The following is a 142,325-nucleotide window of genomic DNA, read 5'->3' on the forward strand; positions in this document are numbered from 1 at the left end:
TTATTGTGCAAACGTTTTATAATTATGTAGGTAGGTAAAGTTGACGAAACATTGAATTTAAACATTACGCAATTACGGATGTCTATTTAAACTGTATATTTTATTTATAATTCTACTTTCACTGACTCGTGCATATTACATAAAAGTCAAGGATTTTTGTAGATTTTCCTTCGAAACCTGCGTTGGTTGATCCTTTTAAGAGTAGGACGTAAAACGCGTAGGTTCAACACAGATCAATGTGTTTACACTGTGGAGAATTAGGAAGATTAGATAAAAGTTTGTGTCAATAGCTTTTTTATATTTGCGGGATATAAATTGAGGGCAAACAAAAGTAAACACACATATTCGTAGGAATCAACCGAAAGTGTAATATAATAATTGCCGTATAAGTATAAACTAAATGGAGTTTTCGACGCGGGTCACCATTTATCCAAGAACACAAGAAACAAATAAATACATGAAACTAAAATTTTAAGAAACACAAATCGCTCAAAACTTTATCTGTTTTCAGCCTGACTGTCCTCATCTTTACTTGTAAGATCATTGCATTCAGTACCATACACAATGTATAAACGAATACAGAAGTTAATCGCAACGCCTACGTTAATCTTATATGCTTTTGTTTAATCATTTAACGTATGTGAAGAGCGCTAGCAATCACATTGTACGTAATTACCTTAACGCCTACACGTTTTGAGGCCTGGCATCCAGACAGCGATGTGGAGAAGAAGCATTTCTAGTTCTTAAATGCTGCTACCCGAGGTCATCGAGATCACTTTAATACAAATTAATATGTCGTAGCCAATAAGTAAATTAATATGTCATCAACGGGATTAAATAAAATTGCATAAAATTGTACCATGCCCGGACAAAGTCGGGCCAGTCCGCTATACTATAAATAAAATAAATGTAAGTAAGTGATAATACTGTCCCAATTAATTGGAAAAACAAAATCATAATTAATCCGACCGGAAAACAAGCGGATGAAAACACATATATTATTATAGGCCTGATGCAAACCTTTTAAACGGTGTTACATACATGATAACAGAATGGATAATCTTTGTAACAACATATAGCATACAAGCAAAAACTGTAAGGCAACTCTAAAAGTATTTACCTACAAATTTTGAATGCTTTCAACTATTACTTTAAGAAATAACGTATGTACACACTAAACAAACAAAATGAATGCATAATTCTTTTATAAAACTATTCATCAGCACATACTTAGAGCTCACTACATAAGGACCAGTTTGTGGATATGAAAGGGAATAGAAAACGGAAAGTTATTAAACCATCAAAGCCCTGGGAGACCTGTGGCTCTGGAGCTAATCTCCTCTAGGAATATTCTATCTAAGTACTCAACCACTAGAAGGGATAAAGGTTCAAACGAATTTTCAAAGTAAAATTTGTATGAATTTGAAGTTAACTTCCCAATTTAATGTAGATAAAGAGAATATTTGAGGCTTGACGTGACCTTTAAATATACTAGGTATTACATTAATATGGTACAATCTGTCCAATCATGTTCCGTTATATGTTTTTTACAAAAAATTAGATCAATTATGATATTTTTCTGCTTTAACACACTGCTTTGGCACAATAGCTTACGCGTGGTTTAAACTGCTGCTACGGGTTTATAATCAAAATATGGTTCTGCTTCAATACAGGAAAGACATAATTATGTATAGGTATCATAATTGTGGAATCTTTAAATTATCGTGTCTGTTCCTAAATTTGTTTGTTAATAAAAAAATCTTTCACATCCAGCAGTTTTCTTTCCCCGTCCTTTCTACATACGCTCCACAAAGATTTTTCAATCGACGTCGGATTTCCTTGGACTGGCGCATGAGGAATCTATTTTACCTTTTGCCTAGATCGCTATGGAAATTGAGATGTCTATGAAATGAACGGCTTGAACGAACATCTCCGAGGTCCCTTTGTGTCTACGCTGAGGAATGTTTCATATTATAACGTTATTTGCGATTATAAACGGTTTTTGTTGTGTGGGTTGAACGTTTTACGGCAATTGAATTTCGGGATGATGTTGAAATATTTGTTTTTGATTTTAGATGTTGTGTTAGTGGAACTACATTGTTGTGATATTTTGATGAGTTGAGTTTTTCATTCGTAGAGGTTAAGCCGTACGCTGTAACTACTACTATGTAACTACTGAGGTTTAATTACCCCACGGAAAAAGGCATTCTGCAAATACTTCGTCGATTGTTTGTTTGTTTGTAAACGCAACACAATAGTTCTCAACTCACCTAAAATAAAATAAAAAATAATTAAACAAAAATATAACGCGATAATAATAATTAAACAATAAAATCCGAAAACTAAGTTCAATTAGCTTGCTGTTTATTTACTTCTCTACGCCACTGAGTCAACGTGCTAAAAGCACTTACATTACAGCCAAGCAAAACAGATTCGTACCTCGATAAAGCTTACAAGAGACGAACATCCGGATATCCCCACATTTGCTCTCAGTATTAAAATTATAAAATAATATTAAAATGCCCGGTGGCCGGAATTTCATCCGGATACTGTGTGCTACAGGATTAGCGCAGATTACCTGTACATAAATTAAACTAAAAATGTGTTAAATACAATTGTGGATTTTGTTACTGTGAATTTGGGAGGTAATACATTTTGTATCAGTACTGCGTTCGTACTTCATTAATATTTATTTGGAAGTTCGCGTGTCCATTATATAAAGCTGAATACGTGCTACTACTAGACTGACTCGGTGGCGCGGTCGGTAGTATATCCTACTGCTAACCATGAACTTCCGGGTTTGGTTCCCAAGCTGTACAAAGTGCTATTAATATTTTTCTATTCTTTTTATTTCAATATCTTGTCATACAGGTATAAGGTTTTTGTCTTTTGAAACACAAGAATAATTATGAGTGTTTCTTTATTTATTTATATTTTTCTTTAATAAACATTAAAATCCTTAAACAACATCAATTTAATTACCCGGAACATGAAAAAGTTGTTAATCAATAAGAAATAAAAGTCCAAAGTCCCATGGTGGGACAACATCCCTAAGTTTTAATCGAGCCCTTGATTAACTCCCATTCTTTACGAGTTCGCCTTTAAATATCTTGTAATTTGTCACTTTGAAAGGTTTTTAGGGATGGCTGGACATTATAGGATTAATGTTTTGAGGTACTCTTGTATTTACGGATAAATGTTTACATTGAAAATTTCATTCATTCATCCCGCGCATTGTTGAATAATATCAGCCCAGCGTGTTATTGGATTAATTCTTGTAATATAGCACTTTCTAACATACTACCAGACGCTAAGTAAGAAGCCCATTGTCATAGCAAATGTTTTTTCTTAATTCTACACTACGCATTAGGTCAACATATTCTTTAAACTTTGGAAATACGACTCATAGTCTATCAAACACCTCTGAACTCAAGAGAAAGCCCGTGCCCAATAGTGGGTTCAATAAGTGAAAACTTCTCAAATATCCGCAAGATAATAATCAAACCTAATTTCCCACATCTTAATACAGTAAAAATTCAAATGTACCCTCAATAGCTCCCGATAGTTAATCCCGGTTTAAGAAAAGCGGAGAAGAATTAAGAAAGCTATTAGTGAGGACACTCAAATATGCAATTTGTCCTCATTAATATAATGTCGGCGGCGGCATTAATCACTGCGGTCCATTAGAGGCGGAATTGCTTCGAACATTTTAATTTTATACTTACTTTTATAAAGACTCTTGTTGTATTGAGGGGTTCAGGAAGTGGTTTCATCAAATACAATAGTTGTTAGCACTACTTAGTTTTAATTAACTGCATTATTACTTACAATGACCTAGATAACGGATTATATTCTAAATGACAATATAAACCAATATTTGAAATTACAATGCAGTCAAATGGCATCTAGCTTCCCGGTACTTAATAGTTAACTTATATACCTATAAAAAAAAGAAGGTACCTACTTGGTATCATCCTTTATCTTTAAGCTTGCTAATAACGCTCACCTCTAACATTTTTTTTATTTACTATTACAAAGTACTCTATGCTTTCTGCTTTTCGTCATAAACTTCCTAAGAACCTATAAAGAAATTTGCATTTTACAACACGTGTCATGAAAACTTACCTTGCGAAAGAAATCCGCTCATGTATAAATAATATCAATGAAATATCCACAACAATGACAGTTTAACCTTACCTAACCTATACCCAAATTACTAAGAACTAAATAGACAAGTACCAAGAAGAATGAAAATAATAAAAGACTACACGTTCCAGCTGTCGTTCAACTCGCGAATATAATGAGTTAAGCGCAGGAAACAGATCATTCAAGACAATATGACCACGGCTCAATAGGTCAGCTATTAACTATTATGGGTCATCAGTTTACTAGTACTGTATAATATATTTGTGAGGAATTAGGTTCGGTTACCGTTCTAAACATTTTTATATATTACGTCGGGGAAAAAGTCTTTTTTCATTATAGTATGTATGAACTTGTAATAAAATCTTTTCTCTACACAAAAATTCTTGATATCTGGGTACCTCACGAGCTTACTGAAATAAACCTAATGAACCGTGTACTCATTTGTGATTCTTGAAGCCAAAGATATTTTATTACAAGTTCATACATACTATAATGCGAAAAGACTTTTTCCCTGACCTAATACTAATTCATTCATCTACTTTTATGACAACATTTTAGGGCAAGTTTTTTTTTCATATTGCATAGAGTGCAGATTTGAATACCACGAGAAAATACTAATAATAAAAAATATCACCCTGTAATACATTACTTTAACGCTGACAATTCCTTAAAAATTTGTTCCTGCTAAACGCTAAGACAGCTGATGACATTTTTGTACTAGATGTCGATTTCGTTAATAATAAACAATCGCGCCCCTGAACGAGTTACCCACTATGCTTATTATTGAAAAAGTTGTGTAAATAAAAATGGGACTTGCAATATAAATAATTATAATATCATTACTCATTTGCAAAGCTATAAAACCATAGTTAACGAACATTATGATAAAATATGAATTTCCCAGCGGTACCACCAATTTATAGGCTAAAATATATTTGGCCTACCCACGAGTGCGCTAGTGCAATTTAGTTACCATGAAATATAAATGGTATTGGCTCTAATTATCCTGTATTTGATATCCTTTGCTACTTACCAAAAACGTAAGCAATTTTAGTATTAGTTTTCTTATTAGATTAGGACAGATATTAGTTTGGTACTTCGACTGTCGGACCTTTGCAATCGAAAAGATTGAACTAAAATTGCATTAGTGAAATACATAATCAGATTACTGTAGTCGTCCTAAAGAAATTCTATTGATTCCAATTGCCAAAAGTGAAAGGACAAATTTTACGAATAAACGTTGTTTGTGGCTTCGAGTGTACAAACAAATTCTAAGGAAGGTAGTTATCATTTCTAGAATGTTTATCGTAATATAGATGAAGATGAAAATACATAGATGAAGCATAAAAAGTTTCCAAGGATTGTTGATGAAGCATAAAAAGTTTACAAGGTTTTATTGATGAGATTGTTTTAATATTTTTAGTGGTTATTGTGAATGATACAGAGTGATCATAAAAAGTTCGCGGAACGGATACAGCTGAGCGTGTTGCTCCACAGCCCAAACCAATACAGACATGTCATCAGATACCCAAAAACTCCATCAAACCTTCGACACAGAAAAACTCCATTTATTTTCCAAACAGCGCACATGTGTGTGAATAAAAAAATTCGTAGTCCGGCAAGGGGATGAAGCTGTATGAAATCCTGTTGTAATCCTCCAACTGCGTTACGTTCGTTAGGTTTAATGAACACAGATTTACATAAATGTTTTTAAGCCCCACCGTTCAGTGACCTTAAGCTCCTTACGATGAAAAAAAGATGTGCATTAACATCTTTATGGGATGGCCTCGTTGAAATTTTTGGTTTACGGAAGGATTTGGGAAATTTGCCAGTGGATTCCGGCTAACATGTTGAATTTGGAATTGTTTTACTTTACCTTCTTGTTTGAAAATTACGAGTATGTTGTTATAGAGTTAGTTATTTGCCAAAACAATTGAGCTAAAAATAATGTTATACCATAAATAATCAAATGTAATATACAAGCAAATGCGACTATGCGTAGCTGGATCTGCAAAAGAGCCATTAAAATAATGAGCCAAGAGTCTAACATTAGACGTTGCAACTAACTAATATACACGAATTCTTGAAAAACTTACTACTCCTACTAACTACGCCTCCCGTAGTTAGTGGTTAGATATAGAATAATTGGTTAGTCGTGAATTTTTTGTATAAGTAGTAAGTGTGAAGTAACAGCCAACATTGGTTTTCTTGAGTTATAACTATAGGAAGTTCGAACTTTCAAAGAGATACTGTAACTAATATTGTTTATAACAACAACAGAACCGAAACAGTATAATTTGATATTGATACAGAACGTAACGAAAATACACGTAGCTGTGTGATCCCGACCAAATTAGGAGTCAGATTGAAATCATATTCCACTGCCTGGCATCAGTATTGATTCCGCTAAATCTGGCGTTCAAATTTAATAACGGTAAGCCGAAATAGATGTATTTGGTATCAATTTTGAATATAGATTGTTTAGGTTGAAAGCTTTACACTGGTTCGTGTAGGGAGTGCTGCAAGGCCTAATTATGGTGCCATTACTGATTACCTTTGAGAGTTATAGTTATTTAAATTTTATGTGGTTTCAGTAACCAATGATGCCATATTCTCCTGTATTTTGTGTTATTATTTTTTGATTAATATGGTCAATTCGCTGGAATCATTGTTTTTTCTAAAATAAATGGTTATCTGGTCTCTACCAGATAACCATTAATTTTAGAAAAAATGGCATTGGCAACAACCAATATATGGCAAAAAAACGGTGATTATATTTATGTAAATGGTTCTTTAATAAGCATTCAATTAAATGGTCATTGGCCAACTTATATAAGGCATACTTTGCCTAACCCCCTAACCCGGGAATATAATCTATGCTAATATTATAAAGCTGAAGAGTTTGTTTGTTTGTTTGAACGCGCTAATCTCAGGAACTACTGGTCCGATTTGAAAAATTCTTTCAGTGTTAGTTAGCCCATTTATCGAGGAAGGCTATAGGCTATATAAAATCACGCTACGGCCATTAGGAGCTGAGTAGTAACGAAAAATGTTACAAAAACGGGGAAAATTTTGATCCAGTCTCTCTTAAGTGACGCAAGCGAAGTTGCGCGGGCCAGCTATTCTGCATATAACCATATTATTTATATATCTTTTTGGTTTAAAACCCTTCATTTCAAACAATACCCATCTACAGATTAGACTCTTTGATTTAGTTATTTGTTATTCATTACTTAAGATGAGTAGGGACAAGAATAAGAGGTATAATTAAAGGTCATAAGTTCAAATCTTTAATCGATGAACTGTAAATGATAGCGGTGAACCCACTTTTAGTACAAGTGTTTTACTTGATTGAACCTGAATTAACTTAGGTCATTTGAGGTCTACCATAACCTTTAAGCACTGAATGAACTATTCGAATAAATTTAATGTGAATGAATGCTTAAGCTGGACACTATTGATGATTACTCATATACAAATTATATATAATAAAATTTATTAAATTATGCATAAAATTATATATAAATTATTATAAAAAGGTTTTTTTTTTCAAATCGTATGGACCTTTTTACCGGGTTACTTTTATTCCAACAAATAACTAAAAATTATGAGTCAATGGAAAATACGAATTGTACCTTGTTAAACCGGGGAATCATATCTGAGACTTCGTGATCGGCAGTAGCATAGACTATTGTTAACTAGAAAGATATAAAAGAAATAGAAGTCCTTTTTATTTTACTTTTTAATAACTAAAACAAGGCGTACACAAAACATACATAATATTATGTAACTTACACTCACCCAACTTACTCCATTGTCATAGAGAATTAAAATCGATGACTATCAAACTGTTTTGTTATGGCGTGAACCGAATCTATTAGAACTAAAATCATGTACCGGCTTGATTACTGTACGTTCATTCAATTAGAGCGCGTCGAATAAACGGCTATTATGTTAAAAGCTTTCTCGCTGACCGTTCGAAACGAATATGGAGAGGCTAAGTGTAGCGACACAATTGCGTAACGTTCGTTTGAACACGATCGCTGTGTTATTTAAGTCAGTAGTGACACATCAGCCGAAATCATATTGCGGTCTGCCTAGCGCTGAACTTATTATCGCCTAACATTCGGAGTCGAAAGTTCGCAGTTGTATTGCTACACTAGATAGAATAACACAGCAACCCGTGGAAACGAACGGTCGGTGTCGAAAGTTTGCAATTGTGTTGCTACACTAAAATAACACAGTGAATGTGTGGATCCGATCATTTGGCGATGAATGTAGCGCAGGTGTGTCACTGCACTATGGGTTGAATGTGAGAAATAATTGCGTTTTTAATAGTTTGCATCTGAAAATAGCTCGATTAGTTGGTATTGATTTTGGAGACATGTTTTTAGTTAATCTTATAAACTTAGTTATTTACTACAAATCACAAAACGTATGTAACAGCGCCTTCAATATTACTAAGTAGACTTGTATTTCCAGATTCATATCATTTTAACAGAGATGAAACCTCTTTTGCCACTAAACTCTGCCATATTTTAAGCTAGAAACTACAGTTTCCTATAAAACAAACTTTATTATGATCTGCCTGATCCTAAAGTAAAACGTCAAACCTTATGATTCACAGTTGTATATCATGTAGGAAGTCATTTAATTAATGCTATTTATTTAACAGTTACTGTACGAACCGGTTTATTTAACTATAAGTGTTGTGATGTAATATAAGATACCAACACTTTAAATGTAAATTAGAGTATCAGCATTATCGTTATATCCAAAGTTATAACCACGAGACAAAAGTACACTCTAAAGTTAAACATTTAAAACAACGACCATCAATAAGTGCCCAAAAGACCGCTCCCTAGTTCGTCGAATCAATTACACTAACTGACATCGCACGCGCATCTTTCGCACCAGTACACACAAAACCACCGACTCACGCGCACCTAAACAATGTTATAGTACTTTACTTGTATTGTATTTCGTAGTACATTAATTGTATTTTCGTGTTTTATTGTATTTTTAGTACGTTAATTGTATTTTAGTGTGTTATTGTATTTAGAGATTGTTGTTTAAGTTGTTTAAAGTTTAGTGTAATTTTATGTCATAATGGATCCCAGAGTGGTTGTGTTTTTGTGCATTTTTATTGGTGAGTTCTATTTTTTTAATTTAATTTATATTTTTTAGTTTTCAAAGATACTATTTTCAAAAGTGTATTGGTATTATTGAAATATAATTAAAGCTAATAAAAAATAGTAGTTGGAGTTGTATGATTAAGAGCAATTCAGTGTTTATTAAATGTTTACTAAATGATAATGTGCTATCAACATACATTATATTTTTAATAATATAATGTATGTTGATATAAAGCATAAAAAAACTTAAATATAGTGGGTTTTACTTAGTAACTACGAATGTATAAAAACCGCCTCTAGTTTTTGAAGAAATGTTATCTTTGATATGAAAAGTAGTATTCGAAGTGTTCAAATATGACTTCATCACTTGTCGTTGAGAATTTAAGTAGGGTCAGAGAGAATGCGGAAGACAGAGACTAGTTAATAGAGACACATGCTCATTGTTCAATGACCACTGTCACTAGATTTAAGATACGCTTGGAAATTTGCATTGCTTTTATAGTGAAATTTATCTACAGATAATGGCTGTTAACCATTTGATCATATGAAAAAATGTCGTACAAAAAATTTATCATACCCTTACCATGTATCGCAATTGTCCATTAAAGGTTCTTGAAACCCTAAAAACCTACATCAGGGCCGTAAATTGCGCTACTGTTTTAATTAGTACAAATAGTTATGATAGGATACTTACTAATAGATGACAGCAACATAGGCAGTATATTAACCAAGCAACACATTAATAAAAGCTGTTCCTAACGAAATTGACTTTAAACTATTAGAACAATAAGAAGGAACATACAAGAAAAGCATCTCATACAATGGATATAAACCACAGAACTATAAACACATACAGAAAAACCAAAGTTTATTCTCGTCCAAACTTTTCACACATTCAAATAGAAGATTAACTATGTTTTCCAGTAAGTCGTAAAAAGGGAGAAGGGTTAGTACAGGGCTCATAAATAACGGATTAGCGAACTGTCAATACTTAACTATAAATCTTGGCGATATATTTGCGAAGCGTATTGATTCTGTCCCTACCTTGTTCAGTGAGATTTACTGGACACCACTGGATTTAGTTATCTGTTACACTCATAACTATTAGATAGTGAAACAGCCTATAGGATGTAACGCAGCATAAACGAAATCGTCTTTCAAAAACTTTTCACTGGAGACTTGAAAAGTTGACAGATTTTACGTTTAAGAATTGCAACAATATAAAAGTGATTACAATAAACGCACTAAGTCTTACAAGTCTATAAACGGTTACTGAATTTGGAGTCAATTTTTGCATTGGTAGATACTTACAACGTTTAGTATTTCAACATTTTATCGGATAACCTAACTAATATCTATCACAATCCAGGTATTTCTCTCTATCCAGTATCTATCAATGTATCCAGACTAATCAAGCAACGAAAAAATAGGCTTAATGTTGTAAATTGACACTTCAAATCAGCTCTGAAGTCAGTTCATGACTAGCCTTCACCTTTCCACACTCTACTAAACCTCTCTGTACTTTTTGTATTAACACGCAATTTCAACCAATACAACGTCTTTGTTTTTAAGGACATTAAATTGGTTAAATTTTAACACAAATAGTCTCAAATTGTCATAAACTCATGAGTCATGTACCCAGTGATGAGTTGTAAGCATGATTAGAAGACAAGAGAAGGGAACAATTTTGTGTTGTCAGTTCACACACCTACAGGAAGTGACTGGACTGCTTATTCATACTCTTGATTAGCGAACGAGAGTAGGTATTTTGTTGTCGAATATAATATATATCGAATGGAATTGGTTCCTAAATACCTTTGTGGTACAGATTTGCTTTAATCCGGTGACTGGTGATATTGCAGATAATTCGCCACGCCACAACCATTGCGCCGGAAGAACGTGGGTTCAATTTCCACTCGGAATTATTTGTGCTACGCAAAAATTGTAGTTTCGGGTCTGGTTGTACTTTGCTTATATGTTTGTAAAAATCCCCGCGACAGAAGAGCAATTCTTAGTGCAGGCGCTAGAAATTTAGGTCTAAATCTCTTTGAAAATAGTAATTAAAATTATAAACCAAGACAACAAGCTGTGAAAGCAAAGGAAACTACTGATCGAACAGTATGAAAGGTGCCATTCTCTTTCCCTAAAGTGCAAAGATATATTCTGAAATAAATTATTATTATTAACTATTCATAGTATTTTAACTAAGCTTATCGACGGATATTTTAATAGCAGTGTAGCAGCATTTCTGCTTAAGTATCTCTCATTATTATGTGCCTGCGTCAAAAGTTCAAAGGGGTTATCACGTATCTCAATTGACAACTAGTGTTCGCCAAATTTTTGGTCACTATTCAGTACATTGCTGCTTTGACGTAACGATTTAATGATTACTATTATATATAATATTACATCATCTACGGGAGAAAACCATGTAGAGCATAGTGGCTTTCAATTTGTTGTCAAGTGAGATACGTAATAGCCCCCAGGTTTACCATTATCTTTCACCAATTAATTAAATAACCTAACAATATACGCTACAAAACGTTATAACAATATACAAAGTCATCTAAAATCTTTTAATTGATTTAAATTCATAACTAGCGTCACCAGCTTTTAGTATTAGAATGAACTAGATTGCAAACAGCGGGTGCATCGAACGTCGAACATTAGCAATAAATACTAATATCGCAGTTACAAGCGTTGGCCTTTATTGCCGAGTGGAATGCGCAAATATATGACCAGTTAACAGCTGTGGCTTTGAAAATCTAGTTGTACGTTAATAGCTTTATATGTATTTGAATAACACATTTTGTAGAAAGTAGTAGTTGCGTTTTAAAGTCGATTGATTGTGTGAGGACTATAAGATGTCGGGTAAAATTGGTGTGCTAAACGGTAGTCGGTTTAAGTAAACCTGTTATCGTCAGGAGTTTGGTACTAAAGCTATAGGTTTCTCGATATAGCATGAGAGGTATACTTGACCAGTAGTTGGCCACTGAGATTAGTATCGTAAAGTAGACTCCTTTTTTCATCAAAAGACAGCAATAACACCTCCAATAGAATATTATTTCTAGTATCATGAATTAGTTTAGTCTCAAAGGACCTTAAGAAACCTACAAAACTGCATGGCAGATGAAAGAGTACTTGAATTATTAGCGAGAATAAGGCCTAGTAATTAGGCAGAGACTCTTAGAAAACCGTTATAAACAATTTTAATGTACATTAATTCCTATAGTACAAACTCACACTCTCTATTTCCCAACACCATAGCGTGTTTCCACCGCCCATAACTACAAACGGTCTGCATTTCAAACAGTTGCATACTTTTCCCATCATAACCCCACTTGTTTAATCATGGCCAATTAAAAACAATTATTTTATATCTCGCGTGGTACCAATGAAGGACATTATGTGCCATTTACGAACACATTAAACACTAAATACTGTGTTTGTATGTTTGGACATCCGCTAAAAAAGTTTTTCACAATAATATGCAAAACAAAAATTCGTAGCCAGATGAATATACCCACGTTGCACTATTATTATTGTTGGTCCCATGTTGTAGGGGAGGGAGACGCCTGGACCGCACTGATTACGTTACCAAACTCTAGGCTACTCTTTGACAAACACCTAAAATAATCAGATAAGACCATTAAGCACTCTGTCCCGCCCGGGAATGGTCTCGTGCTGTCGTATGTAGTACCGTTTATAGCGCATGCAGCCAATATACAAAAAAAAAAGTTTTTCAAAAAATTCACACCTAAATAATAACGCCAACTCAAACATCTTCCAAAAAAATACACAGAAATTTCTCCCAAGTCCACGCATATCATGTTCCTTGTCCCAAATATGGTACATTACGCATTAAAGCGCTCGGCCGTCCAATTGAGCGAATTAACTGTCTCTTAAGACTTAGCGTGCTCTTAGTATAAGTGAGGCCCTTTGTTTGAGACGCTCTTGGGTTTAAATAGATTTATAGCCTAGAGATACTCCGTAGACTGAAACGTTTATTTTGTCGTTTAACGTAGAGTGATGTTTATGGATGTTATAATGAAGTGAATAAACGGAGTAATTCTTGATGTACGCATTAAGTAACAGTACTTAATTTTAATGAAGAATTTATGGTCCCGTAAATATGTTATTAAATACATGTTACCAGCTAACTGTAGACTTTAACCATTGCTGCCCACAGCAAGGTGCAATCATTTAAAGCCAAAGATACTTTTCTCTAGTCACATAACTTCATTCGTCGAATAATTTTAATATCTTTAAAAGCTCCTTCTTATCTTAAAAGGCCAAATTACTCCACTTAAATATAAACAAAGATAACTACTTGCGAACGGTCGTAGTTTTAAGAAGTCAGGTCACGGAACTATCTTTACTTACGCACTGGCCTCTGTGACTGACCATTATGACGCGTAGATATGAGTGCGAGTCCCATGAGTACGAGTACGTAAAAACTGTCTGACTTAAACTAATATCTCACCAAAACACAAACATCGACAACAACAAATAATGTACAACCTTTTTTCAATCATTTAAACCACCATGAAACATTATAACCACAAATAAAACGCCTCTTAGGCCTTAAACGATAACTGACAAGACATCGTACGAGTAACTCGTAAACCAAACAGTGGAAATTAATGAGACTCCCCTCGATATAATTTGTCTAATTTAAAAATATAAAACATAACGGGAGTGCTATGGACGTTAGAATAGGGTGTTTATTGTACTTTTGCAGTCAACAATAGAATTAATCAGTATACGGGCTAAGAGTGATTGGATAGGGAGCCGTTGATTTTTTAAATTGAAACTCGTTGAAGGATCTGAATAATGACGTCGTCGTATTTCTATTATTCAACTAGAATGAAAGTTTGTATATCATGAATAATTATTGCTAGCGTTTTACAAAATAAATCGGGTATTGTTCTTCTGCTAGATTATTATTTATATAAGCATATTAAAGCTGAACTCATTTAACAGTTTCGACAGAAACAAATAATAGATAATTTAGGTTTTCCGAAATTACTAGTTTATCAAAAAAAACTAAACATTTGTTGAACAAAACAACAATCCGATTTCCGTGAAACCAGATCCATCATTGACATTTACCTACACGTGTTTTTCACAAAAGCACAACAGTTCAAATAAACACGCTAGTTGCTGGAAACTACAAAAATAACTAGCACAAAACTCAGCCATGTTTTAAACTAACGTTCATTTTATTCACACGACGAATTTAGTCACAGAAATATGGAGAATTAAATCACATTGCATTTAAATAACTTTGCACTGCGTGACTCTACAGTTTAAAATGGCTGCCCATACATTCCCTTGATTAATTGTTCAATTTTATTCTGAATAAGAAATAATTTATACTCACAGCTTATTAAGTCTAGAAACCATTTAAAATCAAAATGTAGGTACTTGCGAACACTTTCAAAAGTTTAAAGTAGGTTATTTAGTTTTATAGTTCTCAAAGAAAATAAATGTGAATGGCGTATTTATGTGACTAAACACGAGTTTATAAGTTAGCGAGTACTCTGTTAGTAAATATTTATTTTATAATTTCATTTAAAGACTACATTTCTTTTTATAAGTCTGCAAAGTTTGTAAAGAAATAATGCTTAAGTATAATTTAGTCAGTAGTTTTTTTTTTAGAAGTCAATGTTAATGATAATTATGCCTTATTTATGAAACCCAAAGAAATATTATAAGCACAGACAAATCGACTAAGTATTTGAAATTATAAATTCTATTCCTTCCAAAAGTGAAGTCGTCTAAATCTACAAATACATTTTACTTTTCAGCCATAGTAAAGACCACGAAGGTGGATATGAGCAGCGAATGGAAACCAGAGCGAGGATGGGAGATCACGTGTTCGTGGAAACTGTTCAACAATGACTCCTTGCAGTCAGTCAGATTGTTTGAGAACGATCGCCAGTTTATGATCTTTAGACCAGAGGTAAGAAACTCAGAAACTCAATTAATACGTGAGTGTACCTATACTAAAAAGAAATGGTGTACTAAAGTAAATAGTTAAACACGGGTTTTGTTATAATAATTGTATTTTTTTATATCTTTATTTAATTATTTATATGCGGTAATTTTTAAAGTTAAAACTTTACAAGAAAGTAGAGCTTAGTATTTATCAGGTTTATAGAACGTTCAATATAAATTACTCATGTAATTAGGTAAATCTGAAAATTCAGCACTTTTATCACAAGCTTTTATGTACTTAACTAGCGATCCTATGTATTTGTGAAAACCACAATAAAATCCGTTCAATAAACTTCGAGTTGACCGCGAACAGACAAACAGACGCGGCGAGAGGAAATGAATCTTAATACGAGTATGTAATAATAGTAAAGATATTATACTTTTTCCACTCATCACATCTGCTTTCCAATGATTAATTAAATGCTACGCATTTTCATCCTCTAATTGGAAAACATCCGACAAAGATGACGTCACTATACAGGATGTTTGGTCACTGGCTGTACACAAAATTTTAATCGCCGTGATCCGTTTTGTGCCGGAACTGTGAGATAATGCTCTGTTCACGGACACGGCATTTGTTGTTTTAACTTTTTGGCAGCGTTTTGTTTATTTGTTGGTGTGTGGCAAGAGGCCCTCAAAACCGTTGGACGTCATCCAATTAATGTTATAAAGGATTATCGCAACATAGCTAAGAATTTTAACAGAAGTAGGTACATAGTTTAGTGTGCGCTGCTTAGAATTAACTAGATAATCGTCGAGAAATAAAAGCATTGAATTTCTCTGTATAGTGTCCGATAACAGTCAATTTTATTAAGTACTACCTATTTATCATAAAAAGTAAGCAAACGACTAAATAACACAATCGCGACTCATCATCAAATCATCAGTTTTGTATTGTAATAGTCTCTGTCCCGCACAATATGCTCTTACAACATAACGAATGACTTTATTTAAATCAATTCAGCGTTGAGACGGAACTCTTTCAGCAATCAAATCAGAGAGATTTTAATTACCTACATAGCTTCTACAACAAACAAAAGAAAGAAGTAATCTGACCGTTGGTCCGTATCCTTTTGCTAAACTACACAGGCCAAGGTTTGACTACAAAAATTTAAGTGAAGCCGGGTTTTTCCCTAGTCTAGTAGTAATAAAATACTCTTGTTACCAAAAGGTTGAAATCGTGACCGCACTAAATAGGCTCAACTGAATCGTTTATACAAGCGTCCAAGCAGATGCGACGTCCACATAACAAAGTAGTTTAGCCAATTAAATATATTGACGGTCACTTCGCATACAAACTAGATGTGTCTGGAGTCTGGAACGATTTTATGGTTGTTAGGTATGTTCATTTACTGCTATAGCTAGTACCTGGATAGCAACAGTATAGAATGCACCGTAATAGCAGTGGGTTACATCAGATAAATTCTTATGTTGGACAGCTTAGGTTAGAACGTCGTCTGGCTAGATTAAGACTAGTGTTAAAATAGTCTGGCATAGCGTCTGCAAGCATTGGGAGTCTCGCCGTTAAATGGTATAGTTTACGAGATAGCAGGAAAAATAATAAGTTAAGCTTGGCTTCACCAGGAAGACGTCAAATTGCATCTGTTTCGAAGCTTCTACATAAACTGGATGCAGGGATAACCCAAAAATGAATAATAGCTGCGTCAAAATAGATAAGGAAAAAATTATTTCGACACTGAAGACAACTGGCTATAATATTTTGTCTGTAATGACAAGAATCAACACTCTTCCAAGTAGAATACGCTTATCTGAATAACACAATTCACGAATGACTTATCCACAGGTAGACAAAAACCCACGCATCGAACAATACCGTCGACTCGAAGACGAAATGTTGGTGGAATGTCAAGAGAGTGTGCCACGAGGTCTGGTCGGTACATGTGTACTGACGATGGAGTTTTATCAACCACCAACTAACGACTTCAGATTCAGTTGCGAGGCTTCTGGAGAACGACCTATGTTTAGGATGGAGAGGAAGAGCTTAGTTGTTAAGGCTCTTGGTAAGAAAATGTAGAAATCTCATGTTTCTATAAATATAATTTGCGAATCACTTCTCTTAGATTATACTTTGATCTACTTTCTTGACATTTATTTGAAACCCTTATAAAGACTACAAACCCTTAAATAATATTCTAGGTCCAACTATGCTGGTAGGCTACAGTGTAAAAATTGCTATACTTAAAACTTTTTAATTTCAGTGCCACCTACCGACGCAGTGATAGAAGTAGGCTCCAGGAACGCAGACACAGGGCGTGTAACTCTCAACTGTACTTCCAGTGGTTTGCCAGCACCGCAACTAGAGTGGAGAATTGGCGAACAGAAGGTTGGTGAACTTATCAAATCTGTTACTTACGTTTTTTATACACTAATAGTGGTTGTTACCAGCTGTCAGAAACTGGAAAGTCTGACAATATCAGTCTAACCGAGGGGTACGATGCTATAACTCAGGTAAATGGGTTGTAAAGGTCTGATAGGCAGTCGCTCCATGTAAAATACTGGTATGCAGTTGCTTCTGGAAAGACTGGAAGCCGACTACAAGCTTGTTCGCTTGGCTGATGATGATGATGATAGGTCATCAAAATATAATAATATTATTGGAGGATTTAATATGTGTATCTCCAGAGACTCTACTAAAGATATAATTTTATGCCAGCGCGACCATGCTCTACGGACTACCTGAAAATTACTAAGTTTCATAATCATACCTATATTATTACAATAATTTGTTACAGGTACCAGCAGACTTCAGCAATAGATCGTGGAACTTTACATCGAAGCTGTACCACGTGTGGTCTGTAGTGTCGTACTCTTCAAGCGAACACGTCGCTATGTGTATCCCTGAGACTAGCAAGGATGGAGAAACTAAGCGCGGAGCTGCCGCGTTGTATAGTTCTGCGGAAAGTGTTGTTAAAGGTAAATGCTTCTTCTTATAAAATTATCTTCTTAATAGAGTTGGTAATGCTATAACATTTGAGTTAATCTTTTTTTTTTGCCAGACTAATTCTTCCTCCTACTCAAACAGCGCATTGGGATTATTCGCGACTCTTCACGAAACGTCAACAATCAAAAGTTTGTATTTATATTGGCGGATATTGAATTGAGTTGGATAATACCTAATTATATTATTTGTTGTTATGTTTTTCTTTTAATTAAAAATATCAATATTATGAAAGACTTTTCAAAGAATTTAGAATTTACGTTTCATAATACAAGTAACTTTATTTCAACAGTCCCATTAAAATTCACTATTTTCCGATTATATGACGCCATTGCAAATATCTCAATACTGTTATTCTTTTTCAGATTTAAGGTTAATCGTCATTCCAATCCTATTATCATCACTACTGTTAAGATGATAACAACACAGCGGTCAGGATCAAATACTTAAATAAAACAATACAGTGATTTGTTCATATTATTTTATTTCGGCATATTATCGTTGTGAACGATTATATTTTATCGTGAAGCAGAAGTTACAATAGGATCTCAAACTATTATTATACTAAATCAGATTTACTTCGATGAATTAATTGAAATACAAAAATAATTGGCAATGAATGGTACATATTTTACAGTAATTGAAATTTAAAAAATATTATATATGTAATTATTATTCGATGTAAAATAAATTATATGATTATTCCACTAATAATACACTTTATAATTGAATTTTCAAAAAATATTAAATGTACCTAATGTAACTTCGGCTTGATATTTTACAGTTATTATTTTTGGCTCATTTTAGAGATTCTTATTTTTTTACATAATGTTATCATGTAGGTTACATTTATAGTAGTTTTTCTATTATAATAATTGAAATTCATAGTTATTATGCACTTAAAAAAATCTTATTTAATAAGAGGAAGACTTTTGCCATTAAGTTTATTTGTGACTTTGAAAACATGGTAAAAGTCCCCCATAATGAATGTGCTTTTAAAATATTTTATCGATTTTTATAATTAAATTCGAGACTATACAATGTAAATAAATTTTGGACGTAACATTTTTAATTAAGTATAAGAAAATCAAAATACCTTAGAGGTCGAGAAGAATATAAAATGTGACTAGGTCAAAAAAACTTGCTTGCAAAAAATTCACCGTCTAAAAATTTCATTTTAATTTCTAAATATTTTCCATTTATAACGCTAGAATATGCTAAACTGTATTTTTGACGATTTCCTTTAAATATAATTTGTGTGTTTTTTTGCAAGCAAGTGTACATTGAAGAAAAATATACTTTCTGCAATACTGAGGATCTTTTGTGTTGTTAGGAACATAATTTTAGTTTTATCGAGATCTGTTTATTAATTTTAGAAGATTACAATGAAAGTGAATGGAGGTTCTATTATACGTATTAATAAAAGTGATTTCTTATACATATTTGATATTTGGAACAAAGTGAAAAAGTCCGTTGTCGGTCTTGATCAGTTGTAGAGGAAAGTATTGATTTGTAGACTTGTTTTGTTACTAATTTGATATTAAGACTATAAAATGATGGCAGTTATTTTGTTTTAGAAACAACAGTTTGATGCTTTAAGACTATGGTATACCGTAACTATGTCATACTATATTATCTTTTACCATTTAAGGCCTAGATATTTCTTTGATAAGATCTTTGTTCTGCCATAGGATTCATTTCATTACAAACATTAAACACTTCTACATTTTTTTTCTCAAACACAAATTGCTGAATCCTCAATGCGTATTATTTTTGATTAATAAATGTCATGAAGATTCCCTACAGTTTACGAATTCTATTAACGCTACACTATTCGCCATTCGGGTCTTATCGAAGGATATTCTTCAATTCAATAATTTCGATCTAAGTATACCATTCATAAGATATTCAATTAAGATTTAGCCTCATATTCGATCCTTTACACACTTCCTAAAATCACCCTTATCTTGAAAACTTAGCGCCTACGCATATTGGCATTTATTATTAAATAACTCACGTATGTGTACGTATACGTATCTTTTCCAAAGGTATACTGTACTAAGGTTCATACTGTCCACATGACTGTTACCATAATATTATATTACTGGTTAATGGAGTATTTACACCGTAGAAAACATTACATTACAGAAAACGCCGTACACGTAGCGGAATACTGGGCTGGCAGTGTATAGCAAGACAGAAAGTGTCATACACTATTTTCAGTTTTAATACTATAATTTGTTTGCCATCGACACGCTAAGAAGAAGAATGGAGTATTTACACCGTAGTCTCTAAGCATCTACGACCAAAAACAGACTTTTTCACAAACAAGAACGAATGCACAATGGAATGATGAGTTGATAAATCACGACCGTACGTCCTAACAATGTTATTATCACAGTGCCTTCATACTTGGTAATAGAAAATTCACTGTAACATGTCAATGGTAATATTAACAATTTTTTTAATACTTTTTTGTTCTATTGACAAGGCGTAAAGGTAAGTGAATCGACTGGCACCATCATTATTTTGAAACTTCGACTGAAGTTATTTGAGAATCTTGATCTTTATTGAGTTCCTATTGAGTACTTTAATGTTCTCATATTGATATAAACAAATACTCTTTCTAACAAAAGAGCGCATTTAAATTCCTTTGACTAATTCAAATATATTTAGGCCAATCAAAATTGTACCATTAAAAAGGCCATTAATATTCTAACAATAGCAAGAAAAGGACACAATCTATTTCATACAGGATATTCAAGAACACATTACAGTGAATTTTCTATAACCATACAAACACATCGGTATCTTTCAGTCAGCCCGCCTAGCGAGGGAATACATATAATAATAATATAATAGTACCTACTTACGTAAACGTTACAATGAAGGCCAAGAAAGACAACACTCTACATAAAATACTTCAGTCAGTCGCACGCTAGTGATAGTGTAAAGAAATATGTCCATCTTATTCCCACCTATTACGTTAGCAATTAGTTAGAACGAGACGAGAGATTCGCAAACGCTTGTAACTGGGAAATTTTCAGACATTATAACGTTGATACTTTATTAGAAAGAGAGAGATGTTACCTTACTCATCTTGTCTATAGCAAGTGTATACCTCATTCCATCTCGTTCTCTGCGATTAATATTCTGATATAAGTAAAAGAGATGCACGTATTTGCATCAGTTCGTGCGTGCGACTAAGTGAATGTAAATTTGTAATATCTTAGAGCATGTTATCAAAAACTTTTATTATTTTCTTTAAATATTTGATAATACGAATTGTTTTTATATTCTGAAATACACGAATTCTTTGCAATATAACATGCTTTAAGATTTAAAATAATTTTCTACAATACAGAAAGTTTTCTTATGTATAATTAAACTAGTAAAACAGGTGGGATAAATGAAATATAATTAATTTAGTAAATAAATGCATCGACTGGTAAAGAATATTATTTTTATTCTTATTCGAATAAATATAATTACACTACTCTCACTTGGCCTGGAATGTTTTTTTGTGCGAAGAAGACGAAATTTGATATTACCGATCACAAAAGAAAAAAATATTTGAAAACCTAAATTATTTTGTATGATGATATTTATATATCAGCATATCAGCATCCCTTCAAATAACGAAACATTCAGCAGGGCTATCACGTATCTCAATTGACAACTATTTCAAAACCATTGATGTAATATATATTGGTTTCTCCATTAAATTATAGTCATTAATACGTTATATCAAAGCAGCAATGTACTCAATAGTGACCATCAATTTGACGTACAATAGTTGTGAGACACGTGATTCGCATACAGGTATCAATCAATCTTGAAAACAAATACTTAATACCTTATACCTGTACCTCGATTCTGTACATTCGATACTAACGTCACGCTATCGAATACCATACATTACTATCAAGCTACTCGTTAGTAAACCGGCAGCAATCCGGCAGAGAATCGCGACCTATCGAGTATCGAAAACTTGACATTTAAAGTGAGAAAAAGTTTCGTTCTAAAAATTTGTTCTTTAAATAAAATTTTATTGGTAATAATTGTGTATAAACTAATTTTAAATATATTATATAGTGGATAAAAAATAATCATGAAAGGTATTGTTCTCATAAATAATAATTATAGTCTACTTAAAACGGTATTAGTAAAAATAAATCAATAACATAAAAATATCATAATTAATGTTGTTCAACGAAACATTATCAATACAAAAAAAGAATCAGCGTCTTTTTTTTCTACGTTGAAGCAGGCAAAGGAGACAATGTCTTTTCAGCCTCGTTGGCCTCGTCTTCCTAAAAATATCCAATAAAGATTATTAAAATAATTTATTAAAATTAAAAATGGAAAGAATATTTTATTTCGAAATTCGAATTTCGAATTGCCCCTAGGTGCGCTCCAGCAAAAAAAAATATTTATTTAATTTTATTTTATTTTAATGTTTGGTGGAAAATGGCGCCATTGAAAAACATAGTTGTTGCGAAAATCCGCTAGGGGCGCTGATCAATTTTTCATACAAAATTTTTCGATAGCTACTCGTTACTCGATACTCGATAGTTGTACAGAATCGCGGTACTGATACCTTTACAGAGCGAACTCTAATTTCTACCCCCAAACAAAAATTACCTGCCCAATTTCACCTACACTTAGTAAAAATCTTTGCAGACCTTACATGACGTTTATTAGTAAGACAATAAATAAAATGTTTAAGCTATTAGCCGTCCTTTTCATTCAGTATTAAATATGCACTGTGCGAAAAAGATAGCAACACTTCTCTTTGTGACCGGTAATAATAATAAAATTACATTATTAACGAATCATTTCGATACATTTGACTATAAAGTCGTAGGCTAGCACGTTTCAACACTATGATATTTATATTTGACTAGAAGTCGCTACTTACAACTAACGTTATTGTTTGGCTAATCGTAAGACAAAATCACGCTACTATTCAGACCACACACAATCAAATTGATAGGTTTTTTGAGAAAAAAATCTCATTTTTTATTTATTGTATATATCGCTCTGGCCGAAAATACTTTGCACCTTGGGATTTCATAAACGCTTAATGATAAGAAAATCTAGAGTGTCTTGATATATTTTGCTTTAACTGCATAAAGTCTCTAAATTAATAATTTTAACTTTATCATGGTTACTCCAATAGAGCTAAACTTAAACTTGATTCATTGATTTTAAATCGTTTAAAGGTAACGCTATTGAGCAACACCGTGTCTTAGTAATTGTGTAAGAATAAGCAACTAAGAATTGTAAATGGGAGGAAACTTAAACACTTTTTGAATACGTGCGGATACGAACGTATATTAATGTATACGCAAAAGTTTATGGTATCGCACGTGATCGTCAAACATTATGCATTGCGCCCTCAGAATGTCTTAAATGGAATTATTTGTTGTTTTTATCCCGTTCTAAATACACAGGGATAAAAAATCAAATTTCTTATTAAGCGTTTACGAATAAAGGTGTTCCGATCCTTATGACTAGTACAGTAGAAACGATTATTGTTTGGTTAAAGAATAATAGGGCAGTTGGTAGTAATTCTCCTTTCTACATAAAAACCTTCATTCCAAAAGGTATTAACTCTTAACATGAGTCCCATACATTACAGCCTTTCAATTACGATCAATATCAACCGCCCTACAAAACCTTCCTTGGATATAACCCACTTCAAACTACGTCTGGATGGAAACATAACACACAACACCTTGATCTTTTTAAGTACTTAGTAGATGCTGTATAGGTAAAGATTTTATCTCTCGGGTCTAATTTGTTTGAGTGACTTTAAAACATTAGTCTGTTACAATATATTCCCTTTTTTGTATTTTGAGTAATTATTTATATTTATCCGATTGTACAAACACTGTTAAAATGTTTGTAATTACCTGACCTATGTGAGCCATGGAATTAAGCAACGCAGAGCTGCAGACTTGATAAAAACATAGGCGTACTTTATTAGTGTGGTAAATAAGTAATAACAATCCACGGTTCTCAGGATAGACATACTGAGAGGCGTGGATTAGAGAGATTTTAAGTCTATAGTCCTAAGGGGTGTAGTATAATTAACAGTATTGGTCACCCATCTGCTTTGACTTTGGTTGCCTTTGGTTATAGTTAAACCGATGATTACTGATAACAAAATATGTAATAAAATCTTTTAAAACTTTCTTAGTGGTTGAAATCTACCGAACTATTATAAATATGCGTGTTATTTCCGAAAGATGTAGTAATGTTTTAAAGTCACTGAATCAACATTGATGCAATCAACATTTCACCTATCAAGTAGGTAACTTTCATTTACAACTCTCAAACTATTCCTACATTCATATGGCCGTTTTTATTACCTTACATTCTTATAGTCAGTAAATGGTGTTATAATATTCACTCATACATTTATAATACGTTTTATTGTTGTGTACCTTATGGTGCTGTTTGAAGCCATGCTCTAAGTCCACGAGCTCGTTCTGCCACCCCACCGTCTGAGTTGTCTTGTATCACGGGGTCTGGCTGCAAATGAAAAAATATTACTTAACATAATTATATGGGTGTTTCACAGCCAGGTTTGGCTCCTCTAACCAGTAGGTGAAGCACCTTTGGCGCGTATATTTTGATAGATTGGTGCCCATACTGCCCATGGTAAGTGGCGAGTGTGCGTCTCTGTGCCTTAGATGGTACGTATTAAAAAAGTACAGGCTAACAATTAAACCTTGAAGTTTGGCACTAGAGCGACCGCCAACAGTAAGGAAAATATATAAATAAGTGGTAAAATATATAAATAACGGCACGTTCCCACTATGTCGTAACGATTAATTTATCGTTGGACGACTGTCGTCTCTAGCTGTTCCCACTATAACGATCGTTTGTCGTCAAATTTTTTTATCGTTTAGTGACTGTCGTATCTAGCCGTCCCCACTGTAACGATAATCTGTCGTCACTGCAAAAAATGTCGTAGCCAGGTAAGTCCTGTCGTTCTATATGTGAACAACTCCATTTAAACATATAAGCCACGACACTTACACGATTATCTGTCGTCGCGACATAGTGGGAAAGCGCCCTAAGTTGGTTGCAGAGGAATCAACAAGCTTTTATTCAATAGTATTTTATACTTACTGCTGATAATGTCATACGTGTCTGTGACGTTGTCGCTGCGTTGCATGAACTTGTTTCTGGTGATGCTGAAACAAACAATTACAAATATATGGTAATTCGTAAATATCAAGAGTAAGACCATTGTAAATGAAATTTAAAATCTTTCTTATAAAATTCGACATCTAGAATATATTCTCTAGTTATTTAAATGATGTGTGTGCAAAATCGTAACGTTAAAAAGACCCTACTTAAAGCTATAGCTGAGCTTAATTAAACATAATAGAACAATTAGATTAATTTACCAGTATGAGGTCGCCTAGCATCGAGCGCCCGCCATATATCTCTGACGTCAGCGTGTAACGCTCGCAGTGAACGTAGCACCGCCCCGCCCGCTTCTGTCGGCGCCGCTTCGCTACCCGATGATGCTTCGCTAGTTGTCGCCTCCTGTATTAACATTGACAATGATTGCAAAAGGTTTTATATAAATTTAGATTATGCAAAAATTAACAAAAGGCAATATTGTACATATGCGAATAAAAATTATGTTTGGGAGTAAAGAAAAAAGCATTCACTATTTTCGCGCAACTACTGAAATAAAGACTGTACACCTCTTATTGTAAGGAATCTATGTACATGCGGCTACGAGGTGCAATGAACATTGCAGGGAGCGAGAAAATAAGTCCTAGAAAAAGAAAATGAACCTAACAGCACGAGAAGCCCAAGTATATGACTACAAAAAATATCTAAAAAAAAATGGGGAGCAGGCGGGAAACGGGGTCATCCAAATTCTATACAAAAGGATCTTATAATAAAACAAAAGGCAACCAAATTATGCCACTAAATGGATACATTGTTGCAAAAAAACGAACGGACGAGTACTTAATGCATGTAAAAATAAAATAGAATTGCTAAATTAGAAATGGATAAGGACCTCAAAAGAAAGTCAAAAATTGAATTCTATACACGCAATAACAAAGCAAATAATACCTAGTAAAAAGGGACTAAACGCCTAAGAAAAATCAACCAAAATAGGACCATATGCACAAAGCAATACAGTTGATATTCCTGAAGGACCTGTATGAGTGGTGGGGGATGCGTGTCGGCGAGACGTCTGAGCGCTCGCTCGATGTGTCGCAGACGTATTTCCTTTTCACCGAGCAATGCGCGGGCGCGGTGGAGTGCTACCTCTAGCTCTGTTACTTCGCGTTCCTCCTGATTAAAGGAATCGAGTACAGATTTAATTTCCTATGCCAAAAATTGGCGACAGTACTAATTATTTCGGCTTATAACATTTTCCTAAATATAATATTGATACTTCTAGAAGAGAAAAAAAGTGGATTGCTTTATTGTCCACTTTTCAATGCTACTAGTTTCTAAATCTGGCTATAGTAACCATATGGGTTAACGGACGACATAGTTATTGTGATGTAAAATATTCTTTACATTTATTTATTTCTAAGTGCAGGATACCAAGTCCTATAAACAATAGGTTTGTGCGCAATTGCACGGCACATTTTGAGCAAAATTATGATAATTTAAATCTAATAGACAGCCTAACATCAAACCCAAACAGTAGTAGAACCCTATTCAACACATCAATAAGAAAGTACATCTACATATACTTACGGAAGGTGCTCTATGCGGTGACAACGACGCTCGTGTCTCTCTAAGCGCCGCCTTCCTACGTTTGAGCGCAGCTCGCGCTCGTCTCATGCCCTCTCTCTCCACGAGTGCACGATGTCTCACGAACTCCAGTTCGGGCGTGTCCGCCGTCGCTACGGCACCTGCAATTGTAAAGTACTTGTTTTTGGCTTTCGTTCTGTATGTCTTGTTTCGTTTGAAAAGTAAATAACATACCTTCTATATTTCGTCAGCGTGTAACATATTAATAGTTATATTTTTAACACATACATAGATATAATAACAAGCTTGTACATTTTTTTATACAATTACTACAAATATTATGTTATATTTTTACACAACATTGTTTGCATGTTGTGTAAAAATATAATATATTTTGTCCAAGTTACCAAATCCAAGTTGCTTTTATTCGTCGTATGAGCTCTGTTTAGTTAAGTTTTGTCACTACAATCAATGTTGAAACTGTTTTTAAGTAAAACAGATATAGTTCTAATCAGAGTTTACACAATTTTCATTAAAAAGACCGAAATTACTTTACTGGTAACTATACAAATCACTGGTAACTACAGACAGTTTCCTAGAACATTCTAGAACAATACATCACAATAGTAAGTATTACATACCTAATTCAGCAAAAGGGTAGCGCAGACTATAAGCTGGTTGGCACGCTAGATCGGGAAACTGGTCTTCTAAGTCGTCCAGTTTACGAAGCTGCTGCCGAAGAGATTCTAATGGACTTGACCAGCCTTCGCCACGCCTGGTCAGAAACATCGGGAGTTAAAAACAAAAGTATTACAATTATAAAAAAAAAGAGATTTCCAAACGTAATGAATGATTCTTGACTTCGAGGTTCTTTACTAATTGGAAAAAAAATACTTTGGAAGAGTTGTTCGATCTATTTTCCTATTAACGGCGATCGCTTACACATCTGTCACTTAATATCACAATAATACAGGTACTATTCCTAATAGTTTTCAAATTCCCAACTAGTACAAATAATAATTCAAAGAAAAACGTAAAAGGTTTTGTTATATTTTAATTCCTTTTATGACTCTTAACTTACGAAACTTACTTTGGTGAATAATTCAAACGTGAAGTTGAAGCAGATTTTAATCTCGTAAAGCATCTACGGCGACCGTGCCCTGAAATGTTAAAATCTTTTGTCATTTGGAGGTAATACAGTATTTTCAATAAGTGACAAATGAATATAAATTACCGTTGACGGTTTCTTTAGGTTTCTCGTCGGCTGTGGTGGCGTCTGAGGAATCTTGGCAGTCTGTTGTGGCACCTAAAATTTTAAGATTTTTTTCAGTTTTCTAACATTCATACAAAGTCAAAATGGAACAATCTTATAACCAGCGTTTAATCATTTTGAAATTTAAGAGTCCGATTTAACATAAGCCCGAATCAAACCCAACCGAATTTGAATTCAACTGTCGGGAGATAGCCAGCAGATCTGTGTAATCCTTAGGCTGGTTAGAGAACTGTCTGAGAAAAGCGTAGGTTTATTTGTTGATATGAGCTCCAGATATGCTAAACAATTGCGAATCTGCATTGGGTATTGAGACTCCCGCGTAATACGTACAAAGACCGGTATATTCCCAGATGTCCCCTCTAACAATGTCCCCCAGGGTGACCACTGGGAAAAAAGTAGGAAGAAAATTCCCAGTTGTCACCCCGGGGTGACAGCGCATAGGGGACAACTGGGAATATACCCAAAGACAAATCATTTCTTATTACATTAATAAAGGTTCAATAAATGAACAGTTATTTGGTATTGATGGTATACCTGCATCCCGATCTCGGTCGCGTCTCCTTCGAGGCGGTTCTCTGAACGCAACAGCAGTACGGCGATGCGGTCGTTGCTGTTTAACTGCGGAGGCTTGCGATGTATCCGCTGATGGGAGTGTCTAGAAGCATACGGTAGAACGTTAGTAGTTGTTCGGAATTTGTCGGGTACTTTCGGTTTTGTACGAGTTTTATAACGTCAGGATAGTCGTATCTGATCTACAAATAATTCAGCATTTCTACATATACTGTCCAATAATTTTATCTCACAATTTTTTTTTGTAAATTATTACGTGTTATCTCAATCTACAATTTACCATATTATGTCAGAATATAACAAAATGTTATTATTGATTTATTTACATTTTATTTACGAAACTCAACTTCTATATTTTTTTTATTTTTTATTTTTATTGTGGTGAACGAAGCAAACAGTATTATAACATTATGTAATAAAAACATTAAATTTTTAACACTGTCACCAATGAAGCTTCAAACAATGAATTGCACTCAGCGACAAAAAGTTAACAAAACGAATGTTAAACTAAGTTAAACAAAAAAAATGCGAGAGTAAGTTGCAAACATAACAAACATCATCTCACAGTTATTCTAGATACATGATTGTGTCAATACTTGTAGGAGTCATTCCGCACTGGTACGTAAAAGAGATTTGAATTTAGAAAAAGTTTCATGAAATATGTCAATATTATTAAACTTATTATTATAGCAGCTGCATGCTCTTATAATAAATCTATTTTTACCATATGAGGTTCTTGCAAAAGGAACGTCTAAAACTGTAGTACAGCGTGAAGTTGGTCGCCTACAACGTAAACCTATGTTAAATAAAAGATAAGAGGATTCAGTTAAGTTGTTTAAAACTTTGTATAGGAGAGTTATGTCATTGTGTAGACGGCGACGTTGTAGTGAAATTAAATTATTGGAATGAAAGTTAAAATTAGGATCATTGCAGTTTCTATATTCCAGATGTTTAACAAATTTATTCTGTATACACTCAATTCCATCGATATGAACATTGAAATGTGGATTCCAGACGGTAGATGCATATTCAAGGTGTGATCTTACATAACTATTGTATAGTATCATGTATGTATGTTTCTTTTTAAACTCTTTACCTTGTCTAAGAATAAATCCTAACATTTTGTAAGATTTAGTAATAATATGATTATAATGAGATCTAAAAGTTAGTTCACTATCGAGGATCACACCAAGGTCTCTTACCTCATTGATTCGTTTAAGATTAGTGTCAAAAAGTTTATAGTTAAAAATTATGGGGTTCTTTTTTCTTGTAAAACTGATTATATAACATTTATTAGTATTCATAACTAGACCATTTAATTTGCAATAATTACCGAGACTATACAAATCGTCTTGGAGAACTAGAGAGTCAGAGATGTCAGTTATTTTCCTGAAAATTTTAGTGTCATCGGCATAGAGTAGGCAACCAGAACTTTTAATGACATGAATAACATCATTAATAAAAATATTGAATAAAAGTGGCCCAAGATGTGAGCCCTGAGGCACACCGGAAGTGACGGGAGCAAAAGTGGACGTATAACCTTTAACAGTGACTGCCTGTGTTCTATTTCTAAGGTAAGATTGAAGCCACCTCAGAAGGTCTCCATGAATACCAATATTAGCTAACTTGGTTATGAGAATAGAATGGGAAATTTTATCGAACGCTTTGGAATAATCCGTATATACGACGTCAACCTGATAACCTTCATCCATTGTTTTAGTAACGAGATCGACTAATTCACATAAATTAGTCTCAGTAGACCTATTAGAAACAAAACCATGTTGATTTGGAATAATAAATTGTCTAACTTTAGGATAAACTGAATCATAAACAATCTTTTCTAAAAGTTTAGGAATGAGAGACAGCTTAGATATACCACGGTAGTTTGTGACGTCACACCTATCACCTCCTTTAAGTATAGGTACTACGTGACTCTTTTTCCAACGGATAGGCATTACTCCTTGTGTTAAAGATTGGTTAAAGATAATTGATAACGGAAGAGCTAACACTTTATGACAACTTCGTAGAAAGATGGGCGGTATACCGTCAGGCCCAGGTCCTTTCGAGCAGTCAAGTTTTTTTAAATATGTCTCAGTAAGTTGAACTGTAATATTAACTGAAGCTATGTCGACTAATTGATAACTATTACTAGAGGAAAAGTTAATGGCCATATCATTCGAAGGTTCAAAGACAGAGGTAAAATAGGTATTAAAAAGTTCTGCAATACCAGCACCATCAGTGGCGTTGACATCAGAGAGATATACAGAACTCGGGAATTCACTTGATTTCATTTTAGATTTAATGTAAGACCAGAAGTATTTTGAGTGAGTACTTATTCTATGTTCTGAGCTCTCAATAAATTGGTTATAGCACGTAGTTTGAACGTCTTTTTGTAGAGCACGAAGTTCGGAAAAATGGTCGTAGTCAGCCTGGCGGCCATAAATTTTCCATTTCTTATGGGCTTTTAGTTTTTGCTTGATAATTTGAATAAGTCCTTTAGAATACCAAGAAGGAAAACGTTTAGTGGAGGAAATGAGCTTTGAAGGAACATACTGTTCTATTACTGAATTAATAATGCTGTAAAATGTGTCAACTGATTTTGTAATGTCTGGCAAGTCTAATTCGTTGTGCCAATCAACATTTGATAAAACAGTATTTATAGAGTCATAATCAGCACTATGAAATCTACGAATAAAGCGAGGTGCAGGGGGCAGGCACAGGGTCTCGCCATTCACCGTACAATTAATATTCAAAGCGGGATGATGTTGTATATCTTCACCTGTCAACGGGTTCGAACAACGTTGAACATTACACGAGAAACTGGAAATAATTAGGTCTAAAAGTCTGTTATTATTATTGAGAATACCGTTAAACTGTTGTAAACCAGTAAAACATAAAAATGAATTTAAATTATACTCAAGATTACTAAAATTAGGATTTATAAGCGTTAAGCTATTGGAACCATCATGACTGTCTGACCAATGTCCATTACTAATATTAAAATCACCCAGCAACATACAATAGTCAGTTGTTTTATTTAAAACTATATTAGATATGTGCTCAAATAACGCCAATTGGCTATTTTGTTGTTCAACACTATGTGGAAAATAAGCACAGAATACCCTGAGATATTTTAACGTCGGCATTTTGGTCAGGACGATGCTAACGTGCACGCATTCAGCACCGGGCAGCGCGGGCGGCGCCGCGGCCGCGTCTCGCTCATCCACACACAGCGCGCGGCGCACCGCCACTAGCACGCCGCCGCCGCGGCCGCCGCCCGCGCGGTCAGCGCGGTACACCTCATATCTCGAGTCAAACAACTCACTATTAAAGAAACCCGGCAGTAACCATGTTTCAGTTAAACAAATAATGTCATAGTCATTTAACTGCACATTATTGAGAAAATCGTGTGTTTTTGTTCGTAATCCACGAACGTTTTGGTAGTAGATTTTAATATCCATAAGTAATGTAAAAAATAAGTGAATAAATCTTATTATATTTTCTAGCAAGCATAAAAGGATATGTAAGCTTACCAGATTTACAGTTAGGAACTAAAATTAACAAATAATAATTGATGATTTTAAACAACTTAACGTAAAGTAAAATTGTTATCTCAAACGCTGTACTTTGATGTGTAATTTTATAATTTAAGCGAAACCAACTGCTACAATAAGCAAAATTGTAATAAGCAAATATAGTCAAATGATTTGTTAACAAATTACAGTACGGAATAACTACTCTCGACATCGACAAAATAAAGAAAATATGTAATGTAATGCTGTTATAAAACTTGTAACATTTTATAAATTTTATACAGAATAAAATAAAAATAGAAACGTAACAGAAAATCTCTCGCTCCGAGAATATTATAAAAAATAGTAAGTAAAAGTTAATAGTATCAAACGGACGAGACGAATAAGTACAAACCCCTATTTGATTTTTTTTAAACATTCTTCAGTATTTATATAAATAATAGGTGAATCAGGCTTTCGACGTACCATGATGGAACAGTTACGAACCCAGCACATTGAGTAGTTTTTCTCACGAGCCAACTCTTTAGCACGACGCAGCAGATATTTGTTATGACTTGTTAAGTGGTCGTTTGCAAATATTCTGTTACCAGTCTTATACCCCAGCTCCAGCGTGTTGAGATCTTTTTTCTTACGCAAAGACGACAGGAAATCGTCCTTTTTATATCTGGCTTGAAATTTCACGATAATCGGTTTTGGTTTCTTGTGATCATTTGGCGACTTAACCGCGACACGCGTAACGAAATCTATATCCGTAGAAGGGTTAATCTCAATGTTACATAACCGCGCCAGTTTGCTGATAATCTCGAGAAGATTTTCATCCTTACTTTCGGGGATGCCCACGATCTCAATATTGGAACGGCGAACCCACTGGTCCTTCCTATGGTTGTCCTCAATCATGTTTTTCAATTGTTTATTCAATTCTGTAGTCTCAGATTTCAGACTCTTACATTCGGCTTCCAGTGACGAGATTTTGCTACTTTGAGAAGTGATGGTTAATTTAACGTCTTCATATGTCTTATTAAACCAAGTCATAGACTCTTGAAGTGAAGAAACTTGTTGATGAAGAGATTTAAGTTCGTGCGTAATTAAATCACTGATTGTTGTTTTCATAGAAGATATAATAGCGTCAGTGATCTGTTGCTGCATAGACATAAGACATTCTTCGGTAACATATTGACTAGACGAGTTACCTGTTTGTCTTTTTCGAAGTGTAACGTTAGTTTCATTCTCTTTAGCATCGGTGGGGATGTTCGTTTTACGAGTAGATGTTTTGGAAGCGGAGGCCATTATACTTTATGTACGTAGGTAATATGTATAATTTTGCACTAGGTATTTCAAAAGAATTTGAAGATCTTCAAAATCCAAACTGCGAGTGAGTAAACATGCAAAATGGCGGGCAGTGAGCGGTCAGCTGTTGTTGTGTGCAAAGCGTGCGAGAACGAGATGCAAGGAGCCGTATGCGCAGGAGTGAGCGAGATGGCAACGCGATGCACTATGACCGGCTAAATGCAGAGCCCAATGCAGTCACAACCAAAATTTTACTGTGGTTAAAACTGTGTATACACCAAAACTATTGACTTTCAATGGCACCCAGAGTTCAATTTCACTAGTAATAGACACATTCACTATGCAGGAGTGTTAATTAGACACCAATTATAGTATTTTACCACGAATTAGAACACATAAAAACGGAGCGTACGAAAACGTGCAATTGTCGCAGAGTGACGCAACGAGACATATTTGTCTTATTTTCAAATTCGTTTTCAAAAAAAATTGCATAATATATGATACGAAGGAATTTCCTATATTATTATTAATAATACTCACATTATCCCTCCTAAGTTTCCAATCTTCGTTATTATTATCAAAAGGTTTGTGCGCATTGCTCTCCGAGTACGATGTCTCGTTGTCATTGTATTTGATGCTCGGGTTATTATTCACTCGTAGCGGTATCGGCTCCACTACTGGACTTACCGACGCTTCGTTTAGCTCTTTACACCTGTAGAATAGAGAGAGAAAGCTTATGAACTGAAATAACTACTTCAGAATACTTAAGGTAAAACAGGATGATTTTTCATTCATAATAATGTGGAATGAAGACATGTTTCCCGCTTCGACACCTGTAAAATTAGCTGTAAAATGTCCCGCCTAAAGTACACATTTTTTTGTTTTATGGTATAGGTCTGACTTATTCCGTAAGTTAAGCTCTACAAAAAATCAAAGGTGTCGACATATTATTAAAAATATATATTTAAAACGTGTTTATATGCATAAACACGTAATATAAATATATTGAAATGCATAAATTCTCTTCTTTTACGATTATGGAAACCAAGACAATTTCATAGTGGAAGCCGAATTTATGACACTTACCTTTCCAATGATTGGTTGGCTTTGTGCGAATTTGATTTCTCAGTCTCAGATCCTGTCGTCATACTCATCTCACGTCTTTTATTGCGGCGTTCTATTGACATCTGTAAACAAATATTGTTAGTCTCGAATTTACAATTTAACTGTTATCAAGCTAAATACACTGGCAAGACGCAGCAACAAACTGTACACCTACGATACAGTAATAGATATGAACGCTAACCAAAATGATCCTTTAACAACTGAAAACACCAGACTACAAATTTCAAAACGAGATCAAATACAAATAGCTATGTCCATTTTTAACACTTTCGTTGCACTTTCGCTTTTTTAACTCCCTAGGTTGGATGTTTTCAACGAAAGTTATAACTATAAAACATTATTCTTATAAAAGGAATCTAATTAAAAAATGTGTTTTTACCTTAACATCATGTTTGAGCCGCACATACTTCTCCTTCAAGCACTTGTATTTATCTTGCAGTTGTCGCTCGTCGTTGTGTCTCCCGGCCGCCGCGCGCTCGCTCGCTAGACGGGAACGTACCTCTTCTAAGTGACATGCGTGTTGAGTGCGGAGACGTTCAACCTGGAGGAAAAATAGATTAATTTATATTGTGTTAAGATAATAAATTTTAGAAATCAAATGTACTGAAGAATGTTGCCTTTATGAATGACAACATTCTATCGAGGAATAAAAAACAAGAAAGGAATTAGGTACTTTGAGAGATCTTAAGTCTGTGATGATGCATATATTGATTTACTTGCCTTCCTAATTGAATATGCTATCTCAGATATGGATATAATATAGTCCAAATTGTTTAATATTAAAGGCATAAAACGACTTGTTAGAATATTTGAACTTAATTTACTCCATCGGGATTAGCCGCAATTTGACAAGCATAATATGCTTTGGAATAAAAGCAACAAAATATCATGTGCGCGGAATAAGCTTAGAAAAGTATAACAAACCTCAGCTCTATAATCGTGTCTCAAATCCGTAACTCTGGCTGTATGCTCTTCTCGTAACGACTCTATAGTAGCTCTGTTCTCTTCTATCATTCGCGATCTCTCCTTAGTCAAATTAGTTTGTAGTTGATCCCGCAGTTCTGATAACGCGCGTTCGTTTTCTGCAAACAAAGAAAACAAGGCTCAATAACTTTACAAAATATTTTATGGCAACTAAGTTTTTCCAATTAAAATACTTTAGTTTTCTTCTAGAGTTTATTATAAAACACAAAAGTAGTACAATTAGTAGCATGACCAGCATGTTCGAAAATAGAATAAAGTTTCAAGTAATTTGAAAATGACTGAGCTAGTTTTTGGCACAGAAATTTTAAGATAATGAAATAATACTTTGAGCGATTAATTATGCACGTTTGGCGCAGTGGTTAATGTGGTCACCTCGCCACAATACCGCGTAAGGTAAGTTCGAATCGAAATACGAACGTGATGAGCATGAGTATCTGTCCTTAGCCTGGTTGTTAATAAGTATGTATTTAAAAGTATATAAGTATGTTTATCAGTTACTAGCTGACCCGCGCAACTTCGCTTGCGGCACATAAGAGAGAATGGGTCAAAAATTTACCCGTTTTTGTAACATTTTTTACTGCTGCTCTGCTCCTATTGGTTGTAGCGTGATGATATATAGCCTAAAGCCTTCCTCGATAAATGGGCTATCTAACACTGAAGGAATTTTCCAAATCGGACCAGTAGTTCCTGAGATTAGCGCGTTCAAACAAACAAACAAACAAACAAACTCTTTAGCTTTATAATATTATAGTATAGATTTGTTTACTAAAGAACAAGCTCTTCTTTTGGAATCAGCTGAGCATATATAAGTTGTTAAATTGATCTTACCAGTTGTCTAATGTTTGTCGCCTCGATGTCGCGCTGCTGTCGCTCGTCTAGTCACATTGTCGCTACATACAAACACTCACCTATTTCCAACTGTCGTTGTTGTTCAAGCAACTTGTCTCTGTATTGTTGTTGCAGTCTATTTATGTTGTCTGCGTGTTGCTTCTCTGTCGCCTCGATGTCGCGCTGTTGTCGCTCGTCTAATTCTCTCATCGCTTTGTCTAGTGATTGTTTGTGATTTTGTTCTGCTGAAGTTAGAGCCTGAAATGAAATAAATTGTTTGTATGTGGCTCTAAAATGTTTAAGTAAGAGTTTCCAGTAGAGACCATTTCCAGTAAGGAAAACATGTATAATCAGTATATTCACAAATACAATCACACTACAAGTCAAAACAACAGAAAGTAAAACATCCATCATTAAAAAGTAGTAAGTTATAATTACCTCTTCCATCTCCCGTCTATGTCTTTCCGCTTGTTCACTCAATCTAATTCTCTTCTCAGTCAAAAACTTCTCCTCTGCCTCTTTCAACTCTTCTTGCAACTCCGCTCTTAACTTCCTCTCTCTACCAGAAGACTCCATTCTTATATTCTCCAACTCCTTCTGCAAAGCCAACTCCAGTCTTCTCCTTTCATCTGCTTTGTTCCTCTCAATCATATCTCTAGTACCCATATCAGGTATCAAAGGAGATTTTATCGGCTTCGGAAAATTCTCATCTTGGGTTTCAAATTGATATACTACAACGACGTTATCGGAACTAGATTTTCCTTGAGATAATATAACTCCATCTAGTCTAGGACTGGATAAACCTTTGGCTAAACTTGATGCTGAATCCGATGGTTTTATCTGCGATGACGTCACAGTTTTGCCTAAAGGCTTGAATGTTGATAAAGGGCTCCAAGGTTTCCCATAATCCATTCTTGGTGAACGCATTTCTGAACCCAAGCTTGGTGTAGGAGAGATCTTAATTTGTGGCGATTTCAAAGACATTTCGTGAGACTTGAGAGATAGTTCGTGAGATTTCGATTTCGATTCGTCGATGATCGAAGTCTTTTTTGATTCATCGGAGTCCGATTGAATTGATTTTGAAAAGTCTAATGTAGGAACTTTGATTTGAGGTATAGGAATGCTTTCGCTTTTTGGTCTGTCTGATATAGACTTTTTATCTGAATTTTCTTCCGAGTCTTTTGGCACTATTTTGTCATGATTTTCGGTCTGTTTCTCCTTTTCGTTAGAATCGTCTAAGTCATTTAGGTCTAAATTGGCGAATTCTCTGTCTGGAGAGTCTATTGATGTTTCCGATTCTATACTTTCCATAAGATTGATTGATATTTTGCTTTTTTGTGGGATCATTGGTGATCTGTAAATATAAGAGACTTGAAGAAACGTTCTGATACGGAGTACGCAAGAAAAATGACAGTGCGCCGCAAATAATATTTCAATAAAAATACTGTCTTTTGTATTCAGGTACAATGTATGCAATAGATAAGGACAAAATTTGTATCTAATATTAATCTAAAAATAAAACAAGCCGTTACCATACAATTAGACAAAAATAAAACAATGTTTTAAATTAAAGTCTAGCCTACCTCGGTCTAGCCTCCTTTTCAGAAAACACCGGCTCTTCCAAACTAACAGGCGTGGTCTCTATATCTCCCGGTCGGACCAAGTCGGAGATCTTTTGAAAGTTCTTTTGGAAGAGATCCGGTTTGATGTAGTCGCCGGGAGGAGGGCGAAGCACTCGCCGTCGAGGTGACGTGCCGCGAGTGTGACTGTCACTCTCTGAAAAGAATAGAACTATGAATTCATGTAAATGTTGATTGCCTATTATGATATTAAGGGGATAACAAGGCTTTACAAATTTCCTGTGTTGCACGCACATAAATAATATTCCTTCTGCAAACTGCAAATATCAACATAATATATGCACAGAGAGAATTTTACGTTATCATACCATTTTTTCCGATGGATATCGCCAAATAAATCAATTTTGCGGGTCTTTTAATTTTGGTTTAGTGGCAAAAGACGTATAACAGAAAACGATTAAACGAACCCACAAGCTGACCTATACAAAAGTTTTACAGTAAAAACAGCTCTCGAATGCAGTAAATATCTGCTATTTTCTTCAACTGACCTGTCCTCTGCTTCTTCACCATCCTCCTCAAATTCACAATTTGGTACGTCATTTAGGCTTCAAAACTGAACCGGAATAAAAATACTTGAAGTATACGATCGAAATTCGCGCACTGCAGACTAGCAGTTTCATTATTCGATATCAAAAGGTTCGTAGGCACGCGAGTACTGTCTTGTACCACGACCTTGAATGTCAACAACTTAAAATCGGTATAAGTAAGTTTAAATTTGCTGATCTTTAGTTATTTCCCGCGGTTTTTCTTGTGTCGATTTTCATTTTCTTTTATTTTTTTGCAGTAAATCGATGACTCTGTCTGTCTGTTACTCTATCACGCCTAAACTACTGAACCAATTTTCATGTGGTATGGAGATATTTTGATACCCGAAAAGGACATAGGCTACTTTTTACCCCGGGAAAATGACGTATTCCAATGGGAAAATTCAGGTAGCGGACGAAGTCGCGGGCAAAAAGCTAGTAAACAATAAGTCTTAAGTACAACGAGGTCCGAAATTACACATAATAATATATTATACCATGCATGAATCATACCGACGATTATAGTAATAAGGCATTGCACGCATTGTAAAAAATTGCTCTGTACTATATTTTGTTTGAATATAGCCAGTATAATAAGAAAGACGCTGCAAGTAAGAAAAATAAATAAACAAGAGAAGGTTAAAAAACTAAGACAATACGGAGGAGAGGAGTGCGGACTATGGAACAAACGACCGATGTCTTTTAGTTTTCATTCGTTGTTACGTCTTCATCATATTTAAAAATTCGAGCTCAGCTGAAAGAGATTTCTTATTCTACCTAAGATTCTAGTAATCAAAAGATCACTCTCAAAATGTAATTACATACCATTAGAAGAAGAACTACTATCCGTTTCAGAAGAACCTGTTTCTTTCTTTTCAATAGTCGCTTTTTCTTCCTTGTCTTGGAACATTGGTAGTGGTTCAGGTTTTTGTTTTAAAGGAGCCAGGATTCTTGGATGTATTGGATTTGGTAACGGAACGGGTGACGGCGGGTCGTTTGGGACTTCTGGGAGTAGGTCATCTGGGTAAGGAATATGAGGGTCAAATATTACTTGTACTAATTAGGTTTGTTAACAGAGCTCACACACTAGATTCCGAACTAAGTAGAGCTTGTACGGAACAGACAAGTGAGTCCATTTCAACCATTTGCCATTCACCGAAATTCCTGTGCTATTTGAAGAGATTGATGATGAAGGAAGACGCAATGATGGAATTAATACACAAATATAAGAACGACTTACCAAACGAATTAGTTTTCAACCCGAAAAAGATCATTTACATGATTGATTTTACAGACTATGTAAAGGTTTATGACAAGCCACGTGCAATAGAAAGCATATTATTGAAGCACTTACCAAAAGAATCCCTCTCAGAGCCGGACAAGCTTTTAACGTCTCTCGGACTATCCCCAGGGCGCGGCGGTAAAGGAGGCCTAGCTGACAACGGCGTCAACACTATCTGGTTCAACGGTATCATTGGTGATGATACCACGGGTGATATGGGAATCGGTGATGAAGCCACTCGCGGTGATGGGAGTGAAGGCGGCGCGGCTGAGATGATAGAGCTTTGACCGTCGTTCTGCTCTGATGAACTGTTTGAGCCTGGACTTAGTGTCGGTTCTGGAAGGTTCTCCAGTTTGAATCTGTGAATTAAGAAGATTTTTATTATGGAGGTTGTGAAGTGTCTCTTCTGTACAGTCTCATTCTATGAGTTTGATAGACATATAAAAAGATTAGAGCGAGAATCTCCTAGAAAGCATCGTTAATCTAGAAATCAAACCCTAGTCCATAAAGTCAATATTTGCGCATACAACTGGTGTAGAATGCAGTTATTGGGTCACAGATTTGTATGTAATTGTAAAAACGCGGGAAAGGGAAGATTTTTGAGTTTTTTGTAGATTTTTGTTTTAAATTATTATATCTGTATAAAGGTGCAGGTCAAATGGATTATCATTACACTTAGGTTAGTTGGTTTTCTTGGTATTTTACATTATTAATGAGAATAATTACCTAATTAGTCGGTATAATGTCTACCTTACAATACTCCTTAAGTAAACATACCTGACACTCTTCCGATCTTCTTCAAAACTAGCCGGCTGCTTCTGCCTTCCCATGAATATATTATCAACTCTCCTATGTATACCATCTGACTGTTTCTCTCTAAGAATACCTTTGGGTGGATCACTCTTAGTCACAGAGTCTAAAGCTAATGACTTATCTGTGTCCGGACTGGGGAGATCTGATTTTGATACTTTGAGAAACATGTTGCCTTTACCTGAAATAGAAGATAACAGTGAAAGCACACAAAGGTTCTAACAAACAAATTACGATGAAAAAGTATAAAAAGATAAGAAATGCATTATTGCATTTATTAAAAGAACATGATGCATTCATGTTCTTATTTCAAGTTCTAGAAAATATTAATAACTAGTATTATCCATCGAGCTTGGGTTGCTGCTATAACATAATTTGTCTGGTAACAATTAACACGAAACTTTCTACAAAAACACGAAAATTCACCACAGCCGTCAAAGCCAAAGCCATGAAAACAAATCTACGTAAAAATTATTCAAACAACAATTACCAGTTAGAGTCAGCCCCTTATCAATTTTACTACCCATCAGCAACGGACTGAAATTCTCTTCCTCAGGACTATTCAAGACATGCATCTTCAAATCTATGATCTCCGACTGCTGTTTGAAAAGCATCTTCGGTCTTTCGAAAGAAGGCCGGTTTAACAAATCACGATCAGATGTATTACGAACCAATGCTGGTTTGTTCGATAATGAGCTGTCCACGCTACGTCTTAAGGGTGATATTCGCGTGTCGCTGAGCTTTTTATCTATTCTTGATAGGGGAGAAGGTGGTGGTCTTCCTAAAGGTGTTAGTCGACGTCCAGTTAAGGTCGGGTTATCTTTGACGTCGGAGCCATGGTTTTCACTGTCCGTACTAAGTTCCTCATCACTTTCTACTTTGGTCTCCACCCGTTCCAAGTTTTTGGTGTAGTCTTCCGATGTTGGTAGTTCCTGTACAGAAATTTTGCTCGTGAAAACCTATAGACAGAAAAATTAGCATTAAGTTGGATGCAAAACACGATAAATAGAATATAAAATCCGTTTTGTGTAAGTATACCTCCAATATAGAGATCCACCGGCGCGAGAACACCTAATAACAGTGTGCTCAATTCGCAATAGTTTAATCTATAGAGACAATACTTAGTCATATACTATATACGACAATATGATTTGTAATGTCGCGTAATGTGCGGTACAAAATATTGAATGGGACTTAGTAAAAAGAGATATTACTTTGTTCTAAGATAATTTCTTGAAGAATCCAAAAATTGTCTTAGAACAAAGGAATACCGTAACAGAAGTAATAAAAAAAATTACGACCAAAAAAGTCGTTAAAATTTATATTAAACGCCGTTTACATGAATAACAAATTACATTTAAATAAGTTAATAAACATTTGCGTGAGACCTAAAAGTTTTTCAAGTTACAGGGCCGTTAAAAACTGTACCTAAATGTCTGGGTTTTCGCCTTTTTATGGACCCACGACACTTGAAATTAGACCGATATTTATCTCTGAGTCTCTAACCGCAAACTGTGCGGATTCGTTGAAAAATATCGCCCAGGTTTGGTAGATAAATGAAGCTTTTGTAACTCACATTTATTAGGACGATGTGTTTTCACGTATCGCTAAATTCATTTTCTTGAAACTTTGAAAGAAATGTAGTATGTAACATTTAGTTGTCTTGTCGTTCTTTTTAATTAAAAAAAAACCAGTCTCGCAGCAACGAATCTATCTTGTGACGTCGCACTTTCACAAACAATGAATACTGAGAATATCGCACAAATAAATATTCTATGTCTGTACCTTAACCGCTGTAATAACAACTATACAAAAAACAATTTAAAGCATCGCGAATTGTGTACATAATATTAGTCTCAAGTGCCACTAAAATTAAAGTTATCGATATCTTGCTTATTACCCGTTGTTTCGACCGAGTCACATTGATCTTCGTTTAATTTAAATCGTGCTTTAAACCCGTTGCAGTATACTAACTATCTACAAATCGAACAGCCACAAAACGATGCGTCAGTGAATACAAAATACAGATAAATAGATTAGCCATGTAAACAAAAGTACGTGATCTATATCTCGACCCACGCACCCCGACAAAGCAAATATTGAATCAAGAGGCGCGTCCAATTGGCACCAACATAAAGTTAATTAAGGTAACAGCATGTATACTGTTCGATAAAATGACTAACAACGTGTATTGCTTTAGACATCTAATTTCAGTGTCAATGAGATTTGGATGTCTTGTAAGCCATTCACATAAGGCAGGTAATGTAATATCTGTATTTCCATCTAGCCAGTAAGGCCAGCCTAACCCTACATAAAGAAACAATAATCCGTTATTGGGACTGGTAAATAGTTTGCTTTTCTATCAAAAAAAGTAAAATGGACTGAAACAACCAATTAAGATCATATATGTATACTACGAAATCAAAGTTAGGAGGTTTTTACTTTCACGATGTATTTTAACAACGGTCGGTATTTGCGATTGGCGTTTATAATAATTAGGACACCAATATAGTAACGATTATTTTTCGATCAGCATTATTCAACGACTACAAACTTTATTTGCATAGACCATGTTCAAAATGAGAACTAAACAAACAGGGTGCGTTTAATTCCTTCATCCAGTTAATTAGTGTAACACAGTATTTATAGTCTATAAAGACGCCTACATAAGGTGTGAATTAACGCTAGCCTTGGACATGCAATAGTCACCATAAAATCGATAACAATTACGCGATAGAAACACATGTGCTAGTTATAAATAGGTTGAAATTATTAATTCATATACCTATTGGCAATATTGTAAGGTAGAAGTATTAATAGAAAAGCTTCTGTACTAGTCCGACATCTTAGTAGGAAACCTTGTAAGCAAGGTTCGCGGCTCGCGAAGGTAAAAAAAAACTCAGAATTTAGTTAAAACATCAGTGACTTAGGCTTATGCAGCTGACTGTGGCCCGTTTGATAGAGCTTTATTTTGGAAATGCACAAAACTGACAATTATACTCTAGCTTAATCGCAAGGCTCTTCAATAATTTGTCGGACTATACGATAGGTAATAGATATTTGTTTTGACTATTCTACAAATAGAACAAAATATCAGTACTATATTAATAACAAACGGATGTACAAAGGGATACAAGCTTTGAAGTCAAAGCGGTTGTGATTCGCAAAATGTATTAATTAATGGAATTCACGACTCTCGACTTGACGACGCTTTGGCTAATTAACGGCACTAATGAGAATTCTACGCATTACGAATGCCTATGATATGGTATAGTAAGCAACATTGAGTGTTTTATCAGGATCTATGTTAAACGATATAATGTATAGTACTCATTTCCAATTCTGATGTTCATATGAAAAGGTGCACGTCTGCATAAGGGAACGTATGCTTGCGTGTACATTTTGAACGGGCGTATACGTGTCCATTAGACTATAAACAAAAACACTACATAGCGAAAATTTGGTAACTTCAAAGATAGAAAAATCCCTTGAATTACAGTTGTTTCTACGCGAATAATGAATGTTCAGAACGGGAGTATAGGCGTTTGTTAGACTACGAATATATAAAAAAAAAACTATAATTTTTCTACTAACTATGATTTTGTCTAACTAGTAAAATAAGTGCATAGGAATTTAAATAATGGGTGATCATCTAAATCAATTTTTATAATGAGCAATTCTAGGCTCTTATACAATAAGCATAATACACCTCGTATTATGTAAGATACAATACATATTTAGCATATTTATTGTTTTATTTAATAATATCATGATATGTAAATATCACCTCGCGTAAAACGGTACCTGAACTAGATTACAAGCTTTAGGAATATTTCAAGTACAAATAAACATTCTCACTGCTTCCCTACTTTAACAAATCTGAGGCATTCCGTACCCCTTTTCCATCATAAAGGTCATCAATTCAATATTCATCGATGATAGTTAAGTTTGAAGAACACTCGCTTTACGAGACATTGATATGCGGGCTCACGGCCAACAATCGTAAGGGTGCTTGACTACCGATTCTATTTCAATGAAACTTATCGCGTATAACTATTAACTAAGTAAATTTGTTTTCGTGGATATGTCGGCTTTTAATACTTGGTAAAATAAGGTTTAGATTGTATGAGAGGTACATCGCGAAAAGTTTTTAAATTCAGTGTTGTACTTTCTTCTTCTAGTTCTTTACTAATCGCATTATTTCTTCACGTGCGTTATTTAAAATACAATGTATTGATTGAGTATATCTCATACTATTATCTTATTGGATTTCAGTAATTCACGAATACACAACATATAACTTATAGGACCATAGGAAAAGATGATTTTATATAACTCAGGCCAGCTGGATTAGTACCGCCAATCGGAACGGAATTCGGAATGCAGTTACGAACTAATGTCTTATTTAAAATAAGATAAGATTTGAGTAAAATTTAACATTACACAACTGACTTCCTGAGCTTCACATAATTAAAAAAAATCCTTCAAATCCTTCAAAGACAAGGGATAAGTGTGTATCTGATCTCTAAGAATAGTATAGTAAAAATATAACAAAATAAGATGGCAACAGCATTGTAGAATAATCTTACCTGCACTGAAGCACAGGTGTCATCATGTACGGAGGCATCTCTTGCTTTCTTCACCAGCTCCCTATAGACGTGGTCTAATGGATGCTCCCATTGCGTCTTATTGGTGTCCTCGTTGTAGTAATAATGTGACTGTATCTTATCATCGTAACTGTATAGGAAAACATACTTTAGTAATGCAAATTATGTTCAATACTTTGAACTTAAACTAAAACTTTAATAAAACACATAGTTATTGTGTTACAAGATGCCCTGTAATTCCATATAGGTATATATATGTTTTACTGATGTCAAGCATTTACTGAGTTTCAGTCACAAATTAATGTAATTTAGGTTCCCAGCAACAAAGGTTAAAAGTTGTCTGTCGTCAATAATAATATGAAACTTGAATTTTACAGATTTGATAAATAACCTGAGATGCTTCATTAATATATGTTGTTTTTACTATATTAATGAGATGCAAATTCTTATGAAACACATACTCAATTAAGGTGAATTGATATTTAATATTGAGAAGCTTTGCAAGATTATCTTACTTTTACTAAAACATTAACATAGTTCTGTAGCTCCATAATAATATTCACTGTATTAGTATTGAAAGTTATTTATTTATATTCTTTTTAGAAATTATTATTAACGGTTAATTGTAAAGATAAATACTTACTAAGCCTTCCAAGGTACAGGCAGAGCTTGCATGAGTCCATCCCGAGCCAGCGGCAGGAGATGACTTTCACTATCAGGGTCAATACCCAGTTGCGTAGCATATTCGGAGATTTCTATAAAACATTATTACAAACTGTATTTTCTGATATTTTTTAAGAAACTAGCATTGTCAGTTCTATATAATTCTATGTGTTTTCTAACTACAGAAAGAGTTTAAACTCTAGGTTCCTTAGTTGGCAAGGCATAGGTAAATTGTATAAGAAAATACTACCCAGGATTGTCTTTCTATTTCATTTTGTTAACATATTGCAGATTTGTTAAAAAAAATTATATTACTAAAACTAGTGGACCCGACAGACATTGTCCTGTCTAATAAATTAAAAATTAATTAAAAAAACATTGTCCAGCCAACAAAATTGTGAATCTAAACCATTCTCAGATCCCCTTGAACACACACAAAAATTTTCATCAAAATCGGTCCAGTCGTTTAAGAGAAGTTCAGTGATATACACACTTACAGAAGAATTATATGTAACTATAAAGATATTAATTAAAATCTAATACATGATTACAACAATTTGTCGATTTTGTAGTTACTAAATAAAAAGACTATTCAATTATAGCTCTGTAAGTAATGCCGGTGAATTGTTACATTCAAATTATTTCAAATCATAAAATCGATAGAATTATAACAGATCGATTTGATTTGATAATATTTTTTATTGCTAACAAAACAAGAGTACCAATTGAGGCAATATGAACATAGAATTAGTTGTCAAAAAGACAAGATCTTCGCACAAAAGTAAGGTGAAATATCTTCGTAGAATAATAAAAACCGAAAAATACAAACCTTCAGCCGACGGCTGACTGTTTTCGTCGAAAATTTCACGGCAAACCACAGCAGAGGGCGAGGACATTATGCGACAACCATACTGGAGAAATTCTATGCACACTGCATACCAGAAAAAAGACACAAACTGTTATATTTCAACTAAATTCATAATTACTAATTCAAACAAAATTTCCGTAATTCTCGCCGCCCGCACACAGAAAACTCTGTCAAATTAGAATTTTTGACAAGCTCGATACTTAACAATACAGAGTAAATAAAATCACGTTTGCCTGAAAAAAAAATACAAATCAATAGGTACATAAAATAGGTACCTACTTTATTTTGAGAAAAAGTTTAACTATCCATCTAAAATAATCAAGTAAAGAAAATAAACAAAAAGCTACGTCGGATTTTGAAGCTTTTGGTGTGCGAAGCTGCCCTAATTAATGCATTGAGATTATGCCTGATGAAAATAGTGAGCCTTAACTAATAAAACTTGCAAAGAAACATCTCGAAGAACTATTTTGAGAAAACTAACCATTCTTTGTCGCGAGAAAATCTCATTCCGATAATAATCAAATTACTCAAAGTCAAAGCTGTACGTTACATAATAATTGATAAAATGGTGATAATAATATTTAAAAAAATGCGTAATAAAATCGCCAAACCGGGACTAACATTTTCGTATCCAAATTCAATAATAGGTACATATTTATGTAACGCAAATATATATATTTATTGAAGGTACTTTAGTAGATCGATATGTTTCAATAAAAATTGATATAAAAAGTGAATGAAATAATATAATTTTTGTTTGTAATTTATTTTTGTCGTGGCAATGAAAATATCGACTTTGACCTGTCATGATGGTGCGTTCGAATACTTTACCCATTTTATTTTGAACCTCTAATTTGTTCACGTGAATGGTAGGTTTAATCACAAACACCAAATTGTCCTGATTTATTTTTTATCAATGAAAACAAATTGTTGTTTGATTTGTCTTTTTAGAGTCTTATAGGATTGGATAATTAAATAAATTTGATCGAAGAACAAAACCATTGCGTTGTATTCAAAATTATATGTAGTTCGGAACGTTACTTATCAAACAACCAACCTCAATCGGTAAAATTGTATTTTGTAGTTACATTTCTATTAAAATAAATAAAAAATGGCATCAGTAAAAGATGTTGCGACTCTGTATCAGAATTTAAAGACTGAATGGGCCAAGAAACCACGTAAGCTTGATAAATGTGGTGAGCTATTGAACAAAATAAAGGTAAGTGTTGGACGATGACTTGACAGTATCGTTACCAACAAAAATGTTACAAATAACTCTTTGTTTCAGATTGCACTTACACAACTATCTTTCCTGCCGAGTAACAATACTCAGGTTAATCAGAAAGAATTAATTTTGGCCCGGGATGTGTTAGAAATTGGAGCGCAATGGGCAGTTGCTGTGAAAGATGTCAAAGCCTTTGAGAGGTTTATGTCTCAGCTCAAATGTTACTATTTCGACTACAAGTAAGTAAACTGTGTTATAATCATGTATATTTGGGTCAGGTTTGCGTAACAAACCTAACAATACTCAGCTACCTCTATGAGATTCTCAATGAACCAAAATCACTTGTTGACAGCTACATGTAGCTATACTAGTAGGCTGAACAATGACCCGTGCTCAGTTTTGTCATAGATGAATATCAATATCTATCTATCCGACCGATTTCGGCCATGGCGACCACTTCACCTCCTAATTAAGTCGGCGCTGATGCGCACGCAGATGGCTTATATAGCCAATTTTATTAGAAAATTCACGTGTGCAGTGCGGACACGTGAGTTTACCGCTAATATAATTGTAAGCAGTGGCAGCAGGTGGGCGAGCCTTTAAATCGTCGCGTTTTGTGTCGAGGTCTTTTTTGCGCCTCTCTTCGAATTCGTGGATCTGTTGTTGTACCAACCCGCGCCATTCAGGCCGCTGTGCTGCCAAACCTTCCCATCGAGAAGGATCAATGTTGCATCTCTTCATATGGCGCTTCTGCACATCTTTATACCGCAGGAGTTGTCCGCCATGCTTACGCTTACCCTCCACGAGTTCAGAATAAAAGATGCGCTTCGCCACTCTCTCCTCCTTCATTCGTGATACATGACCGCACCACCGAAGTTGTCGACGCATTAAGTAGGCCTCAATGCCACCGACATTGGCTCGTCTCAATACTTCGGTATTACGCACTCGGTCAAACCATCTAATCTGCATGATGGTACGAAGGCATTTGAGGTGGAAACGATCTAGAGTGCGTATGTGGTTGCGGTGCACACACCACGTCTCAGAAGAGTAGAGAAGGTTTGGCAACACAATTGCCATATAAACCGATACCTTGGTAGCCAGCTTAAGGTCGTGAGAGCAGAAGACCTTCAAACGCAACTTTCCAAATGCTGCAGCCGCAGCACTGATCCTGGAGTTGATTTCAGCATCAAGGTCACACTTTGTTGTTACTGTGCTCCCCAGATACCGGAACATATCGACCTGCTACAGCGCATCCTCACCAAGGTTAATAGTGAGTGTCTCACGTCCATGTATGTCTAGCGACATCACCTCTGTCTTTTTGACGCTGATCTTAAGGCCGAACTTACAGCATGCTTGGTGAAAAACGGACATAAGCCGTTGCAGGCCATCTGGAGATTCTGACAAAAAGCATAGATCATCCGCATACATGATCTCTGATATTACTGTATACGATACTTTACTACGCGTCTTAAGTCTGGCTAAGTTAAAAACATTACCGTCAGTGCGAAAGCGGATGCGGACTCCCTCGGAAACAGCATTCAGCACTTCTTTGACTACTACCGCAAAGTATATGACGAACAGTGTAGGTGCTAAAACGCACCCTTGTTTCACCCCACAGGTAACAGGGAAGAAATCTGACTGTTCACCGTCTACGGACACGCAGCAGTGCATATCATCATGCAGGAGCCGTAGAAGCCGCACAAACTTCTCCGTACATCCTAACTTTCCTAGCACGATCCAGAGAGCTTCACGAGGCACACTATCGAATGCTTTCTCTAGGTCAACAAAGCAGAGGTACAAGTGGCGACCCTGCTCTCTACTTTTTTCCTGTAGTTGACGCACCGAGAAAATAGCTTCGCACGTGCCTCGGTCAGGTCGGAAGCCAAACTGGGTTTCGGGCAGAACTTTTTCTGACAGATTTTTAAGGCGGTTCAGAAGAACTCTAGCAAAGGCCTTTCCGGGAGCAGACAGTAATGATATACCGCGATATGAATTGCAGTCGGATCGGTCACCCTTGTTCTTATATAGGGCAATAATGCGAGACACTTTAAATTCGTCCGGGACTCTCTCCTCTTCCCACATACGAACAAATAGTTTCCAAACCGACATGTGCAACTTCTCGCCACCATACTTCAGCAGCTCACCAGGAACAAGGTCAATGCCAACCGCCCGCTTATTTTTCTGCTGTTTGATGGCTATGACAACCTCGTCACATGACAGGGGCTCGTCAAGCTCAGTAGCCAGAGGAAGTTGAGGTATTGTGCTGATACTATGTAGGTCGGCTGATCGGTCTACGTTGAGCAGAGTATTAAAATGTTCAGCCCAACGCTTTAATACATCCTCCTTGTTAGTCAGGAAGCATACACCATCTAAAGACCTCAAAGGCACTTTTGTTCGGATGGATGAACCAATCAGCTTGCGAACCTCGGAGTAAAACTCCCCAAGCTGGTTTGTGTCGGCAAGCAACTGTATTTGACGGGCTTTGTCTTGCCACCACTTGTCTTTTAATTGCCGAGACAGCCTACGCAATTCTTGGTCACTTTGTTTGACCGCCGCAACACTTTCACCTCTTCGATGATATCGTTGCAAAAGCTTTCGATGTCTATCAAATGCTGCTCTGAGAGCCTCACTATTGTCATCGAACCAGTCTTCGCTAGGCCGGTCTTTGGTACCCAATATAGCTGAAGCGGATTCCATTACATGACAAGAAATGTCTCCCCAAGCAGCATTGACCTCGCCTGTTTCATTTATGTGCAACAATTTCTCTGTTAAAGCGTCGGCATATTTCTCTCTAACCTCGCGATATTTTAGCTTATCCACGTTTAAACTCGTAGGTTTTTTGTCAGTGGATCTACGCGGTCGTCGGAGACGGAGTTTCAACTTAGTGACAATAAGTCGATGGTCAGTCCAACAGTGGGCACCGCGCATTACACGGGTGACTTGGACTTGACTGATATCTCTTTGCCGTACGATGGCATAGTCAATCAGATGCCAGTGTTTAGATCGTGGGTGCATCCATGTTGTCTTGTGCTTGGCGGCAATTCGGAACATAGTGTTCGTTATCGCAAGGTCGTATTGAGCACAGAGACTAAGTAGCAAGCGACCATTGCTGTTCATATTGCCGACCCCGTGTCTTCCTAGAACCCCAGGCCAAGCATCATAGTCCCGACCAACTCTGGCATTGAAATCGCCTAGCAACAAGATTTGCTCTCTGGTGTTTATGCTGTCAAGACATTGAGACAATTCCTCATAGAATTTGTCCTTAATATCATCCGACTTGTCTAGCGTTGGAGCATAAACGCTGATGACATTAAGGAAGTTGTCTGTATCCAGTTGAAGGCGCAGTGTGGTCACGCGGTCCGAGATGTGTACAGGACATTCAAGTCGTTTTACTAAGTGATTCTTGATGGCATACCCTACACCTGATCGACGAGGTTCAGAGGAAGGGGTACCTTTCCAAAAGAACGTATAACCACCTCCATCTTCCACCAGCTCTCCTTCATCAGCAAGATGTGTTTCGCTAAGCGCAGCCACATCCACATTATAGCGACGAAGTTCACGAGCTACTATAGCAGTTTTACGTTCAGGACAGCTATTGCCATCACGATCAATTAGCGTTCTCACGTTCCACGCTGCAAAGGTCATGAAAGTTGGGTTCATATTTTTATTTACTCTGTTACGTCGACCACGAATTAAGTGATGCGATGGCAGCCGTGGTTACTGCCACCTCCAGGTAAGGACGAACATTTTTTTAGAGCACCTTTTCTAGCTCCCTCCTCGGCTGAGCGAGGAAAGCAGTGTCTCCCTAAATAGGGCTGCTTTGTCATCCCAGGTGTTGCCGAAACCGCATTGTCGTCCCCAATTTGCAATGCGAAAGCGACCACGGCATGTACTCATGCCCCTAGGACCGCCTATGTGCAGGAATCAGACAAAGCCCAGCTTGCATCACGCCAGACCTCTCTACTTCATCCCATCGCCATAGGGCTTAACGACAACGGAGTCCATTAATCGGAAGCGGTCAGTTGCGCAGGAGATATTATAGTGCTCAGACGTACGCGCTAACGCAAGAGCACTCTCTCGTCCAACAAATCTTGATCCAATGGAACGGGGAGCCGTTACGGTCGGAGAAATGTCAGATGCAGCAGTATGGCGAACAATAACAAGATCCCTATTGTCACCTTAAGGCATTCCTGCGGTTGCCTAGGTATCTTGCCACCAAAGGTGGACTGCTGTGGAGCCAAGACACAAGTTCGGGAGACGACCGAACAAGCTCAGGTGACGTTGCTCCTGAGCCCCCTCCTCCGGGTTTAGCCCACGAGCCGACGTGGTTTCCAGGGTGTGGCCGCTGCATAACAGCTTCTTGGAGCCACCGGAAGAGAGTTTGCGAGCTGTCGACGAGTTATTTACACTTGGTCACCTGGGAAGGTCGACTGACAAAGTGCAACGCAGACCGCCCAATATCAATATCAATATATTGCAAATGAATCAGATGTTGAAGTAATCATTACTTACCTTCTAACCCTCATAAACATTAAAATAAGAATGCTGTTGATACAAAATAATGATCTATACTGATATAAATTAATCTTTTTACAGATCATGCCTGCCAGAGTCAGCATTTATGTACCAACTTCTTGGTCTGAATTTACTGTTCCTCCTCTCTCAAAACCGTGTGGCTGAGTTCCACACAGAGTTGGAACGTCTCCCAGTAGATGTCATCAGAGCTGACCCTTATATCAGGCACCCATTGGCTTTGGAACAGTATTTGATGGAAGGCAGCTACAATAAGATCTTTTTGGCTAAGGTTTGTTACTAAATATTGTCTTGTGGATGTTTGTATATTATCTCTGGAAATCATAAATGACTAAAGTTTTATTGATATATTATGACTATGATTCTTTTAGTTTTTGTGAGAGATTACAATGATTTCCAGTCATTTTCCATGCCATTTCCAGTCATGTGTATCTAGCCTATGTTCTTTCCTGAGTATCTAGGAATTTTGCTAATCCATATTCAGTTTGTTTTAGATGACTGGAGCTTTTAATTTACTCACTTATATAGACATATTCATATTTATAATAATGCATACATCCATCTTTACTATTTCTATTTCTACATCTTTACTATTTTAAACATTACAGATTTAGGGATGTAGTACAATCAGTATCTATATTCATAGAGTTCAAACATGCATGACTAATGTCTTATTTATAAATTCTTTACAGGACAATGTTCCCGCCGAAAGCTACACTCTTTTCATGGATACTTTGCTAGACACAGTGAGAGGAGAGATTGCTGCTTGCATAGAGAAGGCATACCTGAGCATACCTTGTGCTGAAGCTGCTAGGAGACTCAACCTGGCCTCTCAACAAGCTGTGCTTGATTATGGCAAGAAGGTAACTAAAGAAATACAGTCCAGGAATTTGAATTATACCAAAGTACCATTTTATTAGTATTGCATTATGTTTGTTATCTATATTGAAATCATGTTTAAAGTTAAGATATCATTATTATTATATGGTTTTCATTGACCTACCAATTTACGACTAAACTTAAAGAGTCTTTAGTTTCATCATATTTTACTCCATACTACTTCTTTACTGTCTTGTGGGCTGCATACATTTAATATCACACCCTTGATAAACTTTGGATTTGTAGAAGTATTCATATTTGTATTATTTTCCAGCGCAACTGGGTGCTAGGTCCAGACAACTGCTACCACTTCAACTACTCCGAAGAGACGTGTGCCGCCGCCGCGGGAGTGCTGCCATCCTCCGAGCTGGCTGAACAAACCATTGAATATGCTAGACATCTTGAGATGATTGTGTAGATTAAATTAGTATTTATGTATTTCGATTTAAAGTGATTAAATTTTCCTTTATATTAGGTACCTATGTTTCATTTACGATCTACCTATTGAAAGAATTATCGCTGTCTAGTTCAGAGTCGTTAAATATTGTCGCAACAAATGACTAAACATGTATTTGTAAGAAATAAAACAGCGCTAAACATTATCTCATAATATACTTTATTTTATCAATAAAAATGGCATGCTTCATTAAACCTTAACTATCTTCTCTTGCAATGCTTTCTAAGCTGTCTAATTTGAGTAACCTCGAGAAGTGGTCCAAAGCCTCTTTCAGATTCCATTTCTTTATTTCTAGGCACCTGCAAAGAAAACAAATAAATAATCAGGACATTACAAGATAATAAACTTTCTAAAATTTTATAAGGATGAAGTTACCTTTCACTGACTTTTTTGTCCATTGCAGTCAGTTTCATGAAAATCTTGAGTAATTCCCCTTGAAGTTTTTCGTCAGTAGTAGCATCAACTTTCAGGTTGTGCTTCGTTTTCACCTGGAAAAATATTATTATAAGTAATACGATTATTCACTGTGAACAGGCAGCTTTAGAACCAACCATGTGCATAATGCAATGAAAATTTATTATCTGTGCCAACATTCCATCGATTCAGCGACGCCGCTGTCAAACATTACGTTTTGTGGAATAGTTTACTAAAATAAACTTTTTAAAGACAAAATTCATCACAAAATAACTTTTCGCACAAAATGAAGAAACACCAAACACGACAAAAGACTATAAACGATCCTATTATAGTGTCGCGAGTGAAGAATTATCTAGCTGAGAATGTGGACAAGACGTTCGTCGATGTTAGCCAAATGGCGCGTTCATTGAAAGAGCGCTACCGCGAGTACAACAACAGGAGCGACAACGCCTTTTGCCAGATGGTAGAGAGTGCCTATAAAGTAGTTCTACAAAGCTACGGGCTGGAAGGAGCGTCTACTTCGGAAGGATCGGAAGAGGAATCCGATTTGGAGTTATTAGACGAAAGTAATAGTAGCGCACTAAACGATCGCTTGCTCGCCATGTACAAGATGCAGGATAAAAAACGGCCGGCGACCAATCGGCGGAATACTGACAAGTCTGGCGAACCTATAGATATTTTGAGTAGCGACGAAGACGGCGGTGCGGCACCGAAATTACCGAAAATCAATGATCAAATCACAATAACCCCCCACATACCGAATAAGAACGCAAACAGCACGGCCGTTGAGAACACACCTAAATCACAACAAAACCAGCATTCAAAAGAAAACGACAGAAAGAGAAAAGCTGATATAAATAAAATTGCAAATGCACAACCAAAGAAAAAAGTTGATATTGGAACTGTCAAAAACGTTAAGGTTAGTTTTGATGACATAGGAGGTATATCAGATATTATCACACAGATCTGTGATTTAATATTACATATGAAGCATCCAGAAGTTTACAGCCAGTTAGGTATTAAGGCTCCTAGAGGGGCACTATTGCATGGGCCTCCAGGGACTGGTAAAACATTATTAGCCCATGCTATAGCCGGGAAGCTTCAACTACCACTTATTGCAATAACTGGTACAGAATTAGTTGGTGGAATGTCAGGAGAATCGGAGGAAAGAATCAGAGAGCTGTTTGAGAGAGCTGTATCAGTTGCCCCAAGTGTTTTGTTTATAGACGAGATTGATGCAGTCTGTGGGAACAGAGTACATGCCCAGAAAGATATGGAGAAGAGAATGGTTGCCCAGTTACTTGCGAGTTTAGATTCCTTAACAGAAACAGACTCATCAGTTTTAATACTTGCCGCTACAAACAATCCAGATGCCTTAGATCCTGCTCTAAGAAGGGCAGGCCGCCTTGAACAAGAAATAACATTAGGTATCCCTTCTTTAAAAGCGAGGAAAGAAATCCTCAGTATTCTTTGTAAGAGTATTACATTAGGTGAAGATGTTAATATGAATGTCTTGGCTCAAATAACTCCAGGATTTGTTGGAGCTGACTTACAAGCACTTGTAAATAAAGCCAGCACATATGCAGTGAAGAGGATCTTTGGAGAAATTCAGGCTTCAAAGATTGTCGTAGACACTAAACCAATTGAGGTGGTTCCTACTACAGATGAAGTTGCAGTTGTTTCTAATGGGGACAAAGAAAGTGAAGAAATCACATCAACGGTAGATGCTCCAGTTGATGATCCTATACCACTAGCTGATGGGGACAAACCTGCCGAAGAGTTAAATAATGCAAATGTCATTGCTCCCACCGAGGCAAACCATGTTAATGAAGCAGCTAAAAAACCTGTTGATCCTATTGATGAGGTCCTTGCCTTGCTTGAAGATATGCCTTACACAAAAGATGAGTTAAATGGACTAGCTATTAGACATGAAGACTTTGTAAAAGCCCTAAAAACTACCAAACCTTGTGCAGTCAGAGAGGGTATTGTTACTGTGCCCGATGTTACATGGGATGATGTAGGGTCTTTGAACCAAGTGCGCAAAGAATTGCAGTTAGCTGTCCTAGCCCCAGTGAAGTATCCTGATCAGCTTAACAAGCTTGGATTGTCTGCTCCAAGTGGAGTATTACTCTGTGGCCCACCTGGTTGTGGTAAAACATTATTAGCCAAAGCTGTTGCTAATGAAGCTGGAGTTAACTTCATATCTGTGAAGGGGCCTGAACTGTTGAACATGTATGTTGGTGAAAGTGAGAGGGCCGTTCGTACGTGCTTTAGAAGAGCCAGAAATTCTGCGCCTTGTGTTATATTCTTCGATGAATTTGACGCCCTATGCCCGCGAAGATCCGGCCATGATAACAATGGTGCAGCGCGCGTTGTGAACCAACTGTTGACTGAGATGGATGGCATAGAGAGTCGCGAAGGTGTCTTTGTGTTGGCTGCATCAAATAGACCAGATATCATTGACCCTGCAGTGTTACGACCGGGCCGTTTGGACCGCGTCATGTATGTAGGCATGCCAGCAAGGGAGGACCGATTTGACATTCTTCAGAAGCTCACCAAAGCTGGTACGAAGCCTCAATTAGGACCTGATGTTGATTTACAAGTGGTGGCGGAACTGACAGACGGGTACACAGGCGCTGACTTAGCCGGTTTGGTCAGAGCAGCCGCTACAAATACACTTACAAATCACATTGCGAATGGAACACTGGAAGGCGAAATATTTGTTGGCTTTGAAGACTTTAGAACCGCCCTCGCGAAATGCAAGCCTTCTGTGTCAGCTAAGGAGCAGCTACATTATGAAAAGTTGCGATTGAAGTATGCTTCGGGAGCCGACGATAGAGATATGGAAATGGAGACTGAACCGTTAAACGAAGAATCTATGGACACTGTGTGATCATCGTTCAGACGTTGCTATCTACAGACTTAACATTCATCCGCGGCCCATATTTTAAGAGTAATCCACCAATAGTGCCAATCTTTTCATTTAAGCAGTATAATGTTTCCTTTTAGAATCCATTTCATCCCTTTAGTAATGGAAGCAATAATGGGATGGCTATTATTATGATTGAAATGTTTTCTGTGAGTATCAGAGTGATAAAGTAGTTTTGCGTAAGCCATTTATAAGCTGCACATTTTAAACTCGAGACATGAATAAAGATGATTATTTTTTCCTATGATTGTTTATCTTATTCTGCCTATAATTTAATACATACACATACACGTTGACACCACAGATATGTACCAAGGGAAATATAAGTATAAATTATACAGTCTTACTGATCTTGTTATGATGCATTCATAGCTATATCAGCATGCATTCATAGCTCATACATACTCGGAACTACGTTGCAATGCATATTGCATAATAACATGTAACAATCATTCCGTGACATAGTTAAATAGTAGGTATGCACATGCATAGTATACAGTTTCAAGATAATATCCGTAGAGTAAAGATTTAATGATAATATTTGATATCTATTGGCGTACGAAATATTCGTATTCTTCAGAATTTATGAAGGTGGTGTTTCAAAGGATGATAGGTAACTACCTAAAACGGTGCTATTTTGATGTGATCCGCGCTTACTATGACGAGTGCTAGCGCCGACGACAGGACTAAACATATTCACAAAATTTCATAAAGACAAACATCGTGGCTATTCTAGCAAATGTACGGAAAGTAAATACATAAACTTTGAACAGTTAGTTCAACTATGATAACACTACGTATTTACATAATATGCTGGTAGTAGAATTACTCAACCGATACAGTTGAATACCTAATTCAATTACCTAGTACCGGTAGACTACTTGATTAGGCATAAAGCTGTTAACCGATTCCGTGCGGAGGTCTTTTTAGCAATCTTTAGTGCCTGGCGTCAAACAAAAATTCCATGATGCCTCTGGGGCACCAAGCGCCAGAGACTGATGATGCCCCTGAGGAATCATCCGCCATGAGTTGTAATTTTTAGCTTTTTCTCGTGTTTCCACTTGTTATAGAATCATTTGCCATTGTGTATTGGACGTAATCGGTCTGTAAATTCGTTCAGTGCGTTTTAAAGTGACAATCTGTGTGTTTTTATGGAAATGGAAGGTGAATAACTAGTTTTTATCAGCTGTTGTAAACCTTCGGGCATTATTTTATGGATATATTTATTCAAAATTATTATAAAGAATTTGTTCACGTACCATTTGAGTTTGCAGCGTGGTGTAACTCGTTTATAGTTATATTTTCTATATTCCAGTGTTTTGTAAATCACATAACCGAATGGGAAGTCCGATTCTAATAAAACAAAAATATTCTACTCGTAACCGTACGTCGTACTTACCTACAAACACTTACTTAAAGTGTTTTATTTGGATAAGAATGTACCGAAGTGTATTTTTATTGATAAAATATCTATGTCTACCTCTTTAAAAATGTGGATTTTTGTTAGGCATTTAATTGACAATCTTTTTATTTTATTGTGGAGTTACCCAGAAAAAAAGTGAATATATTCCTCAGTCAGAATTCGAAACTCAATGCGACGATGACGACGTGTTTTATGAGAATTCATAAACTTATGACGACTGGAAACCAGAAGTGAATGAGGATAGTGAAATATAATTATAATCAATAATAAAATGTGTCTCGACCACTTGGTTTACAACCTCTGAAGTTTGCTAATTTACGAAATTACTTGAAACGAACACTGTAGGCATGATATTGGTGACAAATAAAGACACTTTTATTTACGGGACTCTTTTGACAAATGTCGTTTTAGCCGAGTTTTTTATATTTTAGTTTTGTATCCTCTCGGGCACCATACGCCATACGCAATAGATTTACATGGTGCCTGTGCGGCATCATCCGCACGGAAACGGTTAATAGGTAGGTACACTAATTCACTCCTAAAATACATTTTCATTAAATATTTAAGCCTTTCATTACACTGAATAAATATTTCTGATTTATTACGTAGAAGCTGTTCCGCGTGGTAAAGTGCTGTAGGTTTTTTTTATTATAGCTACGTTAAAAGGCATGCCTGATCTTTATGTGCATGCTAAATTCGATACGTCAAAATCGGTTTATCAGACGAGGTGTAACAACATACAAACTATAATACCAATATTTTTCCCAATAATGACATAATAACCCCATATTCATATAGGTATAAGAACTTTAAAGATACTTGCAGAGTCACCTAAAGTCTAATAAATTTATCACTACAATTATTATCAATATAAACAATCTGAATCAAACATACCTTGGTAAAAACCAAAAATCATGAAACAAAACAGTAAAAACAATGATAAGGTGTGCTATCAACAAAGGGTGTGAATTCATGCATGACAATCTATTGTAAATAATTTCGCCCACGTATCGTCACCCTAACGCTAAGGGGTGATCGTTGTTGCGTATTGATTTTATTCATGAATATTCTAAACAGCTTTAGTCGTAATAAATCGATACTATAATCACAGTCACACACATTTGTCCACTTCTGGTCACATTAAAGGTACTTACTCAAATGAAATCTACCATCGTAATAATACTTACCTATTCTTATTCCTTTACTTTTGCATGAATAATTTTCGTACAATACTAGTGTTATTTTTTGTTTAACAAATTTATCGTACCTAATTGTAAGTACAAATATAAGTATGTCCAGAACTTTCTATATAAATGAGTGCATAATTTTGGCATTTATCGACCCTATGGGCAGCTATAGCTGTGACTACGAAATAATGTTACAACTTTCTTCGATATTAGAAGTTTTACCTATTATGCAGAATTTCGACGCCTATGATCGCACCATGTTCTTCGTTTCCGCATGTATGTAACCCGTGTTATAGAAAAAATCTACGAAATGGTACAATACTAAAACAGTAAAGGAAATATTTTTTAACAAACTTACTGCAGTGACAGCAAACGCCGACCTCCCATACTCCCCACTAGGAATATTCCAGTGTAACATTTCTGATTGTATCTTGTATTCAACACCATCTCTTGTATTTAATACTAATGTTCTAGTAAATGATAGTAGATGTTCGTCTTCGGCTAATGATTCACGAGTCAGTTTGAGGATGCCGTCGATGCGAAGGATTGTGGTTGTGTCCTGATGAAGAATATTGTTATAATAATCATAATATCTTGGATGTTTCCGTGTAAGTTAACTGTCTATGTCTATAGCGGTAGGTACAAGTTTTACTGAAATCTGCCGCCAGCGTAGATTTGTTGGAAATGGATATAAAAGCGGTACTCCAACTTCCTTACTCTTGAAATAAAATAAGGTAGTATCCCGTCACGTTGGGCAAGAAATTATACGTAGGACCGAGGACGTTACGTGCTGTCCGATACGCATAAGTCTATTTTCATGCTTTGGGACTTTGGGAGTCATGGCGTTTTTTTAAACCCGAAATTTCAGCTTAACAATCGAATGTAATTCCGCCGTGACAAACACTTAACCAACATATTATCACAGCCATATAAGTTGGTATCATCGATCATGGGAGCTAAAGCTGAGATATAAAAGTCAATGAAGTTTGTGAGGATCGTACCAAGTGGCGTTCTTTGGTCTCTGTCTACTCTTATAGGAACAAGCCGTAATTGAATGTATGTATGTATTCTATGTACTTACGTTATGAAACATAACATCAACAGTAAAAGTAAAGGGATCGTGTTCAGTCCGTGGCCAGCTGGCTATAGTCTTAACGATCGCAGCGGAACCTTTCACCATAGTCATGTTACCTTCTTCTATTTGTCTGGCGTTTTGAAACAGTGTTCTGAAGCACCTGTATATTGGGCCGAAGGCTGGAACAAAAAAAAACATCTATATATTTTTTGTTTCAAAAGACCTGTTTCAAAATCTGGAGATAATAACTGATTAAATTTTGGTATAGATTTGCTTGTTATTCATATAGGTATTTGTAAGGGTTTAAAACCAACTACGGTAGTCATTACCCTTATGAACGTTTTTTTTTAAATCTAGAACTACTAGAGGCGTATTAAAAAAGTTCAAGTTTAAGATTATAAAATTGGTCCCTAGTACAGCGGACAACAAAAATAGACAGCTGTGAATTCGAGTCACAATCTGACAAAAATATGTGTGTAACCCATATGTAGATATTTCGGATCTGTTTGTCATCTGTAATCGTCGCTAGTATGTTGTAAAGTCACAGATTACTTGGTAGTACTAGTTTTCTTTAAAACAGTACCGTATACATGTTTAAGAAGCTACTTACCCAATTTATAATGATAGGTGATAGTCATAATAGCATTATCTTCGTACATGTCCGACAACATAACTCTATGTTCAATATCACCGTCCAACAGCGGGAAGTATACTTCTAGAAACTTCTCAGCCAAATCTTTAGCGTCTTCGGGACAATAGTTGCGGATGAATTTAGGCATATCGCCTTTTAGTTTTACTGGTATATCGTCCTGGAAAAAAACATATTACAATCAGATATTACATATACTCATAACTAACCGGAAAAACGATTTCTTTTGTTTGATCTGTACACGCTTACAACTATAAACGCTTCTTTATAGAATAAGAGTATTTAAGTAGAAAGCTATCTACTCGCACTTGAAAGCAGTGAAATAAAAAAACTAGTTCCTCCTTCATTCTGTTGTCATTTTTTGCTGTTTCTTTACTTCTGCACTGCATTCTTCTAACGATGTGAGTCAGTTGTGGTTAAATTAATGTATAATGATTGAAACAATCACTCCAAGATGTAAAGGTTTCTGAAGTAACAATTGCAACATATTCGGATTAAAAAATAAGTATAGTTTAATTTTAGGTCAACGTTATATAGTCTAATTTTAGTCAAGACATCATAAAAATCTGCCTTTTCGTGTAATTTTAATACAAAACTAATATAAATCTAATAAGAAATTTACTTACAATAGTCATAACACTCGGGAACATCATCTTCACGACCTTCACATACTGGTCCGGATCAATATAATCAGTGCAGAACGGATTGCCTTCCAAATGTATAGTGTTCAGCGGCAGTTCCCGACATTTTATAAGCAAAGTGATTCTTTCCAAACAATTGTGAGACAGATTTAGGTATTGTAGGTTTGGCGTTGTTTCTTCCAAGTCGAAACCGTCTAGGGAACTGAAAGAGGTCACTTTGGTTAGTTAGAACATATACTATAGAGGTACACATAAAAGCATGCAAGCGTGTATGAAATATATCCACGTGTCGCCGTTTACAATGTTGGTCTTATGTGTGAAAAGTATTGACTCACGTTATTAAAATTCGGACTTTTATTGAATTTATTCCAATTAAAATTAGAGAAATCCAAGAAATTAACCCGAGACCGCTTAATCGGCAGAAGTTTATACTACCGCCGAAATTAGCGAGGCAGTCAAAGTCACTTATTTAAAATACGGGAATTAAGACAAATAAGCATTTTACTTCGCATTGCTAGACGTTTCGGCGCAAGTAACACTGGCATTTTAGGACTTTTAAAAAGCTAGTGACTACTAAATGAGAACTAGTTACTATACAAAGATATGATTTACTTTAAATAGATACTCACGTTAATCTATTATGTGATAGATTCAATTCAGTGAGATGATTCCATGTGATCTCACTTTGCAACTGAACTAATTCCGTTTGATTGTTCAATCGGTTTAGCGGGAAGTAGAGGAAGTGGCTGATATCTGAAACATAAATTAAGGGTAAGAAACCGGAATAAGTCGTCGAAAGGGTCGATGTTCGATTATTTTCTATAGAGTGAAGAGTCTTAAGAGAGCTCTATGTGAAGCTTTGGTCCTAGTTTTTATGGCTAAAGGGACTTTTTAAATATTTATGACGATTGATTTTTTGTTATAAGAATAAATATCAACTTGTCTCTGACAGTTAGAGAAAAAGAAAAAGCATTTTGCCCCTTGCGTCTTGTTTTTATTCATTCCAACGAACTTGTTTTCGAAAATTAATCGGTGATGCAGAAGAGCAAAATTTGGAAATTTGAAAAGAGATCAGATGTCTTATAATATTTACCTTCTTTCAAAGTAAAAGCGCTCAAATCCAGCAGCGTCTCACTCTTAATGCACATATTGAGTCTCTTCCTCAATATAAGTCTCGGCACAAAGTCAATCTGATTGAGCGTCAGTTCAGTTTGACCTAACGTTATGATCAACTCCACGTCGCCTTTACGAATCGTGAAACCGCATTTGTGTAGATTTAATAACGCTGAGCGACATCGTAGTGTTAGGAATTTGCATTCTTGGTAGTTGAACTGGAAAGGAAGAAACAACAATTTTATCAGTTTTTGTCCCTGCCGAGTCTCAAGACTCCTCCTGCCATAGCCAGTTGCGTTCACCGGTCGGTAAACGATCTGTGAGTTAAGCAACCATTGGCGCGGTCATCATGGTATTTGAACTGAGCGTCTCCGTGCTTCGGAGGGCACGTAAAAAGTCGGTCCCAGTTGTTCTGAATGAAGATAACAGTCGTTAAGGCATGTCAAAGGCCTCTCGGGCGGCTTGAACCACTTTGACACTAGGTTGACCACTAACCATACGATAGATAGATAGATCCTAGAAAGAGTAATCTAGGATGTCTAAAATGTTCATTATTGTGAGTATTGAGACTCATTCTTTGTCTCTATCACGCCGGCTAAGTCAGAGTAGGGATCTTTGCAAATAATCTAGAACTGCGTAAAGAACTTACAGGCTTACCGAATTGAACTATATTTTTTTATTAAATTCTACCCTTGAGTTGTCTCTCGAAAGCTTCCTCGAATAAAAATGACCATAATCTATGTCAATCTCTAAAGTTATTGCTTGAAAGAGTAACAAACATAACGCTTATACATCCCTTAGAAACTTTCACATCAACAAAAGTATATTTACCTCAATAAAGCAAGGTATAAAACTGTATCCTCTGACATTCTCCATGAGCGTATCCAATACTTGTTCTTTTGTCCAATTTGGTGGGTAGCCAGTCACCTAAAAAATATTAACAATGATTATAGAAGAAGGCAATCTTTGTAAACTCCAAAGTTGATGACTGTCTTTGAAATAAAGTTACCAACATCATGTTCAGCGACTTTGATTTGTTGTCTCAGATAATGGTTATTGTGAAGTAAAACTCACCGTGACTTGTATGTATATTGATTCTTTCTCATACACTTCTTCCATTTGCTCTTTTTCCAGTATCATTACAGTCTGAAATCATAAAAGTAAACTAAATAAGCGAATATTTAAACCTGCGTAGTATTAAGTAGTGTTTTTGATTGGAGTTACGAGGTCTCGTGTTTGATTTCCAGCCTATGTTGTTTTGGTAGAAAAATCAAATTGTCCAAGATACACTGGACTAAAAACTGGCCAAGCCTGGGAATAATTTACACCCCATACAAACAAACAATTTCTCCATGACACCCGGACCTGAAATGTGCGACACCTGAGTGCATTGTACAGTGTACACCCCTGTTTTTTTCTTTTTTTTTGGCAGGAAACTGCATTACTGCATGTCCCGCTCCAAGGAGGAAGCGGGGGTCTGTCGGGCTCTCCCGCCGGCTAAGCGTTCCGGCTTTTTAAATTTGGGCATACCGATTAAAAAACCTGACGGTGTTCCTTTAACAGTCACCATAAGGTGGCCAGGACGCGGTACCTCCAATTGGATACTCCGCTTCCCCAGTGTGCCCCTGCCTACCACACCGATTATCCCATACATAATTATAAATTAAAGAACATAAGAATAAACTGTCCTCACCTTAGAATTCCTAGCAGTGACACTCCTCTTGATGACCACATTACGTTTCCAGGGCCAATACTTGAGGTACCTCATAACAGTGTGATCAGTACTAAGAAGAATATCTTCACGGAGATGTACCGGTGTTATTTCTTTTATCTCTTCTGTCTCGTCTACTACTTCCCTGGAGATAGAAAAAAGAAATTGTAAAGTTCTCATTTTATAGATAACGTTTCCTAAAACGTTTCTAAAGGTTAAAGCACACACAACTTAGGTGCTGCTGATCACCATCTCGCGTTACCCCTTGGTGACATACCGGAGTGTAGGTTACGTAATAAAAAGTTGCAAACATTTACAAATGCCGCTTATGATCGTCTTGTATTGTTTCTCTATAAAGAGGGATGCGGGTGAGAGCATCTTTATATGTAGTAATAGCTTTTATCACATAAATAAATCGACATTTGTTCTATTTTACCATCGAGTGCCATTCAAATAGCCTTTTATCATAGAGAAGACATTAAATAAGAGAACTATAGATTTTCATACCTTACTTCTTGATCATCATTAACAGTGACACTGATTGTAAGCTTTGGTTTTTTAGTTTGTGTCTGAGGTCCCAAACGGCGGAACGCGCTCAATCGTTTCTGACCTGATTTCTCTGTTGAGTCCGATTCGTCTGAAAAAAAATATATTTAATTAAGTAGTAAAAACTATAATATTTGTAGCTTAATATACAATTTTCGGCCAAGGTAACTAGTTTTATTGAACACGATTTATAAGAGGCCAGAATCAGCATCGACACCGGCTTCACGTACTCTACGAGGCACGGATATTAAAAATAGTGAATTAAATTTTTAGACTGTAGAAAAGTTTAGGCATACATTTCTGGTTAGACACGTGATTTGAACCCGTGACTCCTGTACAGCCGCGTACGCTCCAAATTCGCCACAGAGGCATTAGAAAACAATGTTTACATCCTATTTTTTCTTACCTTGAGGTATATCAATATCAGTATACAACTCAGATGGTGAATAAGGCTGTGGGATATCAGCTTGACCTTCAGTTTGTACCATCAGTGGGCTGGTCGCGTTTGTTGGTGGTTGGACGTTTGGCGCGTTCGGCGGGAAGTGGCACCAATTTGACGCTTCTGGTTGCTCTGAAAGGGCTTCAATAGATTCACACACGAGAAAAATGTAAAACATCTATTTCTATTTTGCATTCGAGATTCTACTACTGAATTTGATTTTGATTAAAGAAAATTGAGCAAAATGAATATTTTTCTGGTGCATTGGTATACGTAGTACGCTCTCATTTAGCTAACGTTTTTTGTCCTCAAAACGTTGGTCCTGTCCAGATTGCCGCTGACAATTTCTTAACAGAAAATCCGAACATTTATTTATTTATTCATTCTTACAACTATTTTTATAGGTTTACCTTAGGGTAAACTATAGTGCAGAAAATCACTTTACTCTATCCAGGAGTAGGACCTTGCAATATCTAGAGGCTTGAGCTTTTTTCTCCTGTACACATTTTGAAAGGAAAAATACGTGTTTTTAAAACTACCTGTTTGCGAAGACGACGATTGTTGCCGTGCCTGTGCCAGAAAACTTTTTGGTATACCTGCAAAATTACAAATACAATAGTCTAAAGTTGTTTAATAATAAGTATTACATATTTTCTTATCAGTTATCATTCATATAGAATTTTAATCTTTCACTACTATTTATATACACTACTAATTATATATTTCAGTAGTCTGTAAAGTTAATACATAGCTAATAAGTTTATAAACAATAAACATATTTATATAAATACATTTATTTTTTATTTTTTAGCAAATAACATAAGCGATATATCTATAACAATATACAACGTGACATACCTTTCGGGTATCTATAGCCTAAAACAAAAATATATATTAAAAACACACGAACACTTTAACGCAGGGATATTAGGTTTAGTATATACAATAAGTACATGGGAGTATATACAATAGTTCACATTATAGTATAAATAAACCAATTTACAGAGCGGATAAGAATATGGGCTATGGAGGAAAACTAGCCTAAATATTTAATATATTTTAATTGACTGAAAGGAAACATGCTTTAATCCACCCCAATTTTTTTTCAAACTTTTAGGGACGGTTCACATCAAACAGAAGATGCGTCGAGCGTAGCCTAAATAGTATGGGATTCGCAACGACGCATCATCGGTTGAGTGTGAACGGTCAAGTGTTTTTGTATACATTTGTCTGTTCTGGCGTTACGCGACCGATAATACGCGACGTATGTTCCGTCAGATATGAACCTTCCCTTATACCTTGGAAAACAATAAAAAAGGAATATAGTTCTCTCCTTGTTTTATGGGGTATATAAGAAAGTCATAGAAAATTCAATCCAAACTCATCCACGCATGCATGATTCAAACTAGCTATAATCCAAACCAACAAGTAAATAATACCGCTATCCCATAGGCGTTTTATGAAACTATTCTTTGAACAAGGGAGGGGTTAGGCTTAGCCACACTCGTCAGGTGTGGCTTGAGGACTTTGCATATAATGTAGAACCGTTTTTAAGAACATTTAAGCATGAGTTTTTAACTCCACACCCACCCAAACTATTAATTACAAGATTATGGATACGGGTTGTTCTAGTATAAAAAAAAAACAAATTATACTGACCATATGCATCTACATGCGTCCATTGATCGGGTGGCATACTGTTAGTGGGAGCGGTATCTGAAAATAACATGCATAAACTCTTATTAAGGCTTTCATTAGGCGCTCATAATCCCAGGTCAGAACAGAAGGTTAAGGAACTTTAGCGCGGACATTCTACAGAGGGGTGGCCGGATAACCGTATTTGAGGTAGGCCTCCCCGTGTTTTGAGCATGGGAAAAGTTGTATCGGTTGTTGTCAATAACGATTGTTATATTAAACAATCGTTAAGCCATGATGTCAATCGTTGGGTTGACTTGAACATTTTTGACAGTAGGTTGATCAGAAAAATAATAAATAGATTGCTTTATATAGGTTGAAAAGAAAGAAAATTAAACTCACTCCATAAGAATAATAAATTATGATGAATATGATTATATTTTGTATAAACTAATAACAACGCTTGTTGAATAATTGAACATTAATTAAGTAATATGATAGGATACTTACAGTTAAATACAGTTTCTACAGCTTCCGATTGAGGCCTCACACTTTGTTGTGTAGTAGGAGCTGCAACTGAAACTATTGTTACATAATATTGTAATGGCTGTATCCAAAAGTGCATAAAATAAAGACACCTAATAACACTGAAGGGCCAGGTCTACATTTTATGAGTGAGTGTCAGATAACTATCTTCTAAGTATAGTACAGCAAATGCAATGTCGTCATGGCCGACTTCGGCTACGGCGGCCAGTTTCAGTAAAACCTGCCAATTGTGTAGAACTTTGTTTATAGTGGTAAAATGTGTGCACAATACACAGGTACACTCTATTCCTTAACTCTCATAGCCCGGTGGGAAGGCTAAGCCGACACGACCAGTGAGAGATCAGCAGCAGGATCGACGGCTTTACGTGCTCTTCGAGGCACGGAGATCTACGATCTCAACTTCCTAACTCCGGGCAATCGCTGAGATTTTTTTTACCGAAAACTTAGAAAAGTCTTTTTGGACCGGGATTCGAAACCGAGACCTCTTGCGCGACACTCGCATAGGTACACTACCGACCGTGCCACAGGAAGCAAATGTATGAGAACCACTGACAAGATTTCATGTAGGTATCTCAGACTTATCCAGAAGTAGTGAATCAGCCTATCAACTTTTTATTTAGGTTTATTGGACTGACTCGTTTAGGTAAGGCACTTACCAGGTTGATGTGGTACACTAGTAACATTAGTCATACTTGGATGTGGTACCCCTCCAAAAGTAGGAAAATTTTGTGTACTGTTAGGAATCGGTCCACCAACATTTGGCATGCCAACATTGGCAACATTTGGGACACCAACACTGGGTCCAATATTGGTATTGCTAGTCTCTGATTCAGCTGAAGCCTTCACTTGTTTTTGTTTCTCTTGCTGCATAGTTTGTAATCTCATTTGGAACATGAGTATCTTCTTTTGTTGACTCATTATAGTTCTGAAATTGAAATTTGGTTGAGTAATACATATGTATTTTTACCATGCTTTAGTTTCAAATGATTGCATATTCAGTAAGTTGAAAATAAAAGATTCTCTCAGGACTTATACACAAGTGAATTGTTCAAACCATATGTATAATATGTAAAACACAATCAACTTACTGCCTAATTGTATTTTTTTCGGTTTTCTCAACTGGCTTATCATCTTTTTTTATCTCAATTTCTGGTTCTTTTGGTTTTACCGGCAATGTTTCATTTGAAAAGATATCTGCCTTCTTATCTTCTTTTTCTTGATTAATTGGCTTGAACATTGGTCCCAAGCTATTAGTTACCGGTGTTAACTGTTCTTCTGGAGTAAAAGGTTTTTGTTCAGGGTTTTTATTGTCATTTGCAGTTGTCATAATAATATTACCTGGAGGTGGAGCTGCCCATGGGTTAATATATTGGGTAGGTTTTTGTACACGAATATTTTGCTCCATATTCCTTGGTCTGAACGTCTTTGCTAGAAGGTTGGGCCGGATATTCTGTCCAGGATTATTTGGCTGCATAACTGGTGTAAGATTATTCTGCTGAAAAGTATTTCTTGGAGGCCAAAATGCTTGCCTAGGATTCCCTGGACGACTATTCTGTCCAGGATTTCGTGGCTGAAAATTATTACCAGAACCTCCTGCATTTATGTTATCAATTAGTTCAGGGAATATGGGCTGAAAAGATTGAATTGTTGGAATAGTACTCTGAGTTGGCTTTGGTGGATAAAAGTATGGTTTTTTAACCTTTTTTCTGGGATTATTGGCATTTGTTAAGGCGTTTATGTTCCTCCAAAAAGATATTTCTGTAGGTTCCTGATTTGGTTTCTTCTTTTTCTTTCCATCACCGGGGCTGGAAAATAAAAAATAAAAAGTCCATATTATTGAGAAATCTCTCTAAGCTGTTTAAAGTAGTTTCGAGGGTCCACCAATTACTTAATAATGAGATAATGACAGAATTAAAAAAAAATTTAAGCCTCAATACTTTTAAGAATTAAATAAAATTTTTTGGTAGTACAGCTCTGTGGCTGATTGTGGCTAAGGACTTTAGCCTGATTTATTTTTATTTTATTATTCTTACATTCTTCTTTTAAAAACTTAAACATGACATGAGACAGAATGTGGTATTAATAAATAAGTTTATAAATTTAACCCATTACTGTCCCACTGCTGGGCAAGAGGCTCCTCCCGTAATAAGGGAGGGTGGTATTAAACCTAGTCCAAAATTCAAAATAGAGATAATTATGTAAGTCTTTGAATTTGGAGTGTAATTATATTGTGAATAATGGTGTATACAAGGGAAAATGTAAATTATAAGTATTATACAAGCATTTACAAGTTATTGATATGCAAGTTTTGTTGACATTATTCATAGGCAGTGAATGTGAAAGTGCCAAGTGCCAAGTGAGCTAGAGTTTTGGTTATAAAATATAACAATTTCTATCCCTGTTCCAGCATTTTGAAATAAGACATTAAGAAAGTAAGTATACAAAGTAAATAATAACTGTAGAGAGATGCTAAGGCGGGAACATATAAAAAATTCCATGTAAATATGTAATCTCGTACATATTTAAGTACTTACTTAAAAACACCTTTCTGCATTTTTAGATTTATAAAATAAAACCAATTGTTTATTTCATCAAGATCTTGTTACTTTCTGTAACCACGTTCCAGTACCTCATTTATATTGTAAAAGTCTAAATACCTATGAAAGAAAGATATCTCGTTTAGGCCGGATCAAGTCCGTAAGACAAAGACAACCAAATTGTATGCTTTTAATGTATCTATTGCCAATGCGAAACTACAACAATGGAACTTTATTATCAACGTCTTTGACAGTATTGACATTGACATTTGACAGACTACAGATATTAGCCGCCAGCAGCAAAAAAATATTTCTTATTTGTTTCGACCAATTGCTGCGCTTCTAATATTTAAAAATGACCAAGGCACTAACTAAGATTTTCTATTAAAATACTGCAAAATATAGGAATTACTGAATAAATAATTAGAAACAACAATTTACGCTAATACATTACGTGTTTAAAGTACATACCTTATTCAAAAGATGGCGCTAAAAACAAAACAAATTTTATAATGTTTGGCGTAGGATTTCGTAACTCTATCGGAACTATGTAGTTACCTAAATATAGGCAGAAAACTATGTCCAGAGAGAAAAACTCAAATTACAATAAACATGTATTATAATTACAGTCATCTAAAGATTTTGCTACCGTAAGTTAGAGACCTAGATAACTTCACGAGCAAAAACATGCAGGTCCCTGAAAGCATGATATTTTTTTTATTTCCTTTAGTTTTGCTGCGGTTACTTAGGTTTACTTTACGCTGGACGGATTGTGGCAGCAAGCCGCTTTTAGTAAAGTAAAAAGAGATGCAAGAGAGACTAAAGGTAAAGACGTCGTCGTTGTACTTGTTACGTCTTCATCACCCGCACTTCTCTCCGGCTAGTCAAACTAAATCGTAAAATTTAAAAAAAACCTAAAGTGTAAGCAATAAAATATGCCTTTAAATATCTTGAATATTTATCTATAATATTGTACCGTCTACCTACACAGTAAACCCATCTAAACGTTTCGGTATTTGAATACAACGGTATTTTCGGGACAAAATAATATGCCCTGAGATAACCCCTGTCACGAAGGATTTAGGAATTCTTCAGTGTCCCTGTTGTGTTGTGACTTGTTATATTGCGACGGTTCCTTATTTTTTCATGACGGATAAGAAAGAAATCCTTGGGGCATTGTGTACACGTTCCTTAAACTTAGTAAGGTTTTTTTTATCTAGAATTATAAGGAAAGTATATCGGTAGGCCATAATCAAATAACAATTTTTGTAACTTAGCAATTAAGTAGCATTTAATTTAGAAGGAAGGTAGGTACTGAAGTACATCGGGGTAATTTCCATAATTACTTTGGTACCTAGTTCGTTCATAAAAAAAATCGACATTTCCTTACAACATTATTCCAAAGCCACGAACGAAACATACACGTGGCAAGGTTCATTGTATTTTGTTGTTAAATTACGTCTGAAACAAATTCCCTCCTATCTAACAATCAAAGTGAATCTTCTTTTCATCGTATTATCATCCTTTTACTCAAGATTTATTTTCGCAATATCGTACGTAAAGTAATATCAGTAGTGCATGCACCCGGAGCGTTACAAAATGCAATATTGCTTGTTAAAGCCACTTGACCCGTAGGTCCCCTGTATACACAGGCTGTTTCATTACTTGCAGCTCTGTTATGAACTACTTGGAAAAATGTTGCGACCCAGAAATGGCGGGAAAGTTTATAGTTTTTTTTTGTGTTCTAAAGCGTTTTTTTAATGATGTAGCAGTGTTTTAAGTTGTTGTTATTTATGCTTTTATTTCAAATGAAGATCTTATGCAAGTTTTGGTGTCTTTTAATTCCAAGGAATGACCCAAGAAGTGTAGATTTCATCTCCTATTACGATAATATCGCTCAAATAAATTTCGGATTTTGATCACGAGTCGAATTTTTAAGTTTTGATTTCCCATAACTCCATACAGTTAGGACTATTAATATTACTAACATGGACCAATTATGGACTACTTATTTACTAACTTTTAAAGAAGTTTTATTTTATAAGCTACCTACTTCAGAACGATTTAGTTTGCCACTGGAACATAAAAAGAAAGTGACTTATTACCATTATGCTGCGATAGAATCAAAAAAATGTTCTATCCATAAAAAGCTGCATATCTTGCGATAAAAGTTGCTGCAAAATGCTGCGCCATTTATTTGATTTGTTGGAGTGCTTTCCGATCTAAGAGCTTGTGATCATTATTATTATACATTGTAAGAATATTGTACACAATTTGTACAATGGTATATCTATAAAATGTAGCGTAATAATATGGTTTACTGCTGTACTGTAAGCTATTACGACAGTACTACGTTTTATAATTGTTTTCCTGCTGAACTGAGAAAACAGTTTGTATTTAGGTCAGTCTCTTCGTTTCATATGATAAGAAGTCTTGCGATTGTTACAATTTTTCTGAAAAGGCAAATATTGTTTTAACATTCTAACAAGTACTGTAACTATTAACCCCTTAATGAGTACGAGTTTTCTTTAAATATAAAATCGTTGAGGTCTTTGATCAATCAGGCTAGTTGCGGGAAACTTTCTCTTTAAAAACTGAAAGAAAAACACCAACTTCTTGGGTATAGGTATCTGGGATCGTTATCGAAAAACTTATTATTAGCTTATGTATAGCTAAGTAGCTGCATGTTATTTTTAAAACGTTAAAATAAAAATGAATCAAAAAAATATATAAAACATCCTGTAGGAATGTAACCTCTGCCGAGGTCGTGATCAAATACGTTTAAACTTTATTACCTCCCATCGAAATCGTAATGGTATTAATTAGACAATTTGTTAACAATTCAAAATTATAACATGGCAGTCAGTCTGTGAGCTCATGTGATTAATGCCGGTCCTAATTGTGTCACGGAGAGAATTTTTCCTTAAATAAATAATAAAATAAAATAACTGGCCGTATATGTACAACTTTAGTCGTTTAAAAAAAATATATTTGACAGTTTGTTTTTTTTATTGGTTCTTTGTAAGTGTGTGTGCGTGTTTACATTCGATTTGGAGTAATGATGTTTCGTTTGTGTGTGTAGCTGTCATTCGCAGGTATTAATTAATCATTATGCACTTAATTTGGAGCTATCCCGGCTCCATTTGTGGAATTATAGACACTGAATGGCTGTTAAAAGCAAGTAATTGAAATTGGGATTGTAATATAATTACCTACTTAAAAAAGTATGAGTTGATGATGGTGATTAAAAAGACCCTTAAATTTTTTTTATGCTTAATATTTTTAAGGATTTGCTGTATCTTTACCTTAAATATATTTTCTAAAAAAAATAACTTCATCATATACTTAATTTACTTTATTAATAACTAACTTATAAGTATTTTCTAAGGTGTTTCGTAGCTGTTGTATTAATTAATACTTTATACTTGACGCATTCACTCGAAACTTGGGTATATTTTTTTCAATTATTTGCTAAGTAGGCATATTGTTATCCTTATCTTACCCCTTGTAACTTTGCTTAACTTGGGAATCGAATTACTGGGCACCGATAACGATACTTTAAAAAATGTTTAAAACGGCCGTTTCGTAATGTATGATAGCCTTTTTCCAATAACACTGTTTAATTAACACCAGTTTAACCGAATTATAAAATAAACTTATAATAACTTCAGTTGATTAAAAATAAAGCTATGTTCTTTCTTTCTTTATAGGTAAGTAAATCTAATAACTTCATCTAATAATGCCACAATTTGTCCTGTACATAATATTTCATCTACACGATTCTTAACTAACGAATAAACTCATCGTACCAAGTTATTCTGAAGAACGAATGCCTTCATATGCACCTGTCAGTGGCAAATAAAGACAGACACAGCAATTACAATTAATACAATACTAACAAGTCCAGTTACTATGCGAATCATTGAGTGCCGTGAGTCACGGCTCAAAGATTCGGTTCAAGTTTATTTTGATATCTTGTTATTGAACTATTTCTAATAACATTTACTTGATATTTGAATATTAGTTGTGGTTTTCGTTAGTAAATGTAATTTAATTATATTCATGGATCAAATTTATAACTGAGAAGGTATTATCGCGATCTTTTTGTTGCAGATTAGGTGTATTCGTATTTTGTTTGGGAAAGGCGACACAGTTTTCATGCAATACAGCTGGCGTTGCGGTCATTTTAGGTTTTTGAGAAAAAGTAGTAAAAATAAATTTCTTTCGACATAGAGGTGTATAGTCAAGGAATATTTTTGGGAAGACTACAAATGCATGATACAGTACCGTCGTCTGAAGCTCCTAAGCTTAGGAAAGGTCTACCAGCCTTAATCATAATAGGTACTGTTATTCTTTCTGCTAGCCTTTCTTTCTCTAAGGATATTATTATCTTCTCAATCAATGAATCTCCATATCATAGTAATTGTGTGTCGGACTTTTTGGAAGGCGTGTAGGAGGCGTACATAGACTGACTTCAGCCTGATTTAATTTACTTATCAAACATTTCAGATGCAGTTTTGAATTAAAGTTCACCTGTAAATTATGCTTATTTAGTCAGTGACATACTCAGCCCATTAGTTCATACTACATACCTGTATGATAACATGACTTAATCCAATGCAAAACACGCGCAGTAAATTTCTTGATTATGTCATCTGTACATGCAATTTATAAACTAATTTTTATATAAATTATAATTATTTACAAAGGAAATGAGTACAGGATGTGTTAGCGTAAAACTGCTTATTTTCCTTTTAGATTAAACCTTAGAAAAACAGTATGTTTTCAATGCAGTTTTGCACGTTTAGATAACTTGTAAGTAGATGCGATAAAATTGTTATAATATAAATAATTTACCCGTTATAATTAGTTGTATGTTTAATTATATGTTGTTGCTAACCGACTTGATCCATAGCGTAAGTTAGGTTAACCGAGTTAGAACAAGAAGGTCCTAGGTTGTAAAACATTGTTTGCAAATCATGTCAGCAATAGGAATATGGTCGCTACACCACAAAAATCAGCGTAGCAGCTTTGTCTTAAGTTGAGTAATATTAACTAATATGAAGTATGAAAAATAACGACGAATGACTAAATTGGAAATATTAACTGGCGAAATGCACTTTCATATGCTATTTCGTGAAAGAAACATACACATAATTATAATAACTAAACACAGTGTTTTCACGGTTCGTCATCAACTTTATAGAACTAAGTTTAATGAAAGAGAGAAAAGTCTTTAGCGCAGACAATATAATGAAAAATCAGCCAAGTTTTTACTTAACATTATAAAACCGAATAGACCTCGAAAGTAGCAGTTTTGCCTACAAAGCTATAATGACAATCATAGGGATATTGAATTTGAAGTTGACTGCCTCCGTGGCGCAGTCGTCTAAGTCGCCACTCCATTACCATTGCGTTGTGGTCGTGGGTTCGATTCCCGCATGGAACAGTTATTTGTGCGATCCACAAATAATTTCGAGTTTGGTAGTACTTTATCTCCATTGTTAGTATGTTTGTAAAAGTCTCCGGGACACAAAAGTAATTCAAAGCGCGGAAGTTGTCTTTTTAAAAAATAATCTTGTATCCGGCAATGAGTTTTCAAACCTATCAAGCTAGGTGGGCTATAATTCTAGCTGAAACAAGGCAGGTCTATAGCCAATAATAGTCATAGCAACATGGCGTCTATAAGATAACAGTTCGTAAAGTCACCTTGCGGTCAAGTGACTAATTTATTGACGTTTATTGAGTCCTTGATCAGTCGGAAATAATTCAATCAATTATGTCGGTATGTGTGAAGTGTCTTAATTTGAAGGAGGAGTAGGTTTTTGTGACATCTGTGTCTTTTTACCGTAGAAAATATATTCTCCTGAATTAAAAATGGGAATAAATATTAACACAGTTATATTTACTAACTTTACTGACTATTCCGGAAAAACAGTTACTCAGAAGAATTAGTAAAAAAGTGTAAGCTACTCACTTAGTCGCGTGTAGTTTTTCGTAGCATTTACTGTACACTATTGTCTACCGATCTTCAATGTACTTTTGGCGATCAAAAAGAGGGACGACAAGGGTTGATTACTTTAGCTCAAGGCTTGTTTTGAAGAATAAAGATTGATCAGTCACAAAAACAACGTTATAGCTCGAATAAAAACAATCCCTGAAATTATGTAGCTTTCTATACTCAAGACCCAGCTATTTCTTCTCGGAGATTTTCAAGAAACTATTGCAATCAAACAAACTAAGTTAGCAAATAAATATTATTATTTTATAATCTAGATTATACCTATTAAAATATGGCGCCAACTACAGCCGATCGACATTTGTTGAGGTTAAGAGAGCGCGGTAAAAACAAAAACACAACTTTCTTAAGGAGCAGCTCAAGTTTCGAAAGTTGTACTTAATTTATTACACGTCATAAGTTATTATAGTCTTTTATGTGTTGCCTGTTTGTTGATTAACTACTTTTTATGTATGTGAGTTTAAGACATATAGATTATATCGATTTTGTATTGGAAGAAGGGAAAATGTTGGTGTGTACTATATTCTAAGAACTCTATCGCCGTCTTATCTAATGTCTTATGCCCGGTTTCCGAGACACATTTAGCGGTAGTTTATCTATTCAAACTGTCATGTTTATAAAAGTTTAAAAGCTAATCTTCCGCTAAATGTAGGTACCTCAGAAACCGGGGGTTATTAATTTCAATAGATGGTCCTTATTAGAATATTACTATGTTTTTAATAATAAAAAAACTAAATCAATACAAGTCCTTTTTAAAATTTAAAGGGCACTGAACACAACTGATTAATATTAATATCTCTGGACAATTAATTAACTCTACCCAGGTGACTCAGGTTTTGCATACAAACTGTGACTAATACCGATAGCATGTGATTATTAATTTATCAATAGCATTTACATAAAGAGCATTGCCCTTAACTTTATCTAAATAGTTTTGATTATAATATTTCACGATCACATGAAGATTATAATTAATAAATACTTGTTCAACAAGTTCCATTATATATGCCGTCCTTTTCTCCCTACATCAATTAGCGCTACAACAAAAAGAGACAGCAACATCCTTAGCACCCGTTAACTTGTTTTTAACAGAATTCTTTGTTGTTAATTTAATAGAAAATCATCCAGACAATGGATTAGGTCCCATGATCGGTATAGGACCATGGGAAACGAGAAACAATGTGTTTTCCCATAAGCGTAAGGTATAGGCACTGGAGGCTATTCAGTCGTTTCATATTGAGGAAGCGGGTGACAGCGCGTGCGCACAAAAAGTATAAAAAGTTCGGTGGCAAGCTGAAGGTGTCATGGCGGAAACGGTGATATACAACTTTTTATGGTAATTTTATTTCCTAATTTTTATATCTAATTTTAAGTTTAATTAAGTTGATATTTCTATTTACTTTTATTTTATTCTAAATGGCGATGTCTTATCCTATCTTCGACTTTTTAAATTTATTTTTTCTTGTGTGAGTGTGACTATATAACAAAATCCAACCATTGTTGCCAACACAAAAAAGTTCTCACATGACATTTCGATATTTAATTACTTTTTAAACCACTTTTTACTTCGGAATTACGCGCGCAAAAACCAGAATTTATGATTCATATATTTTTTACTTATCGTCAGATTGGCAATGGAACAAAGGTGTATTAATGAAGCAAAATTACATGCATTATCTGGTTTTATTGTCATGTATATTCAGTAAAAACTCTATGATTGTATCGCCATTGCGTTGAAAAGGGAAAGGCTTTTGTTCGCTCATCATTGTTTTAGATTCACATAATAGTACAGTTTGTGATAACTATTTTTAGGTTGGCAAGGTTATATTTCAAGGCCTGATTAACCGGATTTATTTACTTTTGTAATATTAGTGATTTATTTTATTTTTGTGGTATGTGGACTTCGCTTTTTGTGAGCATGTATAACTAGGTATATTTATTTATGTATCAACTTCGAATAAGTATAAACTTTCTGCAGTGGATACTGACGTCTTTTTTTTTGCCTACCCTCATGCTACGAATGTTAGTAGAGATTAAAACTAGATAATTTATATTATTGCATTCTTTTGATTGTTCCAAGTGTATAATTAAAACTATACCGTATTATTAGCTTGGGTAAAAAGTCTTTTCGCATTATAGTATGTATGAACTTGTAATAAAATCTTTTCTCTAAACAAAAAAGCTCGATATTTGGGTACCTCACGAGCTCACTGAAAGAAACCTGATGAACCGTGTACTCGTTTGTGATTCTTGAAGCCAAAGAGATTTTATTACAAGTTCATACATACTATAATGCGAAAAGACTTTTTTCCCAACCTAATAGAATCATAATAGTATATACCATAGTGTGTATGCATACGTAAATTGCGTACTCTCTATAATACAAATGTAGGTACAAAGCGACAAACTTTTGTTACAGCGTTGATGTACAAATAGTCGAAAAGACATGGCAGGTGCATCAACCAGCTGTCTCTTAATTGTCTTATAAGAAAGAGATATAAATAAAATTAAACGTGTTTTATCCGACGTACAGTCACAAGTAAAGACATCAGTCATGTACGCATCCATTAACACGCAAGATAATGATGTCAAAGAATAATTTATACATCTATGTTGGATTATACACCTTACTATTTTAATTTTCGTGTGGTATACACGAAAATTAAAATAGTAAGTACACTTCATAAAAATATTTTTCCTCACAATTTATGGATAAATCTAAAATGATTTGAGCTTGCAATTTTCAAATAAACATCAATAGATTGCAAGGTTCGAACTCTAAACTATTTGTTTAAAAAAACAATTTTGCTCTACTTTAGTAAATAGGTATATTCTTACCAACTTTAAAAAAGGCCCATGTTTTCCTATATTCAGACACACAAAATTAACTGACGCGAGATATAATTGTAAAAGAAGATTTCTTGCCCATAAATTTATGTCCAGGACTGTCCAAGTGACTACAAACTGATACTTAATGAGGTATAATGTAGGGCTTATTAAGTCCTGTTTGGGATAGGTTCAGGGCCGTTCGGGTAATTACTGGCACTTGATGTACATTTTACAGCTAGCTAGGCTTCACCCAATATTATAGACCTATGTATGTGACTAAATAAAGGGTAGGGAACGAGCTTTGTACTCGATACAGCCGACCCACCGGACTGTATTGTTGTAGTGGACGAGTATGGCATGGATACGCGTTTTATTTATTACCTGTTACGAAAGGAACAAAAGATTTTATACGATACATTTGATATGAAAAATCTAGCGATTGAATGCGAGTGAAGATCATTTTCAGTTAAAATTTAAACTTTCGCCATTTCGCGCCTTCGTAGAAAAAAATCAGTCCAGGCAAAATGTTATTGAATATTATATTTATCATTTACTTACATCTTAAAAGAGCGTAACAATCATATGCTACTTTATTATGTGTCTACTCATATAGTCGGACAACTTTGTAGTCGTGCTAAGCACGATTTATCTAACTTGTAAGTAACAACTCTGAGTGCGCCCAAAATAAAATAATCGTACCAAACAGGCAATCATCCGCCAGTGAATATCTCCGACAGAAGTTTGCAATAAGCCAATATGAAAATTATGAAAAACTAAGAAAATATGAAAATTGCATTTATAATATTTAAGCAATATAAATTTAGAATAATGTGTATATTATATAGAAGCTATAATCTAGACATAATGATAAAATTTTAATAACTAACCTTACCCTACCCTGTAAAAATTGCAAAGCCTGAAAAAGGCTACTAAGTTTGTCACTACTCTAATATAAGATCCTTTTGTATACATAACTTAGTAAACAATAAATGATTTGAATTTGAATTTGAATTGTGCATACACACAGCTCTCTACTAAGTTGTTGACTAAATACTACGTACGAGTCCCATACCTTTTAAATCTAGATATTAAATTAATACCGTAGTTTTTATAAAACACGTGTCTACTTTCTCCTACTCATTACGGAAGCTTGATCTCGTATACTTAGCGAATAGCTCGAACCACTTAAGACGAGCTCCTTAAAGTTTTGGCCCGACAAAACGGTGTTTAACGTCTGTTAGTAACTTGTGTGGTAAAACTAAAGCTATGTGGGGATTTACGGTTTTCTGGTATTATGTTACTGAATTATTATGGAGTAGCTGATCCGTGCGGTTTCGCCCGCGTTTACTACAAAAGAATGAAATAGTTATTCCATGCAGCTTCGCCCGTGTTGAATGGTTCCTATTTCAGCCACTTAAGGAGTGTTTTTTGGGAAACAGTTGAAGCCTTTGTTCTTTCCCGGGTCAACTATTATGTTGCTAAGTTTCAAACGGCCATCCAATGGGAAACTGTACCTAATATAGTTTCTATTTGGTGAATATTTATGATAAACTCTACCTAGATAAACGAAAATAATAATAAGAATTCTATAACAATAAATCTTTAAACGCGTACAAACTCGCAAGCGGAAGTTAACACCACAAAATTAATTATTGCCGAAATATTGGATTATTATTATAATATACATGTATTTATTATTAATTATATGCTTTTGTAAATACACGTATACACTCCAAGAAAATAATACAACATATCGCATCCCCGGTGCAATACTGTCACTTATGCAAAAATGTAGTTTTTCAGGAGAAGCATTTAAAACGTTGACACTTCACACAACAATGACTTTATAACATATTGCACCGGGAGTGCGATATATAATCTACAACTAGCTTACGCTTACGGTTTTATCTGCGTTGTATTTTGAATCTTTACTGGTTACATTATTATCTTTTATCTTATTATATTTAGCCGGAATTGGTCCAGCCGTTTGCGCGTGAAAGAAGCAGATTTAAACATTTGTAACACCTTCTTATTACTTACGGATAACTAATTCAATTAGTGTAATTTGGCTTTATAATTAAAAAGTAGCCCATGATTGATCCTGGATCTACTGCTACATTATCTCAAAATGGGTTCAACATTTTCAGCGTAAAAGCATTACAGACAGACTTTCATATTAATAATATTAGTATGGATTCTAAAATATCTAGACTAGCACAACAACTTGAACTTACAAACGACCCGTGATTAATAAGTAAATTAATTAGTATAAAGTTGCATTATTCTAATTAATGTTATCGCCTTACTCATACGCGTACATATCGCGAATTCCGTTTCAAAATAACGACTGTAGGTATAGGTAAATATTGTAGGTCACTGACCTTTGCGAACACATTGCCTGTATCGGGACAATCTCATTCAATATAACGCGAAAATAAACAACAGAAGTTTTATTTGATTACTGTAGTCTAACCTTTTATATTTTGTAGAAATTTTATGCAATTTCGTTTTCAGTGATACTCGAAATATATATTTTATTATTTATTTTTTTATTTTTTTGTACATATAAACATTTCAATTATTGTTTATTTCAAGTAAACTCGCCAAACTTTTACGTTTGATGGCGAGAAGCGCACTTTTACAACATTAAAAATGGATTAATTACTTCCGTGTTAAAAATGCTTTTGCGCGAAATGTATTGTCATGTTATTTTAACATTTTCTATATATTTCAACACTCTCGATTTAGTGAATTTCGTTTAATAAGTCGGACTATTTAATTTCAATACATTTATACCATTTGTTCTTTTGTTTAATGAAGAAGATAAGATAATACCTACTGTAAAAACATTCAATTTCATACCAATAAGGCACTATGGTACAACAGTGAGTAAGTAATTATTATGATCTTTTCAGGCTCTCATTTTTCTTAACAAGCGGCGTGGTCTGCGTAAGAATGGACGTCAACGTGTCCAGTTCAGGAATCTGCAAGGGAGGTCTGTTCAGAGACGTCACGGAATTCAAGCACGCTATGAAAGACTGTGTCGTCATCGTCGGAAGCTTGGAGATAACATTCGAACAAGCAAAGCCAGAAGATTTTAACAATACACAGTTTAATAATCTTAGAGAGGTAAGGAGAAATAACTATAAAACTGTGTCTTATCTTGTCAAAGGTTTCAGTAGCTCGATGCTCTACCACTATCGACTATCGACTCTAACGTAGAAACTATTTTGGCAGTACATTTTAAAAGTCAATCTTTCGATATTTCACAGTACAGGCTGTAGAGAATCCCACTACAGGTAACCCGGAAAATATTTCGTGGGACTTTGAACATATTTTCACTTATTGTCCTCGACTGAAAGGCATTTTCATTGAAACTGTGAACTGTGCGAGAGTTGTTTTAAGTTAATACTATTATTTTTCTCTTAATAGCGATAGACTGTCACATCCAGCACGAGTTGATACGTAAGACCGACGTCTTTATGTTCTTACCGGGTCTATGGCTCTCCGAGGCGCAGTGGTTTAGGTCGTCATGCCGCTCTCATTTTGAAGGGAGGTCGTGGGTTCGATTCCCACACGGAAATTATATTGCGATCCACTGACATAATTGTTTCGGGTCTGGTTGTACTTTAAATTGTGTCCGTTGTTTGTAAAAAATCCTGCGACACAAGAGCGCAACAACATATTGCGGTTGTCTTTAAAATAAATAAAAATTAATGATCGTTTGTTCTTCATTAATACAAAATGTTAGCTTTAAATTACTTGCTTTGTATCTGCATGTCAGATAACAGATTACCTAGTAATCTACCGAGTGCAAGGCTTGGAGTCTGTGGGGCAGCTGTTCCCAAACTTGACGCGGATCAGAGGAAACAAACTGTTGTACAACTTCGCTTTGATTGTGTACGACAATCAAGATCTCAACGAGGTAAATAAATGCTTTAATTTAGTATAAGAATTTCACTACGGCACTGTGATACTCTGGTTTTCGCATGCTATGTTAGGATAACAGATTTTATAAGTGCCTAGATCGTATTGAGCATTTGACGGTTTGGTAAGTTGCACTTGCACGTACTTGGTTACGTTGCTATAGTTGGGCCATTACAAACGTGCGAACTATGACATAATTAAAAGAATGACAGGAATAGGAAAGTGTATAAGTGCGAGCGGGAGAGCCCGATTATGTGGCATGACGTAGTTCGCACGTTTGAAATTGCCCAACTTTAGTTTTCTTTTATGCAAACAGTAAAATACTACCCATATAAAACAAAGGTCATCATAATATATGTAAAGTGAGTAGGAGAATAAAAGAGTATCTTAACGACATACGCCATCAGTGTCAATATTGTCGAGTTTGATGCATTCAACTAAATTTTTACGGCTCCATATAACAACGATCGTTTTTTTACAATTACAATTACAATTACAGTTACAATTTTTACAACTTGGATCTAACTGCACGTTTGGCGCAGTGGTTTAAGCGGTCACCTCGCCGCAACAACCGCCGTAGCGCCGCGTGTGGTGGGTTCGAATCCCACCCGGGACAAATCTTTGTGTGATGAGCACGAGTATTTGTTCTGAGCCTGGATGTTAATGTATCTATATAAGTATGTATTTACAAGTATATAAGTATGTTTATCAAAAAAAAAAAAAATTAAGTCGTTTTCGTTACGAAACTAAAACAAAAAAGGGATTGATTTAAACCCCGATCATTATTATCTTATGAATAAGACCATCCTTTATTTGCGCTTTTGAGCTCTAGAAAAAGAAAATCTAAAATAATTTCAAATTTCTATCATATTAAAGTGGAATTCAAACAAGATATTCCAATATTTGATAGCCAATTTTTCGCTACTGGACATCTAAAAAAAACATTTGCATTTAGATAGTCCAAATGGAAATTCATATTAAAACGCACAAACAATGGTTATGCGATCGGATAGCCAGAAAAATATTCACAAACAACTTTCTATTTCTATACATATAAATATTTAATATATTTTAATAACATAATAGAGGTGAATATAAAGGTTTTGATTTTTGCAAGTCATTCTTTGGTATGAAAGCTGAGTTACTTAATTACTTAAGCTTAAATTCTGATCGGAAAAGAGTCTCTATCTGTTACATCTGTGATGGGGACTTTGCATACCCTCAAAAACTGTGTTAACGAACTTTTTAGATACTCAAGGTTGCATCACGATTTAAATGAGTAAAAGGCTAGTTATCTAACAAATATTTTTTCTTACAGATTGGTTTATACAATCTTTTAAAAATCGACCGAGGCGGGGTTATTCTGTGGGCTTTGCCTGAAGCGTGTTTCGTGGAGACGATTGATTGGAGTGCCATCGCTCCTAAAGCCAGACACGTGTTCAGTCCGCCGGATAACGTGATACAATGTAATATACCTTGTTCTTGTAGTGATATTACTTCGAGGAACCGTTGTTGGAATAAAAGGTAAGTTTTGAAATACATAATCAGTACCGCAATTCTCTACCACAATCGACAACTGGACTACCACAATTGTCATACAAAAATTTTCAATAGCTAGCTATTGAAAATTTTTGTATGACATTCAGTTCAGCGCCTCTAACGGGCGTCGTAGACACTATTTTGGCAGTACATTTAATTTTTAAAGTCAGTCGAGAAATTTTGTGTGAAAACCAAATCAGTGCCCCTAGCGGGCGGCGTAGGAACAATTTTTGCAATATTTTTGAGATTTCAAATTCTTTATACTCATTAGAATCGACTGTAGAGAAACGCGCTACTGAAGTCCCACTTGCTTGTTTTTACCCGACTTCAGAAAAGAGTAGGTTGTCTATTCAATTGTGTATTTATCCGATAATTTTGTTGTTTCTTTCAGAAAATGTCAGCTTTACATAGAGGGGCCTGACGCCGAGGTGTGTCATGAACAATGTATGGGCTGTCGGAAGACTAACAAAACGAAATGTTTTATATGTCGCCATTACACACATCAGTACAACTGTGTCTCCGAATGTCCATCAAATTTGTAAGCATTTGTTATTCTACTTTAAAATTAAATCGTTCTTCGAAGTAGGCATGGTAGTTGTTAGTGTCGATATACATGCGAACGCCATCTCGTTTGAAAGACGGAACTAAAACTGTGCAATGAAAACCCGAGTCCGAATATTATGATAATATTAGTATACCTACTAATATAGTTGTAATTAATTAATAGATGGCTATTACGCCTGAATGAAAGTAACTTTAATCTAGTACTGGTATATGAGTCTATGAGTCTTTCAATTCTTAAGTCCACCAAATTCTCGCTGGTGTAACGAAATATATGTTACGTTAAGAAATATTTTATCCTATATTTTGTAATTCCGAAAAAACAATTACACCCTCCACAACCCAGTTAACTGGCTTCTGCAGGTTCGGCTTCAGTTGCTCCATCTATAGTACTGATATTCAGCTGCATCCGGTAAGACTGAAAGCCGACTCAAACATAGTTGGCAGAAAGGCTAGGCTGATATGATAATGGTACATTTTCTCTTTACTTTTGTTACAGGATAGTGCTCCCAGATAACAAATATTGTATCACAGAAGAAGAATGTCACGAACTGGAACGTTTAGTTTGGAACAATACTTGCGTGTCAGAATGTCCTATGGGCTATAAGAAAACGGGGACTACTTGTAAGCCTTGCACTCATTGTGAAGCGGTAAGAAAATATATAATTTACTAATATTTATTTGTTAGTTACTTGCTTTTTGGTTGGTACAGTCAGCTACAAAAGTAGCTGATCGTACTCAATCTTTTGAAACCCCATAGACTGAAGTGTGCACAATATTTCATGGAAAAAACATATATTATGCCATTGATTGAAATGTTTAATTCTAACTCTTTCTACCTGATTTTGTCGCGGAATAATTTGCACACTTCAGTATATACGGTTTCAAAAGATTGAGTATGATCAGTTACTTTTGGAGCTGACTGTACTTCTCCGATGATGAAACAGCCGAGCCGATTGTAAAATTTGGTAGGGTGGTTTGATAGTTTACAATACGGGAAAACATAGACTACGTTAAGCAATATGAAGGATAAAACCGTAAGCTTGAACTAATATTAAATTTCTATCTGCTAATCTACCCAACATCAAATATTTTTGCCTTTTCTTGAGCTGTTAAAATGAACTGCTTTTAGGAGAAGTTTTCAGAAAAACTATTTTCGTAAGGAATTGAAACCGGTATCTCTTTTAGACAAGTTTAACTACGCGATTTAAAAACGGATACTCCCTATATTTCACGCTTGAATTACGACATACCTACTTTTTACTAGCTGCGGATATTGTCTAACGTACACTGTGGTTTTACGAAAAGTAATTAATAAAATCATGTCAATCATGAAGCAACTGAATCGTAAATTTGTAATGCAATTGAAACTAAACAGCTACGAGTTTTCAAACGGAAATGCTTTCGTGTTCACTTTGATAGCTATTGTAATTAATGTCTCTCTATTACCTAGAAACTGACATAGATTTTATACGTAACGTATTCCTGTGTGAAATTGTTAGGAAGAAAACTAAACGAAATGTACAAATACTTATATTTATTTCCAGAATTGTTCCAGTTTGGTCATACAATCGTTAGGCTCCATCCAGAACGCCGAAAGATGTGTTTTTGTCAACGGTTCTTTGACCATCCATCTACGAGCCCTACCAGAAGCAATGGGCGATCTCAAAAAATACTTAGGACATATTGAAGAAGTCTCCCATTATGTCCTAATAGAATCCTCAGCAGTCATCACTTCCTTAGACTTTCTATCCTCACTAAGAGTTATCAAAGGAGAGCGTTTGAAAGATGACAAATATAGTTTGTACGTAAACCTAAATTATAATCTCCAATCGTTATTCAGTCCAAATGTTACCAAGAATCTGATAATAAAAAATGGTACTGCTCTATTTGAGCACAATCCTGTGTTATGTATGAACGTGATCGACGAAATTAAGTCTCGTTTTCCCGTCCAACCACAAGAAATCGACATTCCTTTAGGTTCTAATGGCTATAGAGGCGGATGCAAAGAAGTGTCCTTTAACTTTACGATAAAAGCTTTAAATGAAACAGCAGTAGAAATAAGTTTTCCTATTGAAAATCATGATATTTATTACTCAGCTTTATATGTGAGACTGCCACCTGGAGTTCAATCAACTGTAGTTCCTGAGAGTTGTAGTGAATTCGAATGGCACGACGCCGATGTTCCTACGACAAGTGATAAAAACTATACCGTTGTTGTACTAAAATCTTTACTACCAGCATCCACTTATGCTCTTTGCATAGAAATATACGATCCAAAGAAAAAGCATTTGAGTAGAAGTAATATAGTAAATTTCACGACTCCTGTTGGTAAACCGGAGCCGCCTTTTATCATAGAGTTAGTTGCTTTGTCAAGTGAAATTGTGGTACTAAAGTGGGTAGATCACAAAGATTATTTTCAACATATAGAATATTACAATCTGGATGTGTCGTTAATAGAAGTGAATTCAACAGACTTCATGATCGATTACTGTGAATACCCTGAAGAGTTTTTTGAAGATGACGATACAAGGCATGCGTTAGTGAGGAGGCCACCTCCAGAATATAATAGAGGCTGTGAATCCATGTGTGGTATACTCGCGTCAGTTACTCCTGGAGCGATGGTAGAGGAATACTTTGACGTATGTGATGATAAACATTTTGGTTGCAATGTTCATAATGAAAGCATCATCGAATTCAACACGACTTACGGAGAATACGTTCGAACCCTTACTTTAAATATCAGCAAGACAATGGAAGGTTTGTTCATGAACGAATCAGGCAATGGGTTTCAAGTTGCAGGCCTAGCTCCGTACCGAGATTATAAATTCAGACTGAGAGCATGTGTTGGTAATAATTGTAGCAGATCAGCTCGAGGAGCAGTCAGAACTCTAAGTTCTATTGACGCTGATGTTCCTAATATTACTGCTGCTAGTGTAGACGCTTTAGGCAACGTTGTAATGAATTGGGAGCCCCCAAAAGTGAGTAACGGACCAATACTTACATATTATGTTGAAGTCCTGCCTAGGATTAAGGTGAATAGTCTTATGCCTCAAGTCTGGTGCGTAGCGGCCCATAAGACAGAGATTGTGGTTAAATCTGTGATAACGCCAAAATATTTAGTGAGAGTCTGCCTTCGGACGCTAGCTTCGAGTAAATCCTGCGGCAAATGGATGGAAATTGCTATTCCATCACCAGCTGAACCATCACCTACAGACCCATCTCAAGTTAAACGCACGACTAAAATGGATTTACTGTGGTCGGGCGTACTAACTGGCATTTTAATATACATTGCATCGTTTGTTGTAGGCTGGTTTAGGAATAGGACACAAATCCGCAGCGATATAATGCCATTAGTCGATAGTACATCTTCACAAAGTATGGAGACTGACGCACCCGCCGCAATGCTATCAGATGCCGTGCCATTTCACACGATACCCTTAGATTAATATTGTATTGTGATACTATTGTAAAATATATGTTACGAAGCTCGATTATTCCGTGCAATGTATTATTTCGCGGAACATTACACAAATAAGTTCTGATTGAATGGGAAACAACCAGTTGAACGGAATATTAACATTTTAGATCGAGTTTTCATTTGGCTTAATGGAACGCGAAAGAGTTAATACACGTTGAAACGTCAGTTTTATTTTTATGATGGTTTTTAATTAAATTGGTTTCACGTTATTTACGTAACATTTGCGTCTGCATTAATACTTTAAAGCCTTAATGGAGCTGCGATAATTATTTTGTAAGCGTATTTTTATGAAGTAATAAATGAATTACAAGTATTATGGACTCATTTTATACAGATAAGCATTGTTGTTATTGAAAATAAATGAATGAAAAATCTACATTTGCGTTTCATTAAATGAAATTCTTTGATTGTAAACCGAACTACAATATCGGATGAAACCTGCTACTAAAAGGTAAACCTTAATCATTTGCTACAGGCTTTGACGATTGATCAGCGTGTCTAGGCTCTTCATATATTTTTCTTCCTGGATAATATTATAATCTACTATTCTTTCGCAACAGTCAATCGACATGATCATAATATCTAAAGGTTTAGTCTATTATTTCCCATGATTTATGCCCTAAATGATCCCTCAATACCCTTAACGTCCACGGCTGAAATAAACAGTTCAGCTACGTGCCTAACGCGGAATATTCATATTTCGGATACTGCACGCATGCTGGGTGAAATTTGAAATCAATACAGATATCCCGATATGTGAGATTGTAGAGTATTTTCGTGAAATCTGTGGTGCGTAGTTCGTATTAAAATAATAAGTTTTTTATTTATTTTAATGGTCGCACGGAAGCTTTCGCGGTTTCAGTACCAGGGTATGTCTATGTGTTAAATAGTTTTAAAAAACTACACCCGTTATCTACCATTCGTGAATAATTAGTGCGGACTTGCGGAGCATCAATTATCACACGAAATAAAATATTTGCGAGAAATACAAATAGTTCGGGTGTAGCTATTATTTTTTGTTGGTCATTGGTATATTTGTAAACTTCGATAGTAGTGGTATAAGTCAGAGAGAGAGAGCGAGAGAGAGAGAGAGAGAGAGAGAGAGGAGTTTCTTGTAGCAACAACATAAAAAATAAGTATACCAGTCGACTTGAGAACCTCCCTCTTTGTTTTGAAGTCGGTTCAAATCATGTAGACTGCCTTACAACCGCCTCAGCCCTAAAAAGTAGACTCAGTATATTAAAATATCAGCCGTGCCTATTTAGGCATATAGAAATTATTTAACTGTTACACAATTTAAAAAGAAGTTATAGCGTTCCCAATATTATCTAACGTTATCTAAACTTTTTCACTTACAAACTTTCCCTCCTATTTTCTCTTATAATTGAATTTGTTGCCAGATAACTTAGCTGTCTGAGATAATCTGAATTTCGGAACCTTTATGGTAGGCTCAGAAATAGAGGATTCGATTCTGATAGTACGTATTTTATTTGAGCGAGGATTTGCAGTCTTAGATATTTTTGGAAGGCTTTTTTTTGGTATAGTTCTGTATTTCCACACGAGTAGTAAGTATCTTTTGTAGATAACATGATCGCAAAACGTTCTAAATAAAATATTTTAGCCTAGATTCATAAAAAAACAGTAGTAATAATATATTTTTTATATCAAAATAATAGAAATAGCAGTTTCAATGTTAAACTGGGTTTTACCACACCCACATACTCTCAATTACCTAGATAAAATGTGTCAAAAACTTTAAAATTAATATAAACAACATGTTTCAAGACATAAAGATAAAACTTTACTTTCTTACGAACTATTTTGTTGCAGTTCAACATTTTCTACCAATAACGCCCTCTTCAATTGGTCCCAATTGTTCTGCGTAATTTCGACCATTCATCTTTTCTCCTAAACATCGGTATTATTGTAAACATAGTTTATTTTCCGCTTCGTAGGTAGCTTACTTCCTTTCGATCTGGCCCTGTGCCAATTTTTCTCAGGACCGTTTACATAATTTGCTTATACACACGAATGTTATCGGTATTCGCTATCCAGTTTTTTTTTGTACACACAATCCGAATAAACTGTACGGAAAATATTATTGAAAATGTATAAAATGTTTGCTTGTTTTTTTTGAACACTAGATTGTAACAAATAGATTTATAGTTTGTTTGCAATCCATTACACTCGGTGTACAAAATGTCATGAATTTTTCGAAGCTTGAACACCTATGACTTGCAATTATTTTGTTAATTGTTGAAAATTATAATAATATAGGTATTAATTTCGGGTTCTTTAAAACGTTTGATAATCTATACGACCCTTGTTACCCATGCACCTAATTCACGCCCGATTCTAATTCAAATTCAAATGTCTTTATTGCTAAAATTGTGGTAATACAATAAATGTGATCTTATAAGTAGGAAGTACAGCACAATTTACCTCATAAGGCATGCCATAGCTTATAATGATTAATTTTTAGGTGTTAACGTATCCTATACACTGTTAATCTAATGTTATCTATCAAGTAACAATACAATATCAATCGTATTAAGTGTATAATTTATACATTTTCGATTCCTGGCATTCACGATTTCGAAAAGTACAAAGTAATTGAAATAAGCTAAACTGCATTTGTTTTCATCGGACGTGGATAGTGCCTCGTGATTCTCTCTCAATAACAATTATCTACTTTATAAACATACAAATTACCATATTGAGCATAGGAACAACGTTAGAACGTTGCATAATTAAGGAATATGAGTTATTAATGGCTTTGGACCACAACTGTACTAGTGTTGTTTGGTTAAGCAAATTATCATTGCTGTATTTAATGCTAATGCTATTTCATTATGCAATTTGATACTGCTACTAAAATGCCATCGGGGAGTATAGAAGTAAATATTTTCCTCATATTTTCGTTAACTTTATCTTCTTGTGAGTTCTTCAGCGAGGAAATATTGTCTTTAATCTTTCCACTGTTAAACTTATAAAATATAGCTAGTGGCATTCCTATAATCAGGCTGTAAAGTGGTAGTTCAAGAGATTACTTCCCTGGATCCAAACTCATAAACTGTCAAAGATATTTTAGTCGTCTCGCGTGATATAGCTGCATATTCTAAATATTCAATATTCATAATATTAGTGCAATTCATAATATTAATTCAATATACATAGCCACAATCAACTGCTCAACGCCATCGTACCTTCACACATCTTCTCCAACAAATTAAAACTGATTAACAGAACGTTTGCATTTATAATAATATCAAGGATTAAAACCACTAACCCTACGTCTCACCGTATACGTAAATACAACAGCCAAACGTCACTTCGGGTAGACCACTCGGGGTTTTATTCGTCTCTCTGAAGATCTGTTGAGCTGAGATAAGCAATTTTACGTTTATTTGTCAAGCGGTCAATGGTCGAATAACTTGGGATAGCTATGCCAATGTTTGAAGTGAGAGGGTAACGTGGTTTAAGGTTTTGTTGTTAAAACTTAAGCAATATAAATAGTGTGTTGTTTTCTTCAAGCTGTGTGGAATTTAAGAAACATTCGTCTTATTAGTATAGAAGTATAACATTTTAAAAATATTCAGCAATATAATAATTATATTGTGATTACTAGCAAATTAAATTATCGAATCTGTTAATTTTTGAATGTGTAAGTAGATTGTGGCTGTATAGTCAGAAAGAAAATAAATTTTAATTATGAATTTAAGCCTTTATGCTTTTTACTTGTTTAATTTTGGTGACTAGTGCATAGGTTTGACAATTGATTGCAACCTGTTTTTTTTATGTGGAGTTTGACTTCCTATAAAAGAAGTATTAAATGGTATTTACGTTTTAAAAATCCAATGCCAATTCTCACGTGAGACCTACACATTTGTTCCTATGTTATACAAAACAGCATACAAAATGTTATAAAACACGATTCAAACGAAACCTGCGCCGAGTCCACATTGCGTCGTAAATCCCTTTGCTTGCTATTCTAACATAATAAAACGTTGAAAGATGAATGGGGCACTGTGGAACACCTGGCGGCCTGTCAACACAGTAACACCGATATTTGATGACGACCAAGGAATTTATTCAAACACGCCCTTGTTTGTTGAATCTTTTTTATGTACTACAGAGTGTGTTAGGTCGTCTGTGCTAAGGAATAAGGCTTTATAGCTTATACATTTCGAAATATAATCTACTAGCAAGAAAATCAAACACGTTATTTCTATTTTGATGTTTACCTTAGTATTTGACCGCTAATCTTGCAGCTTTACTCAATTATCGCAGAATAACTAGCAGGATAATAATCATTTTTATTTTGAATACAGCTATTAAGAATGCTGCGGTTTATTTTTATTTAAATCAAATAAATAACCATGATAATAATGCATTTCGAATTAAATATGCATGAAGATAGTACAGAATTTATTATGTGCGCATCGCAATATAAATAAATGATTGTTCGAAAATTCCCAATGTTGAGTTCGAACAATCTTATATTATTTCTTTAAGTACATCAAGCAATATTTATAGAAATTCCTATAAAACGGAACATTTACGTTCAAAAATTTTAATATAAACCTTTATAAACCATAATAATATTTGCTAAGCAAAACGCTAAACACTATTTCATTAAAGGGAGCTCAAAGCTTCGCATTCGCTTCGTCTGTAGAGGATCATTTAGACGGATTATCCTACTGTACAGTCAGACGGTACTACGAACGGAGTTAATAACCTTTTCTACTTTCTTTTAATGTTTATTTCGGAGATTTTCAATGATTTTTTTTTATGATAGATTTTTTGATTCGATTTAACTACGAAAAATCTGTATTTTTTCGATTTGTTATCATTTTAGTAAGTTAACATGCTTGTTTAAGATTTAAACAATCATACTTATAATATTATAAACATATTATTCGGGTCGGTAGGTTCGTTTCGGCAGTATTTATGAAACAGCACAGCCGACTCGATGCAATTGCCGCACTTGTTCGGCTTGTGCCGTTCGAGTAATTCTTCGAGTACGATCGTCACAATTTGGTTCAATTAATTATTCAGGCGCGGCAATGACGATCGGCATTTTTCCGAATGGCTATTTACACATGTTCGATTTTGCCGCCTGGCTTTGCCGAATCGAAGATGTGAGCAAGCCTTAGATATTATAGATTTAAACTTATTTCATGCTTTGCTACTAATGACTTTATGAAAGTAAGATTTAGGGATTAAATAACATCATACTTATAACTTTATAAGACTTAAAATCGTAGTTTTCGAGTATTAGCATAAAGTACTTGTACATAAATCCTATGTTCTTAGTCCCTACGTCCTAATGCATATATAACAAGTAGAAGATAAATGTGACGCGGTCGATAATGTATCTAACTACTGACCATGAGGTCCTGGATTCGATCTCAAGTCGAAAGTTTTTTTTATTGATATTAGATTATTTACAACAGAAGTTGAGAGGTTTTAGAGTTGTGTATATGGCAATAGGCTGGCCTCATATAACAAGGGACTGACATTATTAAGGGCAAAATGCGAGTGTATTTGATACACCTATGCATACAGCCTCAGGTATAAATAGCGTGATATTACGTACGTATTTAACTCAAATAACATAATAATATGCACTTAAAACTTTATAAGACTTCAAATCGTAAAGTTTTCGAGTATTAGCATAAAGTACTTGTACATAAATCCTATGTTCTTAGTCCTTACGTCCTAATGCATATATAACGAGTAGAAGATAAATGTTCGTTACTAATTAGCTGGTATTAAAGCGACAACGGCTGAACTCTGAACGTTGAGCTGAAACTAGGCTTATCTGCTAACTTCTATTTAATAGAGCTTCCTTTGCCATTGATGATAATTTTATTAATTTTGAATATTATAGCAGAGTAGTTTAGTTTTATCGTGGTAAGTTAATATTTTATTAGCTCGGCATTTTTATTATTTACTTACTTTTGCTAGGGTAGATTTATTTTACATATAATATTTTGATGACGCATGCAGCGTAGTGGTTTAGGTGATAACCACACCACTACTACGTGCTTGTGTTGTGTCTTCCATTCCCTCACCGTAATTATATTTGAGTGATTCAGAATAGTTGTTTCGGGTTTGAACAACGTGCTCGTTGCCTAACTAAAACTCTAAAGGCGTAAGTTAAAATATGAATTGTTCAAGTGTGTGAATCATCTGTTTGAAGTAAAGAAGAAGCAAGAGTTTAGCAGTGTTGCAACTCAATACCAAAAACGGTGCTGTACCGTATTTACTCTTTAAAGTATTTAAGGGCGTCGGTGGATGTACAGAATCTATGTAACAAAAATTAACAATATTATTTTCCGTCCGATCCGTAAGCAAAGATCGTTGACCTTAACATAGTTTCCTGAAAGGTATACGATACAACCTGTGTCATCTCACATTTAGACATGGGACTATCTTTTGGGAATACGTCATAATAACCTTTATGATTGCAATGTAATATTAGCGGTGTATCTACCTGATGATGCTTAAAAATAGCATTAATCAATACACAGGTACACTCTTTATTCCTTCATTCTCATAGCCCAGTGGGACGGCTTTACGTGTTCTCCGAGACACGGTGATCTCAACTCTCTAACATCGGGCAATCTTTGAGATTTTTTTACAGAAAAAGTCACAAAATAGTTTTTGGCCCGACCCATGATTCGAACCCGAGAGTTCTTGAGCGGAGTGTTCTGAAGCGCATACCGAAATCGCCACAGAAGTAGTTAAAACACTACTGGCCCGACTTCAAATGAGTGGAAGATTTCACAGGTTAAGGATTATCACATGTTATCAGAGTTGTATGTAAACTGTCTTTGTGCTGAAATAAATCAAAATCTTAAGTACTACAAGGCATCTTGTCAACCCTTTCCTAACCTAAAACTGTAATTTCTGTCTATATTAAAATTTATCCTTCAACAATTCTGGGCAATCATAAAGCTTATAACTACAGAATAAACTTTCGAATAATATTATGAGAGTTAATAAATATTAATTCTAAACAATGCTAAACAGTTGAAAACACATGTTTATCATGAAAATAGTTGCCTAAAATAGAACTAGGCTTCACCAATGTTCTACAATTCGGTTCTTCTATAAACACAATTAAACTGTCTCACAACAAAACAGGTACAAACTTAAATTTGCTCTCCAATACTGATCAAACTATTTACATTATTATTCGGAACATTTTGACTGTTCAATTCTCTTCAGATCTCATTACAACTTCCTACAGTTTGTTTAATTGGCTACCCACTGTACGGAATTGAGCCACCTGGACCAATTCAACTAGACCTCCCTCACCTCTCACCATTCGTACAAAAATAGGTCTATCAAGAGTAAATCAGTTTAGTATAGGGATCCTAATTAATTGGTTATTCAGCTGCAACAGTCAGTATAGCTTTTGCAAGTGTAATTGTTGTTTTCAGTGCTTTTCAGCGCATGAAATTGTTGTGTGGCCGTCACGAATTATGGTTTTATTGCCTTTGTTGCGGTTTGTAAATTATTTTAATATGGAATAGCTTTGAATTATGGCCTAATGTTGACTGCAATTTGAGTGCGGTTTCAAATTGTGTGTTAATTTTGGTATTTGGTTGATTGGTATTTGTAGTGCATAGACCTAAAAATATATGGGTTTTATGTGTCAAAAACCTAAAATTAAAAAGAGATAATGTTCTACTTAATAACTATTCACTACAATTTAAATGGTCACTAAAAATATACGTAGTGTTTGAAGATAACCAATATTAACGGTTTTAAGAAAAATACAAATATTTTCATAAATGTACCTTAAAGTAAAATTAACAAAATGGCGCTTGCTTTCATTTCCTCTTATACATTACAATAATATAATGCATTTTCATTCAGTATTTCTCATAATATTCTCTATTTCCACCTAGACTGCGTATTTGCCGTTGATTCGTCCGAAGATTATTCGGATATCAACATTGAGTAAGTAACGCCCAGTCTGGAGTCTGTTTCCCTGTTCAATCGTATAGAAATGTTATATTAATATAGTACGAAAATCTTTGAATCTGTTTGTCTGGTTTTTAAACTAAAACTGAGAAAGATTCGTTGATTAATTGAATTCCTAATAGTGTGACAAAACACCTTTTTAGGTGCCGCAATAGCACATAGTAATTTGGTCACAGCGCTAAACCAATGTGTTTTATTTCTAGTCATATCAGACAAACAAATGCTAAGGAAAAGAAAAGGTATAAGATATATGGATGTGAATGAGGCAAAGGAAATTTGTAAGGATCGAACCTAGTGGCAATTCATTGATTTCGGTCTACCCCCAAGGGAAAAGGCATTATATTATGTATGTATGTAAGAATAAAAAGTTAGTCCAATGATACTTAACAATTCTTGCTATTTTAGTAAATTAGTAGAGTTCTAACGGTTTCGGCGATGCAAACTTATGAGCTCGGTAATTTATTGTCAAGATCATTTTCATTTGAAATGCTCCATATCTGTAGCAAAACTGTTGGCTCACGATCAACATAACTGCCAGTCTAAGTTTGTTACCGCTCAACGATGAAACTACTGAACCGATTTAAATTGAATTTGTGCTCCCATACAAGCCAAGTTTATGGAACTTATTTATCAACACGAGTGAAGCCGGGATGGAAGCTAGTATATTTAATAATTTAACCACAAATTACCTTGAGATGAGAGTGGTGAGTTACAGTTTGTAAAGGAATTATATAGAGCTGTTACTACATTTTGTTATTTAACTATTGAACGTTATTCCAATAATTTGTGTGTTCTCACTAAGTGAATTTTAATATTCTATTCTAATCAATGCGTACGGTTTGAAACAAACTAAGGTTCGTAAAAAAAATATTTGTCTACAATTTTTCTTATCCTCCCGACACATATTACTTCGATAGACTTCGACAGATAGTTCTATCGCAACCTAATCATTAAATTTCTCAAAACGTTATGGGTTACTTCAATACGGTTTCAGGCTTCCACCATCAGCTTTACTTTCATCTTTAATAATTATAATTATAATAATTATAATTTTAATAGAAACATACATACTTTAATAGAAAACATAGCTCTCGAGTCTTGAAGCTGCCTTTTGCCTGTTAAAGAGAATAGTATAAGAAACAGAACAATGACCTGGATTTAATGAAGGAACACCTACTAGAGCTCTTCAATTTAAAATGAACAGCGCTTTCACTTGAGAGGCTACTTAGACAAAAGTTTTAAGCTAAATGATTTATTCTTCTAAGACGACATTCATTGCTTGCCGAGTTTACGTCCTTTACATATTTTACTTCAACAGAAATGAGGACTATTAAATTCTTGCTTTCTTTATAAGAACTAGGGAACTTGAGTTGTAAAACAAAACTGAGATGGACAATCTTTAGTTCCTGTAAAAATAATGAAGTCGTCGAACTTTGTAAGCACCGCACCAAATAACGCTCTTTACGTTCTGACCATCCCCATGAGAAAAATGTGTTCTAGTCTTTAGATAGATAGTTGGAGTATGAATTTGGTTTAGTGTTTCCGTACATTGGCACGGAAAGTCGATCGTACTTTGAACTAATGACAACGGTTAGTGGTCGGAACCACTTTAACACTTCTATTGTCGATTCGATATAGAAGCATCGCTTGAATTTGCCTACATATTTGTTCATATCAACATTTGGGCCCTTCTAGCTGACAAAGCCAAATCAAAAATATGGTACGTGGCCCTTGTAGCTTCTGGTTAATATATAAAATAGTTACACTAAACCTTTTACATCTAATATTTCGCAAATAGATTACACTATTTCCAAAGAAAATATGCTTCTATTGAAACCAAAACATTCAATTAGCCGACCTTTATAAGATCCCTTCTTGAAGGAAAATATTTTTTCATTCGCCCATTGAACGAGAAACAACATTACTCGATAGTTTGTTAATAACTAAGTAATTAATAAGTTATACACTTAAGCATGGTGAATACTAGCTGTGCCTCATAGTTTCGCTCGTATTTGTTTCCTGAAATTGTTTTTCCCGAAGGGTTTTTCAACTCTGACTCTGCGGATTTATCTTTTTTTGAGGGGACTTTTTCCAAACAGACCCTTAACAACTATCGATTGATCGCATAAATAGGTATTTGCTCCATGTGAGAATCGAAGCCACGACCTCTAGATACAAGGTAGTGACGTGGGGACTACTTAAACTACTGCGTCATGGAGGACATCGAACAAACACCGTTGTAGAGTCTTGAATCTTTCGGTGAAAAACTTATCTAAATTGGTGTAGCTGTTTCCAATAATACGATAACCCAGTCAAACAGACCGAGAAATAAAGGACAATATAAATATAGTTTAATTTATTCTTGATTCATTTCTTTTTATTTTTGGTCTTGGTATTACGAAATAACTGAAACATTTTATTTAACCAAGAGTAACTTTGAAATCACAGACAGACACTTTTATTTAATTTGTATGTATAAATAGAAAAAGTCTGGCTCTACTGACCTTTAGTTTCACTATAATTATTTTCTTAGAAGCAAGTCTTGGATATAATCCATTTGTCGAATGTTGGATTACATCGACCAACGTCGAGTGCTTTTGATAATCTCATGTCGAATGTGTTACATATAGAGCTAAGATTAGAGTACACTGTGCGAGTGAGATAGTTACATAGATGTTTCATGTGAGATAAACAGAGAGAGAGATATGTTTTTGATTTTGTGTGTAATGCAGTTTACTAACGAACGTTTTTGAATTTAGTAAAGGTTTTCTCTTGGTGCAGTGGGTAGGTTTTTTTAGAATGCTGGTTCCATACATAACCTTTGGGTTCCAACCAGCATCCTCTATCTTATTAAGAAGAAATCCTTTTACTGAAATAAGAAAATGATCGCGTTTCGTAGCATCAGTCTAGTATCCGTATCTGCTGGAATTTAGCAATCTTTCTAGCGCAGAGCTCGTTTCATAGTACTCATTGGAAGGCTTGCAAATCACTTGTACTTTAGTAATCCTTCCTTATATTAGATATATAGATAAGATAGATAGATAGTCACGTACACAAGTTTTAGAATAATATAAGTAATTGACAATGATCATTCTCACATGCTTTCGGTCTTTGAAAGTCCTTGAATATTAGCCTGCGGTACTCATACTGCAAATTTGCAATACTCCGAATAAATATCTAAACATTTCTCTTAACACTAGCATCTCTATAAAGTTTTCCTTTGATTGCCTCTCAGGGGCGTGTCAGTAGGCGTGCGCCACTCAAGACATCAGGAAGCGTCGCAGACGATGATTGAAAATATGTATTTACTAAACAACGTCAGACGTACACTTATTGAATTATATACGTTCATTACATTAGTTACGAGGAAAATACTCGTCTTAATTCGCATTCGCTTTCCGTTCCGTAGGATTAAAGCGATGTGATGACTTTCCGTAATTGTGTGTTTGTTCGGATTAAGATGTTCCATTGGAGATAGACGTATCAAAAATATTAATTGTGAGTGAGTTGGTATGATTTAAGGTTAAAGAATGCTGTGCAGTATCGTCTTTATGTCGTTGGCTTATCAATTGAAATCTCAAAAGTATATTTTAGCCTTTACTTATAGAGTTTGCGATCTTAAATAAAAAATATGTAAAGAAAGTTTCTTAAGCTGGCCTGATGAGGCTTCCTGTTGGCCGCGTACAAAGTTTATTCAGTTACCTTATCATTGGCCGTTTTAATGAACAAAATTTTGAAATGGGATCCTACAATTACAAAGAATTGTTTCTATTTCAAATATTGTACATGTTTACAACTTGCGTCTCCTTATCTCAAGTGAAAAGGACAACAAATTAATTCGAAGCCACCTGTACGGGTACAATGTAATAAATAGTGTAGCCAACACGTTGCAACGTCCGGTAACACTGAACGCAACAAATTACTTACGTTACGACTACATATGGCTGGAGAATATGGTACATAGTTGTACCCGTAAGTCTTGAAAGATAAGGCATTTACACTGGCAAGTGGACCATAGGAGTTATGGGAATGTGGCCATTTCAAATACGTCAACACCGTCCCGGTTTGATAATCACTCAAGACAATAAATTATGACTTAAGGATGGATTTCAATGAATTTTATGTTGGCGAATTTAGTAGAAACTCCGTTTGTCCGTATTCATAATCAAAGTTACTCAGAAAAAGACGGCTATCTTTGACTGCAAATGTAGTTTTAACAATAATTTTGGGATCGTTGCCAAGAAAGTTCTCTACCAACCAACATTACGCTCACACCTAATTCTGAAATCGTCAGTTTTTCAGTACCTTAAAGATACATGCATACGGTCACACCTTTTTCACATAGGGATAGGCAAAGATCAGAGAACGTCACTTGGTACGATCCTTACAAACTTCCTTTGCTTAATTCACATCCATACATCTTTTCACACCAAATATCCGTCATTTTATTCTCCATCTTTGAAACTAACTACATTGAAAGGCTACGTGTAATCAACACGCAACGTCCATCAGAAGAACAGACAACAAACTAACTGCTACAAACTTGTACACTGCCACTGACAAGCGTAGTCGTCGAGTTTACTTGACTTTCAGCTCGATATTGTCGCTCTTTGTGTATATAACTATGTATATTCTTCTTATATGCTTCTTACTAACGACATCTTTGTAGAGAGACTTGGTGTGAACGAATTATCTAGATTATAATACAATAATCAATAATCTTTTGTGTTTCCAAAATAAAGTAGTTAGTATCAAAAAAGCATAAGTCCAGTATAAGCCTGGTCACTGATGTTCTAAATATTGTTTAATTCTTTCAACCGCGGGTGGTTCCCTACTAACTTGTTGGACTATATGAATTTGTAAAGTTGCTTTGTACGGTATTATCTACGAAACTACTAAACCGATAAATATTGAAAGTTAAGTGCTACAAAGTTTAAAACCACAATAAAGTTTTTTATTGGATACGAAGTTAAGTCATGCAACGTAACGAGATTGATGACGGATTTACGATATTGATTCATAAGGCAAACGATAACAATTTTATTAACATACTTACATATTAAGTAGTACACGCATCAGTTAAGAATATTGCATATCGCACTCAAATGACCGAGAAGCCGTCGAAAAGGATTGGAACGGATTTTGTTTCTTTGAAATTTTTAATTTAATAGCCGATTTTTTTAACATCTGATAACTTCAACGAATCGTGTTGGTAGATAATGTGTGGAAAATCTGAAAAATCGATTTAATTATGGAAAAATTAATTCTTAATAGATTTTTTTTTTCATGTCAATGATCACAAGATATAGAAAGGTAATTGCGTTTTCTAAAATCTATTTTTCTAATAGTTTGTACTGTCAATATTCTGATAACTAGACCCAATATCTTTGTATAATTCGGGGAATGGGACCAAGACGCAGCTGGGGTCTTCACATCAATCACTTGCGATACAATTACTAGCAGGAACATGTGTTGCTATGGAAACGTTTCATAGTTGTATACATTTATGGTCAATGTCAAAGTGGATCAGTAATTGCTGTTGTAAAGTGTCTTTTCTAAAGAAAATAGAAATTAAAACGTAAAATTTTCGTTTCTGTTGCACAATAAACGTATTATTTCACAGTGAACTGTAGGCCGCAACTTAACAGACTTGACAAATTTTGAGAATTTAATGACTTGTAAATAGTAATGCTTAGAAACTCGCCCTTTTTTCTCACAAGGGTAAAGAGTATAGGATGCCGCATGCTACATAATTTGTTATTTGTAACGATAAAAAACTATAAAACAAACGTAACTTTTCATAATTAATAGGGTTAAGTAATTAAACGCCTAATTTATTATCCTTATGCAAGAAGCCCACTCGTTCGTATTTATTTTAAAGTAGTTTTTTTTAAACCCAACTGGTGTACTTATAAGAATTGCTCTTGCATCGCGGGGACTTTTACAAATATACAAACAACGCACAAATAATTGTCCCGTGTGGGAATCGAATCCACGACCTCCCGACGATTGCGTCGTGACCTAAAACCACTGCGCTTCGGAGGCAGTCAAAATTTCCATTTTCGTCTGTGTATCATTAAAAACACCACGTACTTGAAAGTGACACACAGGCGAAAAAGATCATCGAGCCACGAGTAAATACTTACTCTCACCACTCCAAAGACATTTGATCCAACAAACCTTTACACCGGACCATCACAACGTAAACTCACTTTAACATAAACTGTAACAGAATACGAAAGATGAAAGTTACAAGCATGCATGACTGTTAATGAAAGTACTATCGTTTCCACATGCTATGTCCAGCGAAGCGGCGCGGAGTGGAGCGAACTAATAAGTATCGACTGACCGATATAACTTGGGAGTTTCAGAAGTGATTATATATGAATAGTTCGTGGATATGATCTGTTTTGGAGATTATTTGAGTTGTGTATTTGAGGATGGGGTTATATGCAAGGTTGATATGAGTGTTGTGGTTTTGTTGTTGATTAGATGTTAAAATTTGTTATTATCAAAATCAAAATCAAAATCAAAATCAAAATCAAAATCAAAATCAAATCATTTATTCATATAGGTCAAATGTTGACACTTATGATAGTCAATGATACAGAGAGTGAATTTACCGCCAGTTCGGAAGGTAGGGCCAATGAGAAGAGCTGGCAAGAAACTCCAGGCCACTCTTTTTAATCGCCAATTAATTTTAACAATCTTTCTATTAGGTATAAATTTTTGATGATGTAAGGAGCTGCTACCAACACTACCGAACACACATAGGTATAATATAAATAAATTAAATCAATATAAGGGTGCTAATAACATAACAAGTGTATTGGAAGCATGATGGGAGCATCTACCTAGATCATGATAGTATTGCAGTCATAACTATATACAGGGTGTCCCAAAACTCAACGATAATCCGAGACAGGATGAAAGGCCAAGTCATACCGGTTCTAGGAAAAATAAAAAAAAAAATCCATATCACTTAGTTCAGCAATAATAGACATTTTTCAAAAAAGTTGAAATTCCACACCCTTGGTCGCATTTTCAAGTCCTGTGATCACCAATGTCATAATTTCACTGCGTTTTTTAAAATTTCGTTATCTTTATTAAATATGCTTTTATTCGTAAAACAAATTAATGCACAAAACATTGTTAATTTACTAAAAAAAAGTGAAGTTTTAGTGAGTCATGGTTCACAAAAATATCGTTAGTTTACTTTGACGCTTCATATTGGAAAAAAAATGTACTACACTAGACTTGGCAAGTTATTTCAAAAGTTGGCGCATTTAATCAAGATTACAAAATGGTGCCACACTTGCCACTTTTCTTGCAAATAAAAATGTTGTTTTTATTTGAACGAAGCATGTCCTCACAGATGGATCGGATGCAGTGGTTGAATTTTATGGCCTCCTCGTTCCCCCGATCTAAATCCAGAGATATTTTTGACTGAGAATGCATAAAACAGAAAATCTATTCGAAATCAATACAAAATCTATCAGACCTTCGCCAGAAAATTGACACAGCATCAGAAGAAATAATAGCAAGGCCTTTTGCACAACTGGTGAAAAGGTCTTTTGTAAGGCGTTGCAGAGCCTGTATTCGTGCCGAAGGAAAACACTTCGGAATGACTTTAGTTTATGGAGAAAAATTAAATAAGAACCATGGGTCGTTCAATTTTTTTTTTAATTATTATTACCTATTATGTTTATTACATTAAATATTGGTTATGGACTAACTCAATTACCTCTTTGCTAAAAATAATTGCTTTCCTCTGGCACGAATGCAGGCTCTGCAACGCCTTACAAAAGACCTTTTCACCAGTCGTGCAAAATTTCTTGTATTTATTTCTTCTGACGCTGTGTCAATTTTCTGGCGAATTTCTGATAGATTTTGTATTGATTTCGAATAGACTTTTCCTTTTATGCATTCCCGGTCAAAAATATCTACTGGATTTAGATCGTGGGAACGGAAGGCCATAAAATTCAACCACTGCGTCCGATCCATCTGTGAGGTCATGCTTCGTTCAAATAAAAATAATATTTTTATTAGCAAGAAAAGTGGCAAGTGTGGCACTACTTCGTAATCTTGATTAAATGCGCCAACTTTTGAAATAACTTGCCAAGGCTAGTGTAGTACATTTTTTTCCAATATGAAGCGTCAAAGTTAACTAACGATATTTTTGTGAACCATGACTCACTAAAACTTCACTTTTTTTAGTAAATAAACAATGTTTTGTGCATTAATTTGTTTTACGAATAATAGCATATTTAATAAAGATAACGAAATTTTAAAAAACGCAGTGAAATTGTGACATTGGTGATCACAGGACTTGAAAATGCGACCAAGGGTGTGGAATTTCAACTTTTTTGAAAAATGTCTATTATTGCTGAACTAAGTGATATGGAATTTTTTTTTTATTTTTCCTAGAACCGGTATGACTTGGCCTTTCATCCTGTCTCGGATTATCGTTGAGTTTTGGGACACCCTGTATATACTAATGTCAACTACATAAAATGTAAGTAAAATTATATGTATAGCTAATATAGTATTCTTCTTTGTCTCTGCCTACCGAATGAGAGAAGACGTAAATAAATGAATGTACTTTGTTAGATGAAATTGTGTCCATAATTCGAGGAATCTTTAAATCATTACCAATAAATATTAATAAACTAAAATGATAGGATCCTACTAAATCCATCAAAAGATAAAATTGCCAAATGTAGAAGAAAACAAATTTAAAAAGCTTTGCCAAATGGTTCGTATAGTCAATTAAACTGAATCATCCCTATATAAATGATCATCAGAAAAAATAAACAATGAAAAGAGTGATTTATTTTTGATATCAATCCGTTATTAGTACAGTACTTAGATATTAAGTACATCAATAGGACCTTGCACATATGTTCATATCACACACATAGTAAATAGATCTTATTACAAACCCTGTCCATCCATCGCCACGATATCAATATAGGTCGCGAATGGCGTTGACAACTTAGTTACGTTACATCCTCCAATATTAATTAACTCTCTGTAATATTGCTGTACATACATACAAACATACATACATAAGATCTGTACCAAGTATTCGTGCAGTTGTGTGCAAGTTATTTGGGGTTATGGAGTCGTTTTCTATGGAAACATGGTATTTGTCGTGTATATAGAAACGTTTGCTGCTTTATATTACTATAGGGAGTGTTAGTTTGGTTTTGTTATATCTAACAAAAAAATAATCGATAATGAACTAACCTTATGTAGTACGTACTTCTATAAAACACTCATTATCAGCATTTACATAAAACTTATATACCTACATAATATAACGCCTTTTTCCCAAAGGGGTAGGCATAGAACAGTCAAACCCAAAACAATTATTGTTCATTTGAAGAAAGCTAAGATAGGTTATTATTGTTTTCTCTGTATTGTAGAACTGCGTCCGTATGTACAGATCTATTGAGAAGAGCTGGTAGGAAATTCGCTACCACTATTTTCAATTACCAAGACAGTATGCAGTAGTGTTGGATAGTTTTGACCACAGTGCTACATGCGCTGTGAAATTGACCGAGAATACAATGCAGTCCTTGAAATACTCATAAATATTCTCTAACATTTCAATCAGCCTAGCCTTTCTTCCCACTATATTGGACTCGGCTTCCAGTCTCACCAGATGCAGCTGAACACCAGTATTGGAGCGTCTACTGGATCTCCACAACCCATAGTTACGTGGGTTGTTACACGATACGCCTAACAAGACTGGTTATGACTCAGTAGTCAGAAGCTTGAAAGTCTGACAGATCTTTGACAGTTGTAACCAGTGAAACGACTGTCAAAGATCTTCGGAGATAACAGTCGAGATCCGCAATTACCGTGTCTTCCAAAACAAGGTGGAACTCGGAATTTATAATATGTTCACCCCTCCGCAAAACCACCTCGGCAAGTGTAGCTTACCCTCAGAGATCGATCTGCGGCTGCTGTTACTAAGTCTCTCAAATATTTTCCACCATTTGACAATACAATAACAACTTAATTCAGGGCACGTAAAAGTATTAAACAGTATCTTAAACAATAAAAGAGCGTATGAGAGAACATGAGGTTTTATAACTTTAAGAATATTTTTACAACGTTCATTTCACCTTATTGAGGAGAATAAACGTGGAATATGTTATATAATAACGCTAGATTTCCTTTGAGGCGTGCAGTGATATGAATCTTTATAGACTGGTATTTTTACTTGTTAGTACATTTTAGTATCATTAGGTAAGCAGTGCATGAGTGCAGTGTTTTATTCAAAGGTTGAAAAATAATATAATAAGTTTGTATATTTTTTAAAGTTTTCATTATATTTATTGTTGCTTTAAGGTATACGTCAGGAAAACAGTCATACCTGTAAATTTAAAACAGCTGCCGAGGTCTAAAGCGGGATTCGATATGAGATTCGCTTTGAAGAGACTTACCTCAAGTAAAGTTTAATAAGTCATGTAGTTACAATTACTGACTAGAACAGCTCTATTGCAATTTGGGTACAGATATTCTTATTAACGTTTCAAAATAACACATTGTACTCATAGTAACAGAATTGCAAGCGTTTTTCTATGAAGATAAACTATGTTTCGACACAGACCATTAGTCAACCACAGTATTCCAGCATTGCAGTTCGCAGATTTGATATATCCCAATATCAATTTCCAAAAAAGAACTATTCAAACGTACACTCGGTCCATCTAAAAAAACCGAATAAAAAGCGTGACTATCCAAATCCTAGCGCAAAGTTTACCGAAACAATTTGATGGAATATCAAAATTGTGTGTTGGTTTTTTTTTCTAGCATACGGTTTCTTGTTTTTGAAATAGCTTGAAACAAATCCGATCCTCGAGTTGGACGTTGAATTCAAATCAATGCCGAGTGAGGATTCAATTTCTAAGTCTTTCGTGAGCAGACGTGGATCCAGTTTAAAGTAGTTTATAAATTTTTAAAGGTAGAAATTGAGCTGATACATTTTATATTACTTAATGTATTTTTGTATGCGTCGTTTGTCGCTGATTGTTATTTGATACTATTGTGGTGATGATATGTGTTATTTTTCCATATCGAAGAAAGCTATGAGTTTTTACCATAGGTCGGAAAAAGCCTGTGTCAGTGATGTTGTCTGTGTGGAAAAAAATCTTGTGATACAAATTATTAGAGATGAAACGGATATCCGGTAACTATCCGGTATCCGGCCTATCCGGCGGCTTTAACACTATCCGGCCGAATACCGGATAACTACTATTCGGCCGGATAGACATCCGGCCGAAATAAAAAAAGGTCTGGATAAAAAAAATTGTTTAGTAATTATTTACTTTATTTAGTAAGACTTAAGAACTTGAAATTTTCAAATAACAATAGCACAATGAAATAATAACCTAAAGTCACGCACGTGTCAGCACTGCAATCGACACAATAAGTCAATGAATGAAAGAATTGCTAACTTCGCTCATCAACGAAAAGACCCGAATCAAACCGAGGCCACCCGGTCGTTCGCACGTCGCCTACGCCAAGTGTGTGTGCGCTGCACCAAACGGCTAAGGTCCGCCGAATATTCGGCGGCCGGATATCCGGCTATCCGGCCAGGTGGTAGGCCGAATATCCGGTATCCGGTATCCGGCCAAACTGCTATCCGTTTCATCTCTACAAATTATCCTTTGATTTTTTCTAGATTATAAACAATCTGTACCACATTTCATCAACCGATTTAGTCTTTTTTGCAGCAATGAGTTTTATCTTAACAAGATACATTGCATTCACACAAACTGTTGCATTTATAATGTAGTTAGTATAATGTTAGCTAATGTTATCAAATTTCTTTTTGTTGTTCCAGAAAAAAACAACAGCGACGAAGATGAAGTAATTCCTCTGAATATGTTAGTCTTAAACCACTAGTAAAAAGGGTATACTGGTAGCGTCTTTTTATTGAAAGCGACTTGAAAGGAATTTCATGTTGCAGTTGCAGTATTTATTTCAGTTACTGTCGGAGTGCTTCGATAGTGCTAAGTGAATATTGTCTATCTAAGATCTAGAACGTAATAGTACCACGCGAATTATTATAAATAATCTTTATGATTTCTTTATAGCTGTACTTGACGACTAGCAGCTATCCCCACTTCGGACGCCTCGATGTCTGGTGTAATTTAGTTGCAAGTGTTTGATCTTTTGTTATCTCCATTTAACATCACATCAATACCGGTTGAGCGGTATGGTCGTGTAAGCGAAACAGATAAACTTACAGGCAGATGGATTGCATTTATAATATTGGTATGGATTTACATACAGGAGAGAGCCACTAATTTGGCTCTTGAATAAAACTGGTGAACGTTTCTAACAAAAAACATTATTTTTCCGTATTTTATACTTTTAAACGGTAATTGTTATCGCAAAACGATATCGCTTTACACACGTTTCCTATAGTTTCAATAAATAATCGGCGATTTGGCACTGACGCGGTACATTTGGACGGCAATTTAATGACTGCATCATGTTTTGACGAAGCTATCACGGTCGTTTCAGATACTAAAACGACATTATTTCATCCAAAAATATCTGAAACCTTTGGAACATGTTCAAAAACCTCAAAAACGCCGAAAATCTAATGTGCTTCCAAAAATGTTGGTACTTGAACCAATTTCTAAAGTACAAATGGACAATGTAACATTAATCTAAATCTGTAGACATTCATTTTCATTCTTGTTTTTACCACAACTCTTCCTAAACAAGAATCCTACCGCCAAATATACGTACATTCAAGTGAAAACCACAGCAAAGTAATATCGATACAAATTGGCAATAACAAAGATACGTGTGTACAGGAATACAGGGAAAAAGCATATGTGGTCGACGATACACGTAACGTTAATGAAAACTAAAAGCTGATACAAATATAGGTTTAAGTCGATTGGAAAATTCGTTCGGCCGATTGGAATACACTGCTAACATGCAATCGGCAACATTTAATGGACATTTTATTGGTTTTTGTTAATTATATTCGATAAAAAATGCCTGTTAGATGTAATGGACAGGGAAATTGTAAAAAAAAAATTCTAAATTCTAAAACGAAGTTTCAAATTCAGATTTGTTTTGTCGATTGGTTTGACTATTGAAAAGAAAAATATATATTTCGAGCTGCTACTTTATCGTTATAACAGACTTTTTTTTAAATCTTTCCTATAAGAATCTCAAACATTATACCAATTATCACCAAATAAAACAAAAACACAAAGAGTTAATTAAAACCTTGGTTGAAAATGTTCGAAATAATTTGCTTGACAACGAATATTCGATTTTATTGGCACACTCATGGAAATTGCGGTAACCAAGTAATTTATTAACGTAATTACTCTTACCACGGCGCAGGCTTTCCGCAAGTAATTACTCACATGAAGTTATAATAAAATCTTCGCATCATAGAAAATGCATACACTGCACTCTGGGCTACACAACGGCGGAGTCTAAACAAATTTGTACAAGTTTGACGACAACGTTGCTTCCTTTACCCAAAGTTTTACGAATAAGTAACACTGTGCATGCATTTTTGCTGCAAAATTTATGACGTTATAAGTTTGTTATTTTATTATAACGAATATTATTTATGAGTTTCCAGAACTTTGGCGTGCTCGTTTCGTTTACTTTTTATATGATTTAAATTATTTTGTAGCGAGAGTTTAATGCAACGTGCTCGGATGTTATATGCTGTTTTATTTTATAGTGTTTGTGTGATTACCAAAGTGTATGACGCAGCACTGAGTTATGGGTATGTTTATAGTTAAGTTCACATATAAACTGAACATTCGAACATACCGTATCTACAGTTGAATTCTTTATAAATTTCAAATAGTTAGTGTGTTACGATGTTTCGCAAAAATTTGCATTTCTTTCATTCGATTTCAGGCAGTAGGCACATTTTGCCTCGGGATAAAAGACATCATTGATGTTATATGGGTTTATTTATATTTCAAATAATACTCCTAGAGACAAAATATGCGTAATAATAATGTTATTCTTTAATATCAGTCTCTCGATTTCAATATCTTTGATGTTTATATACTTCGAAACTTATGATCCAACATTATCTAAATCAATTTCATCCTTCAACCATTTAAAAAAAAACTAAAAGAACATTACCTAGCAAACCCAAAATAACTTCGGAAACGTATCCTTGTAACCCAAACGATAAAAAATACGTTGATCGAGCATAATTTCATGCTAGACGGACAGAAAGAGAACTGCGAACGTAAACTTGCAAGTCTATATCCTTTAGTGGATTTACAAAAAGGTCTTTCATAAAGATGTCCATTTCATTCGGTTCGTAACCAAATTGATATAGGTTACGTAAACGTTAGTTTTTCTCGAAAGGATATAGCGTTATTTACATATAATGCTAACAAAATTGAGTGACGTTAGGATGATGAATGGTTAAGGCCATTTGTGACCTTTCCGATCCGATATGTAAATACTTGAGAGGCTATATCGCGAAGTTTTCCATCGATTTTGGAACCCTCCGTAAACTGTTGGAACGGTTGCCTATTACAATAATAGATATTCGTATTTTTATTGTCGGAAAATTGCGTTTTTTAGATTTATTTATGGGATAGAAATATGTAATTCGGATATGTTTGAAGGTTTTATCTACGGTGCAGCAATTGCGATCTACTTTTCTACATGGTTATTACTCTTGGGTTGCAGCCTTTGAAGATATAAGGCTACGTTATTTGTTATCAGGTTACATATGTATGTATTGGTTTGTATGTATTTATTTCGTTTATAACATTCTGTATGTTTGCGAAACAAAATACTAGTATAACTTTTTCATTTTATTTTATTAGTAACCTTTACTACTTGACAGAAGGTTCTACTGTGTACTAAAATTGATAAGTGTGCAGAGAATATAGTTTACTTTTCTTCATCGGTGTATACGCTGTTCATCAAAGAAAAGTAAGACCAGGTGGTACTTACAACCTGAAAAAACATAAAAAGAAAATTAATGATTTGTTCTCTATAGTCAATAACATATTAGTGCCTGCCCTAAGATTTCTTTTATGTTTCTGGACTTTTACAAACATACAAGCAGAACAAAATTCAACCAGACCTGAAAGATCAATTTTTAGACCGTACAAATATTTGTTTCGGAAATCGAACCGGCGACCTCCGAACGCATTGTCAGTGGCTACTAACTACTGCATTGACTACTCTAACTATAACTGTTTCGTTATATTTAGAGTTGTGTAACATGCTTGCAGAATTAATTTAGCACCCTCAAGTCTGAAAAACAAGGTTCTGCTAAGTTTCTCCTCATTTCCATACATTTCTTGTTTATGTTAATTTTCATAGTTTTCTTAATGCAAACAACCGTTGTAGTCCTCGCTTCATTTTCAACAGAGACATAGAACATCTGTTTTGAGTTATGAAACATAGTTCTTCATACATATTCAATTGGGCTAGCCTTTTTAGCATATTAACTTAGGCACGGAAGGAAGAAAATGTTAAGTAACATTTTAGCTAGAATCCTGGTTAAATATTCGACTGACATTTTGATAGTGCACCTTTCGGGTTTATGGCTTGTAATCGTTACGTTATTTTTACAAATGGTGCATCCTATGCGAAAATCAAAGTTACATTACGTTTAAGCTTTCAATTAGCTTCCAGGAATGAGCTCAAAGGATTTGGACTAGCAAAAAAATGAGTATCGTGCTGTAGGTGTGAACCAAATCACACCTCAACTAAGAATTCGATGCGATTGATTAATTCTGGTCAACGATTGATTTACTTATTCGTATTGTAAAAAGAATTGACGTCGATTATACATTCGATTCAATTTGATGAATTATATAATGCGACTAGCAAACCCGGCGAACTCCGTTTCGCCACCAAATGGCTTCGTTTTATGTAACATTTCGTTTTGTGATTAAGAGATGAAGAAACATTTTTTTATGTTTTATATTTGAAAAGGAAAAAAATATTGCATTTCACAACAGTAATGAATTCATTTTGAATACAAAAATGAAGTGTCATTTAGTTGAACTTCTCTAAGTATATGAAAGTGAATCCAAAGTAAATACTGAATCGAAGCGTTATACGTGTCCGCAAATTATTCGAAGATTCATTGAAGTGCTCTTTGGTAAACCACATTTTTTGTTTTTTGGTCTGACGTTAACACAAACAAAGCGGATGGTTTACCAACTCGTGAACACGCAACGTATAACTGTCCATGTGAAAAACAATGATTCTCTAAATTTATCCCGCAAACACTAAGCGATTGGCCTTGCGACTTGTTAATTGTCATTGCGAACGCAAGGCGAACTGGAAATTGTAATCGTTTGAAGTCAAACGGAAGATCGGTCGGAATCATTGGTATTCGAGGAATACATACATTTTCACCTGCGTACTTTCCGTTAATGATGGTTGCCTCAATCAAATTCGACATAAGTCTTTTTACCGCAAGTCGAGTACCGTTGCAAAGTCGCGGTGGATTCAAATTACGCAATATCATAATAACTGTACCAACTTTGAGTTGCAAGTTATGTGGTGGAAATCCTGGTAACTCCAGAGAGTTCAAAAACTCCGTCGGATAATTTACTACTTCATCGAGATTTGTTATAGAATCAACGGATTTGTATGTCACCAAATCGCCTGCTATTTTTGATTGAATGGTGAAATTCAGTGCGTGTACATCATTATTCTTTGCGGCAAGAATTGCTCGTTCACTTAACCAAGCATAATTCTGATAATTCTCACTAATGTTTGGAAAAACATTTTCAATAAGAGCTAATTGAGAGTCTACAAATCGACAAAAGTCGTTGGTAAGAGTAATTAATCCAGATGTCGCATCAACTGGGACTTTTCCATTTCCAACAGCTAACAATTGTTTGGAAAATTGTGCAGCACTTTGATCATTTTGAAGTTGAACTCTCATATTAATGGTTAGCGATAATGTTTTTACGTTATTCCATAAAGGTGATGCCTTCAGGCAAGCATTCAATTCATCTGCAGGCGTTCCACGGGGAATTACTGGCAAAGTCTGCCTGAAATCGCCTGCCAACAATATCATCAAGCCGCCAAAGATGTTGTTATTTCGCCGAAGATCCTTCAGTGTCAAGTTAAGTGCTTCAAGTGATTTCTTATGTGCCATTGTGCACTCATCCCAAACAATGAGCTTGCATTGCATCAACAATTTTGCCATTGCACTGGATCGGGAAATATTGCATGTTGGAGTATCAATTGTGTTTAAATTGAGTGGCAACTTAAGCGCAGAATGTGCAGTACGACCGCCATCTAGAAGAGTCGCCGCAATTCCAGATGATGCTAACGCCAAAGCTATGTCACATCTTGATCGAATAGTGGCCAAAATCAATGAAATGACAAATGTTTTCCCTGTCCCTCCAGGTGCGTCCAGGAAGAATAGACCACCAGTATTATTGTCCACCGCTTGTATTAATGTTTCGTATACTTGTTTTTGCTGTTCATTCAGTAACGGCACATTATTTTGAACAAATTCCTGAAATGTATCAACATTGTATTGCAGCTCTCGATTTAATTCTTGGTTGAATGCATCGTGCATCGATCGATTTGGCGCAATCATTCCTACTTCAATCAGTAGCTTGTTTGCAATAGTCAAGCATTGATCCTCAATCAGAATCAATCCTTCATTGTAGATTTCATCGGTTATTTGCATGTCAGGATTATTCGTTTGAATGCGCAAACGATGCAAGATATCTTCACATATGTCGTCTTTGTATTTGTTCCATAACTGCATTGGTTGTGAAGGAAAACATGTGGTGATGATAATTGCGAACAGCGTTCGTATTTGGTACGCATTTGATGAAACAACTGAATCGGCAAGTGTTAAATCCCAATGAGAATCGTTCTCCAGCAAACCCAATAGTTGACATGCTTCTCGATATGTTTGGCATTGGTGGCCATTCACAGTTTTCAAATGCGCAAATGATTTTGGTCCACGTACATTTACCAACAGCAGTCGCAAATAAAAACATTCATCATTTCTAGGATGAACAGTATACATACGACCTAGTGCATCAGAGGAAAACACCTGTGGCCAATCTGGAACTGGGGTGCCTTGTTTGCGACGTTGGAATTTCTTTGTTGATTGATTCCAAGTGTAATACTTGGGCATTTCAACGTACATCAGCGTCGCTGCGAATGGATCTGTTTCACACATTGAAAAGAAGCTAGTCAATGTTGTCGATGGTGGTCTCTCAGCTCGTTGTGCGGCATTAGCCTCAGTGAAGTAAACTCTTTGGCCATTTTCCAAATGCACTGCTAAATGTACAACTGTGGGATATCTTTCATGAATTTGAAATGACAATAATCGCCACAGTGCTTCATTAGTACTGACGTATCTGCCCATTTGGAAGTTGCTGATTTCGTCATTCGCATTTTCCGACGCAATACCAAACACAGCCATGTCGCTGCCTTTTGTGACGTACTTGCACAAATATTTGATTGATTTGGCCGAATGACAACTCTCAACGTTTGCATGTGTTTCGAAAATTCGTGATAGCAGCGGGCAATATGCTACAATGAATTCATTTCCGATCTCAATCTCTTGATTTTGAACTTTGACTTTAATAGTTCGACCATTATCTTCTTTTGAACGCCGACGATAAACTGGATATCCATCGTGCCCTGTGACTGTTTCAGCAACTAACGGTCGCGGATATCGTTTTGTGCACTTTCCATCAGCCATGCAAGGCGATAATGGATTCAAAGCACCGCACGGTCCATGCACCATCTGCGTCGTCACAATGTCGTGTAGATGGGGATCAGTGACTGGATCAGGAATTTCAGCTGATATGATGTCATCCACTTCATTTGAATGTAATTTGTTCAGCAACCAAATTAGGATATGAGCATGCGGTAGTCCACGCTTCTGCCATTCCACCGAGTACATATAACAACGTGTGTCACCAAAAACTCGATACTTAGTAAGCACATCCATCATAACTTTGAGTTTTTGCTGAAATACTCTGGCGATTATGTCATGGCGATCTTGCGGTTTTTGTCCCGGTTCCATCTCACGTTCAATTTCCATCCACTTCGGATTGCAAGTGAACGTAATAAACAAATCCGGAGTTCCATAATTTCGCACGTACGTCATAGCGTCTTGAGCGTATTCGTGCATGTGGCGTGGGCTTCCGATATATGATGATGGAAGAATCGTCAGACGTCCAACATTCTGAACATCGCCATCTGAATGAATAGCATCACGCAAGTGTATATAGTCCTCAGATCGTAGCTTTGCCTGATTGTATCGGATGAACGCTAAACGTTCGGTCTCGACTTTGACATACATGTCGACAGCGAATTGCTGGAATAGCCGACGGCACTTCAGAATGACATTCTCCTCATGTGTACGAATCATCAAACGATACGCATAGTAATTCATTGCGCTTAGATTTTTATTCGTTGATACACCTGAAAATGCAAAATTAAATGAATTGTTAATAGAAACCAATAATAGCAATATAATTAGTGTGTGAATATTTTACCTGTAATTGGATCGACCATCTTCAACGTGATGTCGTATCCGTCTTGCCCTTGCCAATAAATGATTGGATATTGTAACGCATCGTACAAACGATGTGTCTCGTTTACACGATGCATGATATTGCTTCTTCGCTGAACGACAATGTCTCGCGATTTAGTTGGATCGCCAACAATAATTGCAGCAACATCATTAACGGTGGGTGCATTGAATCTTCGCACGTGTTCACCTGTTGGGGTACAATCCGCTCTTATGACAAATTTGTGCGTATCCGATGGCATTTGTTCCAATGCTGTTTTGAACATATTAACCACAGCGTTATTAGCGTGAAAAAATGCTTGCAACTGTTCTATAATTCGTCTCTTTAACTGTTGTGTTCCCTGTATATTGCAACGCACATTCAGCTGATCCACCATCGACGAAATAAAATATATTTGCAGAAATTGATGCGGCTCATCCGGTGATGGCACCATTGAACCATGCAAATGATATATTTGTCCTTGTATCTGTAATTGCAAACAATCATTTGTTGAAGAATACGGTGTAACTTCTGATCGTGTGATGGTGTAGTGTTTGGTGTATATGTAGTTTTTATTGTTGCAATTCATTTTGTTAGTGTGAGTGATTGGTTCTGTGTGTTGTATCTTTTACCTTGCAAGTCGGCATAAAGCCGCCTTCTCGAATGATATTAGCTCCAAAGGAAGTCATGCGAAAGCAGTTATTGTATTCAAGGATGTGTTGAAGAAAATGGTAGGAATCGTGATCACTTCCATCGAACAATTGTTTCAGTGGCTGTGGTGGTGTAAGTAATGGATCCAGTTTGACTTTTCCACTTGCGCAACACAATCCAGCCGTTTCTCTTTTAAACTTTAACGCATTACAATATCGGCATACAGTCGTCATTGGTCCAATATCTAAATTTTCATCATTACTGTAGTTCGCAGTGGGATCATATTGGAATGCCAAGCGATTGTATGATGCCAATGATCTTCGTGTGCTCACGCGCTGTCTTAATCGGGCATTTTCTCTTATTATATTTTGTCTTACTTCGCTTAAGTTCTGTGAATACACTTGTTGCTGGCTTGCATGTCTTGTGCGGCGGCCGATGTTCGCACGTCGTCCTCTAGGCATTTTGGACTATGGACAGAGTAGTGAATTTAACCTCAAATGCACGATCCACATAATTTACACAGTTTAACTTACCACCTTAAAGACAAAATGCCTGCTGTTGAAATCGAATAAAAATCTGCACAATACACGTAATTGATTTGTTGGTTTCCAATTAAAATGTTAGGAAACGAATAACTTATATTTTTTACTTTTTTGAACACAATACCGTTTTTTCACATGAAATTCTCTGTCAAACAATATATCACGCACCGGCACCATCTACAATGAGTAGCTGTCAAATAAAAATATTAAAAGAAATACGATACAAATATTGGTATGTAGTACATGCTATGTATCAGAGATGGCGCTGTATGAGAAAAATGATTTTCTCTGTTTTTTCGCCTTTCTGTTGAATTTTTTCCTGAATTTTCTTTGCTATAAACCTCGCGGAGCTCGAGACCTTTCCAACGAATCCAAAACCGTGGAAATCGGTTCGTGCGTTCTGGAGTTATAGCGTCAGGAAGGAAAACCCGACTTATTTTTATATAATGCGATAACACCCTAAGGATCGCTAGTTTGATGGTCTCAACGTTTCTACCTGAAGAGTTTTTCTTAATAACTAAGTATAATAATTTAATAATGAATACCACTAACAAATCATGAATAAAAATATTGCCTCTAGGTAACGTTTCAGACAAATTGTTAGGTAACGTAGACCTCAGAACTAGGGTAAACGCTATCGGACGCAATAATAACACAGGTCTTGGGACTTCTATAAACTTTTGTAAGGACACTGCCACAATATAGTAGTCCATAGAGCCTTGAATAATACATGATACTCTTGCAGCGTTTTAATTTATATTGAAGTCGGTAAGTATTCTGTACAATTCTCCCACAACCTCTAAATATCTTTGCGATAGGTTATCATATGGAATTTTGGCAGTCGTTTTCATAAATTTCCTAAGTATGGATACAATTGTGATTTCGGAAGCTGTCTGATCGTTACCCAGACGCGCGGAAACCGAGCTCAGGTAGGTATTTAAAATAAAGATCTTTGCTAACTAATGTTTATTGTGATTTAAAATTCTTTCGATTGCGTTTTTACTTCGAACACTGGAATAGAGTATGTTAATTCTTGCTTTTCATTTGAAAATCGGAATTTATACTCAAAAAACATTCAAATAATTATATTTTCATTTGCTAAAGTATGTAACTTAACAATATATTTTGTGATTAACCAAATTTTTAATGCTTTTCATTAAGTAACTGCTGTACCTACTCTGTCCTGAGCTTTACCCAGGTCACCTTGAACACCATCCTAGCCAAGATATTACGATAACACGTAATGAGTTTGTCCGTCATCCCTCGTCGCGTCATTCCTTTCCTAGGTTTAATAATACACCCAGGTATATGAACGACAAATGTTTGTTATTTGGTACCAAGAATGTTGCATTTGTGGTGACTATTAGTTAGTACATTATATTGTAGAGCCAACATTGGGACCAATATTTGTAGTTTCATACAATTTAATGTTCAATATCAAGTAGAAACAAATGTTACAAGTGTATAATGAGTCTTGGAGACATTGCGTTTATTCAGGCGCTGCTTAAAGAACTCTTAGGCATGGAAGACCTCATCACAATGCTTTTATACATCGTTAAATCTTTTTGTTATACAAGTTGCCCAAAGGTATAAACTTTTATTTGGTTGTTGTAACATATCAACAACCAATATAAAAGTGTACAATTGCCTTTATCTGTCTTACAATTGGTGCTTAGGTTCTCCAAAACTATCTTACCTTAGTAAATAAGTGCAAAGACACAACTGCATATCTCAATGACGTCAGGCAGCAAGGATTTTGGGATCTGAAACGTAGAAATAGTTATTGAAACACATCATCGAAAAATTGCAATGCGTGATAATCTGTAGAATCACAGACTGCGGAGAGCCAGCTTGAATATGACAACTTCCATGCGCTCTAATAGCACTACTTAGCATGATATTGAGGTTCTCGTGCTCATAGCCAGTTGGGCACAACGGTCGGTTAACTACGCTGGGTTGAACAGCTCTTGTCGCGGTCATTTCATATGTGGCTACTTATTGATATTTTTTTTAGGGCAGTGGTTTAGGTCGCCACGCCGCTACCATTGCGTCGGAAGGTCGTAGGTTCGATTCCCACACGGAAAAAATATTTGTGCGATCCACAAATAATTGTTTTGGGTCTGGTTGTACTTTGTGACCGTTGTTTGTATGTTTGTAAAAGTCCCCGCGACACAAGAGCAATTCTTAGTGCGGCAAATAGTAAAAAAAAAAAAAATTTGCGTCCGTTGGCAGTTTAAAAGTTATCAAAAAGATAACTGTTTTGGCCTGTCTGGCGCCTTGAACATTTTTACAATAGGTTTACACTTACATTTTTATAATAAGCCATATTGCTTTCTTGAAGTGTGTACCTCCTTCGTACCACAAGCTTTGGTACGCAGTATCTGCTAATCTAGCACTCTGGAACAAAACACAACAGAAAATGGATTCAACTATTTTCCGGTCATGAGTCAATAATCGTATTTGTATCTTTTTGTTATTTGTATATATTAGTTTCTTGTAAACATGGATTGCCGTCATAACTGAAAGAGGTTTACCATTTCATACCAGGCTCTTGATAAAAATTGGAAAGCTGTTGATTCATCATAATTTATTATTCGACTTAGTTCTGCCCCTTAAAAACTCCCAGAGTAAAAAGATATCATTATCAAAGGCTGTAAACAATTTTTGCACCAAAATTTCTTAAAAATCCGTTCAGTAGTTCTGACGTATTGAATTATGAACTTCCAAAAATATATTTTTTTTAGTTAAATGAGTAAAGTCACAGTGTATTTTTTCTGAAAAATATGTAAAAGAAAGCATGTGCAAGAAAATGTTTCGTATATTAGAAAACTGTGGCACTGAATGGTCACTTGCTTCTATGTTAAAAAGCTGCTCGAGAAAATAAAGGTCTCTTGAGATGACTCAGAAATAGTTTACACTGAAGGTGGCCTTCGAGAGGTTTTAGTGGGTAAATCTCGTACCCTCGGTATTACCCTTAGGGGGTTGAATATCTTGAGTTTTTACCCAACACAAAATGGCTTGTGAGCTAGTGTTTACATAATGTATGTAGCATTTTGCATAGCCGGCTGTGACCCGACTACTGCTCTGTAAAGTGAATGATTCTATATGAGGTTTAATATAAGAAAGTGTCTTGTTTCTTTTACGCCTGGAGATATGAAAGAGAAAGGAAAATGCATGTTGACTATTTAAAAGCTTGCTGTGGTTTAATTGGTATAATGTTCGGCCTTAGCACAAAAGACTAGCGGTTTGTACTTGACTCGTAACCATAATCAGTATGTGTATCTCAGATGACTGCCATTTTACGTCAAATTAATGGCCACTATGGAGTACATTGCTGCTTTGACGTGTAATATCAATCATCATTGTTTAAGGAAAAAGACAATGTACAACGAAGCGGCTATCAAATAGTTGTCAACGGAAATACACAATTAGCACTCCTGCTGTCTTACACAAAGAAATAAAGAACGCTGAAGCTTACAGGAATTATAAAAATATTTATATTCACTATATTTTAAATTAAATATGAATTCTGTACTAACGTATAAATCTGGAGCACTTTTATATACAAAAAATGTTTAAAACATACATGTGAGACTTACCGCTCGTGTGAGCATCTCGCCGTAGTAACACAAATACAAAACGTTTAACAGGGAAGATGCGACCCCTACGTAATTGTTCAGTGTGTATGTCGGACCGCGGGCGAACTGAAAAACATAGACACAGTCGTTAAAGAGATTGTAGACTACGTGATTTAATGTTAAGACGTATGAGTTGGTATAATATTGATATATAAATAAGTAGTGCAAAATATAGCATATTTAGGGCAAATAGAATAGCTTTAGCTAGTTCATACAATACCTACGGTTTAATTAATGATCAATATTGTAAAGGCAAAAATAGTTCTTTGCCATCATTTTATATATCGAATGATTGTAAAATGTATGACGATTGTATTTTGTTAAAAACCTACAAAATAAGGTCATGGGAACTATTTTCACACAGCTGAATTTGGATAGCTTGCTAGCTTGTTATTGTAAATGAGATTGGCCTATGAAACGATGACACACACCCATAAAACATGATGTATAATGTCCAGTAATATGTATTTTTAAGGGACTGCTAAAAACATCATAATCGGCAAGTCTGCAGTCATCTCAAAGATATGCTTTGTACTGAAAAGTTGTGAAACATTTTTATTTGAGCTCTGTCTTTTACTGTCTAGTACTTTCAAAGCTTATGATGTAACACAAGTTACAAGGTATATGGAAGTTTTGTTTGCAAGCGCTGTTAGAAAATAGGTGACTCGATTTCATGTCAAACTTTTAACAAAATGGTCGCTGGTTTTAATGTTCTGTGGATCTTTTATTTTACTTTCGAGAATATTTTTGTAACTATTACTATCTAATATAATAAACGCGAAAGAATTGTGTCAATCTATCTGTTACGCTTTTACTCCTCAATTGCTGAATCTTTTTTAATTTGCTAAGATCTGTTTGCCGGCTCCTTTAATTTAATTACCTTAAGATTAATTGACGATACATTCACTTACTTTACGTTATCATCAGCGACCGTATTTGATGTAAGCGAATAAATAATGATTTTGAGTAAATTTTATTGATCATACTTATCTATTACATGCATACGATTTTATAAATATGTATATGACATCTACCTATAGTGCAGAAAGATGGTCCACGTTTTTCGACAAAAGCTAGTACATTTAAGTTTTAAACTCATCGTGGTTTTTCAAAAGTTATGTAACCGTTACTTATGTGACGTTCGCTTTGGAACTCGTTGGTTTTCATTGCGTGCATCTAATGGTAGTGTGACTGGGTCGTCCGGTCAATAGACCAAGTTATGCACTGCGCTTTGTGTTCACCGTTTATGTAAGAACGTTATGTTCCCAGATTGAAAATTAATGGTAAAACTGACCAGTATAGTTGCACAAGGAGAATTAATGCTTCTAGTGACTATTTTAGGAACTTACATAATGTTATTTTCAAAGCCCAAGTTAATAGTTGTAATTTTTTCTCCTTTTTTACTATGGTCAGTGCATATCGGTCCTCCTTCTGTAATGCGAGAAAGGCTAGGGCTGTGTCTTTGGCGACTAAGAGACTGGATTTCATCAATAACCACTTTAAAGGCATGCAAGGTTTTATCACAATATCTACCTACTTTCTTGTATCGTAAATTATATTTTTTTATATGTATTGATAGTGTTATGCATATTACCAATGCTTGCCTCTCACAAAAGTGGTCGAGGAGTCGATATCTTGACGGTATGGTCAATGACATGGAGCAATGCCTATATTTATTAGTATATAACATATAATTTCTCGATAGTCTGAATTTTTGCTGAATATACTAACAAATTATAATCACGGTAATGTGTCCCGAGTAGCGAAGGTCAACACACCCACACCCGAAAGTTTCCAATTTCTAATCAAAATACTTATCCGTTCATTGACCTCAGAGTAGCCGTCTGAAGTATTTTTAAGGCTTCAGGGGTCTACAAGTATTTTAAATACTTACCTGGCTTTTACTAGAGTAAATGTTATGAGCCGTCGTGATTGTAGACATGAACTAGATTTCTTTTAGAGATAATTGTTTGTGAAGTGGTAGTTAGGTTACTCTACTACAAGAAAATCCGTCCACTAAAAGTAATTTACGATAGTGCTACGCATTTTTCCCTGTTTATCATTATTGCTAGCTTCTGCACGCAACTACGTTCGCGTGGAAATTATTTTTCAGGCAGAAAATATCCTGGGTTTAATTCAGGTTATGAACTTACTATGTCCTACATTTGCATAAAATCCGATCATTAGTAATTGCGTAAAAAAATAACATACATATTTACATAACATCTGTCCTCACAAACTTTCTTATTTATAATATTAATAGGTGAATAATTATCTATAGAGTCGCACATTTATTATTCATCAACGTTCATGTTTAACCTCATCGTTTAAAACTTTCAAGAATCCTAGCTTCTTCCGTTTGCTGACTATTTATCTATGTTCCATTCTAATCATGTTTCTATTAGTCCAAATACTTTATAGATATCGTTGAATCCAAAGTATTAAATATATTTTGCGTCATATGACTGTAAACTACTATCACATTCACGTCATAGGCTTCAATGTTAACCGAATCATTGAACCAGTTAATTATGAATAATGACGACACTATTGTTATAAAATACACATAGAAATTAGGGATGTTATGTATATTCAATACGGATACGAATATTTGAATAAAGTCGGTTACAGAGTAGAAAATTATTTTTAATCACTAAATAATATATCCGAATTTTTAAGGTTATTTAAAAAAAATAAAAACCTCGCTAAACTAGATAACATCATAAGCATAAAGTTTTGTTCTAAGATATTTTCTTCTAAAATAAATAAGTATTTAATTTACCCACTTGTTAATAAGGTTTTTGGTCTTTAGAAATAACCCTGTATTTCAAAATTAGTTTGGTTAGTTTCGGTTACGGTTACGGATAACCATAACATCCCTCAGTAATACTCACTTCACCCGCAAAACTAAAAGCGCATGTCGTTATCCCAACATACAATAGATCTATGAATATCATTCGGTTAAACACGTTATCCAACTGTCGAGATAACCTGTCAACAAATGAAATATCTGTTTTATTTATGTCTCTTTCTATTATATGGCATATAGGCTCAGAGAGTGAGATAGCGAATGTGAATTGTTTGCTTTGTTTATCGCAAATGGCGATTGTTTTTGTACATTTTTGTTGCCAGTAGTTTTGATGGTAAGCCTATTGACACTATAAAATTTGTTTTATAGTCGATTTCATCAGCTTATCATGTGCAATTTCGGCAATCATTACACATACTTTATCTATCATATAGGTTATCCAACATGTATCTATAACTTGTGAAACTGAATTTTAATCTTTAATTTCATGCTAAAACATTATAGTGCCATTGTCATGAGTTTCCTAGGACTCGTATTTAAAAGCTGGGAGATTAGTGCACGGCTTTATTTAAAGCTGAGCATGAAGCTTGCCGCTGCGTTAAATGTGAAGAAACTAAGCGATCAGCCTAGATTATGTGCTCTTTTAATATATAATGACAATATAAATAAATATTAATAGTTGATAAGGATTTATTTTTGAAAACGCATTATTATTTTTGGCACTCCCTTTTTCCCCTATTACATAAACCAAGTATCAGGACATCAGTCTGGGCATATTGTTATTTTCAGTGTAATTAGAAATAGCTACACAGACAGACAGGATAGGGCAATTAGGGAGAAAGAAAAGACCTTTCTTCGGCAGTGGAACACTGTAGTGGACCTATTAAAAACCTGGATAAAGTAGTGACAAGAAACTATGATAAGATTTTACAATTTTCAAAATAATTTTATAAAAACTAAAGCCTGATAAAGCCCAGTAGAACCCAAAAAACTACTACATTACATACACCATCGGTCCCCAACAGAAAGAACATACTTAAAACTGCGGAAAAACTTAGTTCAGTTGGCAGACAACCAGAAAAAGTGGCCTCCATAATAGAGATTGATTAGATGGCTCTAGACAAAGTTCCTAGCCTCCCCACGTGGTCTGTGTAGTTATTTATTCTAGAAGTCTACTTTAAAAGTAGTTACGGGACATTTTGTCGTTTTAAAATGTAAGTAATGTGTTGAAAATTTATGTGGCTTTTATTTTTAGATGCTGTTTGGTATTTTAAGCCCCCTGTAGCTAGATTTATGTGTAAGTGTGGGAGTTTAAAAAGATTATCTGTATAAAACTATTTTTTTGTATTAGGGTAAGGTAATTTATTATATTGTTACGAAAAGGTGTAATTCGTAGGTACTATAATCTCGTAGGCCACTGCAAACGGAGAGGGCGGACTGTAACACCCATTGAGCATCACGAGTAGTCACGACTATCAATAAATACAATCTGACATGCAATGGAGTCTGAGTAAGAATCAGTTTCATATAAATCTATACTGTAGAAAAATGGTTTCCGTCTCGGTCTATGTCATTGCTGCCTTATACGTTGTTTAGACTGCAGTCGTCTGCAAAATTCTGCCTTGAAGAAGCATTTGTATCATAACTGCTATGTGTGTAAAAGTATATGAAATTATAATTAAGTCTGTCCATGCGTATAAAGCCTCTAAAAGCATTCATATTGCAGGCAGGAACATTGGCAATAAGTGAATCTCACCTAATTAATTTCTGATGTCTTTTCACGAACTCTTCAATGCTATACTCGTCGTACTCCTCGCTCCGTCTATCACTGTTCATCACCGGTTTTACTTGAGACAAATCGTCTTTCAACATCATGAACTCAGTGCCAAGTAACGCACATAAAGTCACCACTAGTAAATTTGATCCCATGTATATGAATATAAAGAGAAACACTGAAATGAAGATTATTTTTAGATTTTCATGCCTCTTATATCTAAAAGAGTACATTTAGCTGTATGAAAACCCTCAGTCCCATATAATAAAAAACAGCTATGTCAAACTACTGGCTGTAAGTGAGATAATTGTTTTATACTGATATTCCAATAGAAAATTGCAAAGACAGTAATAGCAATTTCTTCGACTCCATAATCGAAACTTAATCGTTGCAACCAACAGACCGCAGAGGCAGTAAATAAAGTGTTTGTTATAAAGTTTCTAGAATATACCAAATATTCAAGAAACTTTATAAAACGTTTTGCCTAACTATGCTTTGCGTCCACTTTTGCTCGATACATTTATGCATAAAATCACACCCTTTTCCTTCCTGAGAATGCTTGATCTATTGAATAAATTTGGGCTTACTTACTAACATAAACCTGGAACACATAAACAGCCAGATAAATGAACCAGTTCTTCGTTGGGTTGAAGGGGTAAGCAGCAGCAATAGGCAGAAGCATCTCACACTCTTGTTTGAACACAAATGTACGGAACACCGTCTCAACTAGCGGTGATGACATGTATTGAACTGAACCGAGAATTGTGATCCAGTAGGTAGCTGAAATATAATTTTAATGGTTTAGATAATGGTATTAAAATTCTAAACGGGTCTTTACCGCGATGATAATATACAATATTTGTTACCCGAGGTTGCGACGAAGATCCATTTAGCATTTTAGTAATATTTGTACAAGCCGCGCCAGTTAAATAAATTTGATAATAAGAGATAAGCAAAAGTCATTTAATTGAATATGACGTATCAGTTCCATTCTAATTTCCATTGGAAAGTCTTTCCAAAAACCTTACCACACTCTAGCCGGCTGCAGAGAGAAATAAATAACTTCTTTCAGAGGTAACTATTACAGATAGGCCTTTTTTAACCCAAAAACACGCTTTTACAGAATATAATATAGCGCACTGGATGATGATCCTGTATAAACTTACCTCTATTACAGTAGTTGATTTTCTTAAGTATTTCATTCTTCTCGTCATTCTGTTCTTTAGTATATTTTGTCCTCCACAAGTGTCCAAGATCACTTATGATAGTCGAGATCTCATCCGTCTTTGGTACTATGATCAGTGATTTGAAAATTGCTGTAATTGAAGATTCCGTGTTAGAAGCAGGTAAATTTTGTAATTGCCATCTGCATCGTCAGTCCTGTCTATAACGACCTACAAGTCTACCTTAGAAGTTTCGAATCCTAATTATTACGCATCTGTGAGGTAATTCTGGAGATTGTAATTATTTTGAAGGTCTTAGAGTGTTTTTGTTGTTTTTTGCACAAACCCCAAGTTTGTTAATCAGTAACCAAAAACCTAACTGTATGTAAAATACATAAAAACTGCTCAATATTCCTTAATAAGGTCATATGAGATAAACGTAATGCAAACTTTATACAAAAACAGTGACTACAAATCTACATAAATTAAAAGAACAGTCCATATCTACAGAAGTCAAAGACCTTTCATTCTCAAAATAATAATATCATTTAATAAACAACACGTGTCTCACAGTACACGAGGCTTCTTCCAACGGTTTCCGAGGAAAAGAAGCCAATTTATAAAGGATTTCCGCCATTTCAACGCCTAATTCAATTAACTATGTTGGCAAACGTTTTCGTGAAGTCGCTTTTAAAGAAGTAACAATAAAGCTTAAGTAACCAACTGTAGTTCAGAATATATATTTGTTGCCTTAAAGAGGTTTTTTAAGTGGGTCTTTGAAACCATAGAAAGTAGAGGAAAATTGACAAAGGTATTCCTTTCCTTATTGATCAGGAATAATGGCTTGGGTACTTGGTAGTATTTATTTTTTGACGAAAGGCGTACCGTTTTTAATAAAATAATTGAGTTTTCTAATTAACGCAGCTTGTAAACTAACTTATATTTAGATTTAGCTCGGATTCCTACATTCGGTACAAACAAAATGGGTGCGTTTCACCTTAAATTTACAATTAGTTCATTAAAAAAATGGTTCTGATAATACTGATTAGTTGTTCATACACAACATTTCTCTATAGTTCCACGTTGGTTAAGCGATAGGACATCGCCCCTCAGAGTCGTAGACAAGTTGCAGTAGAAATCTGGTACTTCACTAAATTGAAGAGAGTCTAAGCCTTGCTGTAAATGCACTGCAAGGCTTAAATTTTCTTCTTTCTTGGGCACGTAATTCCCTTACGAAAGTCGTTATACTTACAATGCGTGCAGACCAAGAAAGAAGGCAACATATAAGCCACGGGTATCATCTCTCCGTTAGACACGAGTATAGTCATGTGCGTGGTAAACGATATGAGGTGCACCACAATGGACGGTACTATGTAGAAGAAACGCCAATTCTTCTTTAAGAACGGCTGATCTCCTTCAAGGTACCTGTTAAACAACATATTACATTAATTGGTTGTTGTCATGAGTTGCAAAAATACCCTTTCCTAAGATAGGTTATCGTGTTTCACAAAAAAATAATACAATAAATTGTTGGAAATAAAAAATGATTTTTAACGTGCGTTATTAAAAACATCAATACAATTGGGAACCTCGTTTCAGAGTAGTAATTATTTATTTCTACCGATATCAAATAGACTTTGGAGGCCCGACAATCAAACGCACTGAAATCATAATAATATTACAGAAAATTTTTGAGAGCATTTGACATTTAAACGATAGTTTCAAAGATTCGTGATTGCGCTACAAGTCTACATTTATCATCGTTTTAGGAGGGCTTCCAGCAATTATTCTTTCTCTATTAAAAATGGAACGTAATTTCTTTATGAAAAGTAAAAATTGAGTTCTTTGTCTGACATTTTTGGCGAAATACAAAAATAGTTCTAAACGAAACATGAAAAGAATTGAAACAGACCTGACGTTGAAGTTATTTAAAAAATAGAAACTTGATTGAAAAGATTTGGAATATTCTTGAGGGAATTCACTTAGAGCCTCCATTTTGACGTTTCGAGTTTGATCGAGTGTATGGTGAATGATGCATATTTCTCACGAGACATTTATTCCTAGCAGTAAATATCGAATTATTGAATTAGGGATTATCAATTCTATTAGTACCGTTTAGGGTTGCTTGGTCTACGAGATAATATGTAGTTTTTTTAGATATCTTTGTATAGGTACTTTGCAGAACTCTGTATCCTCAATTTAGTGGTATGACAAAGATGATACTACAAGTTTTACAAATAAAACATGAACACAAAGCTAGCAATCCTGTTGACAACTTCAACTAGATTTAAAGGCATATGTTACAATACCATGAATTCTTGTATTTTTTCGTTTGCTTATAATATTCTATAATACGGTAAAAGAAACTACGGAACCGTAACATGAGCAATTTTTCAAACACATACAATTTGTTTGTAGCAAAAATTCGCAGCATACAATTTGTACACACCGTGGGTACGCATTACTTTCTATTACCTTCGTGTCCTAACCATATTATTTGTACAGCACGTGTAATCTACCAAATTACGGAGGCACCTATAAACTATTGTTTATTTGAAGCGTATTCTGTGTAATGGCGTTATTATTTTGCAGTATAATCGATATTTTTTTGTTGTTGCTTATAGTATTTTTTTCACGAACCTGATTGTTTTTGTTATACCTAATAGCAGATGCTTATATGGAATTCAGAATATGCCTATTTCAACAATTTACAAATAAACAAATTCATTTTTCAATTCAACAAATTTCAAAATCAATTAGTATTGGCATGTTTTAATTCCTATTTTTTCCTTATATTTCCATTTTATAATACCTATGAAAATCAAATTTACGATACCTACTCCAATTTTACGATATTGTGTCCACTAAGTGCGAACAACGCGTTGCTAGTTTTACGGTACATAAAAAACAAAAATCATTTTATATCACAACGAACATAAATGACCAAGTATATACACGAAACATTAAAATTTAATGTTATTTTAATCCTGACGTCATTTCAGGTTTAATTTATTGTGAGCGACAAAGCCGTTATGAAAATAATGGTTTTTAAGGACCCTCCTCTCTCATGAACCGCTTACATCCTATACCTCTCTCGATTACAAAAACCAAACAACACTTGTCGTGTTTTTCCAAAGCCCTGAGGTTCTAAATCAAAGTTTATATTTTGTACTTGTTTTATCATTTGGAGTTTTCTTTTTGTTTTTTTGTAGGGTGATTTTAAACTTCGTCCCATAAAACAAGGGTATCTTTTTTTATTTATCCTGTTTCTGTCTCCCAATGCTGAGCAAAGGGATCTCCCTTGAATTTTCAGTCCCCTTGGTCGATGGTTACGTCCAGCCATGCATCTATCTTTTTTACTTCCTATAAAAATAAAAACAAGATATCAAAAAAAAAACACTCACGGGTAAAAATAAATTTCTTTAATAGACATTTATTAAGAACAAAACAATAACAGGGATCGGAACGACACTGCTTCCTCACGCCAGAAGTTTGTAGAGTTGACTGCAGACCTCCGTTGATTGAAGAGTCACTTAAAGAGAAAAACAAAGATGGAGTTCATTTTCTAAATATAATTTACTGGCTTCTGAAGCGACCCTCGAAAACCGAGTTCCTTCAAAGGTCATTAACTTTTAATCATACCCAATTGTTAATATCCGAAATGTGAACAATTGCCTAACAAAAGAACAGTTTGGGCCAAAACGGGAACTTTTCATTTATTCAAAAACTTCTCGAAGTTATTATTGACGTTTTCTCATCACGGTCTGAATGGCTTTCGAGTAAAAACAATGCGAGGATTTTGCTCCAATGGCCAAGTGGGACGTAAATTTTCATTCATAATATCGTAGGGAACTTGCGGCTGTGTAGAAATTCAAGTTTTCGACTCGTGCCCACAATTACGAGAATGATGAAGGTAAATTTTGTTTGTCGGGTTATTGTCGGAAATAATCAAAATTATTCGAAGAGAAGGTTACTGTAGAAGAAAGAATAAACATGTGTACTTCATCTTGCAGTTTGGTTAAAGAAGCTTGCAGAGAGATCTAGTTTCAGTACTAATACTCAATAATAAAAGTATACCAGCTACTAACGACGACAGTCTGTTTACGATGACATCTTATCCAAAATAACCTTTCAAAAATACACTTGCAGATAATTGCTTCATAATTAAAATAGTAACTGTTTTTATGTTAGGCAAACTAGCTACAAGCGTCCATAAAATAATACTAGTGAGTTTAAAAACTAATCCTATTTGTATCTGTTTTTAACATGAACAGTTGATTCGAATGTAAACTGTTACAGTGGATTACACTTAAAATGCTCGGATATACATATTTTATATTTATAGTACCACTTTAATAGGTAAAAGGGCTTTAAGTTTGAAATTTATAGAGGCTATTATTTGTAATTTATAATGCGCAACCAATGAAATTTTATATAAAGAATAGTTAAATGTTAAATTATGTCTAACATTAAAAAGAAATATGAGATATGGTTTCACACGTAATAAATTTAAGATACGATATTTGAAGAAATATTTAAATCCAATTTTAATACAAATAAACAATGTACACACATACATTAAGTCACGCCTTCTTCGCACAAGGGTAGCCAGAGGCCAGAGAACGCCACTTGACACGATCCTAAAAAACTTCCTTTTGTTTCATTCCCATCCATACATTTTATCATAAACAATATTATATTATTACATATTTCCATAGAGTGTTGAACACTTCGAGTCATAACCCTCTCTTGCTAGTCATTAGGCAGTTCAGTTTCTTAGCGCACGAAACAGTCATCAGGGTGTCTATTGACTAGTGTACCTCGATTCTCTACCACTATCGACTACCGACAACCGGCTAGCTATCGAAATTTTGACATTTCGCATGTACTGCCAAAAAGTTTCTGCGACGCCCGTCAGAGGCGCTGATCAGATTTTCATTCAAAATTTCTCGATGACAGGTCGGTTGTCGGTAGTAGTAGAAAATCGAGCTACTGAACTCCTTGCTTTATGTGCCACTTGAGTGATCATCCTTTTAAAAACAATAATGTGGTCTAAATACTAGGCAATAGTGCGTGGTACTAGTTTTTCAATTGAGCTACTTCTATCCTCAAACTCCAGCGAACTAGTAATTCGATGGTCGTTGCATATTTAGATTCTTTCATGCCCGGTTTTTGAGGTACATTTGGTGGTAGTATATCTATTTAATAGCGTTCAAGCTGACATAAACACGAGGATTTTATCAGATAAACTACCGTTAAATGTATCCCAGAAACCGGACATTAAACTATAAAAATGCTACATATCAACCACAATTTATGAAAATAAAAGGAATTTTAAAATGAAGGAAAATAATAAGTATTTCTATGATGGAAATTTCTAGAAATTCCATCGTAAATAAAGTTACATGAATCGTTTTAAATGTTAACTCGTCCACTGCGTGTATTCGAAAACTTTATAAAGCACTACATACAAACAAATTTTGTTAATTCCCAAATACGTCACGTTAATGGAGTCCCGTAAGTTATTAAATTGAGTTATTACTTTCGACGTTTCCAGTTTGTACTGTTATAGTGAAATATTTTCAAAGCGGAACCGTAAAATTTTAGCTTTATTCATAAACTGTTTGTAAATATCTAAAAGCGTGAATGTAATTCCTAAATTTAAAGATTAATTTATTAATTATGTGATATAATTGTTGCGTATTATTTGGTTAAAATAATCCTGTTAGTTCAATTGTAGGTACATATATTATGTTATACGCCATTGTCCCACGGTAGGTGGGGTCGGCATTGTAGGTATATGGAATCAAACCCAACAGGTAATATTTTTTGTGTCATTTCGTTTCACATTTATTAAAATTTTTATCCGTGTTTTGTATATTTGTATTCCAGCTACGGTCCTCTGTAGTGAAATATCTATTTTCAGCACTTAGAAATGTCATCATACCTACCCTTTAGGTCTTTTACAAATACGTATACGAAGTACTCAAGAAAGGCTGCTGAAAGTTTCATACCGATACCGGTGAAATTCTGCCATTTTGCCTTTTTGTCCAAGAATAAAAATTTGAATACATAACACGGTAAACGCCTAAAACTAACCAATAAGTATTCACAAAGTTGTCGGTAAGCCGATCAACAAATTTGTTTCGAACCTTAGGAATAACGTTCGATATCGGAAGAACTTGCTTATCACTTGAAGTTTCGGTATACGTTTATAGCGAGTAGGCGTTTTAATAGTACGTCGTATGGATATAAGCAACTGGCTGGTAAAGGCTCTACGGAATTTTCTAGATGAAAAATGTATGGTACTAATTTAATGTATAGTAGTGCATTATGAAGTTAAGGTATTGATATATTCTTGAATATAATCTCTTTCTAGAGTGATTGATATACGTTTACTATAATAATTCCTTCAATCCATGATACGTAAACTCCAAAGTAACTGCTAGAATTAAAAACAGATCAACTGAAAGTTTCCATCTACTTGCCGCAACAAACGTTGTTTGTACTTACTTCTTTTTATACAAATGCCATAATAATGTATACATCAAATAATTTTCTTAAAGTATGTATTGATGCTGAAGTTTAAAACATGAAGACAAGTAGCCTTTGTTTATTCAATTTCGGGTCTTCAACCATCTAAAGCACTACAACTCTCCCTCCCCGGTCGAAGATCCAGAAGACGGCCCAAAACTAGATGGGAAACTGTAGTGCAGAAAGACATGAGTGAGTGTGAGGTTTCCGAAGACGATGTCCAGGACAGAGCGAAGTGGAGGAGAAAGACCAGGAAGGCTGACCCCACTACCATGTGGGATTCATAGCATGGAAGAGAGAGAGGGTTTTCAACTATCTTCATGCAAAATTTCATTAATTCGGCGCATTTGATAAGCAGGTAGTATATTAGTATGGATTACAAGTTTTAATTATTATAAATACATTGTATCAACAGTCAACCGACATCGGATATTGGATAATTAAAAAAGCGACACGACTAAATTACAGCATTAACCGTTAATTAAAATGTATTGTACATTTAACATCCTTTAATCAGTTTGATAACCATTGACTTTTGGCATATCAAATTTTGATATTGTTATTAAAATGAATATTATGAGCTAATATTACACGGGGAACGTGTATTTTTTTCTGTTTTCCACTACTGAGTAAAAAAACTACCTTTTATTTCAAATAATCCTATCGCCAGCCAGTTCTTACCATGACGGATGTGCATATTATTTATATTAGCTTTTTAACGCTTGGTTCAAGTTGCACAGTGTGTGCATACTAGGTCTGCGGTGCGACCCGATAAAAACGTAAAGTGAATAAGTATGATCAGTTTAGATCCCGTAATGGATATTCGATAAACAAGAAAAATAGCAGTCAGATTGAAGATAGTTTAAACGCTATGGATTTGAAAGACATGGGTAATCAAAATTATTATTTGGTAACATAAGCAGTATGTAGATACAAGAGAGGTTGTACATTTGTGCCTTTCATGTGTGTTTGCATAGTTTCCTCCGCAACATTTTGCCAATACAGGAGGAAACAGTAAAAAGTTTTTAAGGAAATAATATTTTTTCCGAATACAATACACCTCAAGATCTTTCACCTTACATCCACAATCAAAGCAGATAAGCGTATTTAATCACAATACAATCAAAACTTTATTATGAAACATAAATCTGGCAGTAAAACTATCCGACGTAAAACAATTCATCTTCGTGACATTTTAGTAGTAATTAAACATAATAAGGGTCATAAACCTTATCTGTGAGGACCGTACGACTGTGCTAGAGGAGATAAATATATGTAGATTGAGTGTAATTATGACAATAATGGCTATAAACTTGATGAATTACTTAAGAGTCCTAAAGTGGTACGTGATTTTTGATCCTTTTTATTGGCACTAATGATATTCATACTTTAAGTTGAATTGCAGAATAGAATGGTACGTACAACTATGTGAGCAAGTTACATTGTTTGTAAATATTCTACTTGTCCGTTTCGCACTAAAACTATGATTATTTAACATGTCCTTGTATAGTTTCAAAGCACGCGTTCCTTCCTTTTTTCGAAAGAAGCCGTGTGAGCTTTAGTCTACCCCGATGGCTGGCGAATTTGGTGACTATAGGTATTAAATACGTAGAGTAACAGTACCAGGTTTCCTAAATACAGATGGATTTTAAATTATTTAAACTGACTGACACAAGTTATTGTGTCTTGATTTTTGCAGCTTAAGAACGATGTTTGACTAAAGTTCCATTTAATATACTAAAGTTTTGTTGAAAGCAAAACACATAGAAACTGTGTACACCAAAACGGAAATTTCTCCGAAAATATTTCGACCTTGTACACATGTTTATTTAATTTCACTTGACAGCTTGTCTCGTACATGATGAGGGTAGCAACAAAACCTTTAGAAAATATCTAAATGTCCGTTCAAAACTCAAATATAACGCCACCGAATATCATTATATAAGACTTTTGAGGAAAACCCCATGTTGTGGTTTTATTTGTGTGATTCGCATTTTTCCCTTGCTTACTCCCACGGTGATTTGGGAACGACAACGTGTGTAATTTGAACATTGTGACGTGAAAAGGTTGGGTGTTGTCTTGCAGTTAAAGTACGGGTTTGAAATGAGTTTCATTTGATTTTAAATCTGTTTACTGTCCCATTTTGGAGATTAATGAGCGACGTTTGTGGTTTTTTAATTTCGGGTAGAGACAGTATGTGCTACATTTTAAATCCGTAACTGAGAGTCAAACGTTCTCACAAACTAGGATTAAGGTCTCAAGTTTACTAGCTTGTTCCTGATCTTTAGTTTAATGGCTGCAAACTAAAACGTGACACTGATTTCAGTAACGCTTGACTGTCATCATGTAACGACCTGTATATTAGCCTTAAAAGTTCTATAGATTGCCTTTAAAATGTATTATAGAATAAGTTATAAATACTGCTAAGGACTTTCAATGTTATTTTCCTACAAAAATGTTTAGTAGCCCTGTGGAGTTGTAGTAGGACCGTTATATTACAATTTTACGGATAGGATTGAGAATCTGTTGACAACCAGTTGCGTGCAACCGTTTTTGTATGTAAAAGTTCAAAGGTTTATTCAATGTTTACCGCGAAAGGGTTTAAAACATCGTTATTATTACCATCACATTATGTTTTCATACGAGTTATATATTTGCGGTCGTCTGCTTTCAAGGGATTTTCGTTTCGCAAAAAAGTAAACGAGTCTAGGTTTTAAGGTCAACTGAGCTACATAGATTATGCCTGAGTTCGTAGTTACGTTTTATGTTTTTCTCAGTAATACATTTTGTCATAAATGTGTTGGGAATATCGCAGGTGGTTTTCTTAAACAATATCCCTCGTAGATGCTTGTTCAGCAAGTGTAGATTGACGTCTATTGTTAGTAAGATTACAACGTTCAAGAACAATGTAAAGGCGGATCACGAAATATGACGTACAGGTAAAATTTTGACACTACCTGGATACAAAATTGCTTAGGAAATTATTTTTCTTTTCAGCCCATACGTCTTATATTTTCTACTTCCTATATTTTTAGAGGGATTATTTTCAATCACTATCACAAAGGAGTAATTGTCGAAAAAGTAGTTACCTACACTATTTTACAAAAAAAAAACATAATTGTAGACCTTCACCACTGCATAGTATTTCGAAAAGAAAATAGCGATATTCATATCTGTGCCTTATCCTCGTAAATAAAAACAGATCTTTTTTCAAATATTTTCGATTTTGACCCCATCATTACTAGACAAAAGTCTTCATGACAAAACATAGTCCCAGAATAAGAAAACTTATTACCGCGCACGCGAACTTATCGCACAGTCCCGTGTGGTCAAGGGCTCTTATACGAGGGCACGTTGCTCCAACGGTCAATTGACTTTGAAACTAGAATCCGATCGCTCTTTCCAACTCCTACGAGCTTCGAGTGGCTTTCCTCGCCGTTATTTCTTTTGAGCCCACTTTTAAGGCGATTGCACATGTTTCGACACCGTACTTGCTGTATACAGCTCACACGTTTGCTAATTTATAAACAAACTAGCTGACCCCGCAAATGTTGTTTTGCCACATAAATAAAAAAATATAATAATAATATGCTGTATGAAAAATAGATGGTGGCCGAGTCTCAAACCTACTCAATATGCTCACATTTCATGAGACTCCGTTGCGGAGGAGTACGGTATCTTACATTGTGACATGAAATTTTTTCATATAAGATGACGTATTACTGGGCAAGGGTCTTCTCCTAAAGAAGAGTAGGGCGTTCAGTTCACCTCGCTGGCCAAGTGCGGGTTCGCTTCACCGTTGAAACGAGTCGCAGCAAATAATAATACGCAGATGACTTTGAAAAGTCATTGGTGTACCTTAGTTTTGAGCTCTCGAATACTGCGTTGGAAGCGCATGCTTGGACCACTCGGCTATGATAGGTTTTTAAAATAGTCTGTTCAATATTACCTAACGCGTCGTATTTACACAAATGCTGTAAATATCTATCATATTTTAAAAAACAAAGGCTTATGTAGTTATCACAAATACCTTTCCGATAACTTACCCCGCTTCTCGTAAACAAAAATATTTTACCTCCAATTTCAACCACGTGGTAAACCAAGATAGTCATTTATTCCGCTTTGTGGTTGTCACATTTTCCTTTAAATCAGCCATATGCGTTTCTTTGAAATCAAAATCCTTTCCCGTTGCGAACGAGGAAATTCGAGACGACCTCCTTACGTTATTCCTTTGATGTGCCTTTTTCTCAACTACCGTAATAATATTTCGACAGAAAGTACTTTTTATTGTTATTGTTGACGAACTAAGCGTTTATTTGAAGTAAAAACATTGATCCACGATTGAGGTATACGTTCTTATAATATCAATCCTTAAATACATATGCCTCCCTGTCTGATATTAGGAGTTGAAATTGAAAAAACACAACTATCTTAAAAAGTCCACCTTCAGTTGCAAAGCTTTTCGTAAAAATATAATTCAAAAAAGAAATCATAATAGACACAAGCTAAATTCTATTTTAGTTCCTAATGAAAACAATGAAAATTCCCAAACAACAGCTTGCGCAAAACATCAGCATCTAACGAAGGAAAGATTCCACGTGGTTGACTTAAAACATTACGTAAAGTGTACATTACAGCAACGGACGCACTCATAATGCCTTCCTTTATGACAACGTTTATACTCGTGACGTCATCAAACCATTAGTAGCTGCGGTTAGCAAAGTTCCGCTTCCATTTGCAAATAAATATTACAAAGAGATAAGCTATTATACAGATGCGGAATTACGGGTACGGATGTTATAGAGGTTTGTTGATTGTTCTAATGTAGAGATTTGATTGTAGGCTTTCTTGTAGTCTAGTGTGCATCAGTGCTTCTAAGTAGTACACTAACAGTAGCGTAGTAATAAACTAGTATCACTAGCACTAGCGTAGGAGTATACTAGTAGCACTAGTACTAGCGTAGTAGTATACTAGTAGCACTAGTACTAGCGTAGTAGTACACTACTAGTACTAGCGTACTGCAAAAGTTTTCGATTCAACACTTCTGTTTTATAACTACCATATTGTGGATCCATTTGGATCGCGTGGGGCTTGATATTTTCAACAAAATTGAAAATACTAAGATTGCACCAAAACCGAAGGTTCTTTTGGATCATACAAACATTAGTTTTGTTTGAAAATCGTACCACCATTCCCAACACATTAGGAACAGAGAAGATAATTAAAATCATCCCACTAATCACTATCACGAAACGAAGAGACATTATTTTATGCAATTGAAATAAACTTATCTCTGTTTAATTGTTCCACTCAGAGCACTCTACTCATATGCTAACAAAAGCAGTATAATATCATAGCAGCAGAAGGAATCTGACTAACTTACCAACAACTGTCACACACAATGCGAATTCACTACCACCAGCCACTGTATCACTAACTTCTCAAAACGGACACAAATTACAAGCAGCTCCCCAGATGGTACTCACACGACTACCGAACTAAAATCCTATTAATTCAGCCAAGATTGAAGGGTTTCTTGTCGACAACATGGTATGACAGCAGTTTCCAAAACTTTGATTACAACGTGACGGCCACGCTCAAAGTTCCGATAGATTCCAGCAGTGAGACGTCGCCATATCTGATTAGCTTGTGAACTTGTTACAGTTTGCCTCTACTACTGATGGCTTTACGAGTTGTGAGAATTCACGTGGAAATTGGGTGAGTTGGTTTTTGATATAAATTTGTCTTCTTTGTGGACTACTTTAATAGATCAATATGCGCTTAACCTGTTATAACCAAAAGTGAAGCAGAGGTATATTAAATGGACTCGGGTTTCATAATTGACAATGTTATTCCTATGTAATAAGAGACAAGTTTATTTCATTACACGGGCATGTTCATAAAACTTCGCCCTACTACTAAAAGTAATGGCAGAGTTCGATCCAGGAATCAAACCCGAAACTTCGTATACACTACCGCCCAGATTACTGAAACTACTATAATATATATGCGATAGGTCTTGAGCTAGATTTCACAGAAAAAATAACCTGAGATGGATATAGTATGATCACTAAATCACCTTCAATTTCATACTACGCAGGATTTCGAATGTACATCTACCTTGTTCCAAAAGACCCTTAGATCGGTAAACTCACTTGAAGTCTCGCTATAGTTTCCCGCATGATTGTGGGCCTTTCCTAGAAATAGAATACACAACCGTAGTCTTATCTTGATCCCATATGTAGGTCAAATGCAGATGCTTATGTACCAATATAGCGAAATGATATTATACTGTTCTTAGAAACAGTATTCTCACGACACTTTAGTTTCCCTTCAAAACGAATGACAGCTAATTTGGGACATGTGCGTGCTTTGGATGCTGCCTGCTGTATTTTTTTGTTCGAAGCATGGGCCGAAACCAAAATTCGTCAGTTTTATTTCTCAGACTATGATGGTAGTATAACCAATTTTATGATATAATTGGATATAGAAATGTCCTATGTCCAGGTTTTGGACATATTCTAGTTTAACATTATAATAAAGACTTTGACAGAATATTATTATTAGGAATATGTGACAGTTATATAACATAAATTGTTTCAAAAAACATACTACGCAACTACAAACCCGAAAGACTCGCTATTATTCTGAATATTTCAAACAAAATTATACCACATTTTGAAGGTTCGACCGTCACGAGATCCCAGGATATAGGGGATTATGCAAATAGTGTGACTATTTACTGTAATACTTTCTACCTGTTACACTGACCCATAGTTGGCTAATGTAGAATAGTTTCATTTATTTAAGTGCTGCCCTAATTTTTGGGTCACCTGTTTTAATCTTCGTGAAAGAGGTGGAAATGGGGGTTATAGTGCTTGAATAAAACTGGCTGGGAATTATAATAACGCCTTTTTAAAAATGCATAAATCATTTTATCATGTAGATAAAATAATAATCCTGACCTGTGCTTGAAGTTTTTCTAACAAACATAAAATGGGTGGTATTTGATAAGATTCCGTGGGATCCAATTCTTCCAGAGTTAATATCACAATTTGAGTATTTAGCAAAAAATAATCCTTACTAATTGGCATAGCACCCAATATTTGTTCCAACATTTTTTCACTAGGACGTTTGTGTGACGTAAACAATATAGCCGGAGAGAGTTCGTGTATTATTCGGGTCACGTCGAACGTAGACGCGTCAAGCAAACTGATCGCCTGTATTCGAAGGTTCCATATCAAATCTTTACAAGGGAATCGACGGTTCCTATTCAGATTTCCTCCTTGAATTTATTCTACAGTCTGTACCACTATCAGTCTGATTTTTGTCGGCAGTATTGGTCAAAGGTCGGATTTTATTTGATGGACACGTTTCTAGGTTAGGAAGATATCTTATTCATGAAATTTACACCTATTTTCGACAGGAGTAAGCAGAATATACGCTACGTTTCTTTATAGCTACACATCACTTTTGTTTTATATCCTCTGGTATATTTATTCATGCGTATGTGGTTTTTCTGGACGGTAAATGTTATTTGCTTTAGACACGTTAGCATTTCTAAATAAAGGAAGTAATGGGAAAATACTTCTAGGAGTAAATATTTGGTCATATTTTTCGTGTCAAAACTTTTGTGAACCTTAGAATCTGTAAGAAGATACGATCATAATATTAAGTGATATAAACGAACTACTTTTTTCAATATGGATCTGTCTATATTCGATCACTTAATAAAAATAATTGTAGAAGATTTTCTTTAAAGGTTATCCAGCCAAATCAAGCTAGTATAGCAACAAAATGGACAAAGCATTAACTCACATTCATCTTCGAGTTCCACTAGTAGCACCAAGATCCCAGGACACGAGGATATAGTTGCGGGCGTGAAATACACTTTGAAATAACATGTAAGCAAGTTGAGGAAACAGCTGCGAATTATGCCAAGTGCTCATAATTTTGTTCCGCTGATAGTTTAGGAAATAGCCGCGGATTTGGAATCCCAAATTCTGCGAAACGTGTTCAAAACTTTTCTGTTTTTCACTACTGAATTATTTAGGATTTGTATATTCTAGTTTAATTATTTAAACAATAATATTTACAATTTATAGAATTTATTTTAACTAAACTAAACTGTATTCATGTATAGAAATTGTTAAAAAAACATGTACAAAATATAAATTATAAAAGGAAGGGAGAGTGTGCTATGCGTCGAAGTACTTGTTGTCTTATGTATTTTTCATACATAATATACATATAATGTACTAATATGTATGTAGAATACCTGTTTTGCCATTAACAAAGTTAGTTCCATATACAGGGGGCGAGCCTATTACCCTATACTGGGCTCGTTATTAACCTCTATTGCAATAGTCTAATACAAATTAGAAAAATA

General features: G+C 35.1%; 7 protein-coding genes across 18 annotated transcripts; 4 read left to right on the forward strand and 3 right to left on the reverse strand.

The window, feature by feature from the left end:
* The first annotated feature begins 9,073 nt into the window (after positions 1-9,073).
* On the forward strand, positions 9,074-21,696 carry LOC142976906 (uncharacterized). Of its 2 annotated transcripts, XM_076120493.1 has the most exons (7): positions 9,074-9,295; positions 15,092-15,246; positions 17,086-17,302; positions 17,501-17,625; positions 18,035-18,215; positions 18,299-18,371; positions 18,606-21,696. In XM_076120493.1, exons 1-6 carry the CDS (start codon positions 9,256-9,258, stop codon positions 18,301-18,303), a joined length of 723 nt encoding a protein of 240 aa, XP_075976608.1. In that variant the 5' UTR covers positions 9,074-9,255; the 3' UTR covers positions 18,304-18,371; positions 18,606-21,696. The 2 variants fall into 2 exon arrangements, with proteins under 2 accessions (XP_075976608.1, XP_075976607.1); XM_076120492.1 differs by lacking the exon at positions 18,299-18,371.
* On the reverse strand, positions 21,526-47,138 carry Cep164 (centrosomal protein 164). 3 transcript variants are annotated; one of them, XM_076120490.1, is made up of 22 exons: positions 46,941-47,138; positions 46,092-46,203; positions 45,431-45,578; positions 41,332-41,773; positions 40,809-41,022; positions 40,104-40,390; positions 38,169-38,361; positions 37,024-37,939; positions 36,666-36,843; positions 35,698-35,855; positions 35,153-35,314; positions 34,735-34,835; positions 34,189-34,360; positions 28,793-28,913; positions 28,220-28,291; positions 28,076-28,145; positions 27,627-27,760; positions 26,989-27,146; positions 26,437-26,574; positions 25,665-25,806; positions 25,384-25,448; positions 21,526-24,780 (listed from the first exon to the last, which is right to left on the reverse strand). In XM_076120490.1, exons 1-22 carry the CDS (start codon positions 47,005-47,007, stop codon positions 24,694-24,696), a joined length of 4,137 nt encoding a protein of 1,378 aa, XP_075976605.1. In that variant the 5' UTR covers positions 47,008-47,138; the 3' UTR covers positions 21,526-24,693. The 3 variants fall into 3 exon arrangements, with proteins under 3 accessions (XP_075976605.1, XP_075976603.1, XP_075976606.1); XM_076120488.1 differs by having other exon boundaries at positions 28,076-28,160; XM_076120491.1 differs by lacking the exon at positions 26,437-26,574 and having other exon boundaries at positions 28,076-28,160.
* Positions 47,139-48,007: 869 nt separating this feature from the next.
* On the forward strand, positions 48,008-54,090 carry Rpn12 (regulatory particle non-ATPase 12). The gene is made up of 5 exons (XM_076121054.1): positions 48,008-48,198; positions 48,268-48,443; positions 52,801-53,008; positions 53,430-53,600; positions 53,891-54,090. Exons 1-5 carry the CDS (start codon positions 48,091-48,093, stop codon positions 54,032-54,034), a joined length of 807 nt encoding a protein of 268 aa, XP_075977169.1. The 5' UTR covers positions 48,008-48,090; the 3' UTR covers positions 54,035-54,090.
* Positions 54,091-54,211: 121 nt separating this feature from the next.
* Positions 54,212-71,114, reverse strand: LOC142977264 (uncharacterized). 5 transcript variants are annotated; one of them, XM_076121047.1, is made up of 20 exons: positions 70,919-71,114; positions 69,473-70,189; positions 69,041-69,309; positions 68,349-68,420; positions 67,863-67,919; positions 67,062-67,079; positions 66,743-66,799; positions 66,171-66,344; positions 65,726-65,855; positions 65,201-65,363; positions 64,582-64,653; positions 64,339-64,434; positions 63,488-63,725; positions 63,024-63,147; positions 62,380-62,596; positions 61,715-61,913; positions 61,111-61,283; positions 60,388-60,588; positions 54,449-54,561; positions 54,212-54,372 (listed from the first exon to the last, which is right to left on the reverse strand). In XM_076121047.1, the coding sequence occupies exons 1-20, from the start codon at positions 70,936-70,938 to the stop codon at positions 54,270-54,272; spliced, it is 3,213 nt and encodes a 1,070-aa protein (XP_075977162.1). In that variant the 5' UTR covers positions 70,939-71,114; the 3' UTR covers positions 54,212-54,269. The 5 variants fall into 5 exon arrangements, with proteins under 5 accessions (XP_075977162.1, XP_075977163.1, XP_075977164.1 ...); XM_076121048.1 differs by having other exon boundaries at positions 68,349-68,414; positions 70,919-71,113; XM_076121049.1 differs by having other exon boundaries at positions 66,171-66,335; positions 70,919-71,113.
* On the forward strand, positions 54,650-57,661 carry smid (nuclear valosin-containing protein-like smid). The gene has a single exon (XM_076121053.1). It carries the CDS (start codon positions 54,774-54,776, stop codon positions 57,381-57,383), a length of 2,610 nt encoding a protein of 869 aa, XP_075977168.1. The 5' UTR covers positions 54,650-54,773; the 3' UTR covers positions 57,384-57,661.
* A 2,674-nt stretch (positions 71,115-73,788) lies between the features above and the next one.
* Positions 73,789-89,653, forward strand: LOC142977214 (insulin-like growth factor 1 receptor). Of its 5 annotated transcripts, none has more exons than XM_076120973.1 (8): positions 73,789-74,016; positions 78,033-78,276; positions 82,685-82,898; positions 83,554-83,694; positions 85,015-85,220; positions 85,627-85,773; positions 86,296-86,446; positions 87,344-89,653. In XM_076120973.1, exons 2-8 carry the CDS (start codon positions 78,245-78,247, stop codon positions 89,243-89,245), a joined length of 2,793 nt encoding a protein of 930 aa, XP_075977088.1. In that variant the 5' UTR covers positions 73,789-74,016; positions 78,033-78,244; the 3' UTR covers positions 89,246-89,653. The 5 variants fall into 5 exon arrangements, with proteins under 5 accessions (XP_075977088.1, XP_075977087.1, XP_075977089.1 ...); XM_076120972.1 differs by having other exon boundaries at positions 78,057-78,276; XM_076120974.1 differs by having other exon boundaries at positions 78,069-78,276.
* Positions 89,654-112,197: 22,544 nt separating this feature from the next.
* LOC142977393 (odorant receptor 13a-like) lies at positions 112,198-129,397 on the reverse strand. The gene is made up of 10 exons (XM_076121271.1): positions 129,315-129,397; positions 128,655-128,827; positions 127,406-127,555; positions 126,831-127,019; positions 126,222-126,417; positions 124,551-124,647; positions 121,618-121,722; positions 120,327-120,415; positions 119,715-119,781; positions 112,198-112,263 (listed from the first exon to the last, which is right to left on the reverse strand). The coding sequence occupies exons 1-10, from the start codon at positions 129,395-129,397 to the stop codon at positions 112,198-112,200; spliced, it is 1,215 nt and encodes a 404-aa protein (XP_075977386.1).
* Between the last annotated feature and the right edge of the window lie 12,928 nt (positions 129,398-142,325).

The sequence above is a fragment of the Anticarsia gemmatalis genome, chromosome 12 (genome assembly GCF_050436995.1).
Source record: "Anticarsia gemmatalis isolate Benzon Research Colony breed Stoneville strain chromosome 12, ilAntGemm2 primary, whole genome shotgun sequence".
In the NCBI taxonomy this organism is placed as follows: domain Eukaryota; kingdom Metazoa; phylum Arthropoda; class Insecta; order Lepidoptera; family Erebidae; genus Anticarsia; species Anticarsia gemmatalis.

What these genes read in the sequence shown, in the direction of transcription:
- LOC142977214 (XM_076120973.1), top strand. Translation starts at nt 78,245, where the DNA reads ATGGCGGAAACGGTGATATACAACTTTTTATG. An exon ending in AACCGTTGTTGGAATAAAAG is followed by an intron (nt 85,221 to 85,626) that starts GTAAGTTTTGAA and finishes TGTTTCTTTCAG; the next exon opens with AAAATGTCAGCTTTACATAG. An exon ending in TCCGAATGTCCATCAAATTT is followed by an intron (nt 85,774 to 86,295) that starts GTAAGCATTTGT and finishes CTTTTGTTACAG; the next exon opens with GATAGTGCTCCCAGATAACA.
- Cep164 (XM_076120488.1), bottom strand. Translation starts at nt 47,007, where the DNA reads ATGTCCTCGCCCTCTGCTGTGGTTTGCCGTGAAATTTTCGACGAAAAC. An exon ending in GACACGATTATAGAGCTGAG is followed by an intron (nt 35,315 to 35,697) that starts GTTTGTTATACT and finishes TTTTTCCTCCAG; the next exon opens with GTTGAACGTCTCCGCACTCA. An exon ending in GGAAACTTAGGAGGGATAAT is followed by an intron (nt 28,914 to 34,188) that starts GTGAGTATTATT and finishes GTATGCTTCTAG; the next exon opens with ACACTCCCATCAGCGGATAC.
- LOC142977264 (XM_076121047.1), bottom strand. Translation starts at nt 70,938, where the DNA reads ATGCAGAAAGGTGTTTTTAA. An exon ending in GAAAAAAATACAATTAGGCA is followed by an intron (nt 69,310 to 69,472) that starts GTAAGTTGATTG and finishes TTTCAATTTCAG; the next exon opens with AACTATAATGAGTCAACAAA. An exon ending in CTATCACATAATAGATTAAC is followed by an intron (nt 62,597 to 63,023) that starts GTGAGTATCTAT and finishes GACCTCTTTCAG; the next exon opens with TTCCCTAGACGGTTTCGACT.
- smid (XM_076121053.1), top strand. Translation starts at nt 54,774, where the DNA reads ATGAAGAAACACCAAACACGACAAAAGACTATAAACGATCCTATTATA.
- LOC142976906 (XM_076120492.1), top strand. Translation starts at nt 9,256, where the DNA reads ATGGATCCCAGAGTGGTTGTGTTTTTGTGCATTTTTATTG. An exon ending in GTTTTTGTGCATTTTTATTG is followed by an intron (nt 9,296 to 15,091) that starts GTGAGTTCTATT and finishes TTTACTTTTCAG; the next exon opens with CCATAGTAAAGACCACGAAG. An exon ending in TTATGATCTTTAGACCAGAG is followed by an intron (nt 15,247 to 17,085) that starts GTAAGAAACTCA and finishes ACTTATCCACAG; the next exon opens with GTAGACAAAAACCCACGCAT.
- LOC142977393 (XM_076121271.1), bottom strand. Translation starts at nt 129,397, where the DNA reads ATGGAGGCTCTAAGTGAATTCCCTCAAGAATATTCCAAATCTTTTCAA. An exon ending in TTTCTTGGTCTGCACGCATT is followed by an intron (nt 127,556 to 128,654) that starts GTAAGTATAACG and finishes CTTCAATTACAG; the next exon opens with CAATTTTCAAATCACTGATC. An exon ending in GCGAGATGCTCACACGAGCG is followed by an intron (nt 120,416 to 121,617) that starts GTAAGTCTCACA and finishes GTTTTGTTCCAG; the next exon opens with AGTGCTAGATTAGCAGATAC.
- Rpn12 (XM_076121054.1), top strand. Translation starts at nt 48,091, where the DNA reads ATGGCATCAGTAAAAGATGTTGCGACTCTGTATCAGAATTTAAAGACT. An exon ending in AGCTATTGAACAAAATAAAG is followed by an intron (nt 48,199 to 48,267) that starts GTAAGTGTTGGA and finishes TCTTTGTTTCAG; the next exon opens with ATTGCACTTACACAACTATC. An exon ending in TGCTTGATTATGGCAAGAAG is followed by an intron (nt 53,601 to 53,890) that starts GTAACTAAAGAA and finishes ATTATTTTCCAG; the next exon opens with CGCAACTGGGTGCTAGGTCC.